We start from the raw sequence: 144,179 nt of genomic DNA, 5'->3' as shown, positions 1-144,179 counted from the left end.
TGTAAATTGTTCAATTGTATTTTTAATGCATAGTTTTTAATTAATTTTTTATTAAAATGTAGTAGAGGGTTTTAGGTTTTTTGTAGGGGAAAAGGGTGGGATGTTATTTTATGTATAAGCTAAATTTTTTATAATTTTCAAGTTAATTACATGTTTAATTGATAAATAGTTATGTAAACTATTTAATAGAGTAAATTGCATTTTGTTTAGGTATTGTTTTGCAATTAACTGTTAATTAATGCTCTCTGCACAAGTGTCTCTTTTCCCAACTTTAGTCCCTCGGCTGTACCCCTTCTCGTCTCCCTTTAGCTATTGGACGCCTCTCTGTCGAGGCAGCCATGCGCTCTATAAGTATCTTAATCTATTCTAATCTAATCTCTGAGTTTTTTTGAGGAACAACAACCTTCCGGCTATTTTGGGGGAATTTCTTCCAATATCCGAAAAAGATTCACTCACGTAGCTATTAAATTGTAAGTCTGGCTCCCCTAGAGGATCCCTGCCCACATCAATTTCTCAAAATAGAGGTGTCCAGTGCAAATCCATTGTTGAATCAAATCTGGAAAGCCTCTCTGAAATCGGCATATTCCCTGCAGTATGAAAACAGGCATTCCTGCAGCCACTACTCAAAAAGCCCATTGCTTAGCAATTTTAGGCCCAGCTCATTGCTATCGGCACCCACACAAATCTTAGAAAAGAAGGTGCAGCATAGTTGTGCAAACTACACAAACTACGCAAGCGTAGCATAGTCCTATGTCCAGACCTATTAAACTTACACTTTTGTTTAAGTTTACTGCATTTTTGGCATTCACAACCTCACTAACTACAAGTTTAATATTGCTAATAGTATTTTAAAATTGTGCAGTCGTGGCGCTGACTTTGCACATAAAAAGATAGGCCAGTCCTATCTTTTTGTATGTGGATTTCTCCATCCCTACTAGGAGTCTTTGCAGTCTGATGGTAGATATTTCTTTAGACACTGTACTGTGTGGCAAACCCCTGTTATGTAATGAGAATTATTTTTATAAAAATGCCAAAAGCTCCAAAAAAGCTCAATCTCTGACTGTAAAGGTGGGAGTGACACAGGGGGGGGTGCGGGAAAGAGGCAGACTTACTCCTAAAGGAGATGGAGTTAAGGAGGAGTAAGAGGCAGGGTCGGACTGGCCTGTAGTGAAATCAGGAGGTGCCTGATGGGCTGATCCGACAGGTCAGTGTAGTGTGTGGGCCAGTTTGTGGGCTGTTTGTGGTACTGTTTATTTGTCTGGTCTATTTTTACTGCTGAATTCCCAGAATACTGAAACAAACTATGCCTATAGCAAGTTCAAGTAGATGAAGCCTTCCATGCCTAACAAAACACTTATAGGAAACATCCTTTACACTCAACCATTACATCGCACTACACTTTCAACGCAGTCATTATATTGCAACATCATTTACAACACATGTCACTACAACGCAGGCATTACAACGTATGACACTACATCGCATGACACTACATCGCATGTCACTACAATGCAGGCATTACAGCGCATATTACCCCTACACTATCCAAAACTTACCCTACTTTTGCATCCCCTGGAGTTAGAATAGTAATTTTTACCCCTATACTATCCAACATTTACCCTACTGTTGCACCCCTAGAGTTAGAATAGTAATTTTTACCCCTATACTATCCAATACTTACCTTACATGCAATGTAATGGTATGCATTGTATAGGTATAATGCAATGTAATGGAATGCATTGTAAAAGTAGTTTCTTAAAATACGATGTAGTGTCATTCGATGTAATGGAGTGCGTTGTAAAGGATGTTACGATGTAAAAACTGCGTTGTAAAGACATGCATTGTAAGTGTATGCGTTGTAACGTCATACATTCAACACCTATACAGCTTGTGCTTACAAGTTCAAAACTGACTCAGTTTGAAAACTTGGGTAACTCTTTAGCTATCGATTCACTAATGGTGTTAACATTTATTTTAGTGCTGCGCCCATTTTCTGTCCCAGTCCAATCCTGGTAAGAGAGGTTTGGGGGGGGGTCAAGGAGGAGTTAATAAAGGGTCCTCGCCAACCTATACTAGAGTAGGCCAATTACTTTACTTTATGGTGGAGACATGTAACTTACACTTTTAAATTCGGAGTTTGTGAATACTAAAAGTAGTAAACATATTCCAAATGCTTAGTTCATAGTGACCAGTTAAGGGACCCTGAGACCACAGCAGTACCTGGGTGAAGTTTTAAATTGCAGGATAAAAAGGTAATATTTGAACTATTGCCTCAGGAGTTTACAGTCTAAAATGCACAACAGTTCCTGGTTACGGGCTGAAGGGGAAACAACGTTTTCATTATGTGGCCTTGCAACAGAAAATCTGGTCTACACCATCTGCATCTGTAATCCAACTCTAAACATACATCGTCAGTGGCTGCGCCCGCTCTCTGGAACGAGCTAGGGGTGCACTCCTGCTGGCAAGCAATTCTGGCTTGACTAAACTCTAAAAATCACTGAATCATCTACTCAATTGTAAAGTACCTTCAAGGAGTAGAGAGACAAAAGCCACACAACTGCCATTGGACATAAATCAACCTTCGCCCCCATGTGATCCTTTGCGCTCCATCAAACGGTCTTCTCCGACAATGAACCTTTTTTAATTGCTGATCAATGTTTTCTAATTAACACTCAATTTCAATAAACTTTTTGTTTGCAAATGGAAATAGTTTCTAATCATCACCTCATTTTGCACTATCACTTTGTCTACCGTTTTATATTCGTTGTTTTATGATAGTTCCAATTTTTAACTAGACTTTTGCATATTCTAGCAATTTTATTTAATCGAACAATAGAGGTTGATTTGCTTTGATTTGATCTATTCCAAATGTGATACTTAATCAAAAGTGTAAGTTACCTTTCTGAATCAGACCAAAAATATCTGTGCTGTTACCATTTAATTACAGATGGTTATTGCACATTCAAACATCAATGACAAGCGAGAAATAAAAGATTATTTTACCCGATACTTGACTATAGATTCAACCGCAGTTAGCTGTCATCAGAGTTAATGATAAATGAGAACCTACCTGCAAGAAGGCAGGACTGATGCTGCTTGTAGAGCACTGGTCTAAGGTACATCGTGACTAAGTTTGCCTTCTTTTTCCCCCAACCCATGTCAACTGAGTTGGTTTGAGCGCCAAGATACTCCCTGGAGTGATAGTAGCGCTATAAAAGTGTACCTTACATTACATTACATAGAGACTGACACAAGAATGAATATAATGAATATAATGTGGAACCCTAAGATTCCACAACATAGTAAGGGCAGAGATGAAGACAAGAACAAAGGTAGTACAAATCTTGGTATCTGGTGTCGACTACCAAGCTGGCAAAGTCAGTAGACCAAAATGATTGATGGTGTAAAATGCCACTGATAGATCTAAAGGAAAGAAGGTAACATCACTGCTGTTAAGTGAATAGATTCTCAGCTCATGACTAGTTGCTTTAGCCACGAGCTCACTGGTTCTCCCAAGTCAAACCTCTGCTCGGAAGGAATGCAGCACACCTTTACTTTCAACAAACTCCCGGAGAAGATTGCAGACTTCCTTTTCCAGTCATTCAATTATGTATGGAAATATTGACATTGGCCAGAAATTGGTCCACTCACCTGGAACTAGTGATGGTTTGTTTAACATGAGAACCAAATTGTCTGGTTTAGTATTCCACAGGTAGTCATTCAGCAGAAGGCTTTTAAATGTTTCCTGGCAGGCCGTGATGGGAGACTAAGGCTGATTTTCCGCAGAAAATTGATGAATGCCTTTTTGTCCAGGAGACTTGAAACACAGTTGGTGTCTTTAATGTGGGTGAGTTCATTTGTATACTGCAGAACTGAGACCTTTAAGCAAGTATACTCTTATGCAGTACCAATGAATTTACCATGTCAGTTTTAATGGCATGCATAGACATATGTCCTGTGGTCTCTTAAGGCATTGTAAAGGTTGTGCTATTCAGTTGTAGCAGAAAGGACGTTTGTTTCTTGACATATTGTGCCAAACCTATTTCCTGCATCTGTTAGTGCAGCAATGGAGCCTTGTTTTGATTTCTAGAGACCCACAGTAACCCCTTCACCCCCACGCGGTGGTAGAAGAGGCAAGGCAGATCTTGGACTCTGGAGGCTCAGCAGCTATGATCCACCTGGATCTAAGCGCAGCCTTTGATACGGTTGACCACTGTATCCTCATTCAGCGTCTCAGCAACCTGGGATTACGGGTTCAGCCCTCGCATGGCTAAAATCATTTATAGAAAATAGAACCTACCTGGTCTCCGAAGGCAGTGTGCGCTCCAAGGCAATCCCTCTCCAATGCAGGGTGCCGCATGGCTCGTCTTTAAGCCCTACACTTTTTAACGCACACATGTCCCCGCTGGAGGAAATCATCGCCCCTTTTCGGGATCAAACTGATCATGTTCGCCGACGACACACAACTGGTCGTCTTACTAAACCAGTCAGACTACTCTCCTGAAAGCTTACGGTCCTGCCTCTCAGAAATCTTCAGCTGGATGAACAAATCCCTCCTCAAACTCAACAGAGATAAAACTGAGCTACTGTAGTTGGGCTACAAAGCTACATCCGTCCCCAACTCCATGTGGCCAACATGCATGGGACCAGCCCCCCTCCCAAAAAGGGAAATAAAAAGTCTTGGCGTCTGGCTCGACCAAGACCTCTCCTTTCAAACACAAGCCAAGAAAACCGCCGGCCTGTGCTTTGGTCTACTTTGCACCGCACAGAAAATTCTCCCTCTTCTACCTCCTCACTCTAGAAAACTTCTCATTCAGGGTCTCATCCTGAACGCCCTATATTTAGGTCATAAACAAACTCCAACTCATCCAGAACTCGGCAGCCAGACTGCTCACAGGAACAAAAAAACGACTTTCAGCGAAACCCGCCCTAAGATCCCTTGACTGGCACCCAATTCGGGAAAGAATCAAATTCAAGTCCCTATGTATAACGCACAAAACTCTCCAGGGCAAAGGCCTCCCCATTCTGAGAGACTTGATCACCCCCTAAAAAGCCAATAGAATGTTAAGATCTGATCACCTCTTCCTTGCAAACACTCCTAGAATAAAGAAGGACAAACAGGTTGACGTCTCTTCTCCTACAACGCAGAAAACTTCTGGACGTCCCTCCCCCTCAACATACGTAAAGAGCCAACCTTTCTAAATTCTGCAAACTCCTAAAAACCTTCCTTTTTCCCTAGGTCACTCTTGTTTCTTAGCCACGTCCATACACTCAGAGCTGCGACGCCCACGTGTATCCACGTGCTTTACAAATCCAATTCCATTCCATTCCATTCCACGTGCTAATAAACACTAAGTGGAGACCGGAATTTAATGGGCCACTAACCTTCTAGAAACCTTCCAGGGCATTCACGCTGACCTGTCAGCCATCAAGGTGAAGGTATTAGTTAACCTTAATTGATGTATGTTGGGGTGAATAAATTGCACCAGTGGCATAAAAGTCTGATGTTACATGTGGCCCGCAATATACATTTGTATCACCCTCATTGCTGCCCTCCTGCAGTCAAAGGCTAAAGCTATGAAATGTCAAAGTAAGCCTTTCAACACCTTTAAAATCATACTTTTGGCATTAGCTAATTCACCTATAAGTAGTGTTTTGAAGCTCACAAGGGAGGGGTCCATGAGGTGCAGAGCGTAGCCATTATAAATATCCAGTTCGCAGGTTTTAAATTTTGACAAGATACAAATCAGTCGTGGCTGCTCCTGCGAATCAGCAGTGGGGTGGGGGTAAGGGGAGAAAAACTAAAATAATAAAATATACTAACCTGCTGGCCGGCCAGATGGCCGGCTGAAACACCTCTTCCATCAGCTTCCTGGCTTCTGTTGGAGCAGGAAGCTGGATAGGGTCCCCTGAGCCAATCGCAATGCAGCTTTGTATTTGGTAAGCACTTAGGCTACCCTGAGCCACTCACAATGCTGCAATGCAGCGTTGTGATAGGTCTGAGCACTGTGGTTCAGCACATAGATGGGGAATGAAAGCCTGGTAATGTTCTCCATCCAGGCTGTAAAGCAGCCTGGGTGGAGAACATGCAAAGTGTACACTTAGGAGGATGCCACTACTCCTCCCCCCTGCACAGCCTAGCCCCAACCCACAAAACTACCTCAGCACAAACAAATAAAATGTAAATGTAAATGTATGAAGCTTATATAGCGCATGACTTACCCTGGGGCATCACCGCGCTTGCTTAGGGAACCCGTCCTGGTATTCCCCTGTGAGATAACCCTGGCAGGGTATCCACAAGGTGAAAGCCAGGCATCCCACCGCGAGGGGCCGATGTGGAGATTAAGCAAGCTATTGCCCAGAGTCACAGAGTGTGAACCCGTGAGTCGAGAAGGCACCGGAGCGAGAATTAACGAGTCCGTGGAATTATTGAGCCCAAGACCCGCCGAGGCGGGGAATTGAACCCTGGTCCCGGGCCGAACTCAAGCTTCAGGTCTGCCGCCTCTAACCCCTGAGCCACACTTCTCCATGAAGTGTGACATCTCATTATTATCATTTTATTTTTCCTTTTTTGCTGTGCTGAACAAAGGCAGTGAGACAACGCTACTCGGCCTTAGTGGAGGAGCCACCCCTGACAATAGTGATAGTAAAACATTTCCCTGTGGTAAAAACTTGCTTCAGATTTAAAAGTCATACTTTTACATGGTGACTTGCAAATTACTTCCAGACATTTTCAGAGCATCGTGGTATTTATTAAATGTTAATCATTAGTGAAAATGGATTTCTCGTAAATATTGCCGAAAGATGATATGAAGTATGGGTAGTCCTCAAACTATTTAACCAGCCTCTTTCCTTTACAGTGGAATGAAATGGCTCCAATCAAAGACAAAGGACATTTGTGTGCAGATAACCTGTTGGCGGATCTCTAGCAAAAAGGCTGGGGAAAGTTAATTACTGATACTTTGACTCATAGTTATCTAGGAATGTGAGGTGGGGGAGATCACAGATAACCTACATTGGGCAAGCAGAAGCCATTGTTTATAGAAAAACCTTTAAAAACCTTTCAGGCCTTTGGTATGAGTTTACTTCTCAAATTGCTCCTTTCACTTTAGGATGGGTCTGGACCCAGTATCCGGTGTTTCTTTGTACTCATGTTTCGTAGGTTCTTCTCAAGGGCCTAGCCAACTGGCCTTATGTGGCCTAAGGCACGTAATGGATAAAAATGCCCATTTTCCAGAAAAAGAGTCGACCATTGGGAGGAACTGTGTAGAAGACCTTAACCCCTTCTGCGCTCATGACGGAGCGGTTCCGTCATGAGTGCCGGTTGGGCTGTGCTTATGACAGAACTGTTCCGCCATGGCCACGCCCGTTTCTTAGAACTTTCAGCACAGTCAAAAATTCACGCCGGGCTGAAGGGGTTAATCAAAAGACTGGTTGAGTTTGCATACTACTGCTACCTGTGTTCTGTTCCCCTACAAGTTGTGACTTGCAGCTTGGACACTATAGACATCCAGCTGGCAACACAATCATGAACAATTAATGAAGGATTCTCACTCCTGATCCAAAAGTGTATGCCTCTACAGCTGGATGAAGGATGTGTGTATGTATGAGTATGTTAGATTAGGGTGTGATGTGATGTGCGGTAGCTGTGGTGCTAAGGTGTATCATATTATGGGGTTATTTCTTGCAAATTAAGTACAAAATGCATACCAATTGAAAATGTTGAAAAGCTATAATGCTGAGATTATGAATTACAGATAATGCCACTGTATATGAAAAAACAAAAAAATATAAAACGTCATGTTTTTTGTACTTTAAACTAACTTTTGATGAATTGAATTGGATAAAAAACAATGGATTTTAATAGAAAATTGTTGTGAATATTGTGATAATGCATAGAGGGGAGCCCCGTGAGCTTTAGTAAGCCAATAGTGAATTAGACATTGGTCGAGTGGAAGTGCTCTTGTAGGTGATATATATGGTGACTTGCAGCATGTGACTGGCTGAGGGTCAGTTGAAGGAATGGGATGAGCAGCAAGGGGGCTGCTCCCGGTTGGGCTTCATCTGTAACCTACAACTAAGCTAATACATCTTTTTCTTTTATGAGCTATGAGCATCCATCTTTGATTGCAGAAATCAAGAAGGAAATACAACATACCTTTTCCATCTATGTGCCAAGGATCAGGAACAACATCACAATACTCATTATGACTACCCCAGTTTAGGAAATAGTTGGAGACTCACCTCTTTAAAGAACACTACATCACGTAGAGTCAATTGTCCACGATTCAGCATCCTCTCCTATTACTCACTGACTTTAAGTTTGCGTTCAACCATCTGCAGTACTCCACTGTATTTTGGCTAGGTTCCCTCTACAGAAATACCATATAAATACATTCATATATAGATTCAAAGAAGTTCGTCCTTAAATACAAATACAAGCATAGGTTTTCTAATTGAAACATTATTCACCTTAGCAGGGCACTAGATTATTACTTTGGGTGAGTTCATACCTTGCCTTCCCACCAAATTAACAATCTGGAATCTTGCAGGTTCTGGTGAATATATCCATTGATATAGGAACCTTTTAGAAAATGTGTTTTAGGGATTAGGAGTATAATTTGTTAGAGGAAAGCTGTCTATTGTTGCTTTTATTTGAACAGTCTAGCATCCAAAACTGCTTGACTGAGTTTTTTAAATTACTTAGTTAACCCACACTTTGACAGCAGATTGATTATGGTAAGCCTTCATCAATATGAAGGTTGTCTTAAAAGTCAGCCTGATTAACAACAAATGATTTACCATGAATCTACAACTTACAAATTACCATTTATTGTTTCAAACTGGCTAGACTAAAGTGTTCTAAAACAACTTCATCCATAATAGACAGCATTTTAGTGACACTCGATTTAAATCAGACATGATTCAATAATGAATATACACAAAGGCAATTATTTTATCAGTGTCTAAAATGTTTATCTGAATATGATAAATATTTTAATTATTTACTTGTCTCAAAATTAGGCAGGACTAATTTATAATCACTATTGAAGCCGAAGAAGAGCTAAATGTTAAATGTTAAATACTTGTAAAGCGCACAGCTGCCCCAGCAAAGGGGCGTCCTGGCGCTGTATACCGCTGGGGAACCCATCCTGGCTTTCCCTGTGAGATGGTCCCTCCTGGGCATCTCCAAGGTGAAGACAAGCATCCCCGGCGCTGATGGGGCCGTTAGTAGAGATTAAGCAAGCTATTGCCCAGAGTTGCTGAGTGGGACCCATGGTTGGAGTAGGCACCGAGGCGAGAATTATCGAGTCCGCTGACCATGGCCCAAGACCCTGCCGCGTCGGGAATCGAACCCTGGTCCCGGGTCAACCTCTGCTTCCGGGTCTGCCACCTCTAACCAGTGAGCCACACCACTCTACACAACAGCAAAGAAAACACAATGTATAACATACTTAAGCTTAGACTTCCACTCTGAAAATCAATACTCAACGTCATAAGTATCTGCTTTACTCCTTTATCTCACATGTGAGCTGCTGCACTATTGGATTTTATTAATTCATTACTATTTATGAACAGCTATTCAGGGGCGCAGCTATCAATGGCGCAGTGGTGTAGCTGGTGCAGTAGCACTGGACTTGTAGGGGCGGTGGGATTGACTCCCCCTTGCCTATAACCTGCTCAGAATGCTTAAGCCAAGGACTCTCTGGGGCTTGACTCTTAGTTTTTGGGTGGTATGGCTTAAAGTGAGAAATATTCTGGGTTACAATTCAGGCTTTTCTGAATTTCACTGTTCTAATCAGCCCGACCGGCTACGACTTGAATTGGCTCAGAGTTTGAGTTGGTCTACATGGCCTGTTTTTGCATCAGTACTCAAATACCCTAGTTGAAGTCTGATGGGTATGCATGTCTCTTCTAATAGGCATACTGTTTCATATTCTTTTCATGCTGTATACAGGCGCAATTTTCTCATCCTAGCAATGATGGTATTGAAGAATGTTTGAGCAGTCATTTGGCTAACTTTGAAGCACCTTCTTGACATGAAGCGCTAAACCACTCTGTTCACTTGTGGCCACAAGGCTGTGATCCGCAAATGCTTGAATTTCTGGTGCGCTGAAAACTGAAGGAGCTTTAGACTGTTAAATGTGCTTCTGTTGTCAATTTTGATCCTTTCAGGAATCCCAGGCTACAATCATCTTGTAAAGGCAGACATAACTGCTCACAACTAAGTTCATCACTTGGCTAGTGGAAGGTGTAACTATTCAACCATGACGTGTATGTATTTGCCAGATCTTCATGGGCCTAGTAAGTCAACACCAATGCTCTGCCATGGTCTACCATAGTCGTTCAGGGAGAGGTGACATTTGCAGTGGGAGAGCTCCTCACCCATGCACACAAGGCCCTCCACAACCTGGGCCCCAAGTACCTCAACAACCACCTGACCTTCTACGCACCCACCCGCCAGCTACGATCAACCACCCTCGCACTTGCCGCCGAACCACGCATCCGCAAAGCCACCACCGGGGGAAGACCCTTCTCCTACCTGGCAGCCAAGACATGGAACTCCCTCCCGATCCACCTCCGGCTGACCCAGGATTATCTCTCCTTCAGGAAGCTCCTCAAGACCTGGCTCTTCGAGCAGTAACGGACAACACCCCCCAGCGCCTTGAGACCCTTCCGGGTGAGTAGCGCGCTATACAAATGCCCATGATTGATTGATTGATTCATTCATTCGTTGATTGATTGAGAGTGTATGTATTTATTCTGACGGGGAGAGCGTCTCAGTGTCTCTTCCCATAGGTAGTATAGATTGACAAACCTAACTGTTTCTTGTAGTGGTTGCTTGCTGGCACGAATTCCTCTTCAGCCTTTATAAGCCAGATCAACACTCCACTGGGAAGTGTTGTTGGTATTATGAGGTATTTGTCCCAGAGTAGAAGGACATACTGAGTGATGGAGAGGTCATTTGTTACATGTTAAAATTAGTTCAAGATCTTTCAGTCTCCATAGGCTCCTCTTCGTTGTATGTATTCTTGGTCTGCGGATCTTCTGTTCCTTTTAGTCAGAAGTAGGTGTCAGAACATGTAATTGGCTGGGCTGCTGTCTTTAACCAGTTTTTGTGACTTTGCGGTATGACTTACTAAATTTCAAAAAATATTTTGTGTATGGCTGCCCCACATAAGTGGCGCAAACCCGAATCAAACTAATAGTAAATTCGGCATGCTGTTCCAGATACAACAACAACATTTGCAGGTCTGAAATACTGTATGCCCACCACCTCTGAAACTTGAAAAGTAGGCTTTTTGTGTAGTGATTCCGCTAAAACCTGCATAGCCACTAGAGATAGCACAGTGATGGCACTAGGGCTACAAACTTCAATGAGCATGTTGCAATTTTTCCCTGAGGTTTTCACTTTCCATGAACTCCTTCACTACTTTAATTTTTAACTTCTGTGATGTTACCATTCATACTGCGTGCACTAGACTAGAAATGTTAAAATAAATATTTTAAAATGTATATTCTGTTTCCAGTGATCCTTGAGTTTGTGAATAATTAATGAGTGAGGGTTTGAAGATCCACTGCTGTCCAGGGCCCGGCTGGGAACCAAAACTGGCCCTGGCAAAGAGCTTGGCCGGCCCCACTGCGAGCGGCTGAGCTGTTTGCCAGGGCCGGTTTCGAACGATTTTGTTACAGGGGACGAACGGACCTGTAACAAAAACGGCCCCCAGGGGCACAAAATCGGCCCCACCTAGGGAAACGCCCTGTGCCCGCTATGACAGCTGGCAGGGAAAACCCAGGAGCTCTCCATGCACATTTTTAGCAGGCAGAAAGCACTTTTGCGAGGCTCCCTTTTTACAACAGATGCAATGAAGCACCATCTATAAAAAAAACATATTCAGGAGCAGTCCACAGCACTCTCCTCATGCTGGGCTTCTGTGAGATCAAGCACTAGGGGGCACGCAGGTTTCATGAAAGCAGGCAGCAGGCCAGCACACAGCATTATTGGGGCAAAGATGCAGCCCTTCCAGCAGATCAGCACAACAAGGCAAACTCAAGATGGCAGTTTCCTAGCTGCACAGCAATCTTTTGGTGCAGGATGTAGAGCCATCAGTGTCTGGTTACAAGTCCCACACAGTGTCTAAACATATGGATCACAGCTGTATCTACACTCCACAAGTATTTGTTCTGGCGGCACTTCAAACACTTTTTGGAAGTGCACAACACCCCTATTCACATCCCAAGCCCTGGCTCCAGACACACTACAGAAGGGTGGAGCCAGCATTGTGAAAGTCAGGCACAGCCCTGTTCAGGTGCAGGTGCAACTCCTTCCACCACTCTAAATGCAGACCAAGTCCATTAAGGTAGAAGGGAAACTCCTCCCACTAAACTAAATGCAGCCAAGGTCTATTCAGTCCAGCTCTGAGTCACCCAGGGAGGCAGGACACACCTCAACCCCCATCTGACTGTCTAGAGTGAATGCATGTCCCCTTCTCCTGTCAGTCTAAACCATACGGTGAATACACAATCAGGCAGGGCACAGAGAGTCATAAACACACGGGAATACTCACTTCTAAATGTGGCATTTCTAAAAAAGTAAATAACAAATCCGCTTTCACCAATAAGCAGGATGTATTATCACTATTCCAAATATATCAAACATGAATGTCTGACATAATATCGACAGACAGAATATCGATATGCAAAAATATCGGAGCAAAAATATCGACAGCAAAAATATCGGAATCCTATCTTCATTAAGGTAAGTACAAAAATATCGGAATCAAAAATATCGTTTTTTTAAATGTATTAATAATAATGTAAAAATAAATTTAAATTTAATTTAAAATACATATAATTTTACAACTATTAAATAAAAATATTAAAACAAAATTAAAACGAATACATATACATTTAAAATAAATAAAACACGTAATCATTTAAAGTAATTTTAATTTTTTTCAGGTAATTTATTTGATTTATTGTAATTTTTTTTTGTTTTTACCCTGTACGCCTGTACCTCAAAAACCCAAACCTGACCCTGAACCCTAAAAATATCCCTGTACCCCAAAAACCCAAAACTGACCCTGAAACGTAAAAATACCCCTTTACCCAAAAACTGAAAACTGACCCTTATCCCTAAAAATACCCCTTTACCCAAAAGGGGGCTCACGTCTGAGCATACCCTGCCAACTTATGGCGAACAAAGCGGTACAAAAGGGGGTGGTGATGGAGTGTTTGATTGGTTCAGATGCTCCGTCCATCATCACCCCCTTTTGTACCGCTTTGTGCACCATAAGTTGGCAGGGTATGCTCAGACGTGAGTCCCTTGCTCACTTTGCCACTGGATTCAAGCAAGCCTGGCAGAAGACGGCTAAAATGCCAGAAACCGGTCCCCGGAAGCTTGTTTCCGGTCCAGGGAAGGCATGGCTTGGCAGTTCGGGCTGGACTGTTCCCATGAGGCAGAGGGTCAGACTGATTTGCATATGGCCATGTCTGAACAGGGGTAGCAGAGTGGGCTAAAGAATGGTGATGGATTAAACCCAGATCTGTTGACTGGGTGTGAGTGTTTGATTGGTTCAGATGCTCCATCCATCATCACCCCCTTTTGTACCATTTTGCTTAATTAAGCACCATTCACAGTACAAATTTTCAGCAAATGGCACAATTCGCAGTCGCGATTTACAGCAAACTTTCAGGCACAGCAGAATGCGAGACGCTATTGTTCATGGTGCTCTTGTTTAAATGAAACCTTGACACAAAAATTGATACAACCATGCATTTTGAACTAAAATATAGCAGAATGGCGGATTGGCATTTTGAATAATTACGCATACTTTCTAGTGATTTTGCCATATGTTGCATAATACACGAAAGCCAGTTAAGATATAGACAGATCCTACATGAGAGTCGGACGGAACGAGAGATAGCTCTCGCAGCACGTAATTGTTTTTTAAACATTGTATTCTGCTGTAACTTTGAAAAAGACTATTTAAATCACCTAATTGCGTAGCTTTGTATATTCACTTCTAAATTGCCTAAAAACTCACAAGTGCCAAAAGTAAGTTCACCAGAGAGTAACTTACCACCAAGGACACCCGATCCGTCACGGCTTGTGCCGCTAGTACGGCGGGGTCCCAACGCTTGCAATTGACTCACTTCCGGTAGCCCAAACCTCTCACCGGGTAGCGCTCAAGTCGTTGTGCGGTCCCGCCCACTCCAGTAAAAACAGGAGTGCGCCGAGCGGACTCGCGCAGCGACGCGCAGGCAGTGCGCCGAAGTCGCGCCAAAGTCAAAGCCCTGCCTGTCTGCGCCTGACCAGCGCCACCAGCGCAACGTCTATTTCCCTCGTCACCTTGTCAGGTAATACCCGCCCAATGGAAAGACTATGTTATACGCGCTCGGAGCTCCTCACACTAAACCCCTGGATCCCCAAAGAAGCTAAAAAACCCGGAAACATACCCCCCTCATCATCCCTCATGGCACAACTAAGCTGCCTTTATGGAAATGTGCGGTCCCTTCCTAAGCATTCAATAGCAATCTGGGCACTATTAGACCAGCTATCGCCAGACATGTTTTTTATCACTGAAACATGGCTACAAGAAACCTCACTCCCAGATGTAGCCACAGCAATACCACCTGGCTACAAAATTATCAGGCTAGACAGAACATCTAAAAGAGGGGGAGGAACAGCTATCATTTTCAAAGAAGGCATACACATTACCATGATAGACACACACCTGCACAAATGGGTCGAGATCCTAATATTTTCCATGGATTTTAACAACAAAGAGTCATGGAAAGTAGCTCTAGTATACAGACCGCCTGAGAATAAAGCTTCTCAGCTAGTGGATGCCCTAGCCCCCCATGTCTTAGCATGTAAAAACTTTCTGTTGATTCGGGACTTCAATCACCATATGGAGCTATCCCAGGAGCCACACACTGCGGAATTAATAAACAGCATACAATCACTAGACCTAAAAATCCTGGAAACAGGTCCAACTCATAAAGCCGGGCACACTCTTGATATCATATGCACTAACTCACAACAGACCTCAATAACCGAGCTCTTTCCGGTGCTGTGGTCAGATCATATGATCATCACCTTCAATATACAAATAGGCACACTTAAATCTGTCCACCGTAAAGAGAAAACAATGAGTAGACCTTGAAAAAATATAGCCGCTGAATCCGTTTCCAAAGCATACACCTCTCCCCTAATAAGCATAAATCTACCCATTGACAAAACTGTCACAGACTTCAACAAAGCCACGTCGAAGGCCTTAGATATGATTGCTCCTAAACGACTGACAAAACGCCCCAACAACAATTTCCCTTGGTTTACCCCTGAGCTGAAATCTTTTAAACTGTCCTCAAGGGCAGCAGAGCGCCAATGGCGCAAAATCAAAAAACCTGAGGACAAACTTCATTTTAAAACCAAACATAAGGAATACATGAACAAAATTGCCACTGCAAAAAAAGTTTACCTGGGCGAGAAAATAAAAACCGCTGGAAACTCACAGAAGGAACTATACGCCATAGTCAAGGAGTTCACCAATCCCATCTCCTGCCGGGCAGACACAACTAAATCACAAGACTGGGCAGACAACCTCGCCGTATACTTCAGAGACAAAATTTATACTATCCACCAGTCCTTTCCTAAAGAGGATGAAATAAACACTAGTCACAACCCGCTACACAACGATCATCTAGCAACATCAAAAACACACCTCACACTATCAGCATTTCGCACCATAACCGAAGAGGAGGTTAAGGCCAAACTTGAATAAGCGAAATCAGGCTCCCCAAATGACCCCGCATCAGCCCAGACCATGGCCAAAATAGCCCCAGCACTAGTTAAAGACCTCACATCCATACTCAACATCTCACTGGCACAGTCCACCTTCCCGGCCACTTGGAAGGAAGCCATGGTTGGGCCAATCCTAAAAAAAAATAACTCCGATCCAAACATACCATCAAATTACCGACCCATTTCTCTCCTGCCCCTGTGTGGGAAGATAATGGAGGCCATAATAAATGCCCAGTTAGTCAAACATGTGGAAGATAACAAACTCTGGGACATTTCACAATCAGGATTCAGAGCCTTCCACAGCACCGAGACAGCCCTGATAGAAGTAGTGGACAACATCCGGCTCGCCCTCGACTCCAAACAATAAGCCATCTTAATTTTACTTGACTTGTCAGCGGCCTTCGACACCATTTCCCACAACATACTTCTAAAGAGACTAATGGAAAGTGGTGTCAAAGGTCAAGCCCTCGGCTGGATCCAAAATTATCTAGCAAAAAGATGGTCCAGGGTGAAAACGGGTCCTTTCATCTTAAAACCCGTAGACAACAACAAGGGTGTTCCCCAGGGCTCAATCCTGAGCCCTACCCTTTTTAACGTTTACGTATCACCACAGGCCAAACTGATCAGGAGCTTCGGTTTCGAAACGGTGTCCTACGCGGACGACACCCAAATCCTGATCACCCTAGACTCCAACTTCCCTGAGACCAAAGCTAGATTCCAAAACTGCCTGATTGCCACTAAGGAGTGGATGACGGAGAACTATCTACTAATAAATGCAGGCAAAACAGAGATAATGCTGTTTGGAACTGCCGACAAAGTATGGACCACGGATTGGTGGCCACAAACACTGGGCCCCTGTCCACCTCCAAAAAACACTGTAAGAAACTTAGGCATCACGATGGACGACAAACTGACCATGGCCCCTCACGTGAACAAGGTCGTCCACACAAGCATCGGCATGATGAAATGCCTAAGGAAAGTCTTCAAATGGATCCCCATTGCATGCCGGAAACCTCTGATCCAAGGCCTCATAACGAGCCGCCTGGACTATGGCAACGCACTGTTGGCGGACATAAACGAAGGAACTCTGACCAAACTCCAAACGCTCCAAAACTCTGCAGCCAGGCTGACCTTGGACCTACCCCCCCCCCCCGCACCCCTTCGGCACATTGCCTAAACAAACTGCACTGGCTACCAATCAGAAAGCGCATAACGTTCAAAATCTGCTACCTTGTGCACAAATCTATAAACGGCCAGGGACCCGTTTACCTAAATAACAAACTCCAGAACTACTGCCCAAATAGATCACTGCGCTCAGCAGGCAAACATCTACTGAAAATCCCAAAGGTGCGCACCGTAAGAAACGGAGATAGGTCCTTCTCCAAGATCGGCCCTACTACGTGGAACTCACTTCCGCCAAGCCTAAGAGCAGACCCTAATCACAAGACCTTTAGGAAGAACCTGAAAACTTGGCTGTTCCGCTAACTGCGACAACACCTACGCAGTCCCCGGCATCCCTCCTGTATCACACTGTCAGCGCCATGAGACCTATTGGTGACTTACGTGCTATACAAAAATAAAAATACATACATACATACATACTAGTGAATTCCATCCACCACATATTAAGCACAGAGAGGCTTTTATTTCAATGTTTCCATCTGGGACTATCACTAGTTGTAAGACAGAACACGTGATGCTACAGGACTGTACGATGATGTTCGCTGCTAGTGGTTCTTCAATTTCATGTTTGACCGTTTTTTAGGTCGAGTCTAGGCAGCGCGCAAGCGCTGTCTGGAAGACCTGGCGTAATCTGTATACAGAGTAAAAACCTGCCTGCTGCTTGCTATTTGTTCCCTCCACTGTTGCTCTGCATTCCTGGCTCCTTGTTGGCTTTGCTCCCGAAACGTCACTTCCGTTTCGTGAGAAGCAGCACCGACCAACTCCAACTACAGTTTAGTTACACTGTAGGGCTGCATCATTTTAGTTTTGAGACTATTTTATTTTTATTTTTTCGTCATGACGCCCGCTTTACGTGCCGCCATGCTGCTAACATTTATTTATGTGTATTGGTGCCCTGCTTTGTGAAAGCGTTATTTTTCACTGAATTGTACAAGGCATACCCAACAATATTTTAGCTTTAAAACAATTGGGTATTTTCTGCCAAAAGGAACCAATTGCACTTTGTATATTCCCTTTCATTTCTCAGTGTAGAGTGGACAAAGAGTAAAACTTGATTCAAACGTAATAAAAGTGGGAGCGTGGATCAAGAATTCAAAATGAGAAACAGGCGATCTACTTTAAGGAGGGCAAAACATGCATGTGATTGTTGACCATTTTGCACACAATACAACACCAAATAAGATTGTGATTGTTCATACTCTTTGAGACATGTCTGCCTTTGACTCATTCACTGTATGAGCTTTTGCTGGAACAATAAACCCATTGTTCGCTTTTCTGGTGCTCTGGATTTGCGGTGGTGCGGTACGGTGCTTTAAGAAAGTCGTAAATAAATATATAGAAACTTGAAATAAGGGCGTTCTTCGCTTTAAAAAATGCTTCTTTGTCCGCGTTTTTTGGTGGCTCGCCTAAATAAAGTGCTGGTCTTGGCAGTCTATGGAAGAGAGAATATTGACCTGTTTGACAACTCAGCAGGCAGGCGGCTTATGCTTTTCTGTCCATTAGGTGGATGAAACCTTCTACAAAGCGATCCGTGTATGTAATTTTCATATTACGTTTAGTTGTTTGCTGGCTTTCATGTGTAGACTTTCACCTCTGTTTTTTTTTTACAACAGGTTTTGGTTTCATATGCCTGTGGCCAGCACCAGTGTAGATCAGTAATGGTCCACTGTCTACCATGAATGAGGTGTTCTCCTATTTTGAGGGGGAGGGTTGTTCTTCTATTATCATAAAGTGGTATTCGCCACTCTTGCATGAGTCTAATGAAGGTGTGCAGCTGCAGGTTTGTTGTGGTGGCATCTGGCGTTATCTCGTTGTGGATCATGATAAGCTACTGCTTTTACTGCATGATGTCATAGTTTGAGTCTCTTTTCTGCATGCCTTTGCACGTTCGCTCATTGTAAATACCCTTCACAATTTTCTGGCAAGTTTGAGCCAGTGTGGGGAATTTTTCTTCTTGCAGGTAATCATGTCCATATCTGCAGCATTCCTATTTGCACCTCTTCGCTATGTTTCCTCTTTTTCATGTTGTCTCTTGATCTGAACTTTCTTTGATGGTCGGTTGGAATTCTTCCTTTTGCTCTGCAGACAGAAGGCTTGCTCTTTTTTCTGCCCTTCCATCTTTTGATTCTCTTTGCTTGGGCTTGGGTCTCGTTATGTATTTATATCCCTTCAGTTTGTCCAGTGTGGTGGTCTTTCTCAGACAGCAGCAGCAATGTAACTCTGACTGACTGATTCTTTCGTAAATTACAGCTGCTTCTTCAGTTTATATATCAAATTCATATTGTACAACTAAGCTTTAGGCCTTTTAATTATTTATCAAATGTTTTTGTTTGCTAAGTTTTACAGGGTGAGCAGTATTTTGTTTTTAAAATCTTTTTTCCATGGATGATTCTATGAAGTCGTCGAAATCATCATACTTTTTAGCTCATTTGAGGCCGCTGACCTTGCCTCTGACCTTGCCTGCATTTATGATAAATTGGCCAATGTCAGAGGAATGACGCAGAGTATTTAGCTGGCTTGTGTTTGAGCATTATTGTGTCTAGTTTGGTGACTGAGGGCCTTAGAGTTTGTCCGATAGGATATTCAGTCACAACATTGACAGATATCGCTTCTTCTGTATTGCAAGTACATTATTTCCTATGGCACTTGTAATACAAATGACACGCTATTCATTATGTTTGTGATGAAATGTCCAATCCACTAAACACAAAATAAGGCCCCTAAGTTGCTGTCTTGTTTCTCTTCTTTTCCTGTTTCCTCTTTCTTTGTTGGTGTGCTTATTGGCTCTCCTTATTCTGTGATTGTTCTCTATTTTATTTGCAATTTTCTCTCCTATCTCTGAGGGGGTGGCTGACTTCAAATAGGCCGTCATGTGTTGTGCTGTTGTTGTCCTTTTCTTTTAGTATGCACCTTAATGGTGTTGAAGTTAAAAATTACTAGCTTCAGGCTTTGGTCCTTATTTTATTTCTTTAATGTGCCTCTTTCACCCGTTGCAGTCGGGGTGTTTCAAGATGTCTGTCTACTCTCATAGGTGTCTTGCAAGTGCACTGATGCTGTGTGTCTGTGTTGTGGGGTCTTGTATGGTGGTGTCTTCTGCGGTGTATGAATGCAGGTCCTTTGGGTGACTCCTGCCCTGCTGCCCTTAGGAGCTTTTGAGCCCTCACTTCAAGCTGTTTGCTCCTATGGGGTACCAGTGCTTTCTCTTAGCAGGGCATCCTGTGCTGAGTATTCTGTATATGCTGGACGAGCACCACACACACAGGATGTGATATTTAGTACTTACTCTAGAGGCATCAACCAGTAGCATTGATGAAGGTGTTGCAATGTAGTAGGGTTCAGCTTCCACCCTTTGTCCCCAGTTCAGTGTTTCAGTCACAAGGTGGTCACAAGGTGGATCAGGTGCTTTGCACATTACTTTATCACATCAGTACAAATAAAAGTATGCATCAGGAGGCTGGGTCAACGTTTTTACTCCCACTTTTTCCCTTTGTCCCCTCTGTCCCCTCTGTCCTGTCTCCTGGGTCCATGCCAGTTTCATACCAATCCCCAGTGTGTTTCCTATTCCAGCTGTGCTGCACTGTGTTCAGCTGAAGTGCTGGCCTGCACGAATCCTTTATGCTCTGAAGACTCCATTGCAATGCGCATGCACATCCACATAGGAGCAGTAGGTAAGAATGAGTAAGTCACTGGGGAGCTCGTGAAAAATTTGGCCGCCACCACCAATAGAGTCATTGCCGTCATTACGAATCCTTGGAGGACTATGGGGGCCTACTGAAGTAAGCCTCCCAGCAGTCCCAGCGGCACTCACACTGACAACGCTGACTCAGAGCACCAGGAGGCGTTCAAAAGGCCTGCCGGGCTCCCGCAGCATGTGCCCATCCGAGCCAGCAGTAGGCAGGGCTGGGCCACCTCCCTTAGTGGTGTGAGACAATTCGGACTCTGGACGAAGGATAAGGTCATTTTATTGCTGTATTTTTTTGATACGTCTGACTGCCCAGAAGGTGGTGCTATATATTTAGGCTCTGGTTATGATGACCAAACGTAAGGCTACAGGACTGCGGGCTGGGGGGTGTTGTGGTAACATTGGATGTGTTTCTTTAACAATGACTTGCGTAGCCCAAGGCGATCCTGTTACTAGATCTAAAAGAGCTGCAAGGGAAAGGGAAAGGGTGGCATGCTTTTCTAAATCTGTGTTAGGAGGGAATGGTGAGCCGACTACAAAACGTACAAGGCAAAGTGTGGCATTGAGGAACAAGACCAAAGTTAAACCAACACATAAAGCTTCCGGTATACGCGAGAATCAGGCCCTTAAAGTTGATGGTGGTACGCCTCTTTTTCCAAATATTGACCCCCATACCATGGTGGATATTGGAAGTGACCCTGACCACTGGAAACGCTTGGAGACTTCAATAACTGTTCTCTTAGCACCCCTCTTATGTAAATTTGGGGTGATTGAGGAAAAACTGTTGCACCTTCTAAAATCTAGCAATGAGACAGTTAAACAGGAGGTGTGTGGGTGTCATTGTGCAACACGAGGGGTGGCTAAAGAACCTGTGGCCCCGGTAATGCCAGAAGTGATTGGAGGTGACTGTGACTGTTGAGGGGCAACAATAGGGAATTGACCCACAGAGCAGTTAATGTGAACATTGGTAATGTGATTTCTGCAAAATCTCGACCATCATTCATGGCATCTGGCCCCGGGGGGAATATTTCACGTCTGGGGCCGGGAGGTCTGGGAACAGGCAGAATAGTTAATTCTTTTTGCCCACCTGACCAGACACCTTCCCAGCTTGCAGGACCCCCGAGACAATTATTCATTGACCAGGCTAATTTTATTACTGGAGACAGTAATAACCATAGAGATGTTATGTTATGTTATGTTAAAAAATATTTAATACGCCGCACATACACCGATTGGTTTCTTGGCGCTCGAGGACCGTGGAATAGGACGCAGGGAGTGTAGGCAGCTAACCGTGAGCAAGACGGAACAAATGAGTTTTCAGGGATTTGCGGAAAGTGGGGTAGTCAGAAGTGAGACGAATTGGGAGGGGGAGGGAGTTCCAAGTGGATGGGGCAAGGAAGGAGAAGCCAGCACCACCATGCTTCTTGCGTCTGAACCTGGGAATGACCAACAGGTTGTGAGCAGAGGATCTAAGGTGTCGGGGAGGAACATAAGGGTGTAGGCGAAGAGAAATAAAAGCAGGAGCAGAAACAAAAAGAGATTTGAAAATAGTGCAGCCGAGTTTGAAGATGCATCGTTGCGCAACCGGGAGCCAGTGCAGGGTTTTTAGCAGCGGGGTGACATGTTGGTGTTTGGGTTGCTGGAAAATTAATCTGGCTGCCTGGTTTTGCACCAGTTGAAGCCGCTGAAGATGGTATGCTGGAATCCCCACGTATAGACAGTTGGCATAGTCCAAACGTGAGGTGACCAGGGCCAAGATGACAAGAATAAGAGCCTCTGGAGATAGGTACCTTCGGATCTTCCCGATCCTGCGAAGATGGAAAAAGCAGGCCGAGGTGACAGCATTGATGTGCGGCCGCATCGAGAGGTCACTGGAGATGATAGCACCCAGGCTCTTCACGGAGTCAACTGGGCATGGAGGGGGGCCAAGGGCAGGGGGCCAAAAGTTGGGAGTCCAAGGATGTGGGGACCCACCAATCAGGACCAGCTCTGTCTTGTTAGGATTGAGCTTCAGCTGGCTGAAGTTCATCCACTCATAGATAGAGAGCATGGTGGTTTGAAAATTAGAGCAGGAGAGAGGGGAGGAGTCGATAGGAAAGATAAGTTGCAGATCATCTGTGTAATTAAAAGTGGTAACAGAAAAATGACGGAGAGCGACCAGGAGAGGATGCATATAAAGATTAAACAAAAGGGGAGATAGAGCAGAACCCTGGGGGACACCGCAGGAAAGTGAAGTGCAGGGGGCAGAAAAGGAAGATAAGTGTACAGATTGGGTCCGGAGTTGGAGAAAGGACACATTCCAGAGATGGTCCCATTGTGCTGAATCCCTTGAATGTTAAGCATTCTGGAGACATACTAGACCTACCGCCAGCTGTAATGCCCTTATGTTCTGGTTCTGGTTGGTGTCCCACCGCTTAGATCAGATCAAACTGAATTTTGAACCCAATTGCGCAATAAAACTGTAGATTGGTTATCCAAACATAAAGGTTTTGGGGTACCCATGGGCAACAATATCATTATGGTACACAGAATTGGGTGGGAGGAAGTGACAATCATCAAACAAATTTTGTTTGGGAGTGAGTGGTTATTAATATCCGAAATCCCTCAGTTGTTCAGTCTATATTAAGGGTTCGGGATCCTTGCCCTAAGATCGCTACCTCCATCTGGGCCTTGCCACTGGGATATTTTTATAAGCCGACTCTAATATTTCTGTCATCGGTTGTTCCCTCTATTTCTTTGTCTAACAGGTTTCAGGCACTTTCCGGTCTGGATATCCAAGATTGACTACCTGTTAGTGATATAGTACCTGTTATTCTAGATAATTCAGTGGAAACACTGGATGAAGAAATGCGAGGTCCCATAGTTAGTCTTTCAAATTTGACTCCTTCTTGTCCCTTGAATCAACAGATGTTATCAGTTGATATAGAAAAGCCTTGTCCTACTCAAACTAGAACTGATGGAGGTATAATTGAAGTTTTAACATGGACCTTTGCTGGTCTAAGGGCAAAAAAGGGTGATGCATCCTGGGAACTTATTCTTGCTATACCCCACATCATAGCTCTACAGGAAACATGGGAGTCCAACAAACAATTTCACTTGGATGGGTTTATATCTTTTTGTAAATTTCCCACACCATCTAGTATGGGCAGAGCTAGGGGGCGGAGGGGGGGGGCTATTATTGATGATCAACCTCAAGTTGTCCTACAAAGCAAAGTTGATCGAATCTTGTTCTCCCCAAATCCTAGTAGTAGAATTGACAGGGAAGAATTTACCAACTCTTCTAGTGGTTAATTTCTATATTTGTTTTACTAGAACTGATGAGATAGAGCATCTTACGGCTCTCACGACCTTTTTGAGAAATTATGGAGACAGCACAGAAACACATTATGACATATTAGTCCAGGGAGATTTTATTATTCATATTTGCCCTATTAACTGTTCAGCCAGGCTGAAGGAGGAATATGGCCCTCAGGGGCTAACCTATTTAGAACACACCTCGCCTGGTACCTTTTTCAAAAAAAAATTATCAACTTATAACTTGATTTGCCTCGAGCAGTCGGATAGGATAGCTCCCATACCCACATATGTTGGACATGGTCGTCACAGTATAATTGATTATATTTTGGCTTCCTCTTCATTGTTGTCGACAGTAGGCACATTATGTGCAACAAAAAATTGTTTTAGTGATCATAACCCACTAACATTGGATCTTAATATACATGCTGTTGATAACGGAAGTATCATGACTCAACTTACTAATGTTAATATTGCGCCCATAGATCAAACCCAAAGATTAAGGTAGGAAAGGATTACCCCTGATAGTTTTATAGACAGTTTGTTTACTAACTGCTCACAGGAGTTTGGGATTTGCACAGACCAGGATTCCCAATCATTACCAGTTCTTAACGCTGTTGACCGTATCGTAAAGCAGTTTGCTTCTAATTTAACTAGATTCTGTAGACCAAGGCCCCCAAACTTAAAAAATGGTTTGACAAAACCTGTATGACTACCCATAAGGGACTCATGCAGCAACATAAGCAAAAACACAGGGTAGCGTCACGGGTCAAAGACGTAAGGAGGGCCTACAAACTAGCAGTGGAGAGTCGCAAAAGGCAATTAAGGTAGATGGCTTGGGAGGAGCTTAGCCAGGCCAGTGTGCTGGCTAATAGTTCTAGATTCTGGTCTGTCGCAAATAGTCCATTGTTCGACGATACACCAAACTTCAGTAAAGATTCTTTAGTTCTTGCTGAGATGTGGGTGCAATACTTTGGGAAATTGTATAGTGACGTGACCCACGGGATTTCCGCAGAGAAACAAGTTTCTGGTTTGGTATGCCACCTTCTTGTTTTTACAATTGATGAAGTTAATAAGGCGATTATGTCAACCTCAGGGGGGAAAGTTCCAGGTCCCGATGGAGTACCGGCTGATCTTTATATGGCAGATCCTAAGCTATGGGCAAAGATTTTAACCCATGCTTTTAATGCAGCCTGCGTGTCTGGCTTTCCCCCATCTTGGGCTATGGCGGTCATCATACCGATTTTTAAAAAGGGAGCAAGAGATGACCCAGCTTGTTATAGGTCCATTTCGCTCCTTGACTCCGTGGCCAAAATCATGGGGAAAGTTGTTTTGGCACATCTAACAGGGTGGCTCGATCAAGCAAGTATAGCTTCCGATCTCCAATATGGCTTTAGGCAAGGGAAAAGCACGCTGGACCAATGCCTTAATCTCCATTTAGTTATAGGGAAGTATACAGTTACAAAGCGTGGGGATCTTCATCTGGCCTTTATGGATTTAACCTCAGCTTTTGGCCTTGTTAATAGGTCAAAGCTTTAGTTGATCCCTCAAGAATTTGGGCTAGATGCTGACTTCATTTTTGGCAGCCATCCATGAAAATACGATAGCGGCAGTGCACTTTAATTAAGATGGCAGCCTGACTGAGTCATGGGCAGTAAAAAGAGGGGTCCGGCAGAGGTGCATGTTGACCCCTTGCTATTCACCCTCTACATTAATAAGTTAGGGGATTCACTGATTTCTTGTTGTAAAGACATTCCTAGAGCCGGCACCAAAATGATTCCTGCATTTTTGTACACCAATGATGCGGTTTTGGTGGCCAGGACTGCAAGGGGGCTGCAATTGCTCCTAAATTGTTCTATAGATTTTATGGAGTTACTGGACTTAATTACCAATTTTAAAAATTTGCATGCCATGTCCATAGGTTCAAGGAGGGCAGCGAAGGTTAAATTATATTGCAAGGGAGTCGAGTTAGTAAAAGTCCCTGCTTTTCCCTATTTTTTTTTTTATGACCACTGCTCATGGTGCAAGCAGCGTGCAATAAAAAGAATGTATTAGCTAGAAATAATAATACATTTTTATTGCATGACTAGTAAAAATACATAATTGAGCACCTTTGCAGAGAGCGTAAAAAAGAAACAACTCATTTCATTACAATAACATCGGTGTGTCGGACTTTCTAAGTTTGCAATATTGTTATATATGAATATATAAATGAAAAACAAAGGCTCTGCAATGAGAAAGCACACGAACAGCAGTGAGGTAACTCTCTTTTTATTTCATAGCGGTGATGAACAGCCTCCGTAATTTAAGTCTGGTCTGCCCGACGCCTTTCCGAGCTGTCCGCTCCTTCCTCATGGGCAATTCTGGCAGTATGGTGGTTTGTGAGGCTCAATCGTCCCATTTCCGGCGGCCTTTAGTAGTCAAAGCTTCACCTGACATCGCTTCAGTAGCGCATAGATTCCTGGGACTTGTAGCCTTGTATGCCATTATTTAGACCCACTGTGGGTCCCACAATGTCAGATACATTTGTCCAAGTTCGCAGTGGAAAATCCAGACCCACTGCGAAATTTCAAGCACTAAGTGTGCCCCGGTGCATGCATTCACCTCCGCTTGTTTTCTGAATCTGCTGTGCCGTTTTCCGTCTCAGAACATTACGAGTCAGACGGCCCCTTCCTCCAGCGGCTCCCTCCTCCTTCCCAAAGGTGGTGCTCTCTCCACGACGAAGCTGTTGTGTTATTTTGTGAAAAACAAAGGCTCTGCAATGAGAAAGCACACAAACAGCAGTGAGGTAACTCTCTTTTTATTTCATAGCGGTGATGAACAGCCTCCGTAATTTAAGTCTTGTCTGCCCGACGCGTTTCCGAGCTGTCCGCTCCTTCCTCATGGGCAATTCTGGCAATATGGTGGTATGTGAGGCTCAATCGTCCCATTCCGCTGCCTTTAGTATATATATATAAATGTATACAAAGAATTATTGAGCATCTTAAAATGTGCCTTGGTTAAAAAAGGTAAAAACCCAAAGTTTCCTTAAGACAGACGTCAGTTTGTACTTTTTATGCTTACAGTTCCGTGAAAGTTCACTAACTAATTTAACAAGAGGACGTCTTTTACAGGTAGGGGTTATAAGATCGGTGTGTGATTTTTATCAGTTCGAGTGCTGGCAAGAGGGTTTAGGGCAATATTTTCTGATTTCATGAAGCGTACCAGTCTACAGGCTAATTGAATGTCTCCTCCTCCAAAGCATGCCAATGATGCCTGTCGGGGGTTCGCAGGCGTCTTTGATTCCAAAGCTTTTTTAGTTGTAGCCTTCGTTCATCTCTAGGGCTTTACAACTGCATAGTATGTGCAAAACATCCTCTTTTATGTCACCACAAAGTCTGCAGTTTGTGGTGGATTCTGAGCGTGTCCATGGGGGCAGATGTTCTTTTGCTGGTATTACTCCCATCCTCAACTGCAAGAAGGATTCCTTTGCCGCCCGTGAGAATCCTGTGCCTAGATATGCCTGTGGTAAAGACCTGGTATATCTCTGGATCCCGAACCACCCATGGGCCCTCCTGGTAAGTGCAGATTTATAATTTTCCAGGGATAGTGTCTTCACTGTATTATTTACGAGCCGCTTAAAGCATTTGTGAGTCCTGTTCGCTTCCCAGAGATCTTTTAGTACAAGTGAGTTTATTGCTGTTTGAAGATAAGCCGTTGCAGGGCAGACCTTGTTCCTTATATTAACTAGAGCATTGGTGGCTACTGTAGACTTTGCAAAAATAATAGGATCCAAAACCACTCCCTGCACTTCTGAAGATTTACAATGCAAGTGTCTCCCTATGGCGACCTACGGGAGCAACGTCTGGGGTTATACAGATTTCAGAGAAATCTAAGGGGCCGAGAACATTTTTATGCGCAAGTTGCTCTCAGTCCCTGCATCCATGCCAATTTTAAATATACACGAGGAACTAGGAGCAGGTTTTATGTCTGATCAGATTGCGGTTGCACCTCTATTGCGTTGGTTGAGAATTTTGGCACAACCGACCTCAAACCTAAACCAATTGAACATCCAAGACTGTCTCACCGTAGAAAAGGTGCTAGACATTCCGTGTATGAAATATATTAAGAATCAGATAGAAACCCTTGGCTGCCCCAACTTATTCTTGAGCCCTTTAGCACTGGGTAAACTGGCCATTGGAGATCTCAAGCAGCAGTTTTTAGACAGACGAAGAGTACTAAGAGAGGAGAATGACCTGAATGGTGAGAAGATTTGCCACATTGAGCCTGGGCCAACAGATGCAACGATATCTATTCTACATAAGTAAACTATATCATCTTTTTGTTTTGACAAGATTTAGGTTGAATATGGTTCCCTGGCTTCCTGCTTTCCCTAAAGGGTATTTTAAAGAAGGAACACGAAATCCCTGCCCCTGTGGCAACTTCTCGGACCAAGATACTCTCCATATAACCTTTTTCTGTGCATATTCCAATCTTCTCCCCTTTCTTAGGGGTTAGGCCGGCGCTGGTATACTTACAAAAGCTAGCGTCACCTATGGTTTGCTTTGGGGTAGTAAGTTTCCTAACGGGAGCAATTAGGCACAGGAATAGGTCACTTATGAGTTGCCCTGTGGACACAGTTTTGAATCATGTCATACAAAACTTTTTGGTATGTGTTAGTTTTATCTAACATGAATTTTTTCGTTAAATTGTAAATATGGGCTTCTTTTATCTCATTTATTTATCTACTCCCAGGACTAATTATGTGATGGTGCACTGTTTTCTCATTTACGTGGTAATTTTCCCTGTTATGGGTTCATGAGGTGGGCTTATTTTTGTACAAATTGTCATATCATATGATGGTGTGTATTTTAATAATAAATAATAATAATAATAAAGGGGTTTATAAAGCGCCTGGTGACGCCTCCCGGCGTGTCCCCGCGCCGTGGAGAAGGGTCACATTTTACTTTGTTGTTCCGTGAGGGAGCAGCAGAAAATGAACTGCGTGTTGAGCAGGACTCTACAAAGATCATTAATTGTTATATGATTCTTATTTATTTATTCTTTATGTCTGTTTTATGAATGACAAAATGGGGGATCTTTACTGTTTTTATATCTATGTACTATATGTTTGTAGATTGAGCTGTCCTATTTTGTTATTTGTACTTTGATGGCTATAATCAGCCGAATAAAGGTAATTTTGTCTGAAGTCACTAGTCTGTATTCAAGGTACAGCACTGGCACTGCTGATACTCATAGCTTTTCCGAAGTTTGCTATTCCTTTGGCCTTACTTTTAGCAGGTACCATAAACAATAAAAATTTATTTGGGCAAATATTCAACCATAAAAGAACATGATAAAAACAATTTGAAAACATCAGAGCTCAATAGAAACCATTAAGTGTATGAGTCAAATTTGGAATTGAAACAAGTTAAAAACATATCAATTAATAATTTAAATTCATAATGCGTCTTTTCCTTAACATCATTGCATGAGTAATACAATTTAAAACAGCAATAAATCTTTTCAGGGACTTGAGGCATTAAAGGAAAATAAAACCCTCTTGATGTGACTTAAAAGATTTCCCTCTAAGAATGGGACATGCAATTTCTGATCTATGAAAAGCATACAAACATAAGGCAGAATAACATAAAGTGCTTTTTGATTTGGCAGGAAACCCTATTGCGGGTGCAACTTGGGGAAAGCCCCTAAATAATGGATCATGTTAAGTAGCAAGTGGTAAAATCAATGTTCAAGGGCATTGATGCACGAAAGATATGGTTCCATGCCATTGCATGCAGCAAGCCAAGTATAATGCTGGATTTTTACCATATTAATTGCTTCCTGCGGCCTGGATCGGAAAAGCAGGGAAAAGTGGCCCATACCTTCCCCCTGATTATTAGAGGACCTAGACTGATAAAAGTTGCCCAGTGAAACAATGGAGCAAGAGGTGGGAAAACTATTAGACAGAGTTTATCGGTCTGCATGCCAGTTCAGGGTTTCTACATGTAATAACTATGCAATCCCCTTATATAAGTTTCCTGGAAGGGTCCACCCACTCTACTCTCTTCACCATGAGGATGTTGTCATATTCCTTGATGGAGAAAACACAATTTCCTGTGAGCCAGAGGCAAACTTTATTTTTTTAGGTCTTTAAAGCTCTCTTCCCTATCCGATGACACAGGTGGTACTCCAACTATTACTGCCACATATAGGCAGCCTGCTGGCAGAGATTCAAGATCTGTTGAGATGGTAGTGTACCGGAGTTGGGAGGGTATCCATTGATGGTCAAGGTGCTCGGATTTCTTTCAAGATGTAGAGATGCCCAAGACTGTTTCTTCTGAATCTCAGGCTGGGGTCTCATCCTTAGAGATGGACTGTTTTGGTTCCTCAGTTACAGAGAAGTGTTAATAGCTCTCTTGGAACTGCAAATTTGATCCCCCAAGGTTTTAGTGGAATTCTGAATTGTAGGAATTTGCATTGAGTCAGAGGAGGATGCAGATGGGGCGTTGCTTGATGCCAATCAAAGATGGCTGCTTTCCAGTGACTGTCCGCTGCGTCTCAAGAGGGGTTTTCGATCTCCATCTGCTTCTCTGCAAGCTCAGTTGCTGGATCCGATGTCTTTTGCTCTGTGAACTGTTGCGGTTTCCACTGGGCACGTCAGTATAAACGGTGAGCCGTCCGGTGACTTTATTGTCTTAATTATTATGTGTGGTTCGTCTTCCTCACGGGATTCACGTCCGCCATTTTAAGTGTTTCCTGACGAGGTCCCGGCACTCACCGCACCGTGCTTATTCATCTTGTGTGCCTCCTTCCACCTCATTTAAGGATTATTCCTCCTAATAATTTTTAATGTATTGCCAATTTTGAAGCATTTCTTTTGCATTACACATGTTTTTTGGGCTTTGCATGTCCTAACCTTCGGCAGCCTGATACTACAATTGCTCCTTCAGTTCATTTTTCTACCTGAATTTGTGGCTCATACAATTCATCTCCCTTAAGGGTCTTCATATTTCAGAGGATTTGACCCATGTTATTCACAGACATTGACTCTCTGATATTTATTGTTATTTTTGTTGACAAACGCTCTCAGTACATCATCTTTTTGACTCTCAATACTTTTGCAATTTCACAAAAAGATCTCTTCTCTACTACACGCACTTGTGTTACTCGCGGTGTACTCCTCTCTTCAAAATGTGTCATTTGTAAAATATGAATAAATCCCTTACTTCTATTATATGGTTTTCGAGGAGAACAAAGGCCACATGACGTTCTACACAGTCAACTACTTTGCTACCTCTTTTGGAAGATTACAACCCTTTCAACGTCCTTCAATGCAACATGGATGAATACTCCAGCACTTCTGTTCCATCTTCAGTGGTTGCTTTGTCATCTTCTTCAATTATACCACTTCCCACCCCAAAAATCTATACTCAAATCAACGGTCTCCTCTGCTCTTTCATCTGGCAAACATGTCAAGAGAAATCCTTCATCTCCAGACACTTCTACTCTCACATCCCTTGATTTACTTTTGGACAAAATCAGTGCTCTACGTCCTCTCATGGATGAAACCAATAATTGTCTACAAGTTTTGGAAGACATGTTGTCACATATGGAATCTAAAGTAGTACAAGTTGACCAATGTGTTGACTCTCTTCAGGTTGTTGTGGACCAAATCTCTATAATTCAAACTGAAATTACTCCTCTTAAAAAATAAATTGATAATCTTGCAAACCACAACCGCCGTAACAATTTGCTTCTATATGGTTTGATGGAGGGCCAGGAAGGTTCAGACCCTGTAACTGTGTTCAAATTCTTTCTTCCGAAATTCCTAAAGAGCCAAATATTGTGGCAAAGCTCTAACCTCTTTTTCTTGCAAGACTATGCGAAAAAACTGCAGATAAAAGAAAGCAATTCTTGAATATGCGACCAGCACTATGTACTCTTAATGCTTGTTTTGGCCTCTTTCATCCGTGTCTATTCAAGGTAACCTACAAAAATAAGACATTGACCTGAGAAGATCCGGCTTTGCTCCAAAGCTTCATCAACAGCTGTAGATTAGAGGACATAGACGTTTCCAGAACCTCCAACGCTTGATGTTTTTGATGCATAATTTTTCTTTTTTGCAATATTGTTGTATATTATTTTTCTGATGCCTTGGTATTAATTGTTCCAGTTTAAAAGCGTTGCTTCATGTTTCCTTGTTCTCTTGTTTCTTTTATCACATTTTATGTACAGAATCCTCTTTATCTGATCCTTATGCTTGATGGTTTCCTTGTGGATGGAGTGTCTTATCCCCCTGACCTTTCCCTGAGATGTCTGGTCAGTTGTGTCGTCTTCCTTATGTGGTTTAACCATCCTCATTTTCGGTATGTCTTCTTTGAAGTTTTTGTCTTGTCTTTGTATATTTATTACTTGTTTCTCTTACTCCCTCTTTTCCCTTCTCTCTCTCTTTTTGTCTTTTACTTTTTCTTTCCCGGCAATTACCTTTTTTCTTTCCTATCATGGTTCTCCTTGCTCTTTCTTTTTTCTCTTTTTCCTTTTGTAATCCTTTTTTCTCTACAATCACATCTTATCTCTTACTCTGCCTATATTTCAACTTCTTGATACTTCTTTATTTCTTGATAATACGTATTTCCTCTCCTTATCATTTAACTCTCTTGTTTTTCTTTTTCAACTTAAAGTGTATATTCTGTCTTTTTTCCACTCTTAATGACTTTACACATTGCATCATAGAATGAAAAAGGTTTGGGTTTTCCCATAAAACGTCAAAGGGTTTTATTTTATCTCTCTAACTCTAAGTGTGATATTGCTCTGCTTCAAGAAATACACATTGTGGATAAGGAAATTGCTAAGCTTAAACGGCAATGGGTTAGTCATGTTTTTGCCTCACCAGGTAATGGAAAGCGTAACGGTGTTGCTATTTTATGTCACAAACATTTAGATGTTCAAGTACATTCACCAGCCACTGATGACCTAGGTAGATGGGTGTCTCTCTCCCTTTTAACCGACAACATTCCTGTTACAATTTTTAATCTCTATGCTCCTACCTCTGCTAGTAACGTTTTCTGGCTGATAATTTTGTCTCCATTAATGACTTATAAAGATGACTATCTATTGGTGGGCGGTGATTGCAATATGATTACTGACCCTATACTTAATCACAAGTCCAAAACTAAATGTACCCCCTCTCTTCTACATACCCAATTTACCTCAACAATAACACAACAGTCTTTAGTAGATGCCTTTGAGAATATACTTTTTTCTCTCAAATTCACTGTTCCCAATCCCACCTAGATTATTTATTCAATTCCCAGCCCCTAGCACAACACAGTAAACAATCAGAAATTGGCCATATTCATATTTCAGACCATGCTCCAGTATTTCTGAATGTGGATCTCCTTCCCCTACCCTATGGTCTTCGCCGATGAAGATTTAACAACTCCCTTTTATTGGATCATAATTTAACCCGCTCTTTTGAATCCTTTAAAAATACCTTTTTTTCTTGAAAATGAATCCTCACACCATTCTCCTCAAATTACCTTAAACTCCCTCACCACACGTTTTAAACAATTAGTACACTCCTATTATCATACACAATCTCAATCCTCTCTGAAAGACCCTAATAAACTGAAATTCACTTTTAATATCAGAAAATGCAATCTCATTTTTACCTAAAGCGTCTGCGAGATATTACGGAGGTCAAAATAAATCGGGAAAACTCTTAGTCAATTATCTTAAAATTAAGAAAGAAAGATCTAAAATTAATTAGATTCTCTCTTTCTCTAATCAAATGCACTCACTTGTTTTTATCAGGAACTCTATACACTTGATTCCCCCATTTCTCAAGACTCCATTCATCATTATTTATCCTTGATTGCTCCCCCTTCATACCGTAATATTGACTTTTCCTCTTTGGATAAACATATTCAAATATAGGATATTTACAACGTGATCAGAGCAATTAAACATGGTAAAACGCCGGGCCCTTACGGTTTTACCATTGAGTTCTATGGTCACTTTTCTCAGTTACTTCTTCCTAAATCCATCAGGGAAGGACAGAACAACACTCCCAACAACAGGGTCAGAACTCCCAGAGAGGGGGCGGACGCGGAGGCAGAGGCAGAAAGAGAGGAACAAACAAGCCAAAATACGACGAAAGAAAAGAGGCAACCCAGTGGGAATGGTAACAAGGGGCAAGAAAGCTCAAGTATGACTGTGATGAATCTCTCAAAACGTGAACTATCGGCTGAAGAGATTGGACTACTGGGACTAGGTTTGTCTTTTTGCCCTACCTCTAATTTTAATTAAAACGCGTATTGACCTGTTCTATTTTTCATGTAAACTGAAACTGAAAAAGTGGTTTGATACTAAGCATCAATCTAATGTGGCTAAAGAGACTGAGACACACAGCAACTTGAATAGAAATGATGTAGAATTGTTAAACATACTGACATCACAAGATGATCTTAATAATGATGATGATGTGGACCTGTTGCAGTATAATCTGAGTGGCAATAGCAATCCACGCAGTGGATTTAAACCTAAGTCAGTATTTTTGCCCTTGGTGGAATGTGATGCTATTGATGTTTTTGAAAGAGGAGTACTGAAGGATCTAAAAAAGATGAGATACTGTAAAATACCGAAAGGTGATAGGAACCTCACACAAGAACAGTGGGAGGCTTTGGAGAACTTAAAATCAGACACATCCATTGTGATACATCCCTCCGATAAGGGAGGGAACGTAGTCGTTCTCGATAAAGAGGCATATTTGAACGAGGGATTCAGGCAGTTATCTGATGGTACATGTTACGCCAAATCTGATAGATCGTGTATTATGCAATCCAATAGGAGGTATGGTGAAATGATGAGTGAGTGGCAGGAACAGGGACTTTTGGAGTGGGAGGAGCTTAACTATTTGAAATGCCCACACCCTCGCATTCCTGTCCTTTATTTGTTACCAAAAGTACACAAGGACCCCACGAACCCACCAGGGAGACCCATTGTGTAATCTATTGGGTCTTTACTGGAAATTACATCCAGATTTATTGACCACTATTTAAGACCATATGTTGTCAGTTTGCCTGCCTACCTCAAAGATACCACTCATTTTCTTACCATCATTGAGGGTATCCATTGGGAATCTAATTACATCATGATTACCTTGGACGTATGCAGTTTGTATACGTCTATAAGACACGATCTAGGTCTTAAAGCGGCGGAGTACTTTCTCAAAAGACGCTCTATCGCTTTTTTGTCCCATTCCAATATGATTTTGAGTATGATGAAATTTTGTTTGGAAAACAATTTTTTTCTGTTTAATGACGTTGTCTACCATCAGTCACAGGGCACAGCGATGGGCACCTGCTTCGCCCCCAGCTATGCCAATTTGGTGAATGGCTGGTGGGAGGAGCGGGTGGCCGCCCAGTTGGAACATCATGATCGCTGTGAACTGTGGCTGCGGTACATAGACGACATTTTTTTGATTTGGGATGGTGACATGGAATCTGCTAATAAGTTTGTGAAACTTCTCAATGACAATGAACATAACTTGCGTTTCACTGAACATATGAGTTACACCAAAATTGAATTTCTGGATGTCTTGGTTGAGATTGTAGACAATACCATACAGACCAAACTATTCCGCAAAAGTACCGCGGGTAACAGTATCCTCAATGCTGCTTGCTCTCATCCGAGACAGTTGGTGTACAGTATCCCTTATGGAGAGCTTTTACGAGCCAGACGAAATTGTAGCTAGGATGAAAGCTACCAACTTGAAAAGCAAACCATGATTGGCCGCTTTCAAGAAAGAGGATATAATAATAGGACCATCAGTGAAGCTTGTGCTAAAGTGGATGCTGTTACTAGAGCCAAACTACTCTACCCTGAAGTTGAGGTTCCAGAAAAGAACACCTTACGATTCATAACCAAATTCTCAGGGCAGGCGACACAACTACGTAGGATACTTCAGAAATATTGGCATGTCTTACTCACTGATAGCAACCTTGAGAAACATCTGAACATCAAACCCCAGATTACATTTCAAAAATGGATCACTGAAAAAATATCGAGGGTCAAAATATCGAATGGCAAAAATATCGTGGACAAAATATCGACAGTCAAAATATCGAGTTTGTATCTACAAACAGGTAAGTACAAAAATATCGAGTACAAAATATCGTTTACAATAATATAGTTATAAAAAATATCGACTTTGTTAAAAACAGTGTTTAATTAAATTAATATTAAAATTTAATTACTAAAATATACTTAAAAATACTTAAATTAAATTATAATAATTAAATAATAAATAAACTTAATAAAAATAATTTTTTACAATCATATTTGGAAAAACATATATATATAATAACATACTATAATGAAATAGGATACTATTATATTAGCGTACAATACCAGAAGTGTAAAAAATACTATTCCCACTCCAAAGAGTAACGACGGTCACATTATCGACTTGTCAAAATATCGTTTAAAAACTGAAAACTGACCCTGAACCCTAAAAATACCCCTTTACCCAAAAACCCAAAACTGACCCTGAACCCTAAAAATACCCCTTTACCCAAAAACTGAAAACTGACCCTGAACCCTAAAAATGCCCCTTTACTCTAAAACTGAAAACTGACCCTGAACCCTAAAAATACCCCTTTACCCAAAAACCCAAAACTGACCCTGAACCCTAAAAATACCCCTTTACCCAAAAACTGAAAACTGACCCTGAACCCTAAAAATGCCCCTTTACTCATGAACTGAAAACTGACCCTGAACCCTAAAAATACCCCTTTACCCTAAAACTGAAAACTGACCCTGAACCCTAAAAATGCCCCTTTACCCAAAAACTGAAAACTGACCCTGAACCCTAAAAATACCCCTTTACCCTAAAACTGAAAACTGACCCAAAACCCTAAAAATGCCCCTTTACCCAAAAACTGCAAACTGACCCTGAACCCTAAAAATGCTCCTTTACCCAAAATGTATCAATATTATTTAATTACCAATTAATTATTAATTAACAATAACAATAAAGTTAATATATTAGCACATTAGCTGTAATTATTTTAATAATTAATATTATTTTTTCCCAATTAATTACTTAAAAATAACACAAAATTATATATATTAAAAATGTACTCTAATTAATGTAATTAACTAATTACAATTAATTCATTACCAATTAATTACTAATACAAAATATGTACAAAATTATATTAATTAATTAACTAATTAATATTAATTAATTATCATATAATTATTCATTAAAAATATTAACAAACATATATTAATTAATTAATTATTATTAAATGACTTCCCACCCTATTCCCCTATAAACCCACAACCCGCTACAGAATTACATTACGCAATTATTATAAAAACAAAATTCATTTAATAAAATATTTTATAACATTAATACAAACTTTTCACACATATTATTACATAAAAATACACTATAAAATATTATATATTATTAAAAATTCGATATTTTTGCTATCTATATTTTATGCAGTCGATATTACTTCACTTACCTGAAAAACAATATTTTTGTAGTCGATATTATGTCCAGTCGATATTTTGTCCAGTCTATATTTAAAACTCGATATTATGTCCAGTCGATATTTTGGAGTCGATATTTTGTCTGTACACCTTCAAAAATGTAACTTACTAAGAGGTGAATTGAGTCCTAGATTAATCACTGCCAAGGGGAAAATGAACAAAATAGCGCAAGGTGGATATACTAGATGTAGAAAATGCAAAGCATGCAGCAATAATGTGGACTGTAGAATTTTATCCATTGCAGGCACTAAAAAAGAGATGACCATCAAAAAGAAATTGAACTGCAATACTATGTATTGCGTGTATGCCTTGCTATGTCCATGTGACAAGGCATACATTGGCAGCACAATTCATTGTGCCAAAAAACGTGCCCTTGAACATATTAGGGCAATCCGGCACAATAACAGGCAGTACCCAGTTGCCAGACATTTCTATGAACAACATTTTCAGAATGAAAAACTGCTGAGGATGGTGGTCATTGACGATGTCCCTAACAACTTCCAGGGGGGCAATCGCAAACTTGCTTTGCGGAAACTAGAGTCCAAATATATCATAGATTTAGAAACTATGATTCCACAGGGACTGAATTCCAGTGAGGAGCTAGCCATCCACTTGCATTAAATATTCTACCTTGCGTATATATTAAATTTACTGTAATAATTGTGCAATCATGCAATGTACATAGATCCTATGTTTTATCTGCTGCCGTTTAAATTTTAAATTTTACTCCTGTGTGTATTTTTGATATCTTAAGTTGATCAATTTTTGTTTTATTTTTAGGTTGTGGCACACGTGAAGGTGGTTTGGACATGTCATCAGTGATGTCACTGACCATGTCATGAATGATGTAATATGTGACATCATCAGCAGTGGGTTGCGGGTGCGCGATATATAGTTATTGCATCTAACTATATATGCGAATTTCTATGGTTTTGTGCGAGTAAATTAAGGTTTTGTAAATGCTAATCCCTAACTATATATGGGCTAAAACCTATGGTTTTTTCTGTGAATTTCAATGGTTTTTTAATAGCAAATATCAAAAGCTGTCAAATGTTAAGTACGTGATAGGTAAAAACTTTTTCGTGTTTATGCACGTTAATGTGCTTTGAACGCTGCCCCCCCCTCCCCTCTTTTCTCTTAGTAGTACTCTCTCTTTGCAGATAGTGAAGGGTAGTTAACGCAGGCCTTTACCCCCGTTGTAATCCTTCGTGCCAGCTTGTCTCTCCATTTGATTGATTGTTATCCAAGCATTTACTGTTTTACATTTGATTCTCTTTGGTTCATTCTCTATTTACAAACAAGCACAAAGTCGCAATACTCTGTTTAGTCTTTGCAGATAGTGAAAAATTGTGTAAAAAAATAAAAGTAATCGAGCAAAATCAGTAGGCCACTAATGGGATCTCTTTTTGACCTCGCTAAAATAGAAACATTAGGAACAACCCTTCTTGAGAAATACGAAAATAGTGAGATGAACTGAGCTCCACACCATGAGGGCTGCAAGACAGCTCGGCTCCGCCACCCACCCCGACCAAAATAACGATAAACTCTATGCAAATATTATAAATATATACAACACACCAGCAAAGTAACAGGGTAAAACATTTTATTAAATAACTATTTACATAACTATTTTATACTTTTTTTTGCCTGATCCGGCTAGCTGAATCGATCGAGTATGAAACTCATAAACTCTGATAGCAAGCGTTGCTGCTGATGCTATGCAGACAAAAACTGGTTTTCAGTTTGTACATTCATCAAGATTTTTCCATCCAAGGCTGGTTGAGAGTTTGTAGAACGATAGCTTCAGATTTTCAACATACGGTGTGGTGGCGCGGACTGGGATGGGGCGCTTGGCTCCTGCCCCCTCCCCAAGTCGTGTTGCCCTGGTGTGGCCTAAGATCGCCCCCGACATAGGCGGCCGGCTCCCGGGGTCCGGCTGAACTTTTTGCCTTTTGATGACTCTTCCATTCTGGACCTTGTCCCACAATTCGTTTGACCTGAAGACACGCTGTAGTGGGGCGCCCCTTTACCGTTTCAGTTGCCATTCCGCCCGCTTTTGCTACACTGTGCCTCTTCCGCCATTCAGCTGTTTACCGCCCGCTCTTGCGACTACAGCGTCTCGCTCACCATGTAGTTGAGTTGCTCCCGCTCTTGCGATGCAGCGATAGGCGGCTGCCACAAGACTCTCAAAATGGCGGCCGGCTCTTCAAATTTGGGCGTGATCCACTAAAATGCCCCTGGGACACCTTGGAACTCGGACGCTTGTCTGCTAGGGCTTGGGCCCCATTCTCGAAAGCGAATCCCTGAGCCTTGAAGATTCTACAAAAGTCTTGGGGGCCCCCGACTCCCGCAGGCTTCTGGTGGGGAGCAGCTGCCATTATTGCTCGTGGAATGGCCATGACTGAGCTACGAGATGGTCGTGCTCTCATGCTGATGCCAGCTTCAGTCTGAAACATCCAGAAACACTGTAGACTACCAATTCGATCAGTTCCGGTAGCGCCCCAACGTGACCCGGTAAGGAAGAACTTGCCCTCCCCTCTTTGACTGATGGTTCTTGTTGCCTGTCCCTTCTGTTGTCATTTAACAGAACTTTTTAGACTACTGAAAGGGGTTGTGTTCCGACCGCTGGTTGGTGGAGACATTTTGACTATATTCTGGACCTACGTTATCGCGTAATGCGTTATATGACACGCCGCATTAGCGCACCCGGAAGTGCTCCGGTGCGCGAAGCGCAGCTTCCCGGAAGCGATCCGGGGCGCGGCGCGTAACGTAAGCTTAACAGTTCATGTGACTTGTTTATAAAACTTTTCATTGGTTCATTTTACTTTTGTTATTCTAATGATGAAAGGCTTGGTCATATGACCTAAAAATTATGCTTTTTATTGCTTTCGAACATTATTTTTTCTTAAACATATATGTTATAAGGTTCCAGGCTAATGTACTTTCCCGGAAAATTTACAACTGTCCTGCAAGTAAAATATATTCCTTTTTTAGCAAAAGGGCGTTTCTTCGTCCCATGACGGAGCCGTTGAGCAAAAGATGCTCGGCCTTCTGTCTTAGTCGCTGATACGCCTGAATATCAGATTCTTATCGATCACTTTATGTTGCAGGAGTAAAAAACACAACAGCCCTTGACCATTTATCTTAACTGCGTTCCTGCGTATTATACCTTTTATCCGTCATATAATTGGACTGCTTTATTTCACTTGCCTTTTACTAATTCGAAAACAGTTACTAAAATTAAAAACTTTACCAATGTAAATACTACTACCATGTTTTGTTTTAAAAACCTTTATTGTGAAAATGTCAGTATACAAATACGGGCCTATAACCACGTGGGCCGGCCACGGAGCAAACTGGAATCGTATATGATGAGGAAACATTTACACTGTAGAGGAACATAACGAGCGGGCCATTAGGTTGCAAGAACTAAGGTGTCTAACAGTTGCGGAATCGGTGGACGTACATTTTGTAATTAAAATACGACAGGGCCACTTACAATAACATTTTCTAGATATACATTTGCGGGCAAGTACCATGGGTGACGTTAATTCAAACTTACAATAGTACAGTAATCAATAACACATCAGAACTTAATATCAATAAGGATGTCCAAATGTTCAATCAGTACTCGTCCCCGCCCGCCATGTGCTTCAAAACTGCATACATATCTTGTGATATCAAGGTCGTTCAACCAGTACACAACAAGGAGTTACGAGTCCCATTTATACCTGCACCATTTTGGGCGAGGCCGGGCAGGTCCAGGATATAGTCAAAATGTCTCCACCAACCAGCGGTCGGACCAAAACCCCTTTCGGCAGTCAAAAAAGGTTCAGTTAAATGACAACAGAAGAGATAGGCAACAAGAACCAACAGTCAAAAGAGGGGAGGGCAAGATCTAAAGCCATTGTTCTACAAACTCTCAAGCAGACTTGGATGGAAAAATCCTGAAGAATGTACAAACTGAAAACCATTTTTTGTCTGTATAGCATCACCAGCAACGCTTGAGTCAGCTTTGTGTGAAGCCGCCATTTTGATTCAATCAATAGCGTCCCCCTGCACACATTCAGGGACCTGGTCGTGTCTTCAGGTCAAACGGATTGTGGGACAAGATGCAGAAAGGAAAAGGAAAAAAGTTCCGCCGGACCATGGGAGCCGGCCGCCTATGTCATGGGTGATCTTTGGCCACACAGGGCAATAGTGAAGCTGCAGCAGGTGCAAATAAGCTTCAGACAGTGTTACAAGCACTGCTCAGAACTCTCAACTATGGCACCCAACATCCAGGACTTGCCATCCGGATCTTGGCTCTCAACTATGGCACCCAACATCCAGGACTTGCCATCCGGATCTTGGCGCCTTGTGCTGGTTCCGACCTATTCACACATCGGTCCGCTACTGACACCACTTCATAAGCCAACGGGGCCCCCCATGCCGACTTTCAGCGCAGCATTGTAGGATGGCCACACCAGTGCTGCAACTTGCTGGACACCACCTCGGTGCCATCCAGATCTCGGCGCGTTGTGCTGCCTTCGGTCTACTGTAGCCGCAAGTGCGGACGCAACTCAGCTGGATAGCGAGTAAAACACCAAGGGGAGCCCCACTGCAGCCGAGGAGCCTCCATCTTGGGGGCGACGCACAGCATCACATTGCTTTCTCAAACAGCCCCCACTGACTGACGCGACCTCACAGGCCAACGGGGCGCCCCACGCCGACTTTCGGCGCAGCATTGTAGGATGGCCACACCAGTGCGGCAACGTGCTGAACACCACCTCGGTGCCATCCGGATCTTGGCGCGTTGTGCTGCCTTCGGCCTATTCGCACATCGGTCCGCTACTGACGCCGCCTCACGTGCCAAGGGATTTTCTACGCTTTTTATACCAGCGCGTAACGTAAGCATAACAGGTCATGTGACTTGTTTATAAAACTTTTCATTGGTTCATTTTACTTTTGGTTTCCTAATGATAGAAGGCTTGATCATATGACCTAAAAATAACACTTTTCATTGGATTAAAACATTTTTTTTTCCCAAATGATGAAAGCCCCACCTTGTTTCTGGATGTTTCAGACTGAAGCTGGCGTCAGCATGAGAGCACCACCATCTCGTGGCTCCGTCGTGGTCATTCCGCGAGCAATCATGGCAGCCGCTCCCCACCGGAAGCCTGCAGGAGTCGGGGGCCCTCAAGACTTTTGTAAAATCTTCAAGGCTCAGGGGGCATCCGAGTTCCAAGGTGTCCCAGGGCCATTTTAGTGGACCAGGCCCAAATCGGAAGAGCCGTCCGCCATTTTAAGAGTCCTGTAGCAGCCGCCTATCGCTGCACCGCAAGAGTGGGCGCAACTCAACTACATGGTGAGTGAGACGCTGTAGCCGCAAGAGCGGGCGATAACCAGCTGAATGGAGGATGAGGCACAGTGTAGCAAAAGCGGGCGGAATGTCAACTGAAACGGTAAAGGGGCGCCCCAGTACAGCAGACGAGCCTCCACCTGGGAAGGCCCGGTCACGCCGCCTCCCCCACGCCGTTTTTCCGAGCAGCATTGTAGGATGCCAAAACCAGTGCGGCAACTTACTGGACATCACCTGGTTGCCATCCACATCTCAGCACGTTCTGCTGCCTTGGGACTATTCGCACAACAGACCGCTACTGACGAGGCCTCCCTCCGCACCACCCGGGACGCCCCACGCCGTTTTTCAGAGCTGCATTGTAGGATACCAAAAACCAGTGCGGCACCCAGGTAACATCACCTGGGTGCCGTCCAGAACTCAGCACCTTGTGCTGCCTTGGGACTATTCGCACAAAACACAGCTACTGACCATTGTTGCTTCTTTTTAAAAAAAATGTTTAAATGTATTTACTGTTTTTGTTGCGTTGTATATATTTATAAGTTATTAAAGTGTTATAATCCTACAACTTTGTTGGAGTGCTATATATTTTTAATGTGACACATAATTGTGAAGAGTTTGATGTACAAAAAGGCATCCCTGGAATCTTCCGCTTCAGGCTCGGACCCACACACCCTCACAGTGAGAATCCCCTCCCCAAGCACAATACAGGATGGTTATCAGATAGTAGGAACGCATGTGGTGTGACGGATCTCATGAGGTGGGGACCTTGATATACTGTAACTCCTTTGAAGAGGGGTGATTCTCTACAGCTGGGGCCATAAACTACACCTGCAGGACTAGGTGATAGCCTGGGACCGGCCTGGACAATCGGACACAGAGGAAGAGGAGTGTCAGAGGGTGCGGTAGTGAATAGGGTGAAAGGGAGGTGTCGGGCGGGCACAGGGTGTGATTCTCAGAGAAGAACAGCGCAGATGGGAGGAAGTTTCTGGGCCATGCATGAGAGAGAGAGCGGGGTGACCAGTGCGTGGGGGAGATGCTTGCGAGGGAGGGAAGCCATGCTGAGGATCAGCGGCCTGCAGAGAGTGGGTCTGGTCAAGGCATCTAAAATGGCTGCCGTGCTCAACAAAAGTGTGGCATTGCAAAAAAGGCAAGATGGCGCAGACAATGTTCATCAATAAGGATTAATTTATAACAATTATTTTTAACAAAATATTTAATCGCAGTGACAAAATAGCGGTCAACAGTTCCTGATTTCCATCGAATCGAACGTTAACAGACGTCACGCAGCAAAAAAAAAAACGCTCACGAACAGCGCAGATGGGAGGAGGTTTCTGGCCCATGCATGAGAGAGAGAGCGGGGGTGACCAGTGCGTGGGGGAGATGCTTGCGAGGGTGGGGAGCCATGCTGAGGATCGGCGGCGTGCAGAGAGTAGGTCTGGTCAAGGCATCTAAAATGGCTGCCGTGCTCAACAAAAGTGTGGCATTGCAAAAAAGGCAAGATGGCGCAAACAATGTTTATCAATAAGGAATAATTTATAACAATTATTTTTAACAAAATATTAACTCGCAGTGACAAAATGGCGGTCAACAGTTCCTGATTTCCATTGAATCGAACGTTAACAGACGTCACACAGCAAAAAAAAAAAAAAAGCTCACGCACAGCCGCTGGAAGACATGTATTAACATATATGAGCCTCCTCAGCCACCCTCAGAAAACATAAGGAGTCAGGATACGTCTCCCGTACCCCCTTATAACTAGTAATTTCATTAAATCGAAACACAAAATGGCGAATTCACGTTTCGCTAACAGTTTGCGACCTGGTTCGCGAACTGAGAAGCGCTTCTACCGCGAAAAATCTAATTTTAATTATTTGCCCCATGGGACCCTTTAATAACCCCAACATCATTCCTAGGGGGTCAAGAAGGATCTACCTTGCCCCCTTTCATTAAATTCCCCCTTCTTTTTTCTCCTCCTCTTGTCTCTCGATCCTACCGAGAGACAAGATGGCGGCCGCACCGGACTGTTTAGAATGTTGACAGACACCAGAGAGCCAATCAGCTTCGCTATGCAAAGCTCCGTTACGCGAAAACTACGCGATCTGGTGCGCTATCTAGGACGCAGTCACAGATATATCTGTTTTTTTAAACGTTAATTTCTCAAAATCCACCGGAGCACATATATTGAGACCCAGCAAAGGCACATCGGGCTAACAGTCCCTATAATTTTGCCAAGTTTCGTGTAAATCCATTCAGCCGTTCGAGCTAAAAGTGAGGCCAAAGGCCCTATGGAAAAATGAATGGGAAAAACGCGTTTTGGGACCCCCCTTTTTTCTCGACCCCCCCTTGACGAAACCCCCCAAATTTTCAGGGGCTGATCAGAAACAAAATGTGCCATTTTCCTGAAAATTTCAGCCGATTCCGTCCACAAACGCCAAATTATTAGACATAGAATTTTCAAAAGTTCCATAGAGAAAAAATCCTAACTATATATACCTACTGGCGACCGCCAGTAGGTAATATTATATATATATATATATATATATATATATATATATATATATATATAGCAAATCCTCAAACCTCCACACCAACAGCGTGGCGAAAGAAGGAAACGGACCCCACGACTTCAGGCAAGATGTTAAGTTTTATTAAGGACCTTTCAGACGACGTGTTTCCAGTACCATGTACTCTTGTTCAGTTTCAGGTTATTTTTCTATCATATTATATAATAAGGTGTGTTGATGACATGCGAGCGCACATATATATATATATATATATATATATATATATATATATATATATATATATATATATATATATATATATATATATATATATATATATATATATATATATATATATATATATATATATATATATATATATTTTTTTTTTTTTTTAGCCCCATTCAGGGCTAAATAATGAACTCAAAACAATGAACTAGATTTAAGCAAATGTACATGCTTTATTTCTGTTTATGATCAATTTCACTGTGAATATGTATAGAATTTAAAAATGAATAACAACGTTTAATGGTTTTTAAATGAGCACTAAGCACTTTTACACCACCACCATATATGAGTCATGGTATATGTGATAATTGCACGTTACAATATGGCGCCCACCACATTTTGAGAAAAATTGTCCTTTCTCTATTCTTATTGTTAATGTAATTGACCAATGACTTTAAAATGGTGGTTTTGATTTTTTCACAAACGTTGCACTGACGAAGCCTGCAAAGGCGAAACGCGTCTGCGAGGGGTGAAGGGGGGTTCTGGTTATCAAATTTTGCAAAACGGATACCAGTGTGCCGGCCCTTTCTTTTTCTGAAACCGCATGGAGCCAGGAAACGTGCAGCTATATATATATATATATATATATATATATATATATATATATATATATATATATATATATATATATATTCACTGAAAAAACCATAGATTTCACACCAGTTATAGTTACCTGGAAATTTTACTGATATAAAACCATTTAAATTCCACTTTATAGTTAGTTGGACTCACTATAACTTGCGCGCCTGCAATCCACTGCTGATGACGTCACATATTACATCACTCATGACATGGTCAGTGACATCACTCATGACATCACTCATGACACCATCCTTGTGACAGAGTCAGAGACCTCCTTTCAGTGTAATGTAACCCTTGAAACACATTTTCAAAATAAATACCAGTTACAACAATCAATTCAGTAATACCACCATCTATATATATATCCACTCATTCACCAACAGTTCTATACAGTCACTCATACATATATTCACTCATCATATGTAGTGATACACCTATAAATCCTGTTACACACCGACAGTCATCCAAAAGTTACTCACACACATACTCACACATGCAAATAAACTATTGAACATCCATTAATTTGCATATACGGCTATACACACACTACCACTTTACTTCTAAGGAAACTTACACATACTCAATCTCTTAAACAATCAATTATAGAAACGCATACTTATTTAAACAGGAACTCTTACAATCTCTCACTCTCACATTTACTCACTTATATACATCAATACTCACATATACTAGATTAAAACATATGTTGTTACTAAAAAAGACAATAGTGAGACAGTCATTCACTCACTAACACACTCATATACACATTCATCCACCTATACAGTCCTGCACATATGCTGTCTTCAAAACACATACAGTGAGTCAGTCACCAACCCATGCAGCTACTTATACACAAAGTGAAACTCTGATACATATATTTCAATATTTAAAAGTTACTTGTTAATATACGTATTCACTAAAATACACTTAATAAGGCAGTGAACCAAACAATTTATTTATAAAAAACATAATAAACATAAACTTCCATTTAGACACATATTTTACCATTTATTCTTCCATCAACCTTTACAAATACATATATAAAACATATTTATTTTTCAGAAAGACACACATTCACTGGCTGGTGTCATAAGTGATGTCATGAGTGATGTCACTGACCATGTCATGAGTGATGTAATATGTGACGTCATCAGCAGTGCATTGCAGGCGCGCAAGTTATAGTGAGTCCAACTAACTATAACGTGGAATTTCAATGGTTTTATGTCAGTAAAATTTCGAGGTAACTATAACTGGTGTGAAACCTATGGTTCTTTCAGTGAATTTAATAGGTTTTTTAAATGCTAATTCCTAACTATAACTGGTGTGAAACCTATGGTTTTTTCAGTGAATTTCATAGGTTTTTTAAATGCTAATTCCTTTCTATATCGAGTTTGTAACCTACGATTTTTTGTAATTTGCTGTTTTGTGTGAGTATTAATTAGTGTTATTGTTTTTAATAATAATATTTTTTAAATTTTTTTTTTTAATCATTTTTTCTTGGGGCGCTCTGGGTCCGCGCACCGGTAAGCTCTCTGGAAAGCGCACCCAGAGCGCTACTTGCGTTTGTGTAAAAAAATATGAATGAAAAGTAAATAACTCAAGACATTTAGTACCATACATATAAAAGCAGTTTTTTTGAATAAGGAAATGAAAATAATTTTGCATTTCCATGAAACTATCAAAACGTCACTTCGGCGCGCCGCGTAAGCGCCCCCGGAAGCGCCTACGTTCGCGTCGCGTATGCGCCCCCAGAAGCGCCTATGTTCGCGCCGCGTATGCACCCCCGGAAGCGCTCCGGTGCGCGCAGCATCAGCGCGTCAAGTCATGTGACCTTAAAATAACACTTTTCATTGGTTGCTAACAGTTTTTTTTTACAAAGAATGAAATCCCCACCCATTTCCTTCACTTCTTCTTTCACTTTTGTGACTGAAAGACCTGCCTTTTTTCTCTTCGATCTTTCTTGGATAATCATGGCTGCCAGACCATCCAGCAGTGAAGATGAGCCTGAATTCATTGATGAAGAGCCTCCTCAGCCGAAGGTGAAAAAGCATTTCATCTGGAAATTTTTTCCATACCAGATGACCAGAAGAAGGTCAATGCTCCAAAAGTGGAGTGCAGGATCTGCCACACAGTCCTGTCACGGGGTGACCCCACTAAGAAATATTATTTTGGGAACTCCACAATGCTTCGCCATGTGGAGAGGAGGCACCCCCAGAATTTTGCCCGGGAAAGTGTCAGGGCTCTGGCACAAGAGGTTCCCAGTGATGGGGCCTCTACATTTATTTATTTATTTATTTATTTATTTATTAATCTTATAGAGCGCGACAGCTACCCGTAAGGGTTTCCCGGCGCTGATTGACAGTGATAGCAGAATAAATCCGAGGGAAGTTATTGGGCAAAAAGCCAGGTCTTTACGGCTTTACGGAAGCGGAAGTGACAGTGCTCCACTCGTAAGTCCAGGGAAAGGGAATTCCAGAGTTTGGGTCCTAAAGTGGCAAAAGAGCGACCACCCACTCTGGAAAGCCTGAACTTAGGAACACAGAACAGGTGTTGAGAAGAAGAACGGAAAGAACGTGCAGGTACATAAGGTTTAACAAGGGATTGGAGATAGATGGGGGCGGCTCCAATTTTAATCTTATGCATAAAGCATAATGCCTTAAATTTTACCCGGTTGTCGAGATTGAGCCAATGCAGTTCCTTGAGGCGTTCAGTAATTGGGTCATATTTCCGACAGCCACAGAGAAGCCGTGCGGCGGCATTCTGAACTAGTTGGAGACGGCGCATGACCGCCCTGGTAGCCCCCAGATAGAGCACGTTCCTGTAGTCCAATCTGGAGGTCACCAGGGCCGTCACGACAGATCTCTGGGTGTCGGAAGGCAGAATCCAGAAAAATTTTCTCAGCCATCTTAGAATAGTAAAACAGGTGGCTGCAACTTTATTGGCCTGATCTTTCATCGATAGATCCCTATCGATAAGGACCCCAAGATTTCGCGCTCGCTCAGAAGGAATGGGTAAGTCGCCCATGGTCGAAGGCCAGTGTCTCAAACTCCATAGATCAGGCTTATTACCAAAGACAAGCACCTCCGTCTTGTCGCTGTTTAGTTTGAGAAAATTGCGACTCATCCAACGAGAGATATTGCTAAGACCTGTTTGCAAAGATGAAGGAGAGGAGGGATCAGCTTGGGATAGGGAAAACACAATCTGGGAGTCATCAGCGTAAGTAAAAAGATTTAGACCAGAGTGATGTGCAATATGGGCCAGAGGAACAACATAAAGATTGAAGAGAAGAGGACCAAGGATAGAACCCTGGGGCACACCATGTGGAGAAAGGTAGATGTTAGAAGTAGATGTGTTTGAAAAGATTTGAAAAGTCCGGTCAGTGAGAAAAGACGAGAACCAGTGTAAGGCTTTATCACAAATGCCAAAAGAGGCAAGGTTGCTGAGAAGGATACTGTGTGAGACAGTATCAAAGGCTGCACTGAGGTCAAGCAGTATCAGTGCAGCTGTTTCACCTCGATCTAGTAGTAGGCGAAGATTTTCAGTTACACCTAATAGAGTGGTTTCAGTAGAGAAGCCCTGACGGAAGCCTGACTGGGAGGGATAAAGAAGATTGTTAGTGGTGACAAAGCGTGATAGATGTAAATGAATGTGCCTTTCCAAAATTTTAGAAAAAGTAGGCAACAGCGAAATAGGGTGAAAATTAGAAGCAACATTGGGATCCGCAGTAGGTTTCTTCAGTAGCGGAGTCACCATTGCATGCTTCCAGCAGTTGGGAACCGTGGCTTAGTCAAGAGAGGAATTAAGTAAGGTACAGATCACACTGAGTTGAGGGAGCTCTAGCTTACGTAACATAGAAATTGGTAGGGGATCCATGGGGGAACCTGATTTAATATTGTTTAGAATCTCCAATAGGGTATCAGGTAAGAGATCAGGCCAAGTCGTCAATGAGGCCGAGGGTGGACGAGAAGTAGTGGGAGACGGACAAAGAATGGCATTAGTATGCATAGTCGAAGATGAAGTAATAAGAATATCAGATTTATCATGGGCTGCTATGTATTGGTAGATTTTATCAATTTTGGACGTGAAGTACTGGGCAAGTTCGTCACATTTCTTGCTAGAAAGAGGTGGGGGTATAGCAGTGGTCTGTGAACCAGCAAGATCTTTTACTACATTAAATAAAACATTGGACTTGTTCATGGCTTCAGTGATCATGTTGTTGACATAGGCGGCTCTGGTATGAGCACAAGCCTTGTGATAGAGTTTCAATTCTGTTCTATACGTAAGTCCAGCGGTGATGGAGTAGTCTTTCCTCCAGGCACGCTCAAGTCTTTTACATTGAGATTTATTTGAACGAAGGGTTTCATTGTACCAGGGGGCAGGAGATTTGTGAACAATAGTCTTCTATTAGTGAGAGGGAGGCAAGTGTTTATAGCCTCAAGAAGCCAGGAATTCACAGAGTTGGCAGCCGCATCCATGTCATCCAGGTTGAGTGGAAATTTAGACATGAGATCGCACCGGAGGAGCAACTACTTCAGTGAGGGGGCGATCGCAGGAGCTGGTTCCAAACATTCAGCCTGCATTCAACAAAGGCGTCCTGAAATGCACATACTGCGATCAGCTACTTACATTTGGGGAGCAAAGTGTCCTGCTCATGGTTCGGGCATTGGAGAACCATCGCTGCCATTCCCAGCCCTAATTTGTTTTTTTTGCTCCTGTTGAGCAGTTTCCATTCCCTGTTTTTGTTCTAAAAAAAGAAAAAAGAAGAAAAAAAAAAGTTCTTTTCAGAACTACCTCCAATTCTCATCAAAGAGCTATATTCTTAAAAAAAATGAAAAAGAGTAAGTGAAGTGGAGTGCATTGATAATGGAAAGGAAAATGAGTAAGAAAGAACAGAAAGGTATGAGAGGAGAAAAGAAGTGAAGTAGGGGACTGAAAGAAGGCGAGTGTTGGGAATGAAAGTTAAGAGAAGGAGAGTGAACATGGGGAATGTGGATATTCAAAGAAAATGTTGAAAAGGAACGGGGGTGTGGAAGGGTAAGAAAAGATGCATTGCTGGAGTTGCATCATTTTTGAGACACACTCCAGCAATGCATCACTTTTGCGCTTACAGATACGTCTGAAATACTGAAGTATCTGTAAGTACTTCCGACATAATACGTCATAAATTTAATATGACGCATGACTAGAAGACTGAAGGCCTCATTTATGAGGCCATGCGTCACTTTAACGCCACTGGAGCATCACTTTTTGTGACGCACCAGTGCTGTAAAAAAATGCACCTTTTTCAGTCATATTTACAAAGTGACGCATCTAGGTAGATGCGTCACTTTGTAAGCCCCTGCGCCACATTATACCTACGTCAGGTGTAATGTATGCAAAAGGGACGTATTGACGCAAGAAAGGGTCGTAGAGGTGACGCAGTGAAATCTATGAGATATCACTGCATCACTTTTATGACGCTGTTGCGTCCAAATCTTGTGCCTGTATCACAGCAGGCGTAAGACAGATGCAAGCCCTTTCACTTGGGGCCCGGCCCCATGTGAAAGGATGCATTGCTGGAGTTGCATCATTTCTGTGACACACTCCAGCAATGCATCACTTTTGCGCTTACAGATACGTCTGAAATACTGACGTATCTGTAAGTACTTCTGACATAATACGTCCTATATTTAATATGACGCATGACTAGAAGACTGAAGGCCTCATTTATGAGGCCATGCTTCACTTTAACGCCACCGGTGCGTCACTTTCTGTGACGCACCAGTGCTGTAAAAATGCACCTTATTCAGTCATATTTACAAAGTGACGCATCTAGGTAGATGCGTCACTTTTTAAGCCCCTGCGCCACATTATACCTACGTCAGGTTTAATGTATGCAAAAGGGACGTATTGACGCAAGAAAGGGTCGTAGAGGTGACACAGTGAATAAACTGGGTTTTCCCCATGCTACGCTCCCCGGTCCACTCCCCGGAGCACGTACAGGGTGCTCCCCCAGCGCAAATCGAAAAAAATTTTAAAAAAAATGTGCCCCGCGGGGCCCTTTTATAGCCCCCACATCAAACCTAGGGGGTCAGGGGGGTCTACTCTGCCCCCTTATGGTCATTTCCCCCTTTTCTTTTTGCCACCTCTTGTGTCTCGATCCTACTGAGACACAAGATGGCGGCCGCTCTGGACTGTTTCGAATGTTTACAGACACCCGTGAGCCAATCAGCTTTCCGTGCGCAAGTCGCGTAGCACGCCCGGTGCGCTCCCCGGTGCGCGTACCGGGGCGCGCCTATAATATATTTTTTTGAACCTAAATTACTCAATATCCACTGGAGCACATATCTTGAGACATAGCAAAGGCACATCGGGCTACCAGTCCCTACAATTTTGCCAAGTTTGGTGGAAATCCATTCAGCCGTTCGGGCTAACAGTGAGTTCGACCACCCTATGGAAATTAACATGGGGAAAACACGTTTTGGGACCCCCCTTTTATCTCGGCCCCCGATTGACGAATCCCCTCCAAACTTTTAAGGAAGGACCGGAGCTCCACAAGGCAAATTTGACAAAATTTTCAGGCATATTCGTAAACCGGCGCCAAAGTTATTCACAATAGAATTTTGAGATTTTGCATTGAAAAAAATCCTAACTATAACTACCTACTGGCAACCGCCAGTAGGTAATATATATATATATATATATATATATATATATATATATATATATATATATATATATATATATTACCTACTGGCGGTCGCCAGTAGGTATATATAGTTAGGATTTTTTCTCTATGGGATTTTTGAAAATTCTATGTCTAATAACTTTGGCGTTTGTGGACGGAATTGGCTGAAATTTTCAGGAAAATGGAACATTTTGTTTCTGAGCAGCCCCTGACAATTTGGGGGGGGTTTATCAAGGGGGGGCCGAGAAATAAGGGGGGTCCCAAAACGCTTTTTTCCCATGTTAATTTCCATAGGGCGGTTGGCCTCACTTTTAGCTCGAACGGCTGAATGGATTTGCACGAAACTTGGCAAAATTGTAGGGACTGTTAGCCCGATGTGCCTTTGCTAGGTCTCAATATATGTGCTCAGGTGGATTTTGAGTAATTTAGGTTCAAAAAAAGATATATATCTGGGCGGAGCCTAACCACACATCTGATCTGATTGGCTGTCAGCACTTCATCCAAGAAGTGTTGGCAGCCATCTTGGGACCAATATACATGATAGCACCTCATTAAAAAGCATTGTAGTTAATAGAGGGTTTTAGGACTTTAGTTACATTATAAATCATTTGTTGATGGTACCATACTCGTTTTAGGAATTGTGGTGGGTTCTAAGGTGATTTTACCATGTGAAAAAACCTTCTGCTGTGATATCATGAATATTGTTTGAAAGAAAACTAATATCTCATGATTTTCCCACAGTGGTTTGGAAGGGGATCTATAAGCTAAACTGAAAGCATATTTTCTGTAAATTCACATTATCTTTCTCAGTCATGTGAAAATGAAGTCTGACATTCTCAGTAAAACATGTACATCCAACAAGGACAGAGACTGTCAGTTGATTCCTTTGTGTTCTACTGCAGCCTCCTAGAGTGTTCTAAAGAACAACTAGAGCGCTAACAGTCCTACTTATTACAAAGGTATGGCACACCTGAAGCCATCTTGATTGGAATAAAGTGGTAACTCTTAAAACATTTAATTTAAAAAGAAACAACATGAGGGGGTATATTTTGCCATAGAAAGTATGATAAGTGCTGCAGAATGAAAAATTTGGGCACATTTTGAGTGACTTCTCAAATCCTTTTCTATTTCATTAAAACATTCCGACATGCAGTCTCCCAAAATGGCCACCAGAGACAAAAGAGCCCAAATGTAGCCCAAATATCTCCCCCAGATGTAGCCCAAGTATAGCCCAATGACAGAATGTCCCAGAGTGTTCTAAAGAACAACTAGGGCGCTAACAGTCCTACTTATTACAAAGGTATGGCACACCTGAAGCCATCTTGATTGGAATAAAGTGGTAACTCTTAAAACATTTAATTTAAAAAGAAACAACACGAGGGGGTATATTTTGCCTAGAAAGTATGATTAGTGCTGCAGAATGAAAAATTAGGGCACATTTTGAGTGACTTCTCAAATCCTTTTCTATTTCATTAAAACATTCTGACATGCAGTCTCCCAAAATGGCCACCAGAGACAAAAGAGCCCAAATGTAGCCCAAATATCACCCAGATGTAGCCCAAGTATAGCCCAATGACAGAATGTCCCAGAGTGTTCTAAAGAACAACTAGAGCGCTAACAGTCCTACTTATTACAAAGGTATAGCACACCTGGAGCCATCGTGATGGGAATAAAGTGGTAACTCTTAAAACATTTCATTTAAAAAGGAACAAAATGAGGGGGTATATTATGCAATAGAAGGTATTATTAGTGCTGCAGAAAGAAAAATTAGGGCACATTTTGAGTGACTTTTCAAATCCTCTTCTATTTCATTAAAAAATTCTGACATGCAGTCTCCCAAAATGGCCACCAGAGACAAAAGAGCCCAAATGTAGCCCAAAAATCACCCAGATATAGTCCAAGTATAGCCCAATGACAGAATGTCCCAGAGTGTTCTAAAGAACAACTAGAGCGCTAACAGTCCTACTTATTACAAAGGTATGGCACACCTGAAGCCATCTTGATTGGAATAAAGTGGTAACTCTTAAAACATTTAATTTAAAAAGGAACAAAATGAGGGGGTATATTTTGCCATATGAATTATGATTAGTGCTGCAGAAAGAAAAATTAGGGCACATTTTGAGTGACTTCTCAAACCCTCTTCAATTTCATTAAACAATTCTGACATACAGTCTCCCAAGATGGCCACCAGAGACAAAAGAGCCTAAATGTAGCCCAAATATCACCCAGATGTACCCCAAGTATAGCCCAATGACAGAATGTCCCAGAGTGTTCTAAAGAACAACTAGAGCGCTAACAGTCTTACTTATGACAAAAGTATGGCACACCAGAAGCCATCTTGATTGGAATGAAGTGGTAAGTCTGAAAACACTCAATTTAAAAAGGAACATATTACATCATTCATGACATGGTCAGTGACATCACTGATGACATCACTGATGACATCTCAAATGACATCACTGATGACATCACTGATGACAACATCCAGTGACTGTATGTTTCTGTAAAGTTAAAATATGTCTTACATATTGAAGAATGAGTGGATGTATAAGTGTCTGGATGAAGGATTTAGTAGGTGCATGACTGACTGTATGAGTGAGTGATTAAATGTGTCTCACTGAGTGCATGGGTTAGTGACTAAACTGTCTTAATTTGTGCATCATTATGTCTGTAAACTGTTGCATGTGTTGATAAGTAGCTATATGAGTAACTATATGGGTTATTGATTGGTTGCCCAAGTATTTGTATGGGAGACTGAGTGTGTGTGTGGGTGGCTGGGAGGTGTATGACTCTGTGCATAGATGTGTGAGAAGTTGATTCACTAGATGTATGGTTTCAAAAGTGCATGTGGAAACAGCTGTATGGGCGGTTGACTGTGTGCATGAGTTTATTGGTGAGTGAATGGATATCTCAGTGCTACATGTCAAAGTAAGTACATATGTAAAACACAGTACATGTGAGAGTTGACATATATAAATAACTGTGCATAAGAGCCAGTGAATGTGTGAGTGGCTGTATGGATCATTGTGAACTTGTATCAGGGATTGTATAAGAGAGTAAATATGTGTTAGTATATGTTTGAATAAGTAAAGTTTGTATAACTGTATAGTTGAGGAAATGGAGGTGTGATTGATTCTTTGCATGACTGACTAGGTGTGTGAGTAACTCCATGGATGAGTGACAGTCTGTGAGTGTCTGTTTAAACTGATTCTATCTAAGGTTATATTAGAGTCTGAAGAGGTTCATCGTATTATCACATGAATGATATCATCAGTGATGTGATCAGTAATGTCAAATGAGATGTCATCAGTGATGTCATCAGTGATGTCATTTGAGATGTCATCAGTGATGTCATTTGAGATGTCATCAATGATGTCATCAGTGATGTCACTGACCATGTCATGAATGATGTAATATGTGACATCATCAGCAGTGGATTGCGGGTGCGCGATATATAGTTAGTGCAACTAACTATATATGGAATTTCAATGGTTTTGTGTGAGTAAAATAAGGTTTTGTAAATGCGAATTCCTAACTATATATGGTCTATAACCTATGGTTTTTTTCAGTGAATTATATATATATATATATGTATATATATTTATATATATAGTTGAGCAAATGCGCACCTGCGCTTTTCAACAGGCACTCGCAGCGCTTCTGGCCATCCAGCCTGCATGCCTCTCATGTCCTGGAGCTCACATTTCTCCTCTTCATTTATCATGCGCCCGACGCGTTTCGAGGCTGGCCGCCTCTTCTTGATGGGGCTTCATTCAAGAAACAGGCAAGGCTCTCAACTTGTTTGTCACCAACTTCATTTCATTGGTGCAGAGACGCCCTAAGTGGGCGTGGCTAGATTGTCTAATCACCACCAGGAAAGATGGTTGATGTAGTGCGCAGGTGCGCATTTGCTCAACTATATATATATATATATATATATATATATATATATATATATATATATATATATATATATATATTCACTGAAAAAACCATAGGTTTCACACCAGTTATAGTTAGGAATTAGCATTTAAAAAACCTATTAAATTCACTGACAAAACCAGTTATAGTTAGCTGGAAATTTTACTGACATAAAACCATTGAAATTCCCACGTTATAGTTAGTTGGACTCACTATAACTTGCGCGCCTGCAATGCACTGCTGATGACGTCACATATTACATCACTCATGCCATGGTCAGTGACATCACTCATGACATCACTGATGACACCATCCTTGTGACACAGTGACAGACCTAATTTCAGTGTAATGTAACGCTTGAAACACATATTCAAAAATAGAAACAAACATTTTCAAAAAAATGGAGATACCCAAACCAGTAACAACAACCAATTCAGTAATTCCACCATCTATATACTCATCCACTCATTCACCAACAGTTCTATATAGTCACTCATATATATACTCACTCATCATATGTTGTGATACACCTATACATCCTGTTACACATCAGCAGTCATCCAAAAGTTACTCACACACATACTCACACATGCACATAAACTATTGAACATCCATTTATTTGCATATACATTTATACACACACTACCACCTTACTTCTAAGGAAACTTACACATACTTACTCTCTTAAACAATCACTTATAGAAACACATACTTATTTAAACAGGAACTCCTACAATCTCTCACTATATATACTATACTCACTTATATACATCAATACTCACATATACTAGATTAAAACATATGTCGTTACTAATGAAGACACTAGTGAGACAGTCATTCACTCACTAACACACACATATACACACTCGTCCACCCATACAGTCCTGCACATATGCTGTCTTCAAAACACATACAAACAGTGAGTCAGTCACCAACCCCTGCAGCCACTTATACACAAAGAGAAACACTGATACAAACATTTAAATATTTAAACAATACTTGCTAATATATGTATTCACTAAGATACACTTAATAAGCCAGTTAACCAACCAATTTTTTTTTTAAAAAACATCCATTTACACACCTATTTAAACATTTATTCTTCCATCGACCTTTACAAATACATATATAAAACAAATTTATTTTTCAGAAAGACACACATTCACTGGATGGTGTCATCAGTGATGTCATGAGTGATGTCACTGACCATGTCATGAGTGATGTAATATGTGACGTCATCAGCAGTGCATTGCAGGCGCGCAAGTTATAGTGAGTCCAACTAACTATAACGTGGGAATTTCAATGGTTTTATGTCAGTAAAATTTCCAGCTAACTATAACTGGTTTTGTCAGTGAATTTAATAGGTTTTTTAAATGCTAATTCCTAACTATAACTGGTGTGAAACCTATGGTTTTTTCAGTGAATTTCAATGGTTTTTTAAATGCTAATTCCTAACTATAACTGGTGTGAAACCTGTGGTTTTTTCAGTGAATTTCAAAGGTTTTTTTAATGCTAATTCCTAACTATATAAGACCTGAAAGCCCACCAGGAATCTCCAGTATGCGCCAGGGGACTGCATTGCAGAGAGGTGTAATGAAGCCACAACCCTTTTTACACCTCTCTGCAACGCAGCCCCCGTGCATGTTTGAAGAGGGGAAACTAATTCCCCTTGCATACTGGGGGCCCCTGGGGGCCAATTAGCCCACCTGGAACCTCCAGTATGCGCCTGGGGCTGCATTGCAGAGGTGTAATGAGACTATGCCCCTTGTTACACCTCTCTGCAACGCAGCCCACTGCCGCGTTTGCAGAGGGGGAACTAATTCCCCTTGCATACTGGGGGTCCCTGGGGTCAACTAGTCCACCAGGAGCCTCCAGTATGCGCGAGGGAGCTGCATTGCAGAGAAGTGTAATGAGGCCACACCCTTGTTACACCTCTCTGCAATGCAGGCCACTGGCGCCTTTGCAGAGGGGGGACTAATTCCCCTTGCATACTGGGGGTCCCTGGATCATATCTGCCCAAACACCGATATTCCGAACGATTGTAAATGACTTTTCTTGAGAAACATTTGGATTTGGATTATCATGTCCTATACTTTGGAATTTTTGAAAGACTGACTTTGAGGATGCTATAAATTACTCAAGTCTGCCCGAATTGTGTGGGTAAAATTGATACCTAGTCACTTTTAATAAGAATATACTTATGTCTCGTCTAACATTTGGAAGAAATATCTAGTTATATGACAACGGGATACCGACATAACTTGAAGGAAATAAGAAAGCCCTGAAGAAGTTCTGTTGTACAGAACGAAACGTTTCGGCTGGCTGTGGTACATAAACTTAAGGACAATAAAAGCATTTGAATATACACCAAGATTCAGCGCTTCAATAAGTACTCTAAGTGATATGATTTGATTGGACTCATTGTGAAAGTGGTGCTGTGCCAAACTTTGGAATATTCTCCACTACTCTCTACTACTTACTCTCTACTGCTCTCTACTACTCACTCTACTACTTACTCTCTACTACTCTCTACTACTCACTCTCTACTACTCTCTACTACTCACTCTACTATTCACTCTACTACTCTCTACTACTCACTCTGCTACTCTCTCTACTGCTCTCTACTACTCTCTACTACTCACTCTCTACTCTCTATTACTCACTCTCTACTCTCTACCTCTCTCTTCTCTCTCTACTAATCTCTACCTCTCTACCGCTACCTCTCTACCTCTCTACCTCTACACCTCTACCTCTCTACCTCTCTCTACACGCACACATATAGACATATATGCATATATATATGTGCATATGCATTTATATATATGTATGTGTATGTATAAAAAAAACAACTAAACATTTTTTTTTCAAATCAGCTACTTTTAAAACTGTCATTCTTTTTCCCCATGGTACGCTCCCCGGTACGCTCCCCGGTGCGCGTACCGGGCGCTCCCCCCGCGAAAATCAAAAAAAAAAACAATTTTTTTTTTGCCCCGTGGGGCCCTTTTATGGCCCCCACATCAAACCTAGGCGGTCAAGGGGGGGTCTACTCTGCCCCCTTATGGTCATTTCCCCCTTTGTTTTGGCCACCTCTTGTGTCTCGATCCTACCGAGACACAAGATGGCGGCCGCTCCGGACTGTTTAGAATGTTTACAGACACCCCAGAGCCAATCAGCTTTCTGCGCGCATGTTGCGTGGCGCGCCCGGTGCGCGTACCAGTGCGCTTACCGGAGCGCTGCTATAGATATATATATTTTTTTGAACCTTAATTACTCAAAATCCACTGGAGCACATATCTTGAGACATAGCAAAGGCACATCGGGCTACCAGTCCCTACAATTTTGCCAAGTTTGGTGGAAATCCATTCAGCCGTTCCGGCTAAAAGTGAAATCGACCGCCCTATGGAAATTAACATGGGGAAAACGCGTTTTGGGACCCCCCTTTTATCTCGGCCCCCGCTTGACGAATCCCCCCCAAACTTTCAGGGAAGGACCGGAACGCCGCGAGGCCATTTTGAGGAAATTTTCAGGCAGATTCTCAACGGGCGCCAAAGTTATTCCAAATAGAATTTTGAGATTTAACATTGAAAAAAATCCTAACTATAACTACCTACTGGCGACCGCCAGTAGGTAATATATATATATATATATATATATATACATACATTAATTTTTAACAGGTACTGGATCCCACCAAGTAGAAGGACACAGAGACGGCATACCAAGAAATCTTGCACAAACCCTTTATTGTGCACTCGTTAACCAAGGACGATGCGTTTCGGCGTAAGCCTTTATCAAGTAACCACCATTTTGTGTTTTGCCAAACTTATAGTCCCACAATTGTTTCAATACACAATAGACATAAAGGAAATACTCGGTAACAGACATAAGTACTGATGAACTCATTTAGCTTCCAAATTTCTCAAGAAATATGTCCGAGGTTTAACCTTAATTATATACAGTGCTCATCGATTTAGGGAGAGCGTGTGGGATACGGAGTTGGCTGTATTTAATTATCTCTCTGGCGATAATTGTCAATGATCGTCATATATAAATGACAGTAAACCGCCCCAGAAAAGAGATTCCCAGTAGGAATTCTCATACGATATGTGCCCCGCATCAAACAATATAACCCGTCAATCTGATTATCATGTTCCATAGTGACGTGGTACCGGTAATAACCATCCACAGAGCGACCTAGGAATGACGGGCGGCCGCTAGGTATCTAGGGAATTGTAGTTTGGTAGATACCGCGGAACGAGACTGTAGTCCCGGATTATTGTAAGGGAGCTCCCTGATTTAGATGCGGGATGGGACACTGGGACTGGATTATGTCGATAGAGCAGAGCTCCCCTCGTGAGTTGACCATCATGTATAGGCTTGCAAGAGAGTAATAGGTGGTAAAGGTCAAGGTGTGAGTGCTCTCTTATTAAGGATGAGTGTAAGGTGAGGTATATCAATCCAAATGAATGTGTTAATGCTGTGAAAAATAAATAATACAATAAAATTATAAGTAACAACCAACTCAAATTGCAATCCATTTTCTTGAATGTGGTGTCATGCTCCTATATCTAAACATTGCAATTCGGACAGTGGGAACATTAGGATACGGTCTACTATTCAGTAAAGACTGTGCCTTCCCCACTCATTATCTTTGCATATATGTACATAGGAGAATTCTTTCAATAAAATGTGAAACGTGTGACACTCAAAACATTCATAAAACGCGGGTATACTTCTGCTCTGCACTGGTTAGTTCTAGGAGCCTAAGTGGGATGCTAATTCTTCCCCATAATTCAGTCCTTTTGGGGCCTTGCTCTCCATGTCAATGATTTTTCTAGACTCTCTCATCCTCAGCTGTGTTTCGTGGTCCCCACCTCTAATGGTTCTAGGTATCTTGTCTATTCCGTAGAATCTCAGGCTGCCGTTATTGCTGCCATGTGTCTCTTCATAATGACGGGCCATAGGGTAATTATGGTCCTTATTGGAGATGGCACGGAGGTGCTGTAGAATCCTAATTTTTAAAGGATGTTTAGTGCTGCCCACGTACTGGAGCCCACACGGGCATTCCAGTACGTAGACAGTGAATTCGGTATTGCAATTGATAGGTTGATTAATGGTTCTTGTTTGACCTGATCCTGTTTTGTAATTTTTACAGGATTTGCCATTCCGATCACACTTACAGCTACCACATGTAGTGAAGCCATTAGGGATCGGGGGCCACTTTGTATTAGTGTCTCCTTCGGGGTAACTGTGAACCAATCTATCCTTCAGGGATCGTGCCCGTCGGTATGTTATCTGAGGTCTATTTCCCACTAGTCCTCCCACGATAGGGTCAGATGTTATTAATTTCCAGTTGGCTCGCATTATTCTTTCTAAAGCCCAGGCTCCCCTACTGTAGTTAGTTATCATTCGGGGTGCACTCGGTTGGATACTATTTTCCATCGCTTTCCTTTTGGAGTCACTTTTAGATGTACTGAATAGGACTTCCTCATGTTTTAAACCCTGAACTTTGGTCTGAGCACTGTTTAATACCTCATCGCTGTACCCTCTTTGGCTAAAGCGTTCAATCATGGCCTTCTGTTCATTGTGGAAATCCACGTCGGTGCTGCAATTACGGCGGGCCCTCAGCAACTCCCCGTAGGGGATGCTTCTCTTAAGGGGAGCTGGGTGGTGGCTCGCCGCATGCAGGACCGCGTTTCCGGCTGTGGTCTTCCGGAAAAGACGTGTGGTCAAATCACCATTTTTATCTCAACTGCCACATCCAAAAATTCACAATATGTATTACTAATTACATATGTGAACTTTAGATTAAGGTCATTGTTTCCTAGGTGACTGATGTATTGTCTCGCTAGTATCTCAGGGCCATTCCAGATTAAAAACAGGTCGTCGATGTACCTGACCCACATAAGAATGTGGTCAGTGTACATCTCGGACCCTTCCGCCCAGACAACCTGTTCCTCCCACCAGCCTAGGAAAAGATTCGCTAGGCTGGGGGCAAAACAAGTCAGCCTGAGATTCTACGGAATAGACAAGATACCTAGAACCATTAGAGGTGGGGACCGCGAAACACAGCTGAGGATGAGAGAGTCTAGAAAAATCATTGACATGGAGAGCAAGGCCCCAAAAGGACTGAATTATGGGGAAGAATTAGCATCCCACTTAGGCTCCTAGAACTAACCAGTGCAGAGCAGAAGTATACCCGCGTTTTGATGAATGTTTTGTGTGTCACACGTTTCACATTTTATTGAAAGAATTCTCCTATGTACATATATGCAAAGATAATGAGTGGGGAAGGCACAGTCTTTACTGAATAGTAGACCGTATCCTAATGTTCCCACTGTCCGAATTGCAATGTTTAGATATAGGAGCATGACACCTCATTCAAGAAAATGGATTGCAATTTGAGTTGGTTGTTACTTATAATTTTATTGTATTATTTATTTTTCACAGCATTAACACATTCATTTGGATTGATATACCTCACCTTACACTCATCCTTAATAAGAGAGCACTCACACCTTGACCTTTACCACCTATTACTCTCTTGCAAGCCTATACATGATGGTCAACTCACGAGGGGAGCTCTCCTCTATCGACATAATCCAGTCCCAGTGTCCCATCCCGCATCTAAATCAGGGAGATCCCTCACAATAATCCGGGACTACAGTCTCGTTCCGCGGTATCTACCAAACTACAATTCCTTAGATACCTAGCGGCCGCCCGTCATTCCTAGGTCGCTCTGTGGATGGTTATTACCGGTACCACGTCACTATGGAACATGATAATCAGATTGACGGGCTATATTGTTTGATGCGGGGCACATATCGTATGAGAATTCCTACTGGGAATCTCTTTTCTGGGGCGGTTTACTATCATTTATATATGACGATCATTGACAATTATCGCCAGAGAGATAATTAAATACAGCCAACTCCGTATCCCACACGCTCTCCCTAAATCGATGAGCACTGTATATAATTAAGGTTAAACCTCGGACATATTTCTTGAGAAATTTGGAAGCTAAATGGGTTCATCAGTACTTATGTCTGTTACCGAGTATTTCCTTTATGTCTATTGTGTATTGAAACAATTGTGGGACTATAAGTTTGGCAAAACACAAAATGGTGGTTACTTGATAAAGGCTTACGCCGAAACGCGTCGTCCTTGGTTGACGAGTGCACAATAAAGGGTTTGTGCAAGATTTCTTGGTGTGCCGTCTCTGTGTCCTTCTACTTGGTGGGATCCAGTACCTGTTAAACATTGAGGTAGCGGCTGCTACTACCGACGGCATCAACGTTGGCTGGTCGAGGGTCGTTCAAGCAGCAGAGTGAACGTCATATATACATATATATATATATATATATATATATATATATATATATATATATATATATATATATATATATATATATATATATTCACTGAAAAAAACATAGGTTTCAGGCTGTATATAGTTAGGAATTAGCTTGTAAAAAACCTTTGAAATTTACTCAAAAAACTATAAGTTTTAAGGGTGTTATAGTTAGCTGGACATTTCACTCATACAAAACCATTGAAATTGCTCCTATAAAATTAGTTGTATTAACTATATTTCGAGCACCCGCAATCCATTGCTGATGATGTCATATATTAGATCATTCATGACATGGTCAGTGACATCACTGATGAGATCTCAAATTACATCACTGATGACATCATCCACGTGACAATCACATACACCTTTTCATACACTTGAAAAATCTAGGGCCTGAAACCTATGGTTTTTTCAATGAATTTGCAAGGTTTTTTAAATGCTAATTCCTAACTATATAAGGCCATTTTTACACCAGCTAGGAAATGTAAATGTAAATGTAAATGTATTTGAGCTTATATAGCGCACAGCTACCCGCAGTGGGTTTCCCGGCGCTTGCTTAGGGAACCCGTCCTGGTATTCCCCTGTGAGATAACCCCGGCAGTGTATCCACAAGGTAAAAGCCAGGCATCCTGCCGCGAGGGGCCGTTGTGGAGATTAAGCAAGCTATTGCCCAGAGTCGCAGAGTGTGAACCCGTGAGTCGAGAAGGCACCGGAGCGAGAATTATCGAGTCCGTGGAATTTTTAGCCCAAGACCCGCCGAGGCGGGGAATTGAACCCTGGTCCAGGGCCGATCTCAGCTTCTGGGTCTGCCGCCTCTAACCCCTGAGCCACACTTCTCCAGGAAATATATGTCAAACTCCAATAGTACGTGCAATGAGAGTGTGGTGGGGTCATGCTAGGCTGGGCAGCTTTTAAACAAAGGACCTCAGACTGAGGATGGACTAAGCCAAATTTTGGAGGCGGTATGTTAGGCATCACTTGTCATGGATGTTGTCTACTACATATTTAGTGCAACATATGGTGTTTACAAGGTGTGAGGTATGGCAGGTGGAAGATGGGGTAGAATTCCTAGCTGGAGAGTGAAAGAACATAGGGGCTACAAGCTTCATTGACATGTTCTTGTCTTGGTGAGAGACAAAACGGAAGGAAACAGTATGTTTAGTTTCTACGAAGAGCATGGAGAAGTGGAGAGGCCGTAGAGTGCTGTGAGGAAAGAATGCACTTGGAGAAGTTGTTGTGGAAGCTTGTGTTAAATGCAAAAAGCATTTTCTGGGTTTGGAGGAGAGTTTTGAATTGGGGATTAAATTAAGCAAGGGTATCACCTAAAGATTACATCATGATCTTATCATCAATGAAGACTTAGATAGATACATTTCCAATAATTAGATGTGATGGGGATAAGACTACTTTTTTCCACTCACAGATAGACTTTTTTCTTGAATAATTCTTCCCAGGTGAATCCACCAAATTAAGCAGTGAAGGGCTTGCTCAAAGGGGTTAATGAACAGAGGAGACCCTAATAATGAGGTAGGAAACATTCTAAAACTTAACAAAGCAGTTTAGTTTACAGATTGGAGGCTTACTGTTTGAGGCCAAGGAAGCTGTCCAAGATTAGAGTATTTTACTGGGACTTAAGAGATAAATTGAAGTTAAAAACAAAGTAACAATTTCAAACTGAGAAGACAGACCTTGAGGCTGGACCCATATCAGGAAGCCACCATTCCTCTGACCAGAGGTGCAATGAACTACAAAAACAACAGGTCATCCTATTTTATATCCAAATTTAAAGATCCATGATTCATACAAGGTGCAACAACTGTAAAGGATTCTTAATCATTCTTCACTGGTGTGGATATCAGTGTCCAAATGAATAGTAATCCTAGCAAAATCGGCAGTAGAGCTCCCATGTAGCATCATCTGCACTAGCGCTCCAACTGAGTATCATCTACAGTAGAGCTCCCACGGAGTATCATCTGCAGTAGAGCTCCCACCAAGTATCATCTGCAGTAGAGCTCGCACTAGTTCTACTGAGGACAGAAGACTGCTTTGCACAGGATTGGATCCTGTGTGAAGAGGCACAGAGTCCAATCAATGATGGCCAAGATTGCTGCCTCAAATACATGACTCAATCTACACCTTGCTGATTCAGCCTAACTATGCTGAAACCCATCGGTGGTTGCTTGTGTTGTGCTCCTGTTTAGAGCTGAGTATTCCTAGCTGTATGTATCTAACCGCTCCAATCAGAGCAGTATCATGGCTGATTTGCATGTGGCTGGTCTCTGCATCATGTGGCGTATTGCCTTCATTAGTGAACTGCTCTACCTGATCATATGAGCTGCAGCTTTGTAGTATCTCCAACATTCATTTAAGATCAGTTACAAACTGACAGAGAAACGTTTTGAAATCAACTCCATCTTACCCAACACATTACCACAACCAGGTACATCAGCTAACATTTAGTACCTACATTGCCCCTTGAGAATTACCAAAGAACATGGGAGAATTTAGAGAGAACATGAGCCAGCTTTCAAAAATGACCTCATAATCCTCTAATTAAAGATTAGAATAATCTAAGTTGTAAATGCACTTTCCCTGACTATGTTGTGGTGAACATAGTGTTATCCAACTAAGGGCCTTATTGCGAGCTGAAATGCTGAGGCCGACAGTCGGATTCACCTAGACCCTGTCGGAAACCTTCCTCCTGACTCGGTCGGAAACAATTCAGATTGACTGATCACGATGCTTGTGATCAGAAGGGGAAACTTTTGGTCATTCCAAATCAGTCCTGAGGAGCCATTGGAGAATCTGTGTTGGTCAGAGTTGATTCGTACAGCTCTATGGAGAGCCTTTCCAACCGACCGATTACGATGTCGGATTCTGACAGCCTTTCTGACTCAGTCTGTCTGACACAAAAAGTCTGTTGGAAACTGACTTTGGTGGCCACTAGCAGGACCCCCTTCATCCCAAGGCCTCTAGTTGGGGGCTGTGGGGTACCCAAGGTACCCCCTGTAAAACCATGCATTGTGTGGCAGGCCCCATGGGGTGCCCACCACAGGGTGCAAGGTTTTCCGCAGACATCCCTTTTCCCCCAAAGGAGCCTGTGTTATCGGTCAGAGCACAGGCTCCCATAGAAGTCAATGGGAGTCATTTCAAACAGTGTTCAGCAGCATCGTAATCGGTCAGGTGGAACCGCGGACCATGAGTCGGTCCGATCCTGAATCCAAGACAGTGTTCAGTGGAATGTTTCCGCCCAACATCGCAATGAGGCCCTAAGTCTCTCACACACACACACACTTATGTGCTCTCTTTCTTTCTATCTCTAGGTGTAAAAGGAGAGTAGAATTCAATTGCATTTGTTTACCTCAACAGAATTCTTGGGTGACAAAAAATACAGGCAGAGGACATCCTGAACTACATTTTCCACGCCTGAGCTATGGTGTCCTGAGCATTGTAAAATGTGTCCCTGGTTACTTGTGTTCCGGTATTGGGTGCTAAATTATCTTATGCATGTGCACCCTATGTAAGTGTTCAAGTGCAGACCCAAGGGCGTACAAGGCTGGCATATTAGTATAGGACCTTCGTGGTCCAATACTTATACTAAACTACGTGCCATTATCTTAAAAAAATGTGCCTTATTCAACTTTAGGAGCCGGAGTGTTAGTTTCCCATAAAGGAAACAAATATTTTTCAATAAAAATAACAAGGAATTGAAAGGAGCCCACCCACAATACTACCTGTTCAGAATGCACCGCAAAGAGAGGGATGGGGCTGTGTGGGTACAACTGGTGGTATGCTGTGACTGAAGGGGTGCCACCAGTTATTCCCTAAGTTTATGACAAGACTGCACTGCACTGTGGAGGCTATAAGGAAGACACATAAATCTATGGTTCTGAAATGCAAGCAATGCAAATGTAACACTGTGACTGCGCCCAGCCGGGCACTCTGGACTTAAACCCTTTTAAAAGTGATGAGTTTCCATACTTTACTGACAGATGGCTTCTACGGATTTCTGGAACTCATTCAAGTGATTCAAATTACTTTACCCCAACATGAACAAAACCTTTCATGTCTCCAGTGTGATACCATTTACAACAGAACCACCTCTCTAAAGCTACATTTTTGTGGATTGAAAGTCAAAACGTTTATCAGTGTTTACTTCAAAGCCTCGAGGATCCATCCAATAAGGATTTAATCATAATAAGAGGTTCTAGAAATTAAGAGAGTGTTGTTTGTATACATTAGAGCGGGGGTGCGGGGTTACCCCAGCTAATTCATATGAATAAGTGTAGCAATCATTCAGGAAGTTAATGACATTGTTAATGTGAACTGTGAGCTGGGCTGGCGCAAGTACACGCCGCTTCCTCATCCCTCTTTGAACATCAATATGCTCTGTCAGTTCCCTATGACTCCCCCAATACACTTGTGAATAATTATCATGCTGCAGACAATTTGATACTCTCAATAATTGCACTGGAATGGCAAGTAAATAACTGAACTAAATCTATAGATGCAACTTAATGCTACTGTCTCAGGCACAGCCACTTCCAGCATATCATGGAAGAATTGAACCCCTGGTCTAGCATGCTCACCTGTTGCCAAAAATAGAGCCTGAAGATCAGAAATCAAGTGCTTGCCACCTGTACATTCTTGCAGTGTATTCAACACCTGCTTGCAAAAATATTTTTACAAAGTTGGTCCAGCAGGCTGCTTGACCGGAAGTTAGCTGGCTGATCATTCCTGCCCATTTTATAGATGGATATAATTTCATGCACCTCTCCAGGACCCTGGAATTTCATCCTCTGCCCTGAGAGCATTTGAGAGAAGGTTAGTATCCGGGGACCAAATCAATGGTTCAGATCTGTAAAGATCTCCTGGACCCATCCTGGGCTTCAGGCTTTGGAATGTCCCTCATCAAATGTCATTGGGGCAAGGAAAATAACTCAATGGCCTGGGGATAAGTGTATATTGGAGTGAACTACTGGTTTTAGAATCATCAAGAGAATAAAGATTACAAAAATGGTTAACCCACACTTCGGACGGAATAGTAGATTCCACCTGGTTGATTAGATATAAACTCCTGTTTGCCACTAAATGCCAAGGTATAGATGAACCTTCTGAACACAGCCTCCAAGATATCCTACTGCTTCTTTTGCCAGCCAGACAAACTTTCTCAAATATTTATCAAGAGTGTAAGATCACCTTCCTCTTGCGGCTTTGCACAGTTGTCACATGTTGTGACATAACCTGGTTGTAGGGGTGAGTTCTTGACTGTTTTTTTTGTGTTTATGGGCACGTTTACCTGAGACCCTCTGGTACCTTTGTTGTTTATTGGTCACATGTTGTCACCTGTTCGTCTTGCAATATTTTGAATACAATGTTTTGAATACTGTTTCTTAATACATTGTTTGGAGCTGGAGTCCCTCTAAAAATGTTCCACTATGGCTGGAAATTAAGCAGAATTTACATTCATAATTGAGATGTTCATTAATGTACAATGTTCTTACGGGGTCAGCATAGTCAGAACTCTGCCATACACATACAAGCCAAAGAATCCGGGTAGTTTACAATAGTGGTCCACCTAACTCCTCTTCGATTCTTCCTGGTAATAAGAGTGTGGGCTTCGTTTAAGTGAACCATGTTCAGACCTTCAAACAATTTCACTACCATAGTAGAGATAGAGGATTTAGTTGAGATCAGTTATGTTGAGGACCACCATATCTTTCAGAAAGGGCTATCGCCCAATATCTAGCAGAATATAATCAATTTTGCTCTTACAATGACCTCTTCCGAATGTATGGGCCCTTAGTAAATCTGAGGGCATGTGGCATTGCATGATCTGAGCCCTTTAAACTTTGTCAACGCTGATAGCTGAATAGCAGCTGCGACTAATATTTGTTGGGATTAGCATCTACCACTCAGACCTCAACTTCTAATTTATTCAATGCATTTACATCCACCAAGGGTTCAGAGGTCACATTAAAGTCCCCATCTAGCAGATATTTACTGGTATACAACCGTTACAACGCAACTTTTACAATGACCTACCATTACAACGCAACTTTTACAACGCAAAATATTACAATGCATTGCGCTGGGGGGCGCTCTAGGATAGGGAATAGGTTAATTTACTATCCAATAACCTTCCCTACTATCCACGGGGACTGGAGTTGGAATAGTAAATTAAACTATTCACTATCCAGCGCCTAAAAGCACTATGCGTTGTAATGGTATGCGTGGTAAAAACCGCGTTGTAAAGGTAGGCGTTGTAAAAGTATGCGTTGTAACGTCATACATCCATATTTACTATCAGTCTGTTCCTGATCCAAAAATATTTCAAGAATTTTCAGAGTGGGAAATGTTTTTTTTTCCTAGCCACATTTGATTATACCCTTTATTAGACTGATTTTTAAACTGGACTGAAGTGAGATATTTAGAGCTAGTACATTTGGTGATGGAATTCCAATTTTTTAATCTTAAGTGATCAGCATAGGAAAAGTTTAAACCATATGGCTAAACTGCTAGAAGCTCTTCCAGATGAGGAAGGCAATGCTTCCAGACTAAACCCTGCTCGAAAAATTGGATCCACAGCCCATGTCTCTTGGAATGCACTAAATCTCTATTCAGTTTTAAATATAAACCTACAATGCTCTAGGACAACCGCCACAACTCCCCACAATCTGTTGAATTAAATGGATTAAACGGATTAGATAAATCTTGCAAACAGGGGTGATTCCTGGCAACCATTGTATTTGTGGTACTTGAAGGCGCAATAGGGGGTAAAAAGAGCCCAGCACTAATGTCCGGTTCAGTGCTTAAAATAGTTGATGAATAGCACCCAGGCATATTTCCAGAGCTGTAGGATCATTAAAATACCATTCAGACCCGCCAGCATCTCTGGCCCCCAATCATGGGTTACCTCCCATGGAAGTATACTCAAACAATCTTAGCCAAGTTTGATGTGGGATCAGCAAAATTAACACATTTTGGGACTTCTCTCCCTTGGTTTGTAATGCCAATGACTCCTCCAGAGGGCCATAGGAGATATGGAGGGTTTAATTTAAATTGTAGTGGAGATCCATCACCAATCAGCAATTGTGTGTCTAATGTCACCACACCTTTCATTGGGGAACTATTGGCTTTGGTAGGTTTAAGAAAATCAAACAATTTCGTGAGAGAGGAATAATTTTGTATCAGTCTCAGATCATCTCTGTTTAATGAAAGATATTGTCTAGAGTACCCACACCAATGAGAGACTTGTTCTTTAATCTGTCTCTCCAACCCTGGTTCTCCCTCACATTTGTTTCAAGGTTGGTGCTTGCACCATACACACATTACAGCCCAAATCTAGTAATGAATGGTGCCGACTAGCACCAATATTAACTATGTGGCCCTTGAGGGTCGTACAGAAATTATCCCTCTTGATAGTATTGGCAGTGCATGTGTGGTTAAAGGCCCTTCTAGTTGCGCTTGCCGTTGCTGTTCTGATGTTTCGCACTGGCCCAAAGACCACCGGATAATTTGCTCTGTGCACAGGTATTCTCTTGCCTTGCTTGCCATGGTCATGAGCAATCATCGTTGTCCCACCAGGTTCTCTGGCTAGAGGAAAGGCTGGGAAAGCACAGACACTGAGAACCAATTGCAAAGATTGTGTTGCTTAATTCTCGCTTTACCGATTACATTATGCCAATGTATAAAACAATGTATCAAACTAATAATAAGGTTATCAAGCACAGCAACACGCGTATTTTCAGATCAGCCATCTCAGATCTTAAATCCTCTATGATCTTTATTAAGTCAGTTTCAACAGTGAATCCCTCATAGATTGTAGCCTGGGCTGATACGTTCAGCATGTGGAATGACTTGGTTAAGATTTCACACCTCCTTTTCTCGAATGGGGTCAGGGTAGAGAATCTATTGTGAGAGATGATTACTGCAATCAGTGGTATGGCTGCCTGAATATGCCACTGGCATATCTTTTCTAAATAATGTTTTCTGCTTCTGAGGAGGTGATTCAAAACTGGCCTATCCCAGTTTGAATTATATAGTGATTCATCCTCCTCAATTAACCCATCTATTTCATTTAGGGTGCAATTCTCCACAGCATGTCCATAGACTTTCTGGGGGCAATTGTGCCCTTGTGGGCCCTCTTTCGCTTTCCGTTTACTCATGTATGTCTCCCAATGAACAATCAGCACAATTTACCTTAAAGATCTAAAATAGCACAGATAGTTGGCACACAAAATAATGTCTTTAAAATAAAAGTTGAAACAAATTCAAATCAAATCAGAAAAAATGAGAGTAGGCCAAAGCAAGCTTTAATCCGACTAAGCTGGAGGCAACAGCTGTAATGTATTCCTGAAAGTGTCTGAGTGGTTTGGGCGAATGTGCAAACAAATGGTAAGCTAAGAATCATGTGCACTAGAATAAAAAAAGAACCCTTAAGATCATGTTAGAGCAGCTAGAGGAGTCATGTGGATATTAAATAAAGTAGGCGTATGGAACCTGCGGTGAAAGCACTGTTGAATTATGGGTGATATGGAACTATCTAACTGAAATGCATCAAGGCCTTCGGGTCATGCCAGTTATCTATGATCACTTGTGCAGCAAGATGTTCCATCAGGATGTTTTGTGACACATCTTTGAAGGTGGCATTGTGATCAACATAAGTGCTCTCTTGCCTTTGTCCTGTGTCAGGGCCGCCAGCAGGATTGGCGCCTTACCATTAGAGAGACAGACTTATGCAGATGCTTGTGCTGGGTTCAGAAGCTCATGTTCTTCAAGAAACATTAAGGTTGAATGTTGACTGCACTCTTTTTTGTTAGTACTTTTTATTGTGATAAGGGTAAAAACGACAACCCAGAAGAAAATTAGAGTGAACAGCACACTGCCATGCAATGACTAGTTTAAGAAGGACAATAGGGACAATTATCATTTCCCCTCCGGCTAAGGGCCCTCCTGCTAAAGCACCCACTGACAGAATGTTCATGGAACAAAAAATGGGCACTTGTCGCAGCGATAGATGCACAGGGGTTTCCTCTATGTTTGTTCCACTTTTCCCCATTTTGACGCATTTTTGGAAGTAGCCTGCCCTGTATTCAACACTTTTTTGGTGACCATGAACTAATCCATATAGTTTTTCCAGTCTTTCAATTGTGGGTGCTGCTCCACTCCCCATAGATGTGTGATGTTGCATTTGGCCACCATCAGCCCTAGTGTTATCCAGATTTGTTCCATATGGGTTCGGTCCAATGCACCCCAGACATTAAGGAGGCACCCCAGACATTAAGGAGGCACCACTTGGCAGTAGGATTCAAATTACAACCACAGACATTATTTATACCCTCGACCACTTCAGCCCAGTAAGTTTGCAGTACCAAACAACTTCATATGACATGAAAATGTGCCTACCTGCCCACAGTGTCTACAAGAGTGTGCGTCTATGGCCCTGCCCATTTTGATTAGGGTAGTGCAGGAGTAATAGGAACTATGCAATATTTTACGTTGTACCAAGTGAACTCTGGATCCTATGACCACTTACAAGGGGATGCCAAGGCTTCGGGACATGTGTCGTCTTCAAGACTCATAAGATCTAGCTTCCACTGTGCCCTTAGATGTATCAGGTTGTCAGGTGAGTTGTTAGTTATTTTTTTGATAGGTAAGCGAAATTGTCTTTCAGGGCATATGGGTGTCAAGTATACTATCTTCTAAGGGTAGGCCTTGGGAGCATAGTACATGCTTCCAGAGCCTTCTACAGTGCATGCTATTTCTGTAGGTAGTGACATATTTCAGTGAGTGCTAGTTTATGATCGCTTCGCAAGTCTGTAAAAGGTTCGACACCCCCCTGTGTCCAGACGTCCCCTACCTTCGAGAGGCCAATAAGATCCAATGTATCGAAGCCAGCTCCCCTGAGTGAATGATAAATCCATCTGTACGGTATATAGGTTTTGTTAGTGGAAGATGTACCCAATTGGTTAATCGCTGTTAACTGCGTGGCCTAATAGTATTTTTGGACATCCGAAAGGGCTATGCCTCCGTCGTCCAAATCTCTTGTCAGTTTGTGGATGGCTATTCATTGGAGGGGCTCCATTCGAAAGCAGTGTGCGCAATTCGCTCTCAGTTTCTTTGAAGTATATGATCGTGACTGGGTAAGGAGTGCTATGCGATGTGTAGAGGAAGCAGGGTAATGCCATCATTTTGAAAAAATTGCGCTTTGCCCATCAAAGACATGGGTATTGACCGCCAGTGCTGAATATCATGCCTGAGGCCCTTAAGTGGCGGCAAAAGGTTGTTGGTGTAAAATATATTGTATTAAGTGTTTACATATATTCCTAAGTAGTGGAGTCTGTCTCTGACCAACCTGGCCTCACAGTCACGCAGTAGACGTGGCACATCTCCAAGGAGGATGTATATTAATAATTTCCTCCAATTGATGATGTAGCCTGAGTAGATACTAAATAAGGGAAGAATATTCACAATTCTATCAGGTGTTAATGTTGGGTGGGAAATATAAAGAAGAATGTTGTCTGCATAGAGGGTAATCATATCCCCCCAGTCATCAGTGCATTGCAGCCCCAGAACCAGAGGATCCTGCCTAATCTAGGCAGCCAGGGACGCTAAAATAAGAGAGCAGGAGTGGACAGCTCTGTTGGGTGCCATGATGGAGTCAGAATGGAGCGAATATGCATTCGTTGACTGTTTTTTGGGCCAATGGTTCCGTAAAGATGAGTCTTAACCAATGCTCAAAGTGTGGGCCAACGCCCATCCTATTCAACACCGAACATGTAAGGCCACTTAACCATGTCAAAGGCCATTCTAGCATCAAGAGAAAGAGGATTGGTCTGTAGATCTCCATTTTGGCCAGGACACTGTGAAGTCACCAGAGGTTATGAGCAGTGTTTCGCTCAGGCATGATGCCGGATTGATCAGGAAGGATGAGTGTTGTAATAACTAGTGTAATTCAGGAGGCTAAGATCTTGGCCTAGAGGAGCCACAATCCCCTGGTGGCTTGTCATCTTTATGACTGATCAAGTTATTGGTCAGTCGCTGGTCTTGAGGAAGGGATCTTGAGTCATGACTTTCTTTGACCATAAAAAACAGATAGGGAGATATTGTTGTGGCTGTTAGTTTATATGATTCAATGGGGATACTATTGGGGCACAGGGCTTTACCTGAGTGCAGCTCACAAATTGCCTGCACTATTTATTCTTATGTGAGCTCTTCTTCCAAAAGAGCCCTGTCTGCATCTGGTAAGCTTGGGAGACACATATCTGTCCGCAGTTCACTGGAGTCTTCTGCCATTATGGGATCCAACTTTGGCTGTGCAGTGGTACAGAACAGGACCATAACAACCGCCATCCTTTGCGGCAGGTGCCGCCAAACCTTTTCTGTGCCAGGAAGCACTTTAAAATCCGCTCAGTGCGGAAAACATGTTAAATATGGTGGCAGTGTCTGCAAGACACCGCCATCCATATTCAGATGCTGGCGGAGATCAGCAATGCCACCATGGAAATGCATGGGGTCTTTGATTCTGCAGTCCCCTAGGGTGTTGGGGGTTTTGGTAGTGCAGATGGGGGTACCTATGGTACCCTTTTGCATTTGCATGCACAAGGTGGCAGGCACCGCCTGGTGCCTGTCACGTTGTGCATCCAAATACTCGACATGCATTTCTGACATTGCGGCGGGTGCTGCTGACAGCACCGCCCGCTGCAATGTTAGAAATGCAGTCTGGCGGGCGCAACCTAATGTCTATTGCGAGACTGCCGTGACATGGGCAGTCGGTCCCTTGACCCGATTCGATGGCCCCCAACTAAGCATGAGTGACTGAGCAAAAAGTAGTACATTGTTTCCACGGTCCTGATTGATCAGGGTTGTCATTTTAGATGGTTGCCAAGAAATACTCTCTCCCCGGTAAGAGGAGAGTCTAGTTGCACTGTGAGCCAGTTGGTACAAAAAGAGCCAGTATTCCTGGTGGGGTAATCAGAGTTCGTCTGATACCTTTCCTACAATGTATGTTGTAAACATGCAGAGCCGGTACATTTTCTATAGGGACTAAGCGACACCCTAAACTCACTCCCTCCCACAGATAGACAGCTGTACACTATATGCCAGCCGTGTAGACTACTGTGGTCAACTAGCAGTAGATTCAAATTTCAAACTGCTTTCTTTGAACGTCAACAGGTTGAGAGATAGAATTAAACACGGGATTGTCCTACGATTTGTTAAAAGACACTCTCGGAAATTGTGTTCCTTCAAGAGACACACCTCAAGGGGAACATGCATTATGCTCTAGACGGATCGGTTTACAAATTGAAAGCCCACGCAGGCTTCCCAACTGGCTCAAGAAGGGTGGGTATCCTAGTGCGCACAACATTACCACTAATTCTTCAACACCCGTGGCTGGATATCCAGTGCCGCTATGTCACGATCTCTGGAGTGTGGGAGAGTAAACCAAGTAACATAATTTCTGTGTACACTCGTCCATGCTTACACAAAACTACTTTCTCTTATTTAAGTGCACTGCTGCTCGGCCTTCCAAAAGGCATAAAATTAAAGGATGGTGATTTTAATACTTCATTTTATGACCAAATGGATCTCTTACCCATAGACCGATGACAGCTTCTCGTCGACCATCAGCTGACTTTTGGCAGCTCTTGACCTCATGAACGTATGGCACCCACAGTCAGACGACACAGCATTACATGGTCAAGGGGCACACGTTAGTCTTTCCCACATTGACTACATCTTTACCCTGTTATAGTAATTTCCCCGTTTTCACAAAATCTGGCACTTAACTAGAGCCACCTTTGACCAATCACCGGTATGGGAGACACACGGTCCTCTAAATCGGTAACCATGCTGTGAAATAACATTAAATCCCTGGCCCTTCAAGGTACCCCGCCATACCCCAGATACATGCGCGTCTCCCAGAGGCCACAGACCATTATTTCACTGGAACAGGCACTCAGTGGACTCAGCACAAACCCTCTGGGAAGCATATACGTCTGTGTTAAAAGGACAGGGTCACTTGCTTATTACTGGACACAAAAAGGTACACAGCTGGAGAAAGTGGAGTATGAGAGCACTGAGCAAGAGACTAAACTTGTTACCCAAATCCAACCAGACATCCGCTACACACTGTGCCTGCAATGAAGGGAATATCGAGACATTGAACCCAAACCCAATGCCCAGTCTCCGGACAAATCAACGCTGCAGGAAACTGCTGGCATGGCTTGATAGGCGAGAGAGAGTGAATTGCTGGGTCCTAGAAATACAGACTTGCAATGGTGAACGAGTGAGAGTGAAATGTTTTCTCGACATGTTACAACTAATTGCACTCCCCAGTTGATCTGGTAATGTTCAAAGTCCAAACAAAACTTCATTCGGCCACATTTTGACCATAAAAGCACATATACACAAACCATGAAAAAAAAGAACTAAAAACCATACATTTCATCATACAAAATAAATCTAAAAACTCATATGAGCTAATTTTACATTGGTATCAATTATATGATATGCCCATGAGCAAATAAACTACTACAGATATGTAAGTCTTGTTAAAGTATCAGAGGTGAAGACAGCATTTGCAGGTACATCAAAGAAGGCATCACTCGTGTAAAATTACAATGTTTTAAAAGTGGTAAAATACATCTACTCCGGAGATCATTATAAAATCCACAAAAAACATAAAATTTAAAAGATCTTGTTCTGAACAATCATCAGAGATACAAGGCTTTAAGGACCCTGGTTTGGAAAAGCCCTTTGGAAACGTGAGACTCCAATGGATACAATTAAACCTAATTCTTATTAAAAGAAAGCAATGGTGTAGATTTTTAACATAAGACCAAAAAGGTCTTTTAGGGGCCCAGCGTACAATATTATGTCCTGTCTTATTGTCAGTCTATATTTTCCCTTTCCAACACCCTCCTTACCAGGAATTATTTTTTAATAGCTTTCAACTCTCCCGGATACATCTTTCTAGGATGTGTAAAGAGATCAGGGAACCCTGAATAAGCTAATTGCCTAGAAATGTAAACTAACCAAGGTACCGCAGCAGACCTATCCAGCCTCACACAATCCTTTTATACACATTGATTCAGGGTGGGTGTGGGATTCAACCATGTTTTTACCCACCAATCTGATCAGAGATTCAACCCTGCCCTAATTCTTCGTGCACCATGGAAGACGGTGTACTGGGGGTAATAGCTAGAAGCTTCCACAAATATTTATTTTCAGCCATTTGCAGATCATCAGTCCCCTTATAGCCCTATACTTCACTGCCATTTGTGGCCATTGGTAAGCATTTCTTATTATAGATCTTCAAAAGCGGGCGCAAGGGTTTGCCGCCCAATCTCTTAGCAAAGTACAAGCATGACCCCTTTTCATCAAACAAAAAAGTGCGCACTTTCCTCATTTTGAATTACCTGTGGAAATTATGTGTGATTTAAAAAAGTTTATCGACAGGTCAATTGAGGTCATGAAATCAATAAAAGCGTTTACAAGTCATTTTAACCCTTTCGGTGTCCTAGCTACCAAAACAGAATCATTCGGATATAAGAGAGCTGGTATAGATTTTGAGCTTGCTCTAGGGATTTCATTGCTAGCAATTTCCGAGACGGCCCCTAAGTTATTAATATATAAACAGGACAGGGGCTAAAAGGCACCCTTGTCTCAGCCCTCTGGACTTTGGAAGGGAGCTCTTTTCGTTAAATCTGACAGTCAAATTTAAGGGATAACAATGTACAAATGCCACCAAATCAGCATCCATTCCATAATCTATTAATATGGGGCATAGTTTTGACCTAATCACTCGATCGAAAACCAATGTTAAATCAATGAGCACCATATACATACCGGACACTTGTTAGCAAGTGTATGCTTGCCAGTCAGTAAGAGCAAGTTTATACATTGGTCTAAAGCCATATTGCAATTCTGAGATTACATTTGTGGCATCTACCCATGTTTGTAATCGATCTAAAATCACCTTCCCCATCATTTTAGTGGATGAATCTAATAATGAAATTGGCGGTTTTTATAAGGGAACCCTCTTTAAAAATGGGTAAAATAACTGCTGTTGACCATGAAGGTGGGAAACCACTGCCTGTTGCTGCATTAAGAACCTTAACTAAAACCTTTGCCCATGTTGCTGGGTCAGCCTCTTAAAGGTCCGCAGGAACCCCATCAGGCCCATGTGCCTTTCGACTAGCAGTGGCCATGATTGGTTTCTGAACCTTGTCTAACCCAAAATTTAACACTCACGTCTCTATGCTGGGTTCCCGAGGAGCACTTTGTTTCTCTTGGCCTACTCCTTTGCAACTTTGTTCAAAGTGGCTAACCCATCTATTGGAGGGGATGACGCAGTCTCCACTCGCCGTATGTTGTTCTGAAAAAAAGTTACTATTTGCAACTTTCCAAAATGTTGTACTGTTGTGCAGAACACTAACCTGATTTAGATCCAACCATGCCTGTTCCTGTATCTTCTTTATCTGTGAGTTACAGCTACCTTATAGGCTTTTCTACATACCTAAATAATTTCTGTGTTCTTTGGTTTTTGTTTTACGGCGAGCATAAAAGCCTCATGGCTTTTAGAGCAGTCTGTATCAAACCACTTTTTCTTTTTAAAATCCCCTGTCCCTTGCCTCCCTGTTAAATTGCCGGTAATTCACTTTGCAAGGTTAGAAAAGGCCTCTATAACCACACTGGCATCCGGAGAATCATCAAAACAAAATTCAATACCCTCTTTACCCTCCATATATAACTTGGAAAAAAAGGCTTCTGGAATTATCTTCCAATTAGAGGGACAAATATATAGGACTCCCATTATAATAACCTCAAAATGGCAGCTACTCTCCACTCCATATTGCTAACAAAACTCTAGTGCTACAATATATTCCTGTTATTGTATTCCCTGCAAAGGTAGTTGTAAAAATTAAATATTACCAGGGTTGTAAACTTCGCAAATATTAATTCTACGGCTAACACATGGGGAGATGAATAAAATAACATCTTTTTAATGCAGGCTAGGTTAAGTGACATCAAGGTAAGCAGAGCAGACCTCCCTTTGCACAGCCTGTAGTGGTGGGTAGAGCGGCTTCATAAAAGGTTGTAAAGCCTTCACTAACAAAAGAATCAGACAGGTCCCAGGTTTCTTGTAATGTAATAATTTGACATGATCTTTTTACGTCTAGCCACGACTCCTCATCTTTCTTGGCCCCTAGTACCGCAATATTCAAAGACATGACTCTATGGTTCAATGGACACTTGTGCTGGATATAGACCTAAATCAGTACTTAAAGCAATTCTTGTTGATTTAGGAGACCTTCCGGTTTCCAAAAACTGAAATTGAACCCTCTGTCACTCAATACGATCTAGATTTCTGAAAGGGACAAATCTATTTTCAAGAGAGAGAGTTGTTTTTACAAGTGAGGGTTGTAGTGGCTTGGCTGGTATAGGTCTGTGGTGTGGATCCCCTGAATAATGGAAAAATGAAGCAGGAGAATCTCAATTCCAGTTGTAATATCATTTCTGTAGTGTCTATGATTTATGGCATGTGTATGTGTTGTATGGGTTAGGTTAACCACTATACAATCACCTTCCCCATCTTTTTCTACAGTGGTTCCAACCCAACCAACTCTTCTCGCCATGATGACTTGGGATGATCAGTAAACACCATTTACTAGTGAATTATCCAACCAGTGGATACCTTAATGGATCAGATCTGTTGTTAACTCCTTTGGACACTGTTTAGCTTGGGGAACACCTGTCATGATGGCCACTAAGGGAGCCGACTCTGGGGCAAGTTAAGAATATAATTTCTCACAGTTGTATCTGGCGGTGGATGAGGCTGCACACCAGACCTTAAATATTTTTTGGGGCAAGACTTTTCATTGGCTAGGGACTTCTTTGATGCTACCAAGGTTCCTCCCCCCCTCGTCCCTGGTATTTTGAAAAGTACCCTGCCACCCTTGGCTTGAGAGCCCTCCTGTAGTTGGGTTTTAATAACTTGCCCTGACTGTGTTCTATCTCTACACTATATGGGCTCACGGCTACTTGTTAAAAGGGTTGAGGAGCCGAGCAGGCCCAGCTCCCCCAGATGACTCTATGCTCCCTTTCTCCAGGCTGCCAGAAGTATGTTGAGATTGCAAATCCATAGACCGCTTAACGTAAGTAAAACTTGTATCTTTGACAATTGTAGATCGTCGGTACTAGGAGTGATTTTACCATATCTTCAATTTTCAGTAACTAAGTAGGTCAAATTTGCTCAACTAAACTCACAGGTCCTGTAGGTGTATGTGCAGCCTTTTCCCCTCCGCCTCTTTTCCTTTCAACCGGGGGTTCGGTTGTAAATGTGCCTTTGCCTCGCACCCCTACAAGTCCATCTGGCGAACCAGTAACAATTGACTTGATGGGGTCCCTCTCAACACTGTCAACAGGTTGCAGAGTGTCACAACAAGGTGAAGCACTCTGAGAATGATTGCATATCTCCAACAAAAGTTTCCTTTCAGTAAGGGCAATTTCATTTGACAAAACATTTGCTGCCCTAATTAGGAACAAGCCCAAGGTAGTTTTAGTATTTACCCCCCCAGGTGGGCCCGTAGTTTGCTTTCTTTTTCCCATTGCTTTTCAGGGGAACGTTCCCGGGAAAATAACTGAAGATTAAAGTAGTTGCAGAAATATCGCAACTACAATATCTCATCCCGGAAGCAGAACGGTTCAATACAACCCCTGGTCATGGTCTGCCCCTCTGCACAGCCAAAGTTGGGTCCCACGCTACGGGAGTCATGAGCGGATATTAAAGCACCTCGGTGTGATGAAAAGGCATAGCAACACCTGCCTCCAAGGATAGTAGTTGTTGTGGTCCTGCGCTGCTTCACTGCACAGCAAAAGTTGGTTCCTGCCCTGAAAGAGCCCTGAGCTGATTTTAAGCACCTCCGGGCGCGGAAAAGGTGTGTCGGCCGGCCACAAAGGATGGTGGTTGTTGTGGTCCTGCTCTGCCCCACTGCACGCCAAAGTCGACCAGCGGAAAAGTCGCGTGCGGTCTTTCCGTCCGCCGCGGACCCCCCAGTCATCCAAACATGGCAGGTAGTCTTTCTGGTGTGAATGGTTGGCTACCACCGGCCCTGTGGGGGGACCACCCGCCATCCTTATGGCCGCCTTAGTTTGTGCCAGAGAGATACTTTGAATTAAACAAGCTGAGTGTTTTCAATAATGATTTATTGAAAATGTGTTATTCTGGTGTAAAATAGATGTGCTGCAACAACCGTTAGACAGTATAAGATATAAATGATTAGCGGTATTTCAAAGGTAAAAGGATGGTAGAGTTCTACCATCTTACTAAAATCATGAATACATTCAAGTATATAAAACACATGATAAAAGATGTGTTGACCTAAGGATGACGTTGGACATGAAATGTGTACATAGACTTTTAACAGGAGATGATCATCCTGATGTGCTTCCAAGAACCCTCATGCATAATGTATGGCATTTCAAACTAGGACAAACCCAAATTCTGAATGCAGTGTAATATCCTGGTAACAGGTCAGTCCCTGTAAACCGTGACAAGTGTAATGTAGGGAGAGAATATAGGTGAAGACTAACTAGTTTACCAAGGCCTATATTATTGTACCAATATAGAATATGACACCCACTCATCTTCCGAATGGACGACATAGTTTTAAATTCTACACAAACAACTAGGTGTTATTGGAAATGTGTACACAAATATACAAAATATTAGTTTAGTATTGTTTTGAAAACATTAGTTTAAAAACTTTTTCCTAATTTTTTTTTTACAAAATTGATAAAAAAGGGAGGGGATTAAAAACTTGACAGATAGGCTACTGCTCTAATATGTCCATAGGTATAGTCCGAACTACTTTTAGTATTTTGAAAGCCATACAAGCTTAAAAGGAATGTCAATTTTGATATAGAGTTTTCATTTTCTGGTTTGTTTTTCAAAAGCCGAATTCCTTCCCAGCACGCGAAGGGCCAAATGCGTCAAATGTTTATGTGTCCTGGCTGGTAGACACAACATTCTCATTGCTTGGTTCCGCAGTTGGCGGTCCCTGTAAAACCTTGCAGATTATGTTATTGAGCACAGATGATTTTCTGTACTGGCCACAGCCAGTGCTGGGGCAGCCTGTGCACTATCCAAGGCCTTGGTGTTGGAGGAGTAGCCCGTGTCTGTACAAACAGATGCTGATGTTGCCTGCCGTGGCTCTAAGAATGCCTACATCAACATGGGAATACGCTGGGGACACTGCACAACTTAGACCATTATCTGGTCCAGTAAAGCATCAACATCTGGTCGCGCACATGATGGGAGTGTCAGACAGAGATCCAACATGCATTATTCTCCGCAAAACAGGCATCGGAGGACAGGTAATATGCAGTCCATCCAGAGTGGTCTAAACGACAAGAACCAAGAAGCATTTTGTTCCCTTAGGTGAGGTGTGCCCAAACGTTGTACCATGCGATCACTCTATTTTCTCTCCAGGAGTACTGTTTCCATCTCCTTGGTGACTAGGACATCCATAGCGTGGCAGAAACACAACAATCAGGTTACCTGCTAATAGAAACAGGATCAGAGGCAGTCCTCCAAAAATGCTTCCCAATAGGGAGTGTATGAAGTTTGGTATAACTCCGAGGACCGTCTGAAAGGTGCTTAATAGTCCAGAACCTCTGTTCTTAAATAGGTGGAATGCCTGTCATATCAGACAATGTTAAAGATACGATTTACCATTTCTGTGAAATGGAAAGGGCAGTTTGTATGTATAAGTGCCTGTAACTCTGCTGAAGACCTTGCTACTAAGCATGGGCTGAAAATTTGTTCCGCTCGCGGAATTTGCAGATTTTCTGCGATTTCGCGATCCGCGAATCTCGTGAAATCGCGGTAAAATCCGCGAATCAGCGGAGACGAATTTTCAGCCAAACACTTACAGGGTTACAGCAGCAGGTGCAAGAGTTGAAGCCAATTTTTGTAACCCTTTAAAAAAGGGTTACAAAGAAATTAACTTCAACTTGGGCACCTGCTGCTGTAAGCCTGTAAGCCTGGGGCCTCGTTGCCTACTTGCAACTATTCTCTGACCCTGCTCTGAACCTTGAAGCAGGGTCAGAGAATAGTTACAAGTAGGCAATGAGGCGCCTGTCACGAAAATTAAACCTCAACAGGAAGCACTGACAGATATAAAAACAAGCATTTGCAATGCAATAGGTCTCGCATTAGGAAAGTTTGAGCTATTGGTCTTGTAAATGACAATTTATGTGTTGGTTTTGAAAATAGCTAAATTAATAGCTTTGTCATTTACAATGCCAATAGTTATAACTTTCGCAAATGTGACACTTATAGCATTTGTAATGCAACTTGTTTTCTATTTACGTGACTTAGCTGTATTGATTTACAAATTACAGTGGCTTTTAATTTTTTAAAATAATTAATACTTAAATAAAAGTGATTTTAATTTATAATGGCAATAGCTTAAACTTTTGTAAATAACTTTTGTGAAGATTATGTTCAGTGTATTTTATTGTGTCGAAAATCCAAGAACAGAAGTGAAATATTAACATCTTTTTGTGACATTTGTAAAAAAGTTTGAAACATTGAGAGAACATATTTGAACCAGTTGTTGTTGAATGGTTGTGCAGATTGATGCTGGAGTGGCGCTGAGTGGTGCTGTGGTGGTGCTGAGTGGTGCTGTGGTGATGCTGAGTGTGCTGTGGTGGTGCTGAGTGATACTGGGATGGTGTTGAGTGATGCTGGGGTGGTGCTGAGTGGTGCTGTGGTGGTGCTGAGTGATGCTGTGGTGGTGCTGAGTGATGCTGTGGTGGTGCTGAGTGATGCTATGGTGGCGCTGAGTGGTGCTGTGGTGGTGATGATTGGTGCTGTAGTGGTGCTGAGTTATGCTGTGGTGGTGCTGAGTGGTGGTGCTGAGTGGTGCTGTTGTGGTGTCGAGTGATAATGTGGTGATGCTGAGTGATGCTGTAGTGTTTTTGAGTGATGCAGTGGTGGCACTGAGTGGTGCTGTGGTGGTGCTGGGTGGTGCTGTGGTGGTGCTAAGTGATGCTGTTGTGGTGCTGAGTGGTGCTGTTGTGATGCTTAGTGATGCTGTAGTTGTGCTGAGTGATGCTGTCGTTGTGCTGAGTGGTGCTGTGGTGGTGCTGAGTGATAATGTGGCAGTGCTGAGTGATGCTGTGGTGGTGCTGAGTGATGCTGTGGTGGCGCTGAGTGGTGCTGTGGTGGTGCTGAGTGATAATGTGGTGGTGCTGAGTGATGCTGAGGTAGAGCTGAGGGATGATGTGGTGATGCAGAGGGCAGAAAGGCACAAAAAGCAGTCTAACAAAGGCCAGAAGGGCAGAAAAACATGGGAAAAACGAGTCTAACAGAGGGCAGAAGGGCACAAAAAACCAGTCTAACAGAGGGCAGAAGGTCAGAAAAACAAAGAAAAAACGAGTCTAACAGCAGAAGGGCACAAAAACGAGTCTAACGGAGCAGAAAGGAACAAAAACGAATCTAATAGAGGGCAGAAGGGCACAAAAAAAACAAGTCTAACAGGGGGCAGAAGGGCAGAAAAACAAGGGAAAAACGAGTCTAACAGAGGGCAGAAGGGCAGAAAAACAAGGGAAAAACAAGTCTAACAGAGGGCAGAAGGGCACAAAAAACGAGTCTAACAGCGGGCAGAATGAATCCCGCCCTGCATGTTTGTCCATGAAGATGCCACCTTTTTGTGCAATACCTCTACTCAACTGGAGTACTTTCTACTGTTTAATCAGTAAGTGCTCCCTCGTTGGCTAAATGTATAGGGGCAGAATTACAATTACTGGTGCATCCCCAGGGATGCGCCAGTTATTGTGCGCCGCAGCTCTGCCACCCAAGGTGCGCCGCATTTACAATGTGGCGCACCATGTGACAAAAACAGCACAGATGCGTCAAGCATCTGTGCCATAAAAGCAGCGTATTGCTGGAGCTGCGTTGCGACGCAGCTCCAGCAATGCTCTGGGGGGCCCTATCTCCCCAATGCTGCATCAAGCCTTGCACCTGCTTCAAGCAGGCGCAGGGTTTTGACGCAGCATTGGCCTAAAAGTGACTGAGTGAAATCTTGTAGATTTCACTCAGCCACTTTTAGGAGACATTCCTGTGCAGGAATGCCCTCCCCTGCTCCGGAACGCCTCCTGATGGCACAGGGCTTTACAACGTGACACATCTCTCAGAATCGTCACGTTGTTAATACCCAGCACCATGGCACATCTTTTGTGCTGCCGCTGCATCACAAACGGTCTTGGTAGAGGGTAGCAGTGGTGAACCACAGGGTGGCAGTAATGAACCAGAGGGTGACAGTGATGAACCAGAGGGTGGCAGGGGTGAACCAGAGGGTGACAGTGCTGAACCAGAGGGTGGCAGTGCTGAACCAGAGGGTGGCAGGGGTGAACCAGAGGGTGGCAGGGGTGAACCAGAGGGTTGCAGTGATGAACTAGATGGTGGCAGGGGTGAACCAGAGGGTGGCAGTGGTGAACCAGAGAGTGGCAGTGGTGAACCAGAGGGTGGCAGTACTGAACCAGAGGGTGACAGTGGTTAACTAGAGGGTGGCAGTGGTGAACCAGAGGGTGGCAGTCGTGAACCAGAGGGTTGCAGTCGTGAACCAGAGGGCGGCAGTGGTGAACCAGAGGGTGACAGTGCTGAACCAGAGGGTGGCAGGGGTGAACAAGAGGGTGGCAGTGGTGAACCAGAGGGTGGCAGTGATGAACCAGAGGGTGGCAGTGGTGAACCAAAGGGTGCTGTGCCCATACACGACCGCATGGGTAACTTCGCCATGCAAGCGGCCCGCGAACACCAAAAAGCCCTGCGAACACGCAAAAAAACCTGCGAACACGCAAAAAACCTGCAAACACGCAAAAAACACGCGAACACGCAAAAAAACAAAAATCTGCAAATTTGCACGAATTTGCGGATATTGCGGATTGCGATTTCGAATTCACCCGAATTCGCGGAACGCGAATTCGCACAATTCGCCCATACTTACTTCCTACTTGGAGATCAAAAGTCTCTTAAGAGGAGGTTAAGGGCACCTATTTGTGCATAAGAAGAGCTTAATACTCAAAGTATCAAACCGTATTAGTGAAATATTTAAGGAAGGCAATAGCGTTGCCTCCCTGACTGTATGTGATGGGGGAAATTATACTTACATACAGCAAGTAACCCTGTGTTCCGATGACGACCAGCCCAACACCGCAGGAGTGAAGAACGTCCTAATCCTCTACCCTCGCCGTGACCCCCAACACCCGCGATCAAACCGGGTGGTGGAGAACACGACACCGGGAGAAAGTGTGTAACAAAACAAGGGAACCTAAGGTCTTGGGGAACACAGCTCGTCTCCTCTGGTTTCTTGGCAGCTGACAACTTGACTCGGACGAGACCGCTATAAATGAAAAAAGGAGACAAGATTAAACACACCCCTACTAATATTACTAGTGCCAAGTACACACACAAACCACCGACCTTCCTGCTTACCCCAGTTAACAAACGGGAGTGGCCTGTTACGAAACAGGATTTCTTCCATTGCAATCGTATTGGTTGTTTCTTGCGTAACCCCAGATCAACACGCCCCCTCGGGAAACACTGAGAATGTCAAAGGAGGTGGAATACACAAACATAAGACAAAAAGGGACAGGGTAAAAAAGGCATCAAGGGAATTTGAAAGACACCTAAAAAACCCTGGAATCTAATAAAAACACGAAGGTAGTACAAGAAAACGGCCGTTATTCAGCTCCTTCGTGAAACCACCCAAACAATATACAACAAGGTGGTTTTGATACAAAAAAGGGGTAAATAACGGGACGCTAGAACTCTAGGAAACGCAGCCGCGAATGCAGAACGTCACCGAAGATCAAAAACAGGTCCCCAATAAGGGTTCAGCAACACCCAATGGAATAAGAAACAGGGTAACAGGGAAAAAAGGGAATCAACACCCAGCACTTGAAAAGACCACTGGAACAGAGCTCGAAGGAAAGGGAACAAGGTAGAACAACAGGAACAGGAAACACACGGCAAGGGACCATTGTAGAAACCAAGCACCTGTTTCCTGTTGGTCGCCCTCTTTTAAAGCGAGCCCTAGGGAGCATCCATAAATTTGCATATGCACTTGGCACCTTAAGCTAAAACCAATGAACGGGAAACTAGACAGACGGCACCAGGCCCCCCTGAACCCCAACAGTACCCCCCCAAAAGCCTTCCTACTGGCCTAGGTTTCCCAGGGTGCAGGAGATGAAACAGACGAACCAGCCGGGCAGCACGCACCCTACTTGCCAGAACCCAAGAACGGTCCTCAGGGGAATAGCCCTTCCAATCAATAAGGTAATGCAGCCGTCCCTTCATCCGCTGGGAATCCAATACAGTATTAACCTCGTACTCCACGTTATCATCAATCAAAACAGGAGGAGGAGGTGGCAACTCTTGAGATGTGATGACATACGGTTTCAACAAAGACGTATGAAAGACATGATAAATACTATACTCAGCTGGTAAAGTCAACCTAATCGCAACTGGATTCACCACCTTCTGGACAGGAAAGGGACCCACAAACCAAGGCTGTAACTTTCTTGGACCCGGCAACTTCAGATTCTTTGTTGCTAGCCAAACCCTATCCTCTACTGCATACAGAGGAGCTGGCCGTCTATGCCTGTCTGCCTGTACCTTCATGGCCTTCTTGGACTCAATTAGTTGCTGTTGGGCTTTCTTCCAGATATCAATCAAACCACTACTCAGGGAATCCACTGCTGGCACCCTCTCAGATGGCTGAATAGGAATTGTCTTGGACTGGAACCCCATCGAACAATAAATTGGTGACATGCCTAGTGCTGAGTGCATGCTGTTATTATATGCAAACTCAGCCACAGGAAGGGCTTGTACCCAACTGCCCGTCAGTGACGTTAGCAAACAGCGCAAATACTGCTCTATGGTTTGATTGGTGCGCTCTGTTTGTCCGTCGCTTTGTGGATGGTAAGCTGTTGACAAACGTACCTCCATCCTTAATGACCGACACAGGGCAGTCTAAAAATGTGAAACAAACTGTGCCCCTCTATCTGAAACGATGGCAGTAGGCACCCCATGCAATCGGATTACTTGGGCCATAAACACATCAGCCAATTCTCTGGACCTAGGTAACCCTGGCAAGGGAACGAAGTGTGCCATTTTAGTGAATAGATCCACTACAACCAAAATGGCCATAAACCCTGAATCGAGCGGCAAATCGGTCACAAAGTCCATACTGACCGTATGCCAGGGGGAGGGAGGCACTGGTAAAGGGTGCAACAACCCAGATGGAGACATGTGCGAAGACTTACAGCACACACCGGGCAAGAGGCCACAAATATCTGTACATCATGGGCCAGAGACTTCCACCAAAACCAACGCATACACAGCTCTTTGGTCTTATTGACCCCAGGATGCCCAACCAAGGACGATGAATGACAATATGTAAAACCAGTGTACGCAACTCAGGGGGCACAAACAACTTCTTTGCCTGATACAATAACCCATCCTTCAACATAAACCCAGGTTCCGACAGCCACGGAGCCAGATCCAACTGTTTTATTTCATCCTGCACTTTAGCCATAAAGTCATCTATGGAGGCACAACCAACGATCTTATCCCTGGGGATCATAACAAGACTCCTCTGCCCTCTCTCCCTGTGACGGATCCGTATAAATCTGAGATAATGCATCAGACTTCCCCTGTTGATGGTAAAATCGTATTCGTTAAAAAATAGCACCCATCTCATTTGTCTGGGAGTCAAAGCCCTAGCGGACCGGAAGAACTCCAAGTTCTTGTGATCCGTATAGATAGTAATGGGGTGACAAGCTTCCCAAAGGTAATGGCGCTATTCCTCAAAAGACAGCTTTATGGCCAATAGCTCCCTCTCGGCCACCGTATAATTCTGCTCAGCCGGTAGTAGTTTCTTTGAAAAGAACGCAATTGGATGCATCAATCCAGATTCACTGTCACGCTGAGACAACACACCCCCAACTGCTAGCTGGGACGCATCCCCCTCTACATAAAACGGAAGAGCAGGATCAGGATGCATCAACACAGGAGCAGATGTAAAAAGCCAGATTAAACTTTCCAAAGCCAACTGTGCTGCAGGCGTCCAATCAAACACCACTCCATCTTCAGCAATGCCATCATGGGTGAAACAATATCAGAGAAATGACTGATAAAACGCCTGTAGAAGTTGGCAAAACCAAGTAGCACCTGTACATCCTTAACACATGTGGGTGTGGGCCAGTTGACAATAGCTTCAATCTTCCGGGGATCCATCTTAATACCATCCGCAGAAATCAAGAATCCCAAAAACTCAACATGTGTCGCACCAAATGTGCATTTATCCAGCTTGACATATAAATGGTGTTCCAACAACTTAGACAAAACCTGTGAAACATGAGCATCATGTTCCTCAAAGGACTGGGAAAAAACCAAAATGTCATCAATGTAAACAATCACACTGATATCCAAAAACTCACGCAAAACCTCATTATTGAAAAACTGAAAAGCGGCAGAGGCGTTACACAAACCAAAAGACATAACACAATACTCAAACAAACCAAACTTGGTATGGAACGCCATTTTCCATTTGTTGCCCTCTCGGACGTGAACGAGATGGTAAGCATCTCTTAAATCAAGCTTTGTGAACACCTTGGCATGTCGCAGCTGATCTAACAACACCGGTATGAGAGGTAAGGGGTACTTGTTCTTTATCGTGACCTTATTCAACGCTCTGTAGTCCACGCAAGCGTGAAGATCACCCTCCTTCTTCGGTATAAAAAATATGGAGGATAATACAGGAGAAGAAGAAGGTCGGATAAACCCATTCTTTAACATCTCATCCACATATTGCCGTAGATGTTTCTCCTCAGGCTCCGACAACGCATAAACCCTACTACAGGGCAATATGGCCCCCGGAACCAGATCAATACGGCAATCAAAAGCCCTGTGTGGTGGCAAAACACACGCCTGATCCTCATCAGACACCTCCTTGTATGCCACAAACGAAGGAGGCAAACTGTTCTGAACGCAACCACTCGCTGCACAAGACAACGGAGACACCCAATCAGTCGCCTCACAATAACAGTGAAGAAGGCAATACTCTGAATCAAGCGTGACCAACCTGCGCGTCCAATTGATTCTGGGATTATGGGCCTGTAACCAGGGCACCCAAAGTACCACCCCAAAAGCTGGTGCGCCTATCAGATCGAAACAGACTGTCTCAGAAGGCCCATTATCAAATGTCATCAAGAGAGGTTTGGTTTGTCGAACAATCGACCCAGAGGTTAGCTGCGTGCCATCAATAGCCCTCACAGGTTCAGGTTGTCTTTTCATCACGCACGGAACCATCAACTTCTCGGCCAACCCGATATCCATAAAGTTCCCTGCGGCCCCAAAATCTAATAACACCGACAAGGAAGCTCTACCAGTAGATGAATAAGCGAAGCAAGCCGACACCGTGGAATGATGCGGGACCTTTCGAACCACCCCTTGTACATCATATGGATTACAATATTCCCTCTCAAGGACAGAAGGCCTCTCACACCCCCTTCCCACGAAAGCCACAGCCTTATCCGGGGCGGTTTCACGGGACACTCTCGTGCGAAGTGTCCACCCCTCCCACAATACAAACACAACTGCAACAACCGTCTCCGCTCCTTTTCCTCCTTGGATAAGGGACCCCGCACCCCACCCAATGGCATAGGTTCGGGATCGGTCTTCACACCTCCATTTTCATTTATTTCTCTCTTGGTTACAGTTGTCTTTGGGGGTTGAAACCTGATCTTTTCCTCTTTTCTTTCACTCATTCGATGGTTGAGTGTTACAACCAAATCGATGAACTCAACACAATCTTCGGGGGGGTTTACAACCTGTGAGACAATATCTTTCAAGTCTTCGCACAAGCCCTGATAAAATAAAGAGGTTCTCTTTGCCATTGGCCATTGTGTCTCTGCTACTAAGTGATTAAAGGTAGCCACATAACCCAGAAGATCCTGCTTACCCTGCCGTAGCTTTACCAATTCAACATCGCTTGCCTGCATAAACGCATGCTTAACAAACAGACTATGCATCTGGAGCTTGAAGGCCGGAAAACTACTTAACACAGCGTCATTGTTTTCGACTAAGGGGACCGCCCAACCAGCAGCAGTACCCGAAAGATATGAAATCACAAACGCTACCTTAGTAGTATCGTCAGGAAAAGCGGCTGGTCGACACATGAAGTGCAAATGGCACTGGTTCTGTCAGGATTTAAACTCGTGCCTACCGAACTACATATCCCATGACGCTCGATCCCCGGACTACATCTCCCATGATCCTTGCTGCAATGGGATATAGTGAGTCCGGGTGAGGGAGCGAGTGTACTTGATTTCACCTGTGTACCTGCGGGAGCGCTGTCCGCGTTCCCTTTTGGACTCTTGAAGGCTGTGTTTTCCGTGACTGCTGCAGCTGATGAAACCTTCGAACAGGTAATGGTCCAGCGTTTTTCTGGTTGGGCGCCTCTGTGTGTATTGAAGAGCGGCTTGCTCTTGGACATAGCTGTTTATGTCAGGTTTCATTTTCGTTTGGGCAATCACTATTAAGTCTCCGTGTGAAAGGAGTAGACAGCGAACTCGCTGTTGTGAATTGGATCAGTGATCCGTCCAGTGGCGGAATGCAGGGGGGCTCCCCCACATTGCCGTCATGAATTCATGACTTTTAGAAATTCCTTTTTGGATTATAAATGCCAAAGCGTGCGGCGGTAGTGCTGGAACTACGCCCTGCCGTGTTTGGTGTGGCTTCTGACGTTTCTTTTCTTTGCACTTTGTTTTCCAACGGTGTGGATGAAGGAATCTATATCGCTGGCTTGGGAATCACATTGGGAGTTGTTCTGTTGGGATTCGAAGTACCTATCCGAAAAGGAGAGGATCTGATGTCACGTTAGTGCATACAACTTTCCATTGGCTACTTTATGTTAGGGTGGTTAATTCCCCAGTGGTACGTGCATTTCCTTAGTGTGTGATACTACGAATCATGTTAGGATAACCATAGACAACTAATAGTGGTTTTTTGTTGTTTAAGGAAGGAAGGAGTAAGGAGTGCATTGCTGGCTGGAAGCAAAAAAAAGCAAAAGAAGGGCAGGTGACATCTCTTTCTATTTAGCGAGAATTCAATGAGAGTAGGTTTAAAGAATTGTATTAACCTGTGTGCATTTTGTTTTGCAGCTTCTCTTTCCCAGCAGTCCCCTTCCTTTCCTTTCCCAGGTTTTTCCCCTTTTGGGGTTTTTTCCCTCACCGTATAACTTGAACACCCTGTGGTTACATATCAGGGTGTTCAGGAGGTCTGGAGCGCACTGATCCTGCGGAGTGCCAACCTTGACAGGTTCATAAAGATAGCAAATCTGCTACTGTCCCCGGAAAACCTCTCTGGAGCTGCTAGAGGCACTGGCACAGGATTATTCACTGTAAAAGACAATGGAGAAGGAGACCCACTCTGCCCCCCCTCCTCTCATATTTAAATGTGGCTGGTTGAATCAAGGGGGGCCTAGGTTTTACTGAGGGATCCCTCCATCTTCTCTTAGTGCTTTCCTTCACCTCACTCAGTGTCACCCGTAACTCATGACTCTCCTGACGCACGGATTGGACTTCCCCCTGCATGAGTTCTATGGCCGGCAAAAGTTACCGCATAGAAGAAGCCCCCCCCCACTGCCTCCTCAACCGTTCTTCACTCGGGCGGCGTATTCATTCATGGGCTTGGTTTTCTGTTCCGATGCCGACCAGCCCAACACCGCAGGAGTGAAGAACGTCCCAATCCTCTACCCTCGCCGTGACCCCCAACACCCGCAATCAAACCGGGTAGTGGAGAACACGACACTGGGAGAAGGTGGGTAACAAAACAAGGGAACACAAGGTCTTGAGGAACACAGCTCGTCTCCTCTGGTTTCTTGGCAGCTGACAACTTGACTCAGACGAGACCGCTATAAATGAAAAAAGGGGACAAGATTAAACACACCCCTACTAATATTACCAGTGCCAAGTACACACACGAACCACCGACCTCCCTGCTTACTCCAGTTAACAAACAGGAGTGGCCTGTTACGCAACAGGATTTCTTCCACCGCAATCGTATTGGTTGTTTCTTGCGTAACCCCAGACCAACCACGCCCCCTCGGGAAACACCGAGAATGTCAAAGGAGGTGAAATACACAAACATAAGACAAAAAGGGACAGGGGAAAAAAGGCATCAAGGGAATTCGAAAAACACCTAAAAAAACTTTGGAATCTAATAAAAACACGAAGGTAGCACAAGAAAACGGCCATTATTCAGCTCCTTCGTGAAACTACCCAAACAATATACAACAAGGTGGTTTGGATACAAAAAAGGGGTAAATAACGGGACACTAGAACTCTAGGAAACGCATCCGCGAATCAAGAACGTCACGGAAGATCAAAAACAGGTCCCCAATAAGGGTTCAGCAACACCCAATGGAATAAGAAACAGGGTAACAGGGAAAAAAGGGAATCAACACCCAGCACTTGAAAGGACCGCTGGAACAGAGCTCGAAGGAAAGGGAACAAGGTAGAACAACAGGAACAGGAAACACACGGCAAGGGACCATTGTAGAAACCAACACCTGTTTCCTGTTGGTCCCCCTCTTTTAAAACGAGCCCTAGGGAGCATCCATAAATTTGCATATGTACTTGGCACCTTAAGCTAAAACCAATGAACGGGAAACTAGGCAGAAGGCACCAGGCCCCCCTGAGCCCCAACACCCTGGAGCACACAATTACCAGATATGCGATGCCTGGAAGAATCCCACAGAAACCTTGATCATTCAGCATCGAGTAACTTCCATTCAAAAGTAGTTTGAATACTGGAGTTATCACGGCAGCTGGGTCACCCTCTAAATGACAGGATAAATTTGCTATTGAACCATTACAGGCCCCATGAAGCATGATATCCTGGCATGAACGTGATCCACTTATGGTATTCTCGCAGTTAGTACGGATTAGAAATACTTCTATTTCCCCACTCCCGCATCGAAATATGTATGGCAATTTCCAAGACTCCTTCATATCTGCCTGCCTGCATTTGTTCTAGGAAATATTGGAATTGAAAGGTTGCGACTGGGAGAGTTATGTGGCCATGGATTAACCATTCTGTGGATGGTGATTCTGCCACTGTGAAGGATAGTCTGGACAGTTTTGCAATGCACAGTATCGTATACTTCGCACCCCTGTGTGCCATTTCTAACTGGTATTCTGTCATATTGTATGAGGAAAACAGAGACATACTGTTTATAAAATGCCATGGCACATAGCCTGTGTGCAAAGATTGCAGGGTCCCGTTTAGTAACAATTTAGAACTTAACTGTGATTGCCTGTGTTGTAATATGGACAAATCCTGTTCTAGTATATCAATAGCAGAAGATACAATGTTGCCCAATGAATATATTATGGATGTTAAGGTTGTTAACTCATTATCGACCACTGCTAGAGCTTTCTCTAGATTTAGATTATCTATTTCTCATAATCTTTTGCTGGCCTCCTGTTGTGAAATCTTTCAAATCTCATTGTAGATAGTATAATTGAAATGTTTGTGACGTAGTTTCCTAGGACTTAATAAAAAAAACGTAGGTCCACATCCCCTGTAAGTAAGGATAAGTGTTGTTTCACCTGTGTGAGTGTTGAAGTTTGTAGCCAATCGAGGCATAACTTCCCAACACTGTACAAAGTCACTACCCCTGGGTGTTGCCTTCGTACATAACATGGATGTGGCAAATTGATACTAAATCCTTTACTTTTAACCAAGAATCTTTCTTGACAGTTATTGGTGTCTGCAGGCCAAATCAACAATCCCTTCCAATCGGGTCTGATCTGTTGTATTGCATGATGTCATCAAGTGTAACCTCTTTTTGTGATGTTATGTTACCTTCAGTGTGTGATGGTTCAGGCAAACAAGGTGTATTCAAATCTTTATCTCTGGCAAACCAAAGACAAGCTGTTTGTTGCACTGTTTCATTCAAGAACATCATTTGTTGAGGAACAAGACATGCTCTAAATAGTGCCTCTGTTCCCTGGACCTGCCAGTCTCTAGTACACCAGACGGATTTTAAGTCTATTGTGTCTTTCCACAGGTCAAACCCTCCTTCAGACAACTGGGCAATAAAAGAAGCAGAATAGATCTGTTTAGTCTTTGTCAACATATTTTTCTGTGCTGGTGTAGGTGCGACCTTATAGTAAAATGAGGCTGGGTCTGATGTATTAAACCTAGACAAATATAGACATTTTTGTACAAATGTTTTTGAACTGCTTTTCGGTGGTGTCAGGCAATGTTCCCATTGGTGATATGTGAAAATATTCTTAGGATTAGCAGATTTATGCAAAAAGTGATGACCATGTCAATAGCAATACATGTCTTCAAATTCTGATGTGTCTTCCAACATTTCAATACTAGACAAAGCAGCAGACTTTTCCAAATCAGACATCATATTATTTACACTCTCATAATCCCAATCATCGGAAAATGTACTTGAGGTAATGATATCGTTCAATGATATTTTAAATAAATGTATTTTTAAAAGCTCAGTCGGGCCAAATACATAAAAATCAATCTTGTACCATAATACAGCATCAGGTATAGAAACTGATTTAATGTTCACTGATGACAGGTCTATTCCTTTACGATGTGATGATAGGTGTGGTTTCAGAATCATACTCACTATTTGTGCTGCAGAGCTTTCTCAAAGATGAATTCCATTAAGAAGCAAACTAAAAACTATTATTAGGCCTATCCAGACGACAAAGAAAAGTATTCCTGTAGATACCCAGAGGTCCACCCAAGGTGATACCAGGTAAATCTTTTAAGGAACGTTCATGAAATCTTTAAAATCATTGTAGGCAAGTTTTTTGGGCGGGTGTTTTTCCAGGTTCACTTGGATCCTATGAAAATGTGTAAAAGTCAATGAAATAGCCAGACACAGTTCAAATAATTTTTGGCAGTTCCCCAGATTTTGTGCAAACTGTAGCTTGCTCTTGTTGGGGCATGTTGATGTAGATATCCGTGTTTGGTCTAATTGAAATTTGTCTTTCAGTTTAGTTCTCATTTTGAACTTCAGTTTCGAGAGGAACGAGTTCCATGGCATTGTTACTTAGTCCTTCATTCCATGTAGGTGATCCTTAAAACGTGATGAGTCTTTGTGTTTCAAATTCTTGTATAGTTGTTAGAGAAAGGTGTCTGTTACTTTGGAGTCCTTGTGGCCTACTACTCTGACAAATCTTTTCTCCTTTCTACCGGCAAGAGTTGGCAGAAGTACTGTTCTTGTTCCTTCAAGTGCCAGGACAGGTACAGACTTTCTGTATGATGGCCAAAATTCTATTCTTTCAGCTATTTTTCCTCTGACCAGATCCCTGATCTTGGGGATCCAGACAGGTCTTGCTGTGACACTTTTTACTTCACCAGTGACGTTCTTCTTTATATTGATAATACTCTGCAGTGCACTGGTTTTGTTCAGGTCCTGTAAAACAACCAAATGTTTATGGATGTCAAAAGGTTTTTTATCCGCCATTGTGCCTCCACAAGCAAGATCAGGTACCCACATTTTTGTCCCAAAATCATGGTATTCACTCTGTTCAAGTGTTTTTCCAGGTCATCGTCCATTAGAAAAATATCATCCACATAGAACAATGTCTCTTCATCCGGATTTTAAAGTAATGCAGTTACTCTGGCTGAAAACCACCCTGGGCTGTTCTTTTCCCCCTAGGGCAGTCGTCAAAATTGCTTCTGAGACCCTAGCACTGAAAATGCTGTCAAGTATCTACTCGCAGGTGCAAAAGAATCCATTTGAGATATCTATTGTTGTTTTGTATTTTTTCAGTGCACTGTGTGCATTTTGAACTGTAAACGTCTTAGAGCAAGTATTCAAATATTTGTAATCTAAAACTAAATGATATGAATTGTCTGGTTTTGATACTGGAAACAAAGGGTTATTCATTTGAGTGGTGCGAATTTCAATCACCCCTTGATATTCAAGTTGATCTAAAATCTCCCTGACCTGTTTTTTAGCTTCTTGCTTTATAGGATACTGCCTTTGTGCAGTTGGAGTGTTTTAGTGGAATAATATGGTGGGTTGAATCATCATCCCATCCAAAATGGTTTTTGTATAATGCTGGAGTTGGGCTACTGGCCACTTCCGCGCATATGTATATTTGAAATGTTTGGGAACATGGTCCCCAAAGATATGGAACTCCCTTCCTCTGGAAGTACGTAGAATATCCTCAACAACTGCTTTCAAACAGGAAGCTAAAAGATTGATAATGAATACATTCTTGCCTTAATTGATCTAGGTTTACCTGCTCGAAGTCATTGATCCTACAACAATTGTACCATCATTTGATACTGCTCTTCTTTACCGCATCGTGTGCCCCCTTCGTAGCCAGCTATATACCTGTTTATTGTACTACTTTCCTTGACTCATTGTCTTGTAATTACGCAATTATTCCTGTTTTTTTATTCTTACATGATGTCTTTATTGCATTTATGTCCTTCCTTCCATCCTTTTGTAAAGCGCTTTGATATTCTTTGGGATCTTGTTCATGCTATATAAAACTTGATAAAATATATACATATATATTTTTTTAAATGGTCAGAAAATGCTGGTAAAATTACAGTTTCTCCCATAGGGCAATCTATGACGAATGCAGGCTGACAATCTTGTTCAGCTAACAAAATGTCATAGCCAAACATCAGGTTCTCCCAAAAGAGACCTCTAACTGTCCTACATTTGTCCCCCTCTATCTGAAGTTTTATTTCATACAATTTATATGGGACACTTACCCTAGTATCAGGTGTTTCCACCGTGATACAGTCATTCAAGTTTGCTGTGACCAGAAATGTCATCAGGTTCTGACGAACTATTTCTGTCGCACTGTAGAGCCCATTCCACGTTCAGTAGTCGGGTCCTCTGAATTCTGGGCATGTCTGATCTTTAGACCTGCAACCTTCCTCTTTTTGAAATGTGGTTTTGGTTTGGCTTTATATTCTTTTTTGGAAGTATAGTCTTGAGTGTTCTGCTTGTCTCTGGACTTTGTACGCTCTTCATGTTTGTCTGAATGTCCTTCCCTCTCTGAGTTTTTTGATGAACCCTGAAAGGAACTAAAGGAACGTGTATCAGTATCCTGGCACTTGTCAGGTTTCCTAATATTATCCCTATTCCTAAGGTTATACATCCTTTCAGAGGGCTCCTGTGGAGGAGATCTACCTCTGGTCTAATATCTGTTTTCTTTAACATTTAATTTTTTATTACTGTCCCTCTTCCTTTTAGAAGAAGTAGGTGTCTGCTTGAAAGTCTCCTTCTCTGGGCTACCCATTAGTAGTGGTTTTAACGCATTTCCAACCAAACTGTCTCTGCCTAACTCTGCATATGCAGTTTCAATAATTTTTGGTAGTTCATGCTCCTGTTGCAAAGGACTGAACTCTCTTAGGCCTTGGCGGATGGCCACTGATGCTGCTTCCCCTTTAATATTTGCTAATATTATGGCTGATACCTGGGCATAGTTACCTAGTAACTTCATCCCCACGTTCAGAGCAGGTTCTGCTCTGTACTTATTTTGTATTTGTCTTAATATGTCTGATACTACTGCTAATGACGGGATACCATGAGTTCTGGTTTATATGGCAGCAAAAACTGTACCCCACGAGGTACAGTCCTCTAGTTGTGGTGTGATCCCCATGGGTCGGCAGATTATTAGCATTCTGTGTTTTTCAGAAGGGCCAGTATTTGGGAATACTGCTTCTAGCCATCCATCCAGAATGGCATTTGTTCGCGTTGTGCGGCAATTTTTACCCATCACTGCGTGTAACGTTTGCGGTGTAATTTTAGTGTTTTGAACTTGAGCTGTATTTGTTGTTACTATTGCTGGCTGGACTGTGAATGTCCTCATGATGGGACAGTAATTGTTCAGTAGTGAGACATCCACAATTGTGTTTATTTCAAGAACCCTATGACTTTCATCTGCTTCCACCAAGCAGGAAGCTCTGCGAATTCCAAAAATACATTATAGATATCAGTATAAGTGTTTGCAATCCTCTGGTATGTTAATGGAGTAATTTCCATAGTTCATTAGTCATAATAAAGTACCTCATAGAGAGCACCTTTTAGAGGATTTATGTTGAGAGAGGTGTGCATAGGCACATTCCAGTGTCTACGCGCAATGTAGTCATATTTGAAGAGGCCCCTATGGAATTATAAATACCTTTTCCCTGTCAAGACATGCTCTCGACAAAAGTCAGCTTGAAAAAACACTTGAGCTGGCTGCCCATGGGGGCAGCTCTATACCTGCCCGCTTCCATTTTCATAGTTGCTGTTATTTTGACATGGTTGTTCGACTGAATTCAAAAACTTCCCAGCTGATGGCACTTAAATATTTTAACAAAATATGTTTTTGACAAACTCTTGTGAATATGTGCCCTAGCTGTACTTATTTGGAAGAACCTAGCTTATATTAAGTGACTGCATGAAAACGACCAAGTGCTCAAAACTGATTTACAATGTAATGCATGTTTTTACAGTGTGAAGCCTTCACCTTCCTAGCATTATATTTTAATTTACCTTTGACTTAAATACCCTTATATGAATTATTCAAGTAGGCTTATGTGAAAGCAGAGGCATAAGCATTTTGCTTCAGTTTCTCAAAAACAGGCCAGGTATTGTGGATATGTCAAGCTATACATCAAGGGATGCCAATATGTTTCTGAAAGCTGCATGATGTATTAAGATGCAGCACTGTCTACTAAATATCAGCGTTATCTACTGAGCTATTGATTCTTAAAAATGGATTCTGAAAAAGAGGATAAAAACCTGACGTACATGTGAAGGTACTTAAAACAGTTTTTGTATAATGAAGTAAATTAATAAAACCTGTTTTAATGCAATGCCAGTTATAATAAAATACTCTTGGTGAAGTGGAGGTTGCCTTCATGTAGCACATGTTGTGCAAATGCATTTTGTGAATCATGCAGTTGAAAAGGGTGCCATTTCTGCAATATATCTGCACATTTGACACCAGCTCTGAGGCTCTTTCCACATTTCTTGCAGCCAAAGGTATAACTAAGCAATTTGTTATGAATACGAGTAGTATGTCAGCAGAAGGAACACCACCAGAAGGTTAGAATGATGTCTACAATCTAATAATACTGAACATCCATTCCAATTTAAATACTTCAACATGTACAAATAGTACAAAGGGTATTTAGATAGGAATACAAAAACACAATTATCATGGGACAGAAAATTGCGTCAAAAATATCAAGGACAAACATATCGGGAAGGTAAGTTTCCGTAGGTAAATAAAGATTTACTATATATAACTCCACATAAATGTACCATGACAATATATATATATATATATTTATATATATATATATATATATATATATATATATATATATATATATATATACATATATATACATATACATATATATATATATATATATATATATATATATATATATATATATATATATATATATATATATATATCTCTTGGAAGCAAAGACAGGACACGGCGGGGCATCTTTTACGGATTTATTAATTAGAGCAACTTCGCATGACCGGTTTCGGCATTACTGCCTTTATCAAATGCTTGCAGTCTCTGTTTGGCGTTCTACGAATTCAAATACTGAATGGCTCCTCCTTGCCCAGTGGTGGTTGGCTCCCCTGTACCTCGTGCTGGCTACTGCGAATAGAAGGGGACTACCAGTCCCATGATGCCGCAGATTGCCGCTTTTGTACAGTGCAGATCGGGAACGCTTTTTCACATAAAATTGTCTGTGCCCCTTCTCTCATCCACGCACCTCCGAAGCTTGTTTCCAAAGTCACTACCAGCGACTTGTCGGGGGATGCACTGGAGGGCCAGGAAAATGTTCCGTTACCACAGTGAAAATCAGAAAAGAGTTGTCCCATGATTCGCTGGCCGCTTTGCTGAGAGGGTCCTGCTCACGCGTCGTGGGCAACGCGAATAACATCCAGTCACCACTGCTCCTCCACTTGGAAGCAAAGACAGGACACGGCGGGGCATCTTTTACGGATTTATTAATTAGAGCAACTTCGCATGACCGGTTTCGGCATTACTGCCTTTATCAAATGCTTGCAGTCTCTGTTTGGCGTTCTATGAACTCAAATACTGAATGGCTCCTCCTTGCCCAGTGGTGGTTGGCTCCCCTGTACCTCGTGCTGGCTACTGCGAATAGAAGGGGACTACCAGTCCCATGATGCCGCAGATTGCCGCTTTTGTACAGTGCAGATCGGGAACGCTTTTTCACATAAAATTGTCTGTGCCCCTTCTCTCATCCACGCACCTCCGAAGCTTGTTTCCAAAGTCACTACCAGCGACTTGTCGGGGGATGCACTGGAGGGCCAGGAAAATGTTCCGTTACCACGGTGAAAATCTGAGAAGAGTTGTCCCATGATTCGCTGGCCGCTTTGCTGAGAGGGTCCTGCTCGCGCGTCGTGGGCAACGCGAACAACATCCAGTCACCACTGCTCCTCCACTTGGAAGCAAAGACAGGACACGGCGGGGCATCTTTTACGGATTTATTAATTAGACCAACTTCGCATGACCGGTTTCGGCATTACTGCCTTTATCAAATGCTTGCAGTCTCTGTTTGGCGTTCTACGAACTCAAATACTGAATGGCTCCTCCTTGCCCAGTGGTGGTTGGCTCTTCTGCACCTCGTGCTGGCTACTGCGAATAGAAGGGGACTACCAGTCCCATGATGCCGCAGATTGCCGCTTTGGTACAGTGCAGATCGGGAACGCTTTTTTACATAAAATTGTCTGTGCCCCTTCTCTCATCCCCGCACCTCCGAAGCTTGTTTCCAAAGTCACTACCAGCGACTTGTCGGGGGATGCACTGGAGGGCCAGGATAATGTTCCGTTACCACGGTGAAAATCAGAGAAGAGTTGTCCCATGATTCGCTGGCCGCTTTGCTGAGAGGGTCCTGCTCGCGCGTCGTTGGCAACGCGAATAACATCCAGTCACCACTGCTCCTCCGCTTGGAAGCAAAGACAGGACACGGCGGGGCATCTTTTACGGATTTATTAATTAGACCAACTTCGCATGACCGGTTTCGGCATTACTGCCTTTATCAAATGCTTGCAGTCTCTGTTTGGCAGTCTACGAACTCAAATACTGAATGGCTCCTCCTTGCCCAGTGGTGGTTGGCTCCCCTGTACCTCGTGCTGGCTACTGCGAATCGAAGGGGACTACCAGTCCCATGATGCCGCAGATTGCCGCTTTGGTACAGTGCAGATCGGGAACGCTTTTTCACATAAAATTGTCTGTGCCCCTTCTCTCATCCACGCACCTCCGAAGCTTGTTTCCAAAATAAAGATTTACTATATATAACTCCACATATATGTACCATGCCAATATATATAATTATATATATATAGCGTGATCAAGGGCTTTCCGCCCGAAACGCGTTGCTGGTTCTGTTCAAATAAATTCCATCTTGCTGACTTTGTTGGTCCGGTCCTCTTTCTTTGCTGGCGTGGAGGCGGTGTCTGCGAGCGCAGAGCAAGTTGCGGAGGAATTCCTTTTCTCATATATATATATATATATATATATATATAACAAGCATCCAAAAACACCTTTCAAGAACCCGTCGAAATTCTGTCCAACCCTACATCCTGGCAATAAAATTGATGCATTCCATGACCTAATCACTGCGGAACTAGACAAATTGAAAAATGTCAATAACAAAAACAAAGAAAACCTAACTTGGGAGGAACGTCAAGCATTGAACTCTCTAAAATCAAACCTCAAAATTGAAATAAAACCAGCTGATAAAGGTGGGAATATTGTGGTTTTAAACAAAACTGACTACATAGAAGAGGCCAATCGACAACTGCAAGATACCAAAAACTATACAAAATTGGAAGCCAACCCAATAGCGACAATGACAACGGAAATACATCGTCAAATAAGAACTTGGCAAGAAAGTGGGCTGTTAAGTCAGGAAGAAACCAAGTTTCTGACAGTAGAAAATCCTATAACACCAACTATCTACTTTCTGCCGAAAGTTCACAAGACACTGTTCAAACCCCCAGCTCGACCGATCATTTCCAGCTGTGGATCATTGTATGAAAATATTGCCTCATATGTGGATCATTTCTTAGCTCCCATAGTACCCACACTCAACTCCTTCATTAAGGACACTGGAGACTTTCTTCGAATAATAATGGACACACAATGGCAACCAACTTATCTTTTAGCTACAATTGATGTAGTTTCACTTTACACATCGATAAACCACCAAATGGGTCTTGAAGCAATTGCTTATTTTTTAAGACAAAGACCAATAGGGGAACTCAAACACTCTGCTATGCTATTGGACATGATACGCATATGCCTAACAAACAATGTGTTCCTCTTTAATAATGGAATATATTCCCAAAACTGCGGAACCGCCATGGGAGTTTCCTTCTCTCCAAGCTATGCTAATCTCACCATGGGATGGTGGGAGAAACACATAGCTTGGAGAGAAGAAAACGAACCATATACTGCCAAGACGATTCTCTGGCTGAGATTTATTGATGATCTCTTCCTTGTGTGGAATGGAACCAGGGAGGAGTTGGTAGAGTACATAAGGATCTTGAATCAGAACAATGTGGGCCTACAATTTACTTTTAACATCCAAGAGAAGGAAATAGACTTCTTGGATACAAAAGTATACATCAAAAACAATACAATGCACACGACCCTTTTTCGCAAAAAAACTTCTACGAACAGCATCCTGCATGGGACCAGTTTTCACCCAACATCCTTGAAATCTAATGTACCATATGGAGAGTTTTTAAGGATGAAACGGAATTGTTCTGAACCATTGGAAATGGAAAAGAAATTTGCAGAAACAGTTAACCGTTTTTCCCAAAGGGGATACAATATGAAAACAATAAAAAGAGGAGAAATGAGAGCTCGAGAGAAAACCAGAACAGATACACTGATAGTCAGGAAGAAAAAAGAGGCTATTGAAACAACAAAAGAAGATAAACCACGCCTCATCTTGACATACTCAAAAGAAAGTGTAAACATAAGAAAAGCGGTCACCAAATACTGGAGTGTATTAAAAAAGGATCCTGATATTGGAAAAACCATAGGAGATGCCCCCTTAATTTCTTTCAGAAAAGCACCATCAATCGGTGATATTCTGGTTAATAGCCATTTCATAAACAAAAGAGAGGAAACTTGGCTAGAAAAAAGACAGAAAGGGTTTACCAAGTGCACATCATTCAAAGCGTGCAAAATTGGCAAAAATCTCAAATCAATAACAGATCCAAAAGGCCAACCCTTTGATATACGGACAAAGATCACTTGTGAATCCCATTATGTTGTCTATCTCTTGGAGCTCCTCCTCCAGCAAGGGACATTTGCTTGAATATATATATATATATATATATATATATATATATATATATATATATATATATATATATATATATATATATACTTATCCACCTCCAGGGAAACCGAAGGAAGGAGCCACACACGAGGACTGAGGAGAGAGGTTCTTTATTTGTATGGCAGGTAAAGCGTAATGCATTTCAGCGTTTAGCCTTTCTCAGACGCCACTGCCCAACTGCGAGAACGTGCGCCCAGCTCTTTTATCTGCAACAGTCCTTAATTGCTTGGTGCACGCCTGCCCCAACCATGTGGTCGTCAGTTGTAGTGTCGATCTTCTTTCACTGCAATTCCCAGCATACCTCATTTCGGGCTGGTGATACGTGGGGAAACCGAAGAAAAGTTCTTATGTTACCAGGCGTTTTTGTGCAGTGCTTAGCGTACTTCCAACAGTCTTTGAATACGTAAGAACCCCTCAAGTCCTCGCAAAACCGCTTCAACCCTCAGATTGTAGGTTTGCCAGGTCGTGGGTCGATATTCAGACATCAACCACATCCGTGAAATCACAGACTGCTTTCACGCAGCATCCCGTGCTTTCCTGCTTTATCTGTTGGGGGACTGCCTTGTGTCAATACCTTGACAAAACGAAGAAACTGCTTGCGCAGACACCAGGAAAAGGCAGCCAACTTCATAAAGCGGGATCTCCTTGACGTGTCTCTGGACGACACGAAAATATACTCATCCACCTCCAGGGAAACCGAAGGAAGGAGACACACATGAGGACTGAGGAGAGAGGTTCTTTATTTGTATGGCAGGTAAAGCATAATGCATTTCAGCGTTAAGCCTTCCTCAGACGCCACTGCCAACTGCGAGAACGTGCGCCCAGCTCTTTTATCTGCAACAGTCCTTAATTGCTTGGTGCACGCCTGCCCCAACCATGTGGTCGTCAATTGCAGTGTCGATCTTCTTTCACTGCAATTCCCAGCATACCTCATTTCGGGCTGGTGATACGTGGGGAAACCGAAGGAAAGTTCTTATGTTACCAGGCGTTTTTGTGCAGTGCTTAGCTACTTCCAACAGTCTTTGACTACGTAAGAACCCCTCAAGTCCTCGCAAAACCGCTTCAACCCCCAGATTGTAGGTTTGCCAGGTCGTGGGTCGATATTCAGACATCAACCACATCCGTGAAATCACAGACTGCTTTCACGCAGCGTCCCGTGCTTTCCTGCTTTATCTGTTGGGGGACTGCCTTGTGTCAATACCTTGACAAAACGAAGAAACTGCTTGCGCAGACCCCAGGAAAAGGCAGCCAACTTCACAAAGCGGGAGCTCCTTGACGTGTCTCTGGACGACACGAAAATATACTCATACACCTCCAGGGAAACCGAAGGAAGGAGCCACACACGAGGACTGAGGAGAGAGGTTCTTTATTTGTATGGCAGGTAAAGCGTAATGCATTTCAGCGTTTAGCCTTCCTCAGACGCCACTGCCCAACTGCGAGAACGTGCGCCCAGCTCTTTTATCTGCAACAGTCCTTAATTGCTTGGTGCACGCCTGCCCCAACCATGTGGTTGTCAATTGTAGTGTCGATCTTCTTTCACTGCAATTCCCAGCATACCTCATTTCGGGCTGGTGATACGTGGGGAAACCGAAGGAAAGTTCTTATGTTACCAGGCGTTTTTGTGCAGTGCTTACCGTACTTCCAACAGTCTTTGAATACGTAAGAGCCCCTCAAGTCCTCGCAAAGCCGCTTCAACCCCCAGATTGTAGGCTTGCCAGGTCGTGGGTCGATATTCAGACATCAACCACATCCGTGAAATCACAGACTGCTTTCACGCAGCGTCCCGTGCTTTCCTGCTTTATCTGTTGGGGGACTGCCATAAAATTGTCTGTGTATATATATATATATATATATATATATATATATATATATATATATATATATATATATATATATATATATATATATATATATATCTTCATGGTACATAGACGTGGAGTTAAGAATAATAAATCTAGGCTTACCTATTTGTACTTATCTTCTCAATATTTTGGTCCTCAATATTTTGACACAATATTCTCTCCACGTGATATGCGTGTTTTTGATATTCTTTATGAATCACTAATACTTGCCTGAGGAGGTTTTGAGTCAGAGCAGTACCATGGAGCCCAAAAGCTGTGAGCGGAACGGCGCAGCGTGTTTTCAACGGCGCATGAGGAACAAGCCCCAGAAGTCTGTGATGCAGGGGCCCAGGAAGTGACGCCGCGTGCGGGCGACAGAGGCCTTCAAAACCGGCCCGGCCCTCCTGCAGCACGGGACACGAATCACTAATACTTGCCTGAGGAGGTTTTGAGTCAGAGCAGCAACCAAGGAGCCCAAAAGCTGTGAGGGGAATGGCACAGCGTGTTTACTATGGTGCACGAGGAACTAAGATCACAAGCCCCAGAAGTCTGTGGGGCAGGCGCCCAGGAAGTGACGCGGCGTTAGGGCGACAGAGGCCTTCAAAACTGGCCCGGCATTCCTGCAGTGCTGGACGCATGCGGGCGTGCCCCGGCTCTGCCAGGGCGAAGCCCCGTCCAAGGGCGGGCCCATCCGCGCCCGTCAGAGGCCTGAAGAGGCTGGGCTGGGCCACCCCATTAACATCTTCACCATCTCGTCTGGAATTGATTGACACCCAGGTACTTATAAAATTACCCCATTTTGGATATTCGCCTTAATTGTTGCTGGACCGTCTATGCCAATTATTTCTTTCTGTTGATATAATTCCCTTCTGTACACTGTGTGGCTGAAAGAAATAAGTTCTGTAAACAGCGAGACCTGTTCACCTGGTTATAAGAATGAGTGAAAAAGATAAAAACACTAAGCCTACCACCTCTTGACGGGTGACTAGATTGCAGGCTGCAAAAGCACCACCCCTCCCAAGCCTCACCACCATCGACAAGATGCAACAAAAGACGATTGGGGTTGTGGCATCTGCAATTGAGAACACGGAGAAGCGATTATCTATTACCCCAGACATCCCCTCTCCCCAGACTGTTGGGGACTTTTCATCAGTTACTGCTAATCCACCTGACTTTAGCTCCTCCCTCCTGTGCTCTATCGCAGAGTTGCCTTGCGCACAGATTGATCCTGATATTAATGTCTCTGCAGAGATTGTTATTTCTCCTTCTCCTTTGTTAGTAAGCAAAGTTCCTAAGCCCCAACTGAGAAGTAAAAAACGGAAAAAAGTGTAGTTAAAGCCATTAGCATTCCACCTGACTGTGTGCACGATGTTGTAGGGCCTTCTCTGTCCAAAGTGGGAACCCCTGTCTGGGTTATTCATCTTTTATCTGATTTTGAAGCACACATGGAAAAGATTATTGGTACATATCTTAAACCACTGACATCTAGGCTTGATAGATTAGCAACTATTATTAACAATATAGGTTTAGGGAAAACCCCTACGACCAGCTCTACGGGGACCGATGCAACTAATAAGCCCAGCTCTACCTGCAATCCCAATACTCCAACAACTACCCGCAACATACTAGCTGTACCGGTTAGGGCAACTGTTAATTCTATTTCTGACTCTATCTTACCCTTGTCTGGGGTTGGAAAGTTAGATAAAGGAAGCAATACAGTGTTGAGGGGGATAACTGAATCCAGAGCAAAACCAACGAACCAGCAAGTTCAAGTGAGCAGAAATAGTGCAGAGGAGGGCCCTTTAGTTCCATTACCTATCCTTGATCTCCCCCCTGAGTCCGCTCCATATGCTGTGGTTCTCGCTGTGGTCCCCCTCTTAAGTCAGGGTAAAAGTGTGGATTATTTTGAATTAAAAAACAAATGTATTCAATGGCTCAACTCCAACAGGCCTTTCCCCTAGCGTTTCTGGGGAGATATTGTGTGTCAGAAGAGTAGACTGGATTGGGTCTGGACCTAAAACCATTGTGGGGAACTGTGTGGTGATTAATTTTAGGGACCCACAGCTGTAGAATATATCTGCAGTAGGTCGACATCGTGGTCCAACACCCAAATATTCCCCCTACACTTGTCATACTTCTATCCAACTCCCCCGTGGAGGACCAGACAGAAGAGAGGTATCCGACAAGACGGGGGTTGGAATGTTCTACCATCCAGAACCCAACAGGGAGCAACATCTTGGGAGGGCTGTCAGCAGTTTACCCCCTTACTCTCAACATTTCCACAGAGAAACAGGTATAGTACGCTAGAAGGGGTCGATTGACGCCCTGTGTGTCAGAATTCTTGTATATAATACACAGTAGTTTGGGGACCCAAATAGGGACATGGGTGGGCAATGATGATAGCAGTACCATTTATAACATAACAACAAATAATAATTCCACGGATGATCGGATGGAATTTGGGTCTGGTATCATGCAGGTGGGGGTCTGTGCTTCCCCTGAGGAAATGTTAAGAGGGGAGGTAATAGAAAAGCCACAAGAGCCATTAGATCCCAAGTCCTCACTTCCTCACTGTGTAGTACTGGACCTAATCAAAGTAAGAGTGAACGACCTATTAGTATTAGTCCAGCTCACAGTGGTATAAAAATATTGTCCTGGAATGTGGCTGGAATGAAAAGTAAATTGGCTTTACCTGAATGGATCTCTTTTATGGAAATGCATGATATTTGTCTGTTGCAAGAAACCTGGGCACTGGAGGAGTGTGTAAGGACCGACTTTGCTACCTTCGATGTGCTGGCGACAACTAGGGGCAGGGGGAGGCCTTCGGGTGGCCTGTCAATATGGGTGGGCACGCATTTGGGTGTCCAGGCAGTTCAAATACCAACTAACTCTCTTGACGTCCAATGTGTGCTCCTAACACACCAGGATAGGCCTCAGGTGGCCACATTAAATATCTACTCTAGATCCCTTAGGAGTAGCCAGGAATCGGATACTATTGAAACACTAAAACAGGTGTACAGTCTCTTGCCCCTCAGTTTGCCCCAATAGTAGGCGGTGATTTCAACTGCCAATTTGAGCCCCTTGTGATCTCTAATGTGGGAGAGCAGGATGATGAGGACCGGTTCTGAAATGTCCCTGATCCGCTAATCCCGACTGTTAGAGCATGGACCCCACTGGTCATGCAAATCAAATCCTTCTCCCTTTCAACGTCTCTGCGGGCGTGTAACGGGAGAGTGGAGTCTGACAAACAGGGATTAGCTATGTTTAATAAATCAGGGCAAACCTCCATTATTGACTACATCATGATGGAAGCTAGGCATTGGGATAAATTATTGGAATTTAAGGTCCACCCACGGCAAGACAGCTACCATAATGCCCTTGTCTTAACACTCAAACCTGGGAGTTTTGGGCTAACAAACACTACTCCTATACCCAATGATCCATTGTTGCCAATTTTACTCTCAAATAATAGGCGAAGGGTAAAATGGCCCTCCTTCCAGGACTCCCCCACTAAATTGCCAAAATCTACCAGATAGCAACACCGTTGCTAGCAGATATGGGGGAAGTAGCCATTGAAAATATGAACTTAGACTCACAGGGCAGAGCTGTGGAAATCCACAAACAGCTGGCTGCCAGGTTGGTGGACGTGTTTAGTCCCATGGGATGGGATAAAGCCTACCAGGTCAAGACACATCCTTGGTATGAGGTTGCTTGTAGGAAATCTAAAAAAGATTTGCTATCTGTGATAAAAACCAAAGACAGAACTAACATTAAGAAATCCCGCCTCGAATATAAACAGGCTATTATCAGGGGAAAAAAGCAATGGGAGGAGGGGAGATGGGAGTAGCTCAGCTCTGCACTCTCTCGCAGGGATTCTAAATCTTTTTGGTCCATTGTGAGTTCTGGTGTGGGCGGGGGAGGATTGTTCTCAACTCTGAATATCGCACCCGCTGTGTGGGAAGCACACTTCGGTGCACTATACGCCAATTCGGTTGTAGAGACTACTGTCCCTCTTAATTCCAATCCGCCCCATGAGTATATACCGGTGATGCCAAGGGAAACTGTAGCATGTCCCCTGTTCTCTGTCCCGGGACCCAGCCACGAGTATCGGTTGGCTGGGTTCCTGGATGGCGACCGGGGGCTTGCCCCCCGGTCCCATATGGAAGAGTATAGTCTAAAAGGGTCTGAAGAAATCACCCTGAAGGAGGTTGAGACTGCAATATCTAGCCTAATACCAAACAATGCCCCCAGCCTAGATAAAATCCCCGGGGATTTATTTCGATCTCTACCAAACATATGGGCCCCGTATTTGGTTGTTTTATTTAATACAATTCTTAGGGGAATTAACCAACAAGATACCTGGCTTGGCGCTGAGATTGTTCCCATTTTTAAGAAAGGCTGCCCATTAATACCTTCAAATTATAGGCCAATAAGCCTTATTGACACCACACAGTAGTAAATGGGCAGGGTTATTTTAGATAGGATTCAGGGGTGGATGGAAGAAAATAAAATACTAACCACACTCCAGGCCGGATTCAGGATGGGTATTTCCACTCTGGATCAAATATTTTGGCTGCAGGTCTTATTCTGGAAGACGATGAGAATGGAGGGTGGCAGCCTCTATCTCATGTTCGTTGACCTGCAGAGAAAAACTGTGGAAAGTCCTAACAGAGCTAGGTCTCCCATCCTATTTATTGAACATCTTAATTAGGCTTCATACTAGTAACTATGCCCAAGTCAGGTGCGGGAGGAATGGGGATCTCTCGGAACGTTTTCCTGGTTTGAAGGGTGTACGCCAAGGGTGCGTTTTAGCGCCAACGCTATTCTGTCTTTACATCAATGGCCTTGTTGACCACCTACTTGATGTAAAAGACAATGAAGCCCCTAGGTTGGCTGACAGGAGGGTGCCCGCTCTGATGTTTGCGGATGACACCTTGCAGGTACATTCAATGCATCATAAAACCTGCTAGCCACCCAGGAGGCTCTGCAGTTGTAAAATTACTATTAATAGAATTAAAGTTGTAGGGGCATAGTATCAAGTACGGCGTTAAAATTATCACCGGTTTAGCGGCAGAAAACTGCAGCTAAAGTGGCAATAATGGGGTTGATAACTTGTCCTGGAGAATTCCAATAGAAGCCCATGTTCGCACCAGAACATGGACTTCTATTGGAATTCTCAAGGGCATATTATCAAGCCCATTATCGCCACTTTAGCTGCAGTTTTCCTCCGTTGAACCGGTGATAATTTTTAACGCCCTTCTTGATATATGCCTAGGCCTAGGCGGTAAATTCCATTCCGTTCGCGGAATTTGCAGAATTTGGGTAATTATACGCTCTGCGGAAAACGCAAAATTGCCCAAAATTCTGCGTTCCACGACTTCGCAAAATTTTTTGCTTGTTCGCGTTCTCAAATGCGTGTTCGCAAGATGTTGTCCCCCAAGCACGCAAACAGCGCTTGCGAACAGTAAAAAAAAAGCATTGCGAACAGGCAATTCCGCATGTTCGTTAGAGTTCTGCGTGTTCGCTGAGATATTTGACTGTTTCGTGAAGATTTGCGTAACGCGATTACGCAAATACCGCCCACCCCTATATATGCCCCGTAGTTTGCAAATACAAAAAAAATAGTAAACGTAGACAAGAGTGTAAGTTCACCTTTGTGAATCAGGGAAATAGCAATATTCACCACATGTCATAATTTTCCGAAGCAATCATTAAGTTCTCTGCAATACAACTCTTACACTGGTCATTTGGTACTTGAGTTATTTTATTATTGTTTATACTAAAACTGAGTTGTTTTTCGAAGAGATTTTAACCCCTTGGCCGCGGCAGTAATCCTGCTGCAGCGCTGGGGGGTAGAGAGGGTCACGCGGCGCCGCCATGCTTGTGAAGGAACCACTCCGTCACAAGCCACTGGCACGCTGTGCTCATGACGGAGTGGTTCCGTCACGGCCCCGCCCGCTCATTAATTCAGCTGCGCAGGCGCGGAATTGATGCAGCGTGAGCGGAGCAGCCGCGGCTTGACGGAACCACTCCTTCATAAGCACAGCGCGCCCGTGGCTCGTGACGGAGTGGTTCCATCACTAGCACAGAATGGGTTAACTCTTCCAAAGCTTCAACACAAAATTCAAGCTCAAAGAACATTTCTTCAAAAATTAACTATAGAGTATATAACTCAGATGATGAAGGACCACAGAGTCTGAAATACATTGGTGCAGATAACCCAGAGATCCTCTCATAACCTTGAAGAAGAAGCTATATTGAAGAAATGTTCTTTGAGCTTGATATTGATGTTGAAGTTCTGTACATATATAACAGAACTGAATGGATTAAAAGATTTAAGTCTGCAGGAACACACATTCGAAAAATGGTTTGCACTATAGAAATACTCCCAGGAGAAGGAGCAGCTACAATTGATAAATTTGGAACACATGGGGGCAGACTTACAAGGACTGGCGCGTCCCTGCCAGTAAACAAGCAACACGCAGGTATACCCTTGCGCCACCAGGGATGCGTCGCATTTACAATGTGACGCACCATAGCGCAATGATGGTCAGATATCTTCTGGCATCAGGGCTGCGCATTGCTGGAGTCGTGTCACAAGCACGACGCAACTCCAACAATGCCCAGGGGCGCCCTATACCTAACATGCCATGCCATTCCATATGCCTGCTTCAAACAGGAGTAAGGGTTTGACGCAGCATGCACATAAAAGTGACTTTGTGAAACCTTGTAGATTTCACTGCAGCACTTTTACGGGGCTTCCTTGTGATGGAACCTACACCCTGCATACATTATACCTGAAGTATGTATAATATAGTGCAGGGCTTTACAACGTGACGCATCTCGCTAAATGAGTCACGTTGTAAATCTGTCATATGGTGGCGCATTTGTTTACAACGCCGTTGCGTCACAGAAGTGACGTAACGGTGTCGTAAACATTTTGCAAGGCGATTGTAAATCTGCCCCCGGGGTTTTAATGTGTGTAAAGGATACATATATTTTTGGTTTTTAATGGTAAACAAACAATGTAAAAGAATAAACATTTTATATAGTGGATGTTTAAATAAATGACAATCCATTCTTCTAAATAATGAATGTAAAACATTATTTTGAAGCATGCAGGGTTTGTGAGTAAGAGGTACCTGTAATAGGCATATATACAATTCTGGTTTTGAATTTAGAGTGTTGTTCTCACTTCATGGTGGTTGTCAACACTCTGAATCTATAATATTTTGCATCAATGACCTAACTGAAATTTCCTTCTGCAATTATATTGCCCTCAGTGTATTTCAGAATGGCTCTCATTCCTCTGGGAATAAATAGCCTTCAGTCTGATAAGCTGAATATGTGGTTGCCACTTGCAACATTAAGTCTGCAACCTTACATTTAAGTAACACATATATGAAACCATTCACTACAGCATTTTGAATGCCCACAGTAGTACTCCTATAGCACTAATTTAGGTATACAAATGCTTTTCATTGTGACCTATGCAAAGATCTACTCCTCTTCTATCTTATATGTATGAGTTCTCCATCATAAGTGCGGAGAACCTTGCAAGCAGTAGTCTATGTTTTAGGTGTAAATGTGGGAGTGACAAGGGGGAGGGGCCAGAAATATAGAATATCTACTATAAATTAGGAGGTGTAAAGGAAAAAGGAAAGAGAGGGGTATTGAGTGACCTGCAAATACATAATGACACCTACAAAAGAGTAAGTCAATTGTTATTCGCTAAATTCGACAAACTCATATCTATTTCAATGGCATTACTGCACAAACAGGCTCAAATTGACTCTGGTCAAGCCTTGTTGTAAATCATGCAACACAAATGGCCATTTATAGGACATTCAAGGGAAACACAAATCAATGGCGGTTTGGACTAATACTATTAGCAAATAGAGAAAGGTAGGAAAAAGAGAAACACGTTTACATCGACAAATATATAAAAATGATATTGTTAATCATATCTGTACCATATTTCTGTAAAATATACATTTACGTACAGTTTTAAACACACAAACACATGCTTACACACAAGCACATAACAGCAAACACAAGGAGAAATATTCTCACTTCAGTCAGACTAGAAAACACATCGCTACAAGGCTACATTCCCATTCAACACACCTAATGCAATGAGATAAGGGAAACAACAGTCATGATTCACCACATTCATCTGCAGGTGAAACTCAGTACAACATTAACCAATCACAACTAGCCTTCCAACAGATGCAATCAATCACCTGACAAACCAATGAATTCATAATGTCAGATGAAGACTTAATTGCCTTAACCCTCATTTTATGGAACAATCTATCGAGGAATAGAGATATTTTGTAGAACAGTTACTTAAGAAAATGAGAAAAGACACAGAGGACAAAGGAAGGGGAGAGGATGTGGCCTAACAGCTAGAGTGGTTTCCCTCAAATCTGGGTAACTAGGTTTGAATCTTTGCAAGAACGCTCAACATCCTCTAATTCAGGGTAAATAACTTAATCGTCCCGTGCCTCACAAAAACAATGTGTCCATCTATCACACAACTGGTGCTCATGTAAAGCACTCTGATACCTTCGGGTCAAGTTCATGCCATATAAAGCTCCCCCCCAAACATTGTCTGTCTTTGGCATATCCATGGAAACAGTATTGGCAAGCTACTGATTTCTTAGAGATGTGATCCTTAATATGGTTATAAACAGGGAAGGAGCTTACTTCACCCACAGCCCACTCCCAAACCATCTCTGGCAAATGCAAAATTACCGGCTACATTCCACTTTTTTCCACTGTACCTTGCCAGAAGAAGGACTAGTGGGACATGGTGAGCATTTCACAGTTCAACTAATTCTGGTGTTTGTGCTAGGTCTGGTGATGCTCATCACCTGAGTGTGCCAGTATATCACCATGCCACAGTCACAGATGGCAAGTTATTTCTTTTCCAGTGTCCATTCACTCAGGAATTAGTAGACATTGATCGCACCCAGCAGCACCACCACAGGGAACAGAATTTCCACAAAAGTTCTTTCATCAGAGTAGAATGGGCAAACCTTCTTCAACGACAGTGGCTGCTTCACTGATGTATATGCTGTCTTTCCTTGGTGGACACATTAACAGCATTTTTTAAAAATCTTGCCTATTTCATATCAGTTGGTTTTCGGGGACTTTGGTGAAGTGTGGCTACTAGGTAAGTTTAACAAAATCACACAGGGTTAGCTTGTTTGCCTGGGGAATGACTACATTAAAATGTATGCTCACAACTACACCCTATCTCAGTACACATATGATTGTAGCATTGATTGCATCCATGTATGGAAAGTCTGGAGCATTCTTCTTGATAGAAAAATAATACAAATATCAAGTCTTTATTAATGGTAATGTCAGGTGTGGCTTCTCTCTTCATCCATTCTGATGTCCAATCACCGTGCCTCAACTGAGTTTAATCAGTACACACACATGTACGAGTCATCAGTGGACATACTTTTGGCATCCTAAGGAGGACTTTAGATGTTTTGATTGTATACTGGTATGGTGCCCCATTACCTCCTGGTACAAAAGTATAAACATGTAAAAGATGATTGTAGCTTGTTCATGTTAATGGGGTTAAACGTAGGTCTTACACCTGTATTGCATCCCATTCAGGTTTCCGGGGTGGGCCTCTGCCCACTGTGCTTTAGGACCTGATTGTCCTAGCAAACACCGCCAGCACACTGCGCCAGCTGATAGTCCCTTTGTGTGCCCCTCTTGCAACCTCAGCGAGTTACCATGGTAATATAGAGTCATTGCAGTGTTGACACTGCAGCGCCACTCCTGTGAGCAACCGAAATGCTGGTCACCGCCGTTGGTAAGAAGAGTGCTGTGACTGGGAGCGTCCCGATTCAGCACACAGCCCAACATCATACCACTTTACTGTCAGAGAAGACCAATGGCGCCTACCTCCAGGACCCACCTGCACAGGAATGGTGAGCCCGGCCCGTGAGTAGTGTTGCCAGAATTTGAGAGCCGTCCCAAGTCCTAAACCTTCCTGGTATTTGCCCAATTTCAGACCAGTGCCAGCCCAAAAAGCAGCCCAAATCCCTAGTTGGCTCCTGCTTCAGCATGCTTTGCATATTGAAAACATTTCTACCTCTTTTATCTGAGTCTGCTGGTAGAAAGGTGGTGCATGCCCTGAATATGTCGAGACTTGACAATGGTAACGCTCTTTACCTCGGTCTCCCAGACAATCTTCTCAGGTGGTGCAGAAGTCTGCGGCAAGACTGCTACTTAGACTCCCACCTATGTCTCACATGACCCCTCACTTGAGGGCTTTTCACTGGCTCCCATAGAACAGCGGGTGCTCTTTAAGTCTACAGTATAAGGCTATGCATGATACGAGCGCATCCTATCTCAGTGAGAGGGTCAGTGTATTCATTCCAGTAGGCACCCTTTGCTCTTCCACTGTGTACCTTGCAAGAGTGCCCCGCATCAATAGCCTCAAAAGTGGCATGAGATCCTTTTCCTACCTGGGTCCACTATACTGGAACAAACTTCAATCAGACCTTCATCAACACACAACCTGGACATCTTTAGGAGGAAACAAAAGACCTGGCTCTATAACAGTTAATCCAGGTGTCCTGGTCAGTCTCCCATTGCCTACAACCTGGACACTCTGTTGAGTAGCTGCGCACTCTTTAAACCAGTATAACATAACATAACATATAACAAAGCTCCAACTTTCGAATAACACATAAAAAGCCTTCAGGAAACATTTTCTTTTCAAAGGGGATACACAAAGTTGAGATGAATATATAATTCTAGGGGCCAATGTGTCATTATAATGCAACGTGTTACTCATGCAATCTATTCACAGTGCGTTCAAACTCTTTATGCACTGTGTCTTTCGATGTTTGTAGAGTTACGGAAATAAAATGAAGCTAGCTAAGCGGCAAAAGAACACAGCAAAAACTCTTGCAAGAATAGGTATTGGTGATATCCTCCCTTTTATGCAAAAATTGAGCTCCAGTCATGTGCAGTTTGAAAACAATTAAGATAATTCCTCATTTTCTGGTGAATAGACATGGGTGCATTTCTACCTATGTTTTTACTACATATTCTTCAGCACATATGCCCAGTCCCTCTAATTGCTGTAGTTGGGATTGAGGAGATCAAAGACGGTTAAAGTCACAAGTATCATTGTGATACAAGTAGTATTCAACTAACAAAGGTAGCATCCAGCCAATAGATAATGCCATAATGACACATAGATTAGACAGATATACGGACTGAAACCCCTCACTCTGCACCCAACACCCCTACCATACTAATAAAAGCAAAAATGTAAACGAACAATTTCCATTAGGTAGAATCAAAAGTTATTTTCTATTTGCTGGTTTACCCTAATTGCCTTGTGGAGCAAGTAGGCAAATACATTTCCTATTATCTCCACTGGCTGCCAGTTTGCCAAAAAGTCCTCTATCATTGTTCGAAAGTGTAAATAAATACTCCACATCCATAGTTTGCAAACAGTGAATCATTTTCCGAACTGAGCTGTGTACAAATAGATCAGTTTGGAAAATTCTGATTCAGCGTGGGTCACAATCAGACCTACGACTTGAATATTCTTGAGGTAGGTTCCGAATTGTGACACACTCTCATTGGGGGCCTTTACAGGGGCTGTAGCCTGCTGTCATTAGCAAATCTTCAGGTCTGTGATCGTCTTTCAAAAAGGTAAACTTTTGTTTTAAACTGTCGCTCAATGTCCTTTGCAAAAATGGTGAAAAGAAACTAACCTTTTTTTTGTTTGTTAGAGAGATGAGAGTAGCCCCTAAGACCTTTCCCCCAACAAACCTTTTTCTTTTCTTTAATTCACAAAAAACTTCAATAATCTGAGTCCGGATTTTGGTTGCAAAACATTGATGCATAATATACCTTCTGTATTTGCAAAAGGCGCCTACAACACAGGCTTCCAGCTATCCATTGACAATCCTGTTTTAGAAATTGGAAAAACTTCTCTGACCCTTTAAATGGGAATAGTACATTGGAAAAACATTTTTATGAACACAAAAGCTAAATTTGTGTGTTTGTAACTGTAAAAATGCTTAGTATATCCGGTCCTTAATTCCTAATTAACAAGGGAAGCAATGAGATGTTGGTTGACATATTAGATGTATAGTATAAACTCTGCATGAAACTTTTGCTGAAACTGTTGTAACTGAATTATAGAAGTGGTATCTTCCGTCCACCCCTTCCCTTTGGCCCCAGTTGGTATTTCCCAAACGAAGCTGACAACAGAATGTTGGTCTCTTGTCAGTGAGGAGAGTGGATGGTCAATAAACGAGTCTTGACTTAACAGGCGTCTTGTCATTCCATTGGAATTCTTACACTAAACACAATCAAAAAGTGTGCAGACCAAAACATACAGAAGACAGAATTGCTCTTCAATTGCAATGCAGTGCAACAGTGTGTGCTTCCTTTAATAAATGACTTGTGAGTGATGAGAAGTCCGTTGGGTGTGCTTCCTCCAGCACTGCATTGTATATTAATCCAGAAAGCAGCAGAAGAGCTGCTTTACGATCTTAAATGTCCAGAGAACACCCTCACTCACAGACTCTCAGCCTCCTTCAACAGTTGTCATTAGCCTGGTAAGGCTTAATAAACCTGAGCTGAATTTCCAGAACTGAATCAGAGTGGGAGTCATACATCTTGCATCCCACCTGCACACTTTCACCATTTTAGTTTGCAGTGCTCATCACTTTCTCGTGTTAATACATTTAAAAAAAACACCCAGACCCGCTTGTGAAAAATAGGCCCCCAGGGCTCAAACACTCAAGACAATGGCAGCAGATTTTAAGAGATACACAGACAAAGGTTTGGGTGTTTTTACAAAAGTCTGACATTTGCTTTACATACAAATATATTTCCATACATACTTGGACATGCATGGTTATGTAGGCCAGCCTCCTTCTGCACATATTCAGATAGTTCAAAGTTCAAAGTTAAGTTTATTATGATTTGGCTCTCATTGAGGGCCACATAAAAAATACATACGTATTAACATAGCAATAATACATAAAAACTACATACGACAACAGGAATAGCCACTGATTATCTGCAAGTGATGCAATCATCAGCATCTCCCGGAAGTTCATTAATAAATATCTAAAAACTCTTTAAAATATTTAAAAATTCTGGAACAGAACATTTCGTTAGGGGGGGAATAAAGTGCAAGGAAAAACATTTTTACATTCACAATTCCCAATTGTAAACAAATTGGTTTTATCCATTTTTGGCGCATAGGGCGCAATACCGGACAAATAAACAATACATGGTTAAGATCTTGAACAGCATTATTACATAAATTGCATAGAGGAGAAACTCCATACCATTTTGCTAAGAGTGTATTAAGTGGAAGCAAATTATGACGTAAAAGGTACCATAATCTACGGACACCATGAGGAATATTCCAAATTAAATATTGTTGGGCTAATTTTGGTGTATAGGTTGTAACCAGGGCTTCCCTTTCTTTATGCTTCTGTTGGGCAAGTATATCCAACTTATAGCAAAGTTCCCAGGACATTCTTTTTAACTTCAACTTTAACTCTAGTGGAGAAAGCAAGAATAACGTGCTTTCATCCAGTTCAAGCAGCGAAACCGCTTTTCTAAAATTCTTTACCAGCTGCGAGAACTCATTAAAGTTGCCCAATAATTCCTTTTTTAAGATTTCTCGTAAGGTGCCCGGTTTACCTCTAGCCAAGCAGGCTACCCATCTTACGAGGGCAGCCAACCCCTGAGCCCAACAACTTCGAAGTCCGAATTCCAGCCTGCATGAAGATGTAGAGCAGGCTGAATTAAATGAGGAGATTTTCCTTAGTACCTTTCCTTCCATTTTTTGCATGAAACCCCGTTGTTTCAAGTCCACTAATTCCATTCCATAAAGGAGGGTTGCAGGAATTTTCGCTCGGAATACATCCAAGCATAAGGAGAACTGCCTCATGTCCTGTAGCTTTATACAAAGAACATAGTCCCCTACCATGGGCCATTGCTTTTCGAGAACTATGTTCGATGTGTGGCTTCTCACTAAGATTAGCAGATATTATTTTGCCTAAAAACATGTAGGATTTAACTACCTCAAGTTTTTCTCCGCTAATTGTCCAATTATAGCTACTAGATCTGCACTTCTTCTTTCCAAAGATGCACATGATTTTACTTTTAGAGCTATTAATTTTCATATAATGTGCATCAGCAAATTGATTCAATGCATGAAGACGATTAGCGAGACCTTTCGGGGTCAGATCTAAAACAAGTATGTCGTCCGCATACATTAGAATCGATATAGCTGTCCCTCCAATTTTCGGGGCTAATCCCTCACAAACTGCAACAGTGGTTGGTAAATCGGCCATATACAGGGAAAACAATATGGGTGCCAATATACACCCTTGTTTTAATCCGTTCCGGGAGGGGATAGATTGAGAAAGACCCCTTTCACCGCCTTGTAACACCTTACACCATGTGTTCAAGTGTAGAGACTTAACTAAATCCAATAGGTGTCCCGGCATACCCAATGCCGACAACTTTCTCCACAACGTAGGACGGTCCACCCTGTCAAACGCTGTGGAGAAATCTATAAATGCTACGTATACGCCACCACCCCGGACACGAGCATATTTATCCATAATTACCTGTAGCATTGTTAAATTATCTAAAGTTCCATGCTCTTTTCGAAATCCTGTCTGTTCCTTAGGTATAATATTATTTAAATTTGCCCAATCTGTTATTGACACTAATAAAAGTTTAGCAAAAATTTTCCCTATTGAGTCTAATAGAGCTATTAGACGATAATTAGAGGGATTATCCCGATCACCTTTTTTAAAAATTGGGATTAGGATACTTCCCCGCCAAGAGTCGGGGACTGTTTGTGTTTTAAAACACGCCAGAAATACTGGAAGAAGGATCCTGCTCCAAGTAGTTACATCTTGCTGGATTATAGACATGGGCAATTCATCAGGTCCCATAGCCCCCTCTTTATTACGGTAGCTATGGATTGCTCAGTGGGGAGTTCCATTTTAAAATCACTATTAAGCCCTGGAACCCATGAGTCCCCCCCTGCACCATTAGGCGCATATAAGGTGGTCACGAATTGGGTCCAGACATCTTCCGTAATAACTATAGGAGTGGACGTTATTACAGATCCACATCCTTGCCTTATTATGGACCAGAAATCTCTAGAGTTTTTACAAGTTGATGCCTCTCTTAACTTGATCCATAAAATATCTTCTTTGTCTCTTTTTAACTTGGATCTCAATCTTACCCTCCTTCTTTTTAATAGAGCTAACTGAGGCTCATTCTCCCCTGATCTATTAAGGTATTGCTTCCTAACAAGTTTATTGATCTCATTATTTAACCTTACTAAAGGACTAGGAGAAAAATATTTCTTTTTGTGATTTCCTGTAATCCTAGCCATTGCGGTGACTTTTTTAATGAGGTTTTCGAGAAACAGGAATTCCCTACCTTGCCAGTAGTCAAGCTCAGTTAGTAATTGGGTAAGGATGTTTTGTACGTCCTTGCTATTAATAAATCCCCAATACCATCTATCTGTGTTACAGTTAATAGAAAAACCTCTACTCTTTAAGGACCAAAGGCTAGTTTCAGGGGGTATTAATGAGACAGTTAAGTTGATAGTTTTATGGTCACTCAGGGGGGTATGAGAGATCACTAAATCTTTAAGAAAAGAGAACGTGTCAAAGTCTGTTATTACATAGTCCAAAATAGATTCTCCCCTAATGGAACCATGTGTATAATTAGCCGGGGTATCTGAAGGCATCCTGCCATTTATAATAATTCCCTCCAGGGAACTGAGTTCCCCGAGAAGAATCTTGCCTCTTTTATTAGTTTTTATTTTAATGGGCAGGAGAGCTTGAGGTATATTATATGCTTCTTCCTTTACTTTATTTCTAAACATGTCTAAAGAAGTATTAGACACTTTACAATTTAAGTCCCCCACCAATAGTAAGTATGGGGGGTGATCCACCTCTATTAGTTGTTTTACATAGGAAAACATACGTTTTAGAACTATCGTAAAATTATCTTCTGGAGGAATATAGGCATTTAGTATTATAAGCGAGGACCGTTGAGCAACGGAGTCCAGGTTAGAAATGGTTATGGATTGGAATAGGTTACTCTCGTCCTTGTAATGTGAGAATTGCCATTGTAATGCATTTGATAACAAACAGGCAATTCCGCCTTTAGCATGGCCTTTTTTAGATGGAGTTGCAGGGGCCTCTAGTACGAAGTAATCATTCCCTCCATATGGGAGAGTTTTACACCATGTTTCCTGAATACATACCACATCTGCATTCAAGGAGAGAAGAAAATCAAATTTCTCAGGGCAATTAGACAAACCAGCGGCATTCCAAGAGACAATTTTTAAACAGGTGTTAAAGATGCGAAAATGGTCGTGGGTTTCTCGAGGTGGTATTTGAGAGAACTCCTGGTAACCAGTTCCACAACGAATTGTCTTCAGTTAGAGGATTTTCTGTGCTACCAGGTAATGGAAGTACCTGGGAAACCATTCGTTTACCTCTGGAGAGCCAAATTTTTAGGTCATTATTACACATAGGAAAATCATCCTGTCCAGAGGTCAACTTTGTGTTTCTTTCGGTAGAGGAAAGACACAAATTATTATTAACAAAGGGTAGCACGTCAATTCCTCTACATTGAAAGGCTTCGGCTAGTTGAAGAACTAAATTAGCAATTATTTTAGAGTAAAACTTTACCCTTATTCGTTGCCCATTTATAGATCTTATTGGGAGAACTAAATCAATGTAATTTGTTAAAACCAACTTTAAGTTTTCTATCTCTTTAAAGCAATTAAGTAGCCAGGATCTATTCATTTTTAGATCAGAATCAAATAATGGGAGAAAATCCAATGACAGAGTATCCACATGTAAAATAGGGCTTTTTGCTGATTGAGGTATTGCATTCCTAACTACCTCCATCAGATTCAGATACACATACAACACATACACATACAACCCATTTGCATGTATTACCTTACACATGAAAACACAAAAAAGCAACATATAAATTGTACATATATTTTCTATCTTCCTTTCTCTGTAGATATTGCCAGCTGTGTGCCACTGAAAAAGACTGTAGCACATGGCACACTAGTGGGAGGAAATACACGACTCATGTCTGCCCACTACCCCCATGGGGGCAGGCACTTCCACTGTACAGACCAGGATGACAAAAGAAAAGCATCACTCCAGAAATGTTCTTATCAGGCAACGGCTCTATTTGCTTCCTGCATAAGCATTTTAGGCCCGATGTAGGTAATCCCAGATTACCGATTCTTAAATACCGAATCATACCGATTCTGTATTTAAGAACTGGCAATCGGGATGTAGGTAATTTTACCGAATTAATTACCGAATCGGTATGATTCGGTAATTAATGAATCAGTATTTACCGATTCTGTAATTGCCATTAATTCCTATGGGCCTTGAGGCCCATAGGAATCAATGTCAATTACCGAATCAGTAAATACTGATTCGGTAAAATTACTGAATTTGCAAGGGGGACAGGGTGTCACTTTGACACCCTGTTGCACCCCTGATTCTGACTTCTGTGCCATGTGGCACACATACATGCCCTTAGGGGCATGTATGTGTGCCACATGGCACAGGTGTACATGCGCAGATGTGCATGTACACAGGAATTCGTTATTTACCATGACACAGTATGTCATGGTAAATAACGAATTCTTAAGGGCCGGTGGCACTGTTTTCAGTAACACCTACATCACAAATTTGAGATTCGGTAAATTTACCGATTCGGTAATTTAGAGAATCAGTAAATTGACTGATTCTGTAAATATACAGAATCGGTAAATTTAAGGCCCCCTACTTCTCAATCACCAAATACTGGTCACCAAAATCGGCCGTTACCGACAGGTATTTGGTGACCTACATCTGGCCCCAGGTATTGTGCTGTAGAACGTACCCACAGAATGAGAATATGAGTGTCAAAGTGTATGATAAATCTACTGTTCATGGCCTGTTACTTCTAGTCCATAGAGTCTTTGCTTATCCCAACACCCTTATGGGCACCCTCTTTAATGTCTCAGAATCATTACAAACATAATGAAACCGACCTTATGAATGCAAGTGATGGCCCATAGGGGTCTGAATGTTATCTGTAACTGACACTAAGGTCTTGTGGTAGGACCATTAAGACACTGTGTTGTATACATCAGAAATCGAAACCGGTAGGCTGCATTGGGCACACACACAAAATGTGTTTGCAAAAACCTAAATCATGGCCTAAGCTTGACACTCACCCAAACAAAATCCCACAGAAGGTTCCATGTGAATCACAGCATCACTTAGTTTCCCAAAGCGCAAAATGCAACCTGAAGGATGATGTACTTGGCAGCAGACAACCTCCAGTTGTCTCCGTCCAACACCCTCTGCACGCGTTGATGACCTAGCTCCTAGAGGGGATCCACAATAAAGTTTATGCCACACGAATCAGCACCCTGCCACTTTGTACATTTGCGTCCCTTTATACAGTATCATTAGCTGCTAAATAACCCCACATAAAAAGATAAATAATAACCTCTGACGTTCTCTTGACTGAGGGACACTGCATCTCACACTGCGCTGGGAAGTATGGCATACAGGACGTGTACGTCACTGCAGCTGTTTCCAGATGATCTCCCAGTATCTTCTACACATGGGGTACTTACATCTGGCTATCTGTGGAGCACAACCGCCCTGACTAATCCGGGCACTAGCTGCTAGACCTGGATCAAGGAAATGGTGAGGCTACAGCTGTAGCATTTGGACCAAAGAGAAGCTCTCATGTGCAAGAAAACAACAGAAACACAGAATGATCTGGCTCTACACTCCGTTGGACCGAAGAGGGTCATCATTGGTCGAAGTGGGGAAAAAAGTAGGGGAACTGTGGGCAGAGAATCAGAGGGCAGGAATAAACCAAGGATTGGATCAGTGGGCGGAGTCAGAAGTGTGGCTAGACAGAGCAAAACATCCAAATTATTAGTAATTTTTGGCATTTCACTGACCAGTTACAGCTTATTTCATTATTCAATTTAATCAATAGATACACATGTTTATTTAAGGTTTAATATGAGATATTGACATTAAAATACCTTCGCAATGTGGGATACGTTTCCAATCACGGAATGTCCCAATCACACAATCCATTTCTCATCAGCACTTCTCCTCCCTTTTTCCACAAGAGCAGTTCAAACATGAATGGCAAAATATCCTAGTTTGCAAATGTTTTCCGTAAAGATTTGGCTCTGCCATATTTGCCACATATCACATCATCTGTTGCATAATCTGACAATGTTAACTAAAAACGTGTTCATAACTCAAACGGAAACATTTGTACTAAATAATAAGCAATGTGTGTTGCTATGAATGGGAGGGCCCTTTGCAAAGGTCTACTGGTAACCTTTCTCACTGCTGCATTTGTATGTTACACTGGTACTGAAACAAAATCTTTGCAGAGTCTGTTAGTATGTGTAAAAATGTCAACGTAATAAAGCATCAGAAAATGCACCGCATTACTCTGCAACCTTTTGTTGTTGCAGCATAATTTAGTCATCACTGTGACATAATTTCATCCTCCATTGTTGCATTAAACCAGTGGCCCCAAAGCAGACAGCACATGTTAAAAGTGCTTGTGCCTGAATAAAAGAGACTGTAAAGCTTGTAAACTTAGTTTTGTGTGCGTGCACATCCTGCATTGCCAATCCCTGGGTGTGCTGCTTCTTAGTCCTGCCCACAAGTCCAGGGGTAAGCTTCAGGCTTCAGTATGAATTGTGGTGGACAGGCCTTCAAGGTTAACCCACTCTTGACACCCTTAAGTCCACCTGCTGGTGCTAGGACACCAGGGCTTCTAATGTCTAGCAGGGCCCTCTAAGGTCTAGCATGGGATTGTGCTCCCTCAGGAGAGTGGTCTGATGGCCTAGTCATGAAGGCTAAACCTCGTTCCCTAGTTCCAAATTTTACAGCTCTAGCCATAGTGCCGCATTCACTCCCCCAATGAACAACATACTGCTCCTCTGAAAGAAACTCGCACTGCCTTCAGCTACAGTCCAATTGTGCCCCACTATAATCACCTAAATGCGGCTCAATTCAAATTATGCTCTAGACAAGAGTAATATGCTGTCCAGACAAAAGTAACTACCCCCTGGGAAAAGCAAACACTCACAGGGAATGCAAGAGTAAGTAAAGTATGTGAAATGCAAGCAGGAACAACATGGTTATGTTAATGCTTGTGCACTCATTATTCCGAAATCAATGAGTGTTTTTGCCTGAGAAGCTAAGGACACAAATACAAGGTCCGAAAGCGACCTGTTTCAATGTCCATATCCTTTCAAAACATTAGCAGGATGGTTTAAAAAGAGCACATCAATGAACATAGAGCTGCAGTACACATTTCATAAACTAAAATAAAGGAAACACCTGATAAGGATCACATTAAATGTTTTCCACTCCACGCATCAACCAGGTACTGCAGTACTTCAGTGGAGTGGTGTGGCTCACTGGGTAGAGGCGGCAAAACCGGGAGGAGAGGACAGCCCAGGACCAGGGTTCAATTCCCGAAGCGGCAGGGTCGTGGACCAGGGACAGCGGACTCGATAATTCTCACCTCAGTGCCTACTCTAACCAGAGATCACACTCGGCAACTCTGGGCATTAGCTTGCCTCATCTCCACAACAGCCTCCCACATATGCCGGGATGCCTGGTTTCACCTTGGAGATACCCAGTAGGGACCATCTCACAGGGAAAGCCAGGACGGGTTCCCCAGCGGTCTATTGCGCAGAGATAGTCCTTCGGGAGTTGATTCTAGCGCGTTAGAAACCCGCAAGTTAAATTAAATATCTCCAGGAGTGGTGCGCTTCCCCACACGGGAAAACAATAATATTCAAAGAAAGACGAGAAAACGAACGTAGCGCTTCACTGTCAAACTCTGTAAAGTGACCACTTTGCGACCACTCTGTCTTGTTTTATTGAGGTATTTATTTATTTTTTTGTATTTTGAACCTTGTGTTTCTCTCTGGCCCGAAGCTGCACTTTGAAATAGAAACATTTCAGGAAAAGATTATCCCGAGGCTGGACTTTCGAATAGAATAATTTCAGAAAAAGACAACGTTTACTGCAAAAGTATTTTGGATTCCTTTCACAAGGGATTTAATGAAGGAAAGAAGACTAAAGAGAGGGTAAGAGCTTGTTCTTGGAGTCACAGCTTTCAGCAAGTGAGGAGGGAGACAGAGAACGAAAATAGCAGAGGTTATCACCTAGTTCATGATGGGAGAGCAGGCAAGCCCAATTCCTTCTCACTTAGTACAACTTCAAGCACAAGACTCGGGGCTTCAGCCGGTCAGCAGCAGTTTTCTCGCTCTTTAAACAGGGCCATCATTGCAGGCGCTTTCTCGCCCTTATATATTGAGGGCCCAGCAGACAAAGACTACTGTGGGGCACAGTCAATAATGACACAAGTAGATAGCATGCAGCGCTTTCCATTGCGTCTTTAAGTAACTACCTGTATCATTTGTATGTGAGCCTGTTGCCTCATAGGAGAGGGTGGGGAAGGGTGGGAGGGGCTGGTTAAGGAGTGTCTGAGTTTGCTTGAGAAAAAGAAACCAGGCTGCACCTTGGATGCAATTAGGCTTTGAAGGGGGTGCCGCTTCACTTTAAAATATTCTGAACACAGGGCCAAGTCCAGCCCAAAAATAGGTCACCCTCCACTTGGGTTTAAAAAATGTCACCCATTTGTGTGGGAGATAGCCCAATGTGGCAACACTCCCTGCATGGTCTTTTTGTCCCATAAAGCTGCGTGGCCAGTAGCAGCTGAGGTTCTTTCAACTTCCTGGCCTCAGAGAATCCTTGGGGCTTTCTTGGGCAGGCACCACGTGTGTGCTAAAAACTCTACCGTTGGCCACGGTACAGCAGGAGCAATCACTCCTTGTTTTCCCCTCACTGAAGTATTGATCTTGCCTGGATTATCCCATGACTACTAGAACTCAAGAGCTACCTAGCACAAGGGTATTTTTTAATCGCTAACACATTTTGCATTTTTTTTTTTAAATTTTTGGAAGACCTTTATTTATAAACGGTTGTACACAGATTCCAACAAAAAGGCCCTAAGGCTTAGCAGTACAAAACAGAGCAATGCATCAGTGCACAGAGAATTAGTTACATATTTACTGAGGTCAAATTTTAAATTTTAGTTCGTCAGGATGAGTAGTATCAAGGCAATTTAAGTCAGAACATTAGCTCCAGCGTCAAAGGATCAGGAGAAATCAGTACACGTTTCACTTATTACACCAATACCGCAACTATCCTCATAGACGCAAACATCTGAGTAAACATTAGCACATACCGTTTAAACTTCGATAAACAAAGAATCAATCCACTATATGGCTTATAGGAAAAAAGAAAGAGGAAGAATAGAAGGCCCATAGAACAAAAAAAGGAATAAACAAAAACCCCTCCAACCCCCCACCCTGCACCCCTGCAGCTGGCTACGGCCTACCCCCCCCTAGCAGTGTGCCTGTCGCCCCAAAAAGAGAGCCCCGAATTATAGAAGATAAGAAAAAGGTCCTAATCTATAATTACAATAAGAGTAGTGAGAAGCGGAGAGGAGCCCTCCAACAGTCCCCCGGCATCTCCCTCCCGCTATTTCTATATCAGCACGGGGTGTAAAATCCAATAGCAAGAACCATTACTATCAAACAATTTTCAAGGCACATAATCGGCATACTACGCTATCAGGTAAATCAGCACGTCGCACATCCATCTCGGTCACCGGCTAAGGAACTATCAGTCTGTAGTAGGCACCATTCATCCCTGTCCCGTCTTATCTTTTCTGACAATGCTCACCAAAGTATCAGTTCCCAATTCAACCAGTACGGGGAGTCGAAGTGTCCAGGCGGGCTCGAACAGCAGCACCGTAGTGTCGATTTGATGCAGCCGGACATCGGCCAGGCCCCTTTCCCGCCGGTCCATTGGACCCGGCCCGGCCCGATAGCACATCGTCCCCATGTTATACATCAGAGCAGGGCCAGGGGGGGAAAGTCTCAATGTCAAACCACAACTGAAGTGGCCCCTGGGTCTCTGGAAGCATGGCTCGGGGCGAATACTCCTGTTGCAATTCCATTCCAAGGTCTACACATCGTCCCAGGCATTCGACATCATCAACAAGAGACGTCCCAAGATTAAGGATCTCAAGTCCGCCGGTGTCGCTTAGGGCCGCCATCTTGTTACAGCCGGGCATAGAATGAGGCATTTTGCTATATATCTGTTGACCAGCCGTTCTCGATTGCCCCATTGCAAAAACGACCTCATCCATCTTACTCCCCAGGGTTCGGGCAGATTGCTCCAAGTTGTAACGAAGGGCAACAATAGCAGCCATAAGATCGCCATAGTGTAGATCTCTCCCGTGCCCCCCCTTGATCGTGCCTCCCTTCTCCACACGTCCACGATCACTTTGTGGCTCAGACTCCTCGGGGCTGCACTCCGTCTTGCCCGTTGTGTTCACGGGCAGGGCCACACTGAATCGGGGCAAAGTTGCACGCAGAGGGGCATCGGGCATCATTTTACCGCCTTCGTGGCCACCGAAATCAATATAATGCAATGAACGACTGTCAGTGAGGAAGCAGGCCCTGCTCGATATTAGGTGAGCAGAAATTCGGGAGTCGCCCGCCGATAGCGGGACAATGCGCAAACAGCTTCCCAGGGGTGAACAATCGAGGCTCCTATGATCGTGCAATTCACCCCAAGCACATTGTCAGGCACGCCTTGGATTCACAACCCTAGTCAAACAGGATATACGTGTCAAAAGTCGGCCGTTCTTCGCCACACATGATCCGACCGGCACCTCTCAGTCGTCGGCGCCCGCTGTTGTTCACTTGGTGACCAGCCTCACTGTCTACTCGAGGCCCCGGTCACAGGGCTGCTGCGGGCCCCGAACTGTAGCTGGATGTTTCTCCCGTTTTAAAGTAGGCGCGAGCCTCGGGATTTCGCCGTCGGTGGTCGGAGGTTTTCATTTCCGCAAATATGCCGTTTTAGTGCAGGATTACAGGCAGGATGTAGGAGGAGATGGTCTTCGGAGCCGAGGGACTAGGCGGCCGTCCCGGTCGCCATCTTGGCTCCTCCCCACATTTTGCATTTTTGACAACACTGACCAGAGCAGCCCCAAAGCTACAGTTTTCCTCATCCCTTAATGTGATTTGGGGCAGCTGCACCATGCATCAAAGTCAGCTGTGTTGGGACACATTGAGGGTGAGGGACCCAGCAAGGTCTCTCACTGGACTACTAAGCTTGTGCTTTTGATTCTGGGTGACGTACCATGGTTTTTTGGTGGTATTATAGGGTGAGACCTCGATGGGGACGACATCTCACTGATAGGAATGTTTGGAGACTACATGGTAGTCCATTCTTACCTGGAACCTGTAAGCCAACCTACAATCACTACCCTATGGAACTTGCCCCATCTGTTGGGACACTATAGATGTGGGACTTGTACTGCTTGTGATACCACTATTCAGACCAGGAGTTTTGAGCAGGGAGGGCGCACATTTCACTTGAATCAACACACAAACTGCAATACGGCCTGCGTAATTTACATTATTATGTGCCCATGCAAACAGATCTATGTAGGCCAGACTCAACAAAAGGTAAAAGCAAGGATTTCATCCCATAGTAGTAGGCTAAGATGTAAGGTGGCAGGGGCCCCCTTGGTGGACCACTGGCAAAAAACCGGCCATCTAGTAAGTGATTTGAGGTGGCTGGTCGTTGAAAAGGTAACCCTTGGCAGGAGAGGGGGTAAAGTAACGACAGTATTAAACACACGTGAATCAAAATGGATGTCCCTTTTGGATACAATTAAAAATGGCCTTAATGAACAGGACAGCAGCTTGTCCCAAATGGCAGCACTTGGCTAATAGTGGGATACTTATAGATCTTGATCTTGCATGTTCTAACGAGGCTGTATGTATTAATCACATGTTCTGAGACTACAACACCTGGTTACACTCTCATGTCAGAGAAGGGCCCGAGTCATCATGATCCGCCTTTTTATTTGGCAGTATGTTAATAGAACATCTATCATTAAACTTACACAGATATGAAACTGATATCAGGATAATGTTATCCGTCAGATACCTTGTGATGTTATAAATTACATGTTGGACCTAATCCGTTTACAACCTCATGCTTGAGAATTGCACGGGTACCTCTTATGGAACTCAAAAGGTGGTCTAGTTCCTGTTGACTTATAACCACATTTAGCCCTTAGATGGCCTTCCTATATGTTGCATAACCAGTAGCATATGGGTAATTTTGATTCAAAATCGTTTACAGCCTCATGCTGGAGAGTTGCACGATTTTTGCTTATAGAGGGATTTATTTATATCATGTATGTTATCACAGACACAGTAGGTATCAAGCTCTCCCCAAATTTTACGTATGATTTTCCATCCGAATCTTGATCGGACATACGGTGGTTGTGATTTACATTGACTTTTCCTTTTATTTTTATTTTTATTTTTATTCATAATTCTCCTCAAATATTAATTTTCTTGCTACAAGCTGGCTCTCATACATTGACCTCAAAATTATTCAGAACCCATTTATGTACTCGGGTTCTTGCGGATAGATCTTTGACACTTTGTAGAGAGGCACGGCTTGCTCTTGTAGTGAAGTATGTCTTCACTCTCTATTATGGTTTGGCCACGTGACCCAGTATTCTAAAACTACGGGTAGTGTCAATGGCGCGCTGCCTTGGCGTTCGGTGATCCGATGGCTGGTGTTCTGAGATCGGTTACGTGACGGGCCAATGTAAGTTTACTTTCAGCAGGTTTTCTCTTCCGAGTAGAATGCTAATTTACGCCGATTCCATCAGCGAGTGACGGACTGTCTTCCGTGTGTTTGTGTTTCTCCCACACAGTGTTAATCGGATTAGACTTGATAAGCAGAATAATCACCGCCCCATGCCTTTAGAATTATGTAAGTAACCCCCCCTTTTTTCGGCATGTTTTGATTGACAAACACCGGCCACAACGTGGAAGAGCCTTTTAACCAAGGCAAGTTTTCCTTTGGTTTTTAGTGCCTCACTGAAGCGATTTTTGGGAACAAGTGGCAGCCTTTGATTCTAACACTCCCAGCCCATAATAGTAAGTGATTACACCGTACTTGACAAGGTGGTGCTGCGATATTATTCGGCCGTGTACTATCGTACCTCATGATACAGCATGGTTGAAATCATTTGATTAGTCCTACCTTCCTTTGCCCACAGCGTGCCTTTTGATCATATCCCTTCGAAATAAGGTGCAGTGTCATATGTGACTCTCGAGGACCGTGAGTAGGAATTTTGTAGTCCTAAGAAGAAGTCCTGTTTCTTTAGATGTCCTCGTCTTTTTAAATCAAGGGTGAGCACACCGGTTATGCTTTGATTGCAGTTGATGTTTTATTTCGTTAAATTTCATAATTAGCTGGGTTATCATGACTAATTATTCAGTTACATCTATTTGTCACCAGCCTTTTACTGAGACCACTTTAATTTCCACTCTATTAGTTGTAACCATACCTTTTGTATGTTGTGATTCTTTTTCCACTAATGACCAAAGGCCACTCTGTTCGCACGTAATCTCATTTTTCTGATGTATGAGGGTTACCCTCTGTGAACTGATTTATTTAGCTGTATATTTGAAAGGATCATTTGGAACTGAAATGTGTCTGATAACAGATCCTTCTTTCTTACTTAATTCCTCTGTAGTTGCGAATTTGCTTCGCGACGGCTGTCCACTACATTTGAGTGGTTCATCCGAGCTCCCACATCAGAGCCCTCTGAGGCCTGTTGACCATGGTAATTGTCATTAAAAGAAATTACGGCGTTGTGCCTACGACGTTTTAAATTAAGCTGTAATTTAGTTGTACCACTTTGAATGTTTGATTCTCTGTTTTTAACTTTTCAGATATTATTGGCCCACTACCTCTTTCCTTGTTTTGTCCTGATGAAGACCCCGCTTAAGTACCTAATCTGACCTATAACACAGGGGTCGAAACGTCAACGGCTTTTGTTTCTTTGGACATCCAGCACAAGTCCCTGACATTTCCATTTATAGGCTGTGACCGTAGAATGTCTCCTTTCAATGTTTTATTAATTTTGGCCACAAATTTCGGTTTGTTGCATTTGAAATGTTTGATCCTGTATTGATTGTGGTATCAACATTGGGTTTTTCTGACTAAATATGCCTATCTCTTTTTGAACTTCACATCTTTAAGCACCCCCCTTTTCTTTTCCTTTCTCCCCTCACCTTGGGGCTTCTTATTCAATATCAATTAATATAAAGTGATTGTTACCAGTATAGGTGCTCAGTGTTGTTAATAAACTACAATACTTGCAAGTTTCATAAAAATGTGAACTTTGTTCTTGAATTTTGTTAAGTGCTAATACAGCTAGTACAATACACCTTTTCTTACGGGGACCCTACATCAGCCATCAAGGCAGCACTCACCACCAGTCATTCAATCAGATGGCTTGTTTTACAACACAACGGCTCTGTGGCTCTCCAACAGGTTATTCTGCTTAATCTGTAGGACATACGGATGTTCACAGATAGATTTGCGTGCTTCCAGGACCAATGTGTTCCAGCCAACCTTTTGTTACAGGACAGAGGAGATAGGGAATGGGGAGTGGATGCCTCATCAATTCCTTGGCCCCCAACATTGCTGTCTGCATTACATCTCTTCCTCTTCATTCAGTCTTTACTTATTAAGCTCCAATGTGAAAGAACACAAGTGGTGGTTGTGATTCCGTTTTGACCTTGGAGGTCATGGTTTCTGTTGTTGAACAGCATTACCATTTCTCCCCCATGGATTCTTCCTCAGATCTCTTCTTTACTGAGATCTTTCAGTCCTCAGCTGACATTGCATCTCACACTAGAGGTTCGGTGGTTGAGCGGGGAACTTGAGAGAGGCAAGATTTTCCTGCTTACATTATTTCTGTGGTTCAAGGATCAGAGTGGGATTCTACAGTGTCTTCTTACTCTAAACATGGGGCTAACTGTGTCACCAGGTGTTCTCTTCATAATCTCTCCTCCTTGTCTTGTACTATTTCTCCTAGTCTTCAATTCTTTTGGATTAGTTTTACAAAGAATACACTATGTCTACTTTGAAGGGCCAATGGGCAGCTATCAGAGGCTTCAGAGACTCTGTTTCTTTTTATATGAATGCTGAGCCTTAGTACCTAGGAAGAATGTGTCATGCTCTTCAATCCCCTCCCTTTGAGCCTTTATCATGAGTGAATATTACATTTCTTTACTTCAAAGTGGTGTTTTTGATAGGTATCACTTAGTTCAGGTGTTTAGGAGAACTCTCACCTATAAGGTGTTCCGCACCTTTTCTAAGACTCAGAAGAACAGCTATTGCACACTTTGTCATTTGATAAAGGACACCATCTCTTTGGCATATCAGGGATCTGAGATCCCCTGTCCTTCCAATGTATAGGTGAGATCCACTTGAGAAATTGCAGCTTAATAGTCTGAATTAAAGGTGTTTCCTTTAAGTAAATATGTTGGGCTGGTACTTGTGCCTCTGAGCACATGTTTATTAGACATTATAATTTAAAAGTTGCTCTGTCCAGTGGTTAGAATTTTAGAAATGGTGTATTACAGGTTTTGGAAGCTTCTGCTCTTGTATAATTGTTCTATTGTTGGAATGAACCATTAAAATCACTTGGGTGTGCAGTATATCCCTTCTTGGTATGTATTGCCATTTGCAAAGGCCTTCATCTTCCTGGGTATATGCTTTGGTATGCCACATCAGTTATGGTTGGGTCGAGGATGAGGGACAGATGCCTTATTTCTTACAAGTAAACTTCATTACTTTTTGTCCAAATCGTTCTCGACCCGTCATCTTCCCACCTACCCTCCAGATATCAGCCTTGTGGTGCTTGGTATTTCAAGAAGTGCTGCGTTAAGGCTACAGTATTTTACCCCTTAGTTGGAGGGTGTGTGGGATCAGCAAGCAATTCCTACTTTGTTTCCTATCTCTGGTTTGATTTAACTTATTAGTTATGACTGGATCAAGGACATGTAGAACTAAGAAAAATGGAGCTTACCGCTAATTAGTTAGGCATTAATGTACAACCTGGTGTGCGGCATGACTGTAGGTGTTGACAAAGTACAATACAATACTTATGGTAAACAAAACACGTAAAACAATTCATGGAAAAGACAAGGAGACAGTAAAAAGTAAAAGGGAAAAGCAAAACGAAAAGGATATGAAATTTCAGTGTGTCAGTGTTGACTGGTACAAATCTATGTTCAAAAAGAGTTATCTATCATGCCAAAAACAGGACATCCCCAAACAAACATTAAGACTTGTAGGGTGAAGGGTATTCAAACCTTTAATCCAAGGCATTCTCACTGTAACAGTTTCTTGAGTAGATCATATTCAGGATTATGAATTATATGCTCAATTACTTGAAATTTCAGTTGAGAGATGTTATGGTTGAACTTGTTGAAATGTACCTCTAATTTTCACCTAGTTACTTCTTCGGTTGCCAATTCACAGTGGTTGGGCAGTGTCAATTCAATGTCATCATCCACACTACCATCCTGAGCCACAACTGTTGCATTACCATGATTCTACATCCACACTTACATTTCTAAATATAATGAGCATCTTCACACATTATTATTACTTATCTACAAAGTCCATCATATATCTACATACATTATACACCTACACCTGTAATTTGAGGGCATTCCATCTGTAGTGTGAGGAAAAATACCTAAAATAATGAAATCTCACAGATACTGTATTTACACATTTCAAACTTCTATTTTCCCAGTGTTAAATATCAATGGACAGTGTTGTGTGGTACTAGTAAGGTACCTTTAAAGATCTAAGCTATGTAGTACCCTTTCCCTTCTCTCTTTTTACTTAGTATGTATGCCTCTGCTACATAGGTGTTCACTTATGAGAAAGAGGCAGTTCTTTGTTCCTAACACAAAAACAGGATGTTACATATCATAAGAAAAAATAAGGCTATTCCTTAGCCTTCTTTGGACAACCTGAATTCCTCCCCGATACTGTTGCTTTTGACATTTAACAGGCTCCAAAAATGGCTGAGAAGATAGGCAAGAGGGCTGACAAATTCTCATGAAAGGTAGCGGAAATATGACAACCCTCCAAAATTAACTTCAGATTTATGGAGATCAATAAACCCATCTGAATAATGCAGCAACATAGACATCTAGAGAGATCGCCAGGTGCTGCAGTTAAATAGGGGTTCATGCCCTGTTGACTCAGACAGTGCAGGAAGTAGAAAAGAAGATCCAGAGCTGGGAAAACATTCATGCGTAGGGGTATAATTTCTGCCCAGAAGCACTATATATGGCTCTTCCTATGGAAGGGCCCTTTAAACAGCTTGGCTAGACCTCCATGCCTACCTTGAGTCTTATGGAAAATTAAAACACATAATCAAAACAATTAGTGATACTATATATATATATTTTTTTGTACAAAACCAAAAAGAAAAGAAAGCTGAGACCCTTCGGTTACAGTCATGCAAAGGCATATATATACAATCTGCATAGCAGATAATCCCACATCGTCATCCCTTCGGGTGTCTGGAGCTTGCATGTCCCACCCATCCACTAGTCTCCACTGCAGTGTCCCATGTTTCTTCTCCGTCTGGGGTGCTTGGGGATGAGCCGGTCGGCGGTCATGTCTAGAGAGAAAGTAAGGACCTCTGGAAGGCCCGCTAATCATCACCCAGTCCCCCATCCAGCCCATAATATACCCTCCATTACCCCCATACCCTATGGGCAGCCCCTTGCCTTATGTATGAATCTTTCTGCCGCCATATACATATCCATTCCCTTCTTCTATTCTCGGAGCTGAGGTGGCACTGCCGCTCTCCATGTTCCAGCTACGTCCCGTTTTGCCACCACCAAAGCTAGCATCGCGAAAATGAGCTGCAGGCTGCCTAAGTCTACATCCCCGGGAATGCCTAGCAGTATGAATTTAGGGTCCAATGGTAGTGTTACATCTAGAACCTTGCTCTGTTCACCCAACACAGTTTCCCAGTAAATCTGTATGTCGGGGCAGCCACAGGTGGCAAGATAGTAATCCCCCCGTGTTTTTCCACATCTCAGGCAATTCGGGTCACTGGCGCGGCCCATACGATGGAGCAGGGCCCTATCGTAATAGACCCTATGTAGAATCTTGTATTGAATGAGACGAAGACAGGATTTAATGGCCACCTCACAGTGGTGCATCAAAGCTGCCTCCAGACTATGTTCTCAAGTGTACCCAAGTTTAGTTCCCACAGTCTCCCCAGTCTGTCTGGTGCACTATTATTCAAGGTCCAATATGTCAGGGAGACCACCTTAGTAAGTACTTGTTCTTGTAGTAGGCGTCCCTCAGATGGTGCATACTCCGGCAGTGAGTGAGTGCCCTAGCCTTTTGCATGGCCAGAGCCTGAAATTGTTGTTGCACGTCCGTTAACTGCCTCAACACCTGCGGGTCCCCATGTGTGAGGTACCACCAATTCTAAGGTAAGAATTTGGGCTTTCAATGTAGCAAGTTCTTACTGAGCCTTCCTCTTTTCCCAGGGCATACAATTCTGGGCTCTATCTCGTAACATCTGTTTTGTAGGCTTCCCACATCATAACTCTAGACTGCACCGAGCCCACGTTTTCAGCAAAGAAGGACTTGGTGTCCGCTCGGAGACACTGGTGCACCTCCTCATGTAAGTCCCAGGCCGATAATCTCCAACCCCCTGACCGGTGCTGGGCCTCTCTCCCACACAGACATATAGGGGCGAAGGCTCAGACAGACCCGGGCCAAGTATTCCACCTCATAAATGTCCTAGATGGCGCCCTGGGGGAGCAACACATAATCTAGTCACGAATGGACTCTATGCGCCCGAGTAGTATGAGTACTGTTGATCCCCTGGATGCAAGTGTCTCCATACATCCACCAGGCCCAAAGTGTCGGCCAGGTGGGCCAATTGTGTAACCTGTGGGGAGGGGAATGGGCCTGAGTGCCTGAACGGTCTAGAGGGCCATGCATCAGGTCATTAAAGTCCCCACCAATGATGTGCATCGATCCCGGTGTCTCCAGCAGTATGTCTGTCACCCCGTGTAGGGTCCAGGTCAGCAGCTTTGGGTGGGGCATAATCAGAGAGGATAGTGACATTCCTCCTTCCCCATGTCCCTGTCACTCCCACATAAGTTCCCTGAGGATCTATCCATGTCTGTGTTATCGGTAGAGGCAGTGACTTTTTAATCAGGATAGCAACTCCTCTAGAGCCTGAGGTGTACCCTGCATGTGCCAGGACCGTATAGAACCCCCCGTGAAAGGAACCCACAATTTGTGCCCTTGAGATGGGTTTCCTGCAACAGCACCAAATCCAGGTGGGTGAGTTTTAGCAATGCTGACACTAGTCCTCTCTTAATTTTGTCCCCCAGGCATTCCAGGTAAGCACTGTAAAGGGGCTAGCCTCCACAACCATCATGGCCAATCATTGTGTTTTGGTGGGACACATATATATGGGTAATTAAATAATGCCCTGTCCATAAAAAGTTGGTGGTTGTGCACATTCTCCAACATACTGTACCTCAGCAAAAACATTATGAACAATAAGAACAATGAAACTAGGCGCAACCCCTTACTCCCAACCCCCCACCCCACCTCCCTCCTCCCCAGTGTCACACCACTTGCCAGGTGTTGAGGTAGTGTTATATGGTTGGTAGGGCTCTGTCGCATGCCTGAGCCCTACTTATTCAACAAGTTTAAACTCCTGCAGCAGCCCCAATTATTCCAAAAAAGAACAACCCATGAATAGTGTAAGACAAGCAAGAGCTAAGGACCAGAAGTGCAGAAAAGGGGAGGGAAGGGTAGAGTGAGTAGAAGAAAAGCAGGAAGAAGAAAAAGAAAGGGCTTTCTAAATCCCAAGTCAGCGGCCTCTGACCTGTGATGGAAGAGAGCACTTCAGTCACTCGGCAGGACTCACTGTCTTTATATCAGGGGGGAAGTGTCCAATCAACAAACTCTGTTGTGATATTCTGATTCCATGACCAGTATTCAGGAGTGTGAGTCAGGGGGTCCCCCTGTGATACCAACGTTTCTGTTGCCACGACTTGCTCCATTGCTACTATTGAGTAGCCAAGGGATGCGGAGAGGGCTCATCTTCGCCTTCTTCTCCGGAACATGCTGCCTTTAGTGTCCATCTCTGTGCCAGGGTCAGGGTGGTCCGGTCAGAGAGGCGGAGGGTGTGTGAGCCCGACGACAGGCAAGAATCCAGTGAATGACCACTATGCCACTGGATCCTACCACTACCGCTTGATGCATATGATTGTCTGAGGGACGCGGGCGTCCCCCACTGATGTCAGGCTATGGAGTCATGGGACTTCCAGTTGCTTCAAGACGGGCCTTTCCTCAATCCATTATTACACTTCCTGCGGTGTTTGGAAGAAGTGGGCCTTCCCCAGGTATAACACTTTCAGTTTTGTGGGGAATTGGAGAATACATTGAATTTTATGCTCCCAAAGCTTTGCCTTCACCAAATCAAAGGTACGCTGCTGCTTCTGAACCGCCCTGCTTTAGTCCAAGACAATCATTATACTTATGTTCTTGTGTCTGATATCTCAGATTTTCCTAGCCTCCCGAAGGATCATGTCTCGGTCTAGGAAATTCAAAAAACGTGCTATAACTGGATGCGCTGCATCCCCGGGGGCGGCTGTGCCATCCGGACCCTATGTGTCCTTTAGCAGAAAACAGATCTGTCGGGAAGTTGTGGCGGAGCCAAGAGTGGAGAAATTCCATCATATTTGTCCCTTCAATGCCTACTCTAAAGCCCACAAAATGAAGGTTGTTGCATCTTGCTCTGTTTTCCACATCATCAACACGCCACTGAATGTCTTTGTTTGAGGACTGGAGGCCTGCCATGCCTTTGCCGAGGTCCTGAAGGGCATCTTCAGCCTCACCCAAAATGGTCTCCGATTATGTGACCGAGGCTGCCAGGTTTCGAAGGTCTTGCCTCAAGAGCGTCACCTCTGTGCCTACAGCTCCTATCTTCCCCTCCAATGCTGTCCTAGAAGACTGGATCGCCTGGAGGGGAGTGTCTGTATTGGTGCGGGGAGCTGGTCGTTCCTCCTGGGGAAATGATCACTTTTGTATAGCAATCCATTTTCCTCTGTCGCTGCGGCTTTCGGTCTTTATCCTTTCCCATATTTGTAGTTCTCGGAGTAGGGCTCGCAACGCAGCACAACAAGGCCAGAGTCCAGCGCTGTGACGGTGGAGGGGCCAGGTCTTCCTCACCCCCCTGCAGAACAGTGTCTTAATGTGATCCCATACAGCAGAGCACCGTATGATCCCCGCTGACGGCTGTTCGTTCCCAACAGGGTATATTCGCCTCCTCTCCAAATCGACCTTCCAGCTGATATTGGAGTGCAGGGGCGCTCTACAGGACCGTCCCAGCAGGCAGGGGTCCAGACCGGTCAGGGCCGCCGAAGTCCAGCAGAAGCACCCACCCTTAGTGGCAAGGCAGTTAAAGAAGCACTACACGAGCACTGTCCCGACTTCAGTTCCCCTGGGCCACTCGCCACTGCAGCAGGGTGCAGGATGTGTGCTACTATCCTTCTTGTAGTGATGGGGGCCTGGGTTCCAGCAGGGTCGCACAGTGTGTGGTTGGGGGTGCCCTCCTACACATACGGTCGGCTCCTATTCCAGCCCAGACCCGGCAACTGTTCACAGAAAAAACGGGGGAGGCGAAGGCACAGTTCCAGGGAGCAGAAGGGTTCACCCTGCAGGCCTCAGTCGGGCAGGGGTCCATCGCCGTTTGCTGCTCTGCGCCGATCTGTCGTGCCTCCTCTGCAAGTGTCTTGACGCCTAGACCTCACTACCGGGTGGTGTAGAGTCCCACAGCCGTCAAGCTCACCTGGGGTCATCACGTGGTGCAGCTCTACTCGATCGTCATCCCAGGCTGCAGGCCCCCAGCAACAGGACGCACCTCCCTCGTGGAGCTAGTCATCAGGAGGTCCGTGTCTACAGGTCGGGTAGCGTACAGCAGGCACCGGGCAAGAGCTCACGCGGCACTTCCCTGCCAGAGGGCACACGCAGAGGCTGACAATCCTTCCTAGCGGTTCCCCAAGGCTTCGCGCTGAAGAGGAAAAGTTCCGGAGCAGCTCAGGGCAACGCTGGCACCATTTTGTCGGCGCGGGCACTGCTTCTCCCCGGGAGCCAGATTGGCGGTTCTGGGGTCAAGAAACTGCTCAAAGTCGTCCTCGAGTACGGCTAGGGTGTCAGCAATGCCTGAGGTTCTAATGCAGATGTTCGCTGAGCCTGTAAACTGCCGGAAACATTGTCGGATGGTGCTTTCCGCCAGAGCTTGGCGAAAGCGCGTCTTACACGACCATGCTGTTGGCCACGCCCCCCTGTGATATCTAGTCTTATCTGTAAGACTAATTACAACATTTGTAATTGCACTTGGTTAATTAAGTGGGATGTCATGTTCAAGGCTTTTTTTAGTCCTTGCCATAACTTGAGTATTTCAATGTTTTCTTCAGTTGTAATTTGTAATGATAACTGTGCTTTAAGTGTCTTTATAGGGTGGTGAAGCCTCTCCATGTCGCTGCTGTTGATGTACAGTCTATATCTTTATGAGATGCAAGATGTGTGACTTATTGTATAGCTTCAGTGTGATAATAGCGAAAATGTTTGAAGTTAGGGATGGAGGAATTTCATTAATTGTTATTTGTAGAAGGGACAACTCACTGGAAGCAAATAGAGGCAAGGAGTTAATTTGATTTGGTTGCATGTTAAATTTTACACATGCTTACTAGTTGTGATACTAATAATTCGTATTTTCATTTTTCTATTTTGTTCATCCTTTTAGGACAACTAAAGTGGATCAGACATGGCAAGGTCAGCGACATTGCACCTGCCTCACCTGCAGATTTGATTTGATTTTTTAAATTTGTTTAGCATGCGTATGCACAATGAAGTCTTGGTGCTGGAATTGGCAGGACGTTGAGTTGGGAGAACCTGATGGTGCTGATACGAAATTCTAGCAGAATCAGTTGGAGAATGCCCATGTTTTCAGTAAACTTCTAAAAGACATGAGCGACGTGCTGCTCTTTATCGAGATTGGCAGGAACGAACCTGCTTGAACTTGGGTATTAGTAACAGTTTTGATTAAGATGATCTTACATTTCTGGCTGGCATATACCATTTCAAGTGCGTACTCAGATTCAGTGGTCCTTTACCCTGAAGGGCTTTATATTCTAGGCATTGTGATTTATATTTAATTCTTTTATCCACTGGAAGCCAGTGGAGTGCAGTCAATCTATGGGAGACTGTTTCATATTTGGGGATGTCCAGTATTAATCTAGATGCAGCATTCTGCAATCACTGCAGTTTTAGTAAATACTGGGATTGTATCCCCACATATAGGGCATTGCCATAGTCCAGTCTGGCAGGTGCCAAGGTTGTAACAAGTGTTTTTAATACATCCGGGGGAATGAAAGGACGGACATTCCTGATCATCTTTAAAATAGCCCAGAAGGTGGAGTCAAGTTTGCTAATTTGACAATCAAATGTCAATCTGTCATAAAAGACAACACCCAAGTTCTTAACCTTAGGGACTGGAATTGGGCACTCACCTAAATTGGCTG

Source organism: Lissotriton vulgaris, chromosome 4_1 (assembly GCF_964263255.1).
Source record: "Lissotriton vulgaris chromosome 4_1, aLisVul1.2, whole genome shotgun sequence".
In the NCBI taxonomy this organism is placed as follows: Eukaryota; Metazoa; Chordata; class Amphibia; order Caudata; family Salamandridae; genus Lissotriton; species Lissotriton vulgaris.
Note: the sequence above shows the minus strand (reverse complement) of the source record.